Source organism: Antechinus flavipes, chromosome 4 (assembly GCF_016432865.1).
Source record: "Antechinus flavipes isolate AdamAnt ecotype Samford, QLD, Australia chromosome 4, AdamAnt_v2, whole genome shotgun sequence".
Classification (NCBI taxonomy): Eukaryota; Metazoa; Chordata; class Mammalia; order Dasyuromorphia; family Dasyuridae; genus Antechinus; species Antechinus flavipes.
Window position 1 is genome coordinate 106,126,960 of NC_067401.1, and position 116,203 is coordinate 106,243,162.

Below are 116,203 nucleotides of genomic sequence, written 5' to 3' on the forward strand. Positions count from 1 at the left end.
ACACACACACACACACATACACGCTGAATCTGGGGGACTTGAGCTCACATCCTGGATCTGCTACTTGCTGCCTGTGTGACTAACCCTGGAAAGAGCAATACTCTGGGTCTCAGTTTCCTTCTCTAGAAAATAATCTCTCAGTAATTTGGAACTATTTTCAAAATCACACTGTGCATACCCTTTGACCCAGCAGTGTTTCTACTGGGCTTATATCCCAAAGAGACCTTAAAGGAAGGAAAGGGACGCACATGTGCAAAAATGTTTCTGGCAGCCCTTCTGGTAGTGGCAAGAAACTGGAAACCGAGTGGTTGCCTATCAGTTGGAGAATGGCTGAATAATTTGTGGGATATGAACTTTAGGGAATATTATTGTTGTGAACCAAGCGACCAGCAGGATGATTCCAGAGAGGCCTGGAGAGATTTACATGAACTGATGTTAAGTGAAATGAGCAGGATCAGAGATTATTATACACAATAATGGCAATATTATATGATGATCAATTCTGATGGTTGTGACTGTTTCCAACAATGAGATGATTGAGGCCAATTCCAATGACCTTGTGATGAAGACAGCCATCTACATCCAGAGAGAGGACTATGAAGACTAAGTGTGGATCACAATATAGCATTTTCACTCTTTCTGTTGTTGTTTGCATTTTGTTTTTTCTCTCATTGTTTTTCCTTTTTGATCTGATTTTTCTTGTGCAGCATGATAATTGTATAGATATGAATACATATATTGGATTTAACATGTATTTAATCATGTTTAGCATATATTATATTAATTACCCTATAGGGAAGGGCATGGGAGGAAGGAAGGGAAAATTTGGAACAGAAGTTTTTGCAAGGGTCAGTGTTGAAAAGTTATCCCTGCATATGTTTTGAAAATAAAAAGCTTTAATAAAAAAAGGAAAGAATCTCTTGATGGTCTTCCTGACTATAAACTCTATGATCTACAATCATAAATCAGCCTTCTGATTTCATAAGAATCTTCTCAAAATTTAGTTAGTATTGAATCAGTTCCTGGGAACCTAACTGCCCCTGAATGAACTAACAAAATTAAGTAATTACAGTGGAAAGAGCACTACATTCGTTATCAAAGGGTGAGGGTGTGAATCCTGGCTCTAGAATTTACTGTTTGCTACCTATATGGCTTTGTTAGCTAAATCTCCAGATACCAGATTCCATATCTATAAATTAAAAGATTAGATCATATGATTTCTGAATTTTCAACTCTTAATATGCCATTCTATCAACTGAGACAAGCCCAGCAAAGTAGCTTCAACCATAGAAGTCCCAGGAATGGACTATCAGCAGGCATTGTCCCTCTTCACCAACTATTAATTAAATACTTATGGTGTTCAGAGTTTTGTGCTGGCACAAATTAAGATATCTTAAATGCCCTTGGGGCATTTGCAGTGGCTTTCCTCCCTCCCCAGTCAAACTGCCTCAAAAAATATATATATGGCTTTACACAGTGCAAGTTCAAACTTTCAGGTTCAACTCCAAAAGGAGTCTTTCTTTGCCTTATGATCTCATCTCTAGCAAAATAAACTTATAATATAATTTATGCCTCTGTTTCCCCAAGTATAGGTAATAAAGTCCAAATGTCCATAAAGACTCATTGCAACTCATTAATCTATTCAGACATACATAAAGAACACTAATAGTCCATTGAAATCATCCCCTAAAAGACAAAACCAACTTTAGGAACTGATGAACAAGAATTTCCATTCATAGCAGACCTGAGTTGCCCAAAATTTGGGCAATAACAGGAAGAGTTGGTAGACCTTCTGAATTACTTACACAATGCAGTGCTCATCTTCCAATATGCTTCCTTCTCCAAGAAAGACACCATTAAGAAAACCTTTTCTCTAAAGGAAGCTGTTGACCAAGTTCTAGAACCTAGGAATTCTCAAATGTTCTGTTGCCTACAAACCAAACCTAAAGGCTGAGTTATCCATTCTTAGGTTTTCTCTTTTCACACTTTATGTTAGAAAGTGTCTACTTTTCTCTTCCTCAGGAATTCTAATAACACTGCCATATCTTGGTCAGGAAAAGTCCACTCTCAAGAATTAACATGTTCTTAGTAAATGAAACAGAAAGACATATGGTAGCTAATGATGTCAAGTCCAGGAACTCCCTTATCACTCTACCTAGGCAAATACCTGCTGATTCCATGTGTTCCTTTTTTTAAAAAATTAGCAAAAATCTAATTTCTTTCTCTGCTTCTTCTCTCTGCTTTTTAATTAAAAAAAGAAAAATATCAATATAAATACATAATCAAACAAAATAATCTTGTATTGCTTGTGTCCAAAAATATGTCTCTTTTTGCATCTCAAAAACATCACCTTCTGTTAGAAGTAGGCAAATTTGTGGTTAGTCACTGAATTGATGAGATTATTTGAGTCTTTCAAAATTATTTGTCTTTATAATATTTTTATATCATATTGATTATGGTTATGCTCATTTTACTCTGCATTAGTTCAAGGAAATCTTCCTAGGTTTCCATGAATTGCTCCTTTTTGTCATTTTAAAAACATGTTGGTATTCCATTACATTCATATGCCATACTTTATATTCAGCTATTTCCAAATTGATGAGAATCCTCTTTGCTTCTAGGTTCGTATAACTACAAAAAGAGCTGCTATAAGTATTTTTTGGTACAAATATGTTTTTTTTCTTTTTCTTTTATCTCTTTGGAGAATAGATTCAATAGTTGTATTTTCATGTACTTTTCCTAAAAGCTGTCAATAACAATTTATGAATGTTCAAGGATAAATCTTTCATCTTCCTTTTGCTGCTGACTGAAAAAAAGGAAGTTTTGAAAAGAAATTGTCCTCAAGCTGGTCTCACAGTCTACTTTATATGGACATTGAAGAGAAAGATTTCTTCATCTTGACTATCAGCTAACAATAATTATCTTGAAGTTAGCCCCCAGTAAGAAAAATCAGAGAAGTCCTCTATCTTCCCAGCAATACATCAGCATGCATGCCTCTTCTCCTTTTGGAAGTTGCTCTTCAGAGTTCATATTTTAGTCCTTCCAAATTAAAGTCTTACCCTGCAATCAACTCAAATTGATTGGGATCATAGACTCAAAAATTTCAAGCTGGAGGAGATTTTAAAGGTCATTGAATCCAATCCCCTTAATTTACAAATTAAAAGACAAAAACTCAGAGAAGTGACTTGCATGAGATCACACAACCAGAAATTATCTGTGGCAAGATTTCAGTCCAGATCTTCTTAACTCCAAGTCTGCTCTACTCAGAACATTATGCCTCATATCAACACTCTCCTCTTCTATTCCTTTGATCAAATCTACCAAGAATAGTAAAATAGCTGAACCAGAGGAAGACAAAAGTGTGCCATCAACAACTCTGTCAGGAATCAACAGCTCCTCATAGAACACTTCAAAACAACTGTTTGGTTACATAGACCAAATTGACTTCCTAAGGAAACTCTTGGTTAGTTAATTTGTTCATTTGGAAGGAAAGAAGTAAACAGGACACTAATCACTTTCCAAAGTTAATGTGGCAAATACTATGTTAATTTTCCATTAACATTAGAGGAAATGGAGAGTCAGTGGTTCTCTCTTGAATTTGGATTATAGCAACACTTCCTTGGTCTCATTCAGCCTTCTTTTCACTGATTCAAACTTGCTTCCATTCCCTGATTGTGCTCTCTCTCTCTCTCTCTCTCTCTCTCTCTCTCTCTCTCTCTCTCTCCTCCCCAACACATTACTTTTCATCTTTTTTATAGGAGCTAATTTTCCTTTCCTTTAAATCATTGTTAACTTTTCCTGAGACTCCCATAAACTTCCTCACATTGCTTTTAAGATACAGAGAGTAGAATGAATTTCTCCTAAATTCAAATAAAAGTCATCAGGTCAGCCTTTCACATTGTCAGAATATCCTATGTATTTGAGGAATGCAGGAAATGCAATCAAACCAGTCTCATTCATTTATTTATCTTACACATACTTTTTAAGTGTCCACTTACTATGTTGAGCTCTGGGAGAGATAGGTTCATGGTTTGAATAAAGCAAAGTTATGGGCCACACAAAACTTAGAGACTTCTGGAAGATAAGGCAATGTAATATAAGTTCTATGAGAAATTTATCAAAAAGTCTTGAAGTATTTTGGGGGAAAGGAGGATAGGAGGGAGAACATTTGATTTTTGATTATTTGAAAAAAATAAAAAAATTAAATTTGAAAACATTTCAGAACAAAACATAAGGAAAAACATTATGTGATGACTACATTAGAGAAGAACATAGCTTAGTCCCAGAAAAAGTCCTAGAGTTATATAGTAATTTCTGGAGGAGGAAGCATTTGAGTAAAATTTTAAAGAATTTATTAAGTTGGAAAAGGAGGCACTTTTTGCCAAAATAAGATTCCTTGAGGATAAATTATTTGGAGAAGGGAAAAAGATTCAGAGTAAGAGGTATTACAGTAAGGCAATCCCAGGAGAAATATAAGAGCACTGGAATATCAGATACCGAACACAAGTTGTTCCCACTTTCCAATAGTGATGAAGGTTGGACTTTCCTTGAGCCCTCTCCTTTACCCTCTTTACCTTACTTTTCTGTTTTTAAAAAGTCTACCCAGGAAGAATCCAGGGGAGGAAAGCCTACATGATAGAGTTATAGCCAAACCTAATCATGTTTTCTAGTTTTGAATAGCCCCTGTAAGGCAGAGAGGATTTCAAGGGCGAAGTTCTTAAACTGTACAGTAGATATGGTTATGAGATATGGAGAAATTAGTGGAAGCTGCTGTCCAATAACCCCTGTCATACTTAATTCTGGAAAATGTCTTTGTTTCATGCATAATACAAATTTGTGCACTAATGGCCCAATTCCTAGAATTTTCTTGACCCTACAAAAAGCACCCAACAATGCGGCTTCTTACCTTACACATATCAAGTTTTCCACTCCATTATGGTTGTATTGGGCACCATTTAAAATATTTTCCCTATTGAGCAAAAGAGAGAAAAGGAAAAGTCTTGGAACTTGTCTGAATTCACCTAATCTAAAAAACAGAGCAGGAATACCAATGTGTCTCTCTTTGCCCTTTGGGGAGTTATAGGTTATATCCTTAATTAGATAAAATTGTTTTAAAATATCCTTTGATATAAATGTCAGATGTTTTCATTACCTGACTACCCAGAGGTTAGGAAAGTTACCAGTCACCACCATACTTGGGATGTAAACGGCACTTTAGGATCAAATATAAAGTCCTTTGTTTGGCATTTAGTGCTCTTTTCAACCTGTCTCCTTACTACCTTTCCATTCCCCTTCTCAAACGCTACAATACAGACATACAGGCCAGTTTACTGTCCTTCATGCACAATACTTCATTTTCCAACTCCACACCTTCGCTTTGGCTGTACCCAATGTCTGGAACACTCTTTCCTCATTTCCACCTTTTACAATCCTTGGTTACTTCAATAAACAACTCAAATGCTACTATCTGAAGGAAGTTATTCTCAGTCGCCTAGTTGTTGTTTTCTCTTCTTGCTGTTCAGATGTTCTTTTCCTTGACAAAGATACTGCAATGGTCTTCCATTTCCTTTTCCATCTCATTTTATAGGCAAAGAAACTGAGGCAAATAAGGTTAAAAGTGACTTACTCATAATTACACAGCTAGCAAGTTCTGAGACTAGATTTGAATTCATGACCATGACTTTTTGATTCCAAACCCATTGTTCTATCCACTGTAACACCTAATTGCACTTAATATCAACTCTGTATTGTATGTAACATTTACATGTAGCCTTCCCCATTCACATGTAAATTTCTTGAGAGCAGAGACTATTTTCACCTTTCCTTATATCTGCAGGGCTTAGTCCAATGACTGAACTAATAAATGCTAGTTAATTAATTGATTCTTTCATCCCTCTTTGCTCTCATCCAGGTATATCTTGACACTGCAAATTTGACTTATCTGGGAGTCTTGTAGAAGACCTTATTCATCTAGATACTGTAGTAATTGTGATCCAATATGGGGTGGTAAGAGGCTGGAGCCAGGTCACTTTATTTTTTCCCTTGATGCTTGTTTTATTTACCTCTAATTTTATCTTTCTTGCTAATCCTTGAAATGAAGGCCTAAAATGTCCTATTATGTTATTATAGAGTAGAAAGCGATCTTGGAGATAATTTAGTCCAACCCCTTGATTTTGGGAACTAAGTCATGAATAGATAAAAGGGCTTGTCCAAGATTACTTAAGCCATGGCTTTGGATCCAGGTCATTTGGTTCCAAATCTATCATTTATGGAAAACACACTAGATTTGGGTTCATGATCAACCACACTATCAATCCCAGATCCTCAGAAACTTCATGAAAGAAAATGACATACTTGAGACAGGGCATTCCTTTCTTAGAGAGAAGAGTATCTACTCTTGTTCTAAAAAAAATAAAGTCTAAGGTTCCTAAATAAGACTAAGGGAAAGGAGACAGTTATTCCATAAGGTTAACTGCTGAGATATGTTTTTCTTAGGAAAGTCTTTTGCTGATCTCTACTTGGGATAGCTGCTTTATCAAAAGAATTTTTGGAGCTTGGGATTTTTTTAAAACTCTGGTTTAAGATTAAGGAAGCATGGACAAAAACTATTCTTATGAGGGAGAGAAAAGCACTATAGTCAAGTTCATCAGGAGAATCTAGCAGTTACAGTTACAGAGAAACTCTACCACCATGTGCTCAGTGGGGCTATGCCTGTCAGTGGATGCTATGTATCCAGAAGAGTAGCAATTGATATGGCAGCATTCAACAGAGACTACACCTTCAATAGAGCAGATTGCAGCTGGGATGTACCCTGTCAACTTTGTGGGAGTAGCAAGATACAGAATTGATGGAAACATTACAATCACATCTCTAGAAGACTTCAGTAGCCCTGCAACATTAAAGGCATGTTTCTCTGTTCATATGCATACCCTCATCACATATGTTCCCTAAATCCATACTTCTCCATGAATGAACATTAATCACATATATTCTTACATGTTTGCTTCTCCACTCACAATTATCTCTCCTTTCCCCCTTTCCATCCTCACTAGTGGCTTCTAACCTCCACCTCCCTCAATCTGTCCTCCCTTTCTTCAGCTCTCCCTCTTACCCTTTTCCCCTTCTGCTTCTGCTCTCATTTTTATTAGCATCCTCCTTTCTTTTCTCCTTTCCTCTCCTACCCTATGGGATGAGACAAATTTCTATATCAAACTAAGTATGTATGTTATTCCCTCTGTGAGTCAAATCAAATGAGATTAAGGTTCAAACAATGCTCATCCCTCTCCCTTCTTTCCCTCAGCTCTAATAGGTCTTTTGTGCCTCTTTATGTGACATAATGTACTTCCATTTTACTTCCTTTTTCCTCTTTCCCCAATATAATCCCTTTCCCATCCCTAATTTTTTGTATATCATCACATTAGTCAATACTACTTGACATCCTTACGTCCTCTAAGAATTTCCCTAACAAAGATACAGTTCTCAAGAATTACATATGTCATCTTTGCATGTAGGGATGTAAACATTTTAACCTTCAAGAAATATAGGTTTTTTCCTTCCCTGTTTACTTTTTTATGCTTCTCTTGAGTCCCGTATTTGAAGATGTCTGCACACATTTCTTAAGTTTAACCTGCTTTCCCATTGATGAAAGATATACAGACAGACAGATAGATAGATAGATAGATAGATGGATGGATGGATAATAGATAAGAGTAGGTCCAATACTTTTAAGAAGAATTTTTAATTATTTTTATTGTAATACTATCATTTCATCAAATGCCTTTTCTTTTAGTTAATTATGTTCTCTGGCTAACTATTCAAGGTAAACACTTTTGGCAGACTTTTAAATGCAGACCTTCAAATATCTTTTCTGCCCTGCCCTGCATATTGGGGGAAGGAGTCACCCTCTACTTCCACAGATAAGTGTACACTAAATTAGAACATGATCAATGCATATGAGAAATATAAACACAAAGTTATGAGATCATCTTCTTTTGTCCATTGCAGTCAGGAAAGGACTACATCTGATGCTTTCCCAGATATGAAAGGAGGTGGGAGGGAGGAAGCCAAAAATCCTTAAGTAGGCTTCTGTATTCAAGCAGAAGAGACACAGACATGCACACAGCAAATTAGGAACAGACGGCTCAGATCAGCTGAGCGACCAGCCAGAGATGTGATCGATGATTCAGCGCCAACCAAAGAGACCTGTGAAGAGGGGTCCCTCCCCCCTCAGGGATCATGATATGTCATACTATCCTCTGTGACCCAACTGAAAGACTCAAAAAGGTGTCCATTAACTTTGAAGAGGACACACAGTCCAACAAGGGGGTTGGAATACAACAGAATACAACAGAGAATAAGGACGCAAAATGACATTGACAAATTAAACAAAAATGGTTCTTTCAAAGCATCTCCAGGGTCAAAGTATAGTCAAAGAGATGAAAGTAGTTGTGTACCCTAGGGGTACCACATTGTAATGAATGTCAAGTGAAATCACATAAAGTAGCATAGAAATATTATTATTATAGTAAGTGTATTTAAAAGCCAAAAGGGTACCTAGCATAGTCCTAGGCTTATGGAAAACACTAAATGGGGCCCTCAGAGAGTTTACAAGAAGCTTAGGCAGGTCCCATATGGGAACATTTCTCTATTCCCATCAATTCATATCTCTCACTTCTTGGAATTCCAGACTGAGGCAAGTGTTTTTAGTTAAAAAGTGATGGGTGACCTCCAGTAAAAGCAAAGGATCTCATAGTCTGAGTAAAAAAAAAAATTTTTTTCTCTCAAAAGACAGAGGAAGCTACAAGGGGTGAACTATCCTCTGGAATGAATTCTGCTAAAGTTCCTGTAAGTTCTCTGAAGGTTTCTTGTTCTTTGCTGGATCTCATGTGTCTAAGATATTTGGAGGCTCCTTATGGGATTAAAAACAGACTTAAAAGCTTACATTAATATAGCAATGAGAAGAAAGTGTTTGGGAATTGAAAATGAACTACAATTTATAATAGAACAAGAAATGAATTATATCCTGATGTGGCCTCTTAGACTTTGAATAACAAATCTCAAGATGTTAAACATCAGCTTACTTTGTGGAAAAGCACCTCTTCTCTCTCCCTCCCCCACCGCCCTTCAATCTTACCCACTATTTAAGGAGCTAAGAGGTGCAATAGATACAATTCTGGACCTGGAATCAAGAAGATCTAAAGTCAAAGCTAACTTCAGACATTACTAATTGTTTGACTCTGAAAAAGCCACTTACCTTATATTTGCATAAGTTTCCTTAATTGTAAAAATCAATGTAATAATACTTTGTAGGTCATTATGAGGATCAAATGAAGTAATATTTGCAAAATTCCTAGACTACATAGAAAGTGCTTAATAAATGCTTCTTCTCTTTCCTGTTTGAAGCTCACTTTTAAAGCCACCTCATCTAAGAAACCTTGTCTGATTCCTTCTCCCTTCCTCACAAACCCTGATGAAGAGGATCCTTCTCTTTGGATGTCATGTAGCCTTTTGTTATGTAATTCTTCACAGTCCTATAGAAAATAAGCAGGAGGACAGTGATAGTTTCACTTTTGCCCCTCTATGGCTAGCCCAGCACAGCCTGGCATAGAGTAGGTAATGAACAAAATGTTGATTGATTGCAGCTCTCTAAACCATTTATGGAAAATTTCCTATTTTCTCTACTAATGTTTTATTTCCTCTATAAGTTCCATGATAGGACAAACGATGTCTTCTCTATATTTTGTATGACCCATGGGGCCTAAACTGTGCTTTGCACATAGTAGGAATTCACTTAACTTTTGTCAAATGAATGAGAATATTTTTTTAAAATTTACTTTATTTCCTGTTTGGCACAAACATCTAGAACAAACAGCACCAATTGCACAAAAGAAAGAAGAACCAAGCAACCTTCATTTAAATTGATGTATTCCAGTCAACTCTCTTACTTTTAAAAGCAATATTGGGAAAGATGTTAGAAGTCAATCAATTGTTGTAGGGGAGGGAATCAACTTTTATACATTGTTTACTATGTAACAATAACTGTGCTACACACTTTACAAAATATTTCTTTTGATCCTCACAACAACCTGCAAAATAGGTGCTGTTTTTATTTTCATTTTCCAGTTGAGGATACTGAGACGGGAAAGTTGAGTGGCTTTCCTGGTGTCAGACAATAACTAAATGTTTGAAGCTGTATTTGGTCAGAATTTCTTGATTCCAGGTCCAGTATCCTATCCATTGTGCCACCTAGTTGCCATTTATTAAACCTCAGGAGGAATCTGCAATGACAAAAAGTATGGGAAAATTAATTCTTTAAAGAAAGTTAAAAAGGAGTGGGTAGTGGGAGGGTGAGAAAGGCAAGTTAAGCTCTGGAAAGTTTCCTCAATCTCTTGATAATGTTAATGCTTCCTCTCTATTGATTATCTCCAATTGACCCCGTGTGTAGGTATCTCTAGAGTACAGAGCTCCTCTAGAGTACAGAATAATTTTTGCCTTTCTTTGTAATTCCAGTGCTTAGGCACATAGTAGGCACTTTAAAAATGATGCTTGACTGATGCAGAGAAAAGAAGGCTGAGGCAAGAGACTGGGTGAGCTCATTGACAGACTGCCTGCCTAACCCAGACTTGCACAACAAACATCAGGTTTCTATTTCTCCCGATGCCATGGGGGCAACCTTGACATTGTGTTCCCACATGAAACATCAAAAGTGAGTAGCTTCCTCCCAACTTCCTGCAAAAGGAGCCATTTCCTTAACAAATCAACAGAAGCTGTAACCAAGCAGCAGGATTGAAGTATTCTAAGTGTGGATAAGGGCCGGGAGAGCATGATGCTTCTTGAGACTTATTGGACCCTTGGTGATATTCATGCTGTTTTCCTCTCCCTCCTCTTTTTCAGTGAGTCTCCTCTGTCTCTTTAACTTCTCTCCATCTTCCCAAAACCACCTAACACAAACCATACTCACTGGAAATTCTATAGTGTCAGGGCTCAGTGGGTGGGTGAGAAGGAAGTAAGAAGAGGAAAATCAAACCATGACAACCCCAAAGGCTGCAATAATCACATTTTAGCTTGAAAATTGCCTAGGAACAAACCGTATGTCAGTGTAGGCCTATGCAAATGATATGCAAATAAAATGCAAATGTGAATGGCCCTTCTAACTATTTTCTACATCTGGTCCTGGCCCTTGGAGAAGCCTCAGGAAGAGTCTGCTTTAAGTTGATGGATTGAGTTTCATACTTTGTTCCCTCTGACATCCCCTTCCCCTGCTCTGTTCTTTCCTTAATGTACGGATTAATGGAGGGAGAGGAGGTAGGAGAAAAGGGTGAGATACCTAGCACTGTGCTTTGTGTGAAGAAACAGTCTAATAAACATGTTTTTTATTTGTGTTGAGATAGAAAAGATAATAACACTAGTGAGTTACTGAATCTTCCCAGGTGAGTCCTCTGAAGGAGCAAGATGATTCATGGACGTCTTGCTTCAATTCACTGTTAAACAGAAGTTTCACAAAACCATGGTATTGCTGTATAGCAAGTTTTTATTTTCTCCATGAGCGCTGGAGTTCCATCCACATCTGTCTTGTTTTATCCATCAGGTCCTGGTCTCACCTTGTCCTGATTTGCTACCTCAGCTCACCCATACCTTTGCTTTGAAGTGCTCCTCTTGTCCCACATCATCCTTTGACCTCAGTTGATCTTTTGGCACCTTTATTGACTTCTCCCTTGGTGTGGTATTCCTCCAGTATCCTATTGTGACTACACCTCAGTTCCCAGTGCCCGAGTTCCCTGCTCCTGTCTTTGGATTAGCTGAAAATTGATAATGCACATTAAAAAGCTTTGTCTTGTTCCAAGGGATCAGCCACTAAGGTGGTCCTCACCTTCCACTGTCTATTGGCATGATGTGATTTCTAGAATTTTTTCTTTCCTATTTATTTTCTTTTCTTCCCTTACCATCCTGGCCACATACTCTGGATAGAATAATAATGTAACAAAAATAATATAGAGATTTTTTGGAAACAGCTATACTGAATTACCATCAGTAAAGTACAAACAGTTTTGCTAGGAAATAAGAGAATTTTTCCTAACCTACAACTCTTCCTTAATTCTGTAATAATTAGGGAAATACATGTGAGACCAGGGCTGATCCAAGCAAAACTGTGATAAGATAAAAGTAAAGACACAATTTTGGGGTCATAGACTCATGTCTTTTAGCAATGAAAGGAACCTCAATTAGTTCAGCTAATAGAACAGATGAGGAAACTGAGGCCTGTGATTGAGAGATAATTTATTCAAGGAATACAGTGACTGGAATTAGAGACAAGATATATTTATTAAAGTACTATACCATATCATTTTATTTTTCCTCTTTGTGTCCTCTCAGTGATTCTCTACTACATTCCTCACATGACTCCATCTTTCTCTTAGTCCTCCTGTTATGAAAAATCATGTAATGAATTATATCATGTTAATATATATGGAATTCACTTAGCTTCTCTCAGCCTCAATTTCTCTGTCTATAAAATGGCCCTACTAATATTATTTGTCTCCTCTACTTTGTAAGCCTTAACATGCTAAAAAAAAATGCATGGTATTTTTATTACCCATAACTGAAAATGTTACCTCTCCAAGGAAGAATTTTTTTAAGATTGCAAGGAAAGAAAATGCTTAACCCACAATTCTGGTACAATTCTGAGAAATAGTGTACCCCAAATAAGCGATTATAATAGATATATTTTTGAGTAGGAGGATCAGCCTTCCCTTATCCTTTGGAATCACATCATTTAGATGATTTTCCAATCTACCAGCCCAATCCTGTTTGTGAGACAGATGGCCTGGGGTTAGGAGTTCAGTCTGTGGTCACAAAATAGTACAAAGCTCTACCCCCCCTCACCCTCCCTCACAGGACTTGAGCCCCAGTGACCTTGGAGTTATTAACAGCATCAAGACTAGAGATCAGGACGCTGAATGGTATCTGTCCTGCTCCCCTAAGGGAATCCAGGACAACAGTCCTCACCCTTCCCCCACCTCCATAGAAAGCTTACTCTTTCTCCTTCCCTTTTCTTCCCTCTCTGCCTTCTATCTTCCTTCTCCTATCTCATTGGCAGTCTCCCACAGTCTGTCTTCTTTACAGGTAAGATCCTTCACCCCAGGAAGCAGCAGCTTCTTTCAGCTCCTGTTGGCTGCATCATCCAGTCAGCACAGGGGGTGGAGGGGGGAAGGAGGAGATGCTGCTATCTTCTCTTGCTCTCGATTCCTCAGTTCTATATTTCTTGTGACTACGGATGAGCTAGCGAGCTCTGCATTGAGGAAATCTAAGAGAAAAATGAATAGTGCTCACGATAGTCTCCCCTCATTTTTCCCAAAAAGACAGGGAAAAGTTATTTCATGAAAACTGATCCCCACTGCTTTCAGTGGTATACAGACCATAAAATGACTTAAGGGAATCTGACACAGGGAAAGCCAACAGAAGGAAAGTCAGAACACCCAGGATCAAGTACTAGCTCTATCACTAACTAGCCCCAGGACATTGGATGAGTTATTTATCTTCTCAGAACCTCAGTTACTTCCTCTAAAAATGTGAAATTTAGATGAACTGATCCTTAAAGTCTCTACAATCTACAAAATTAGACAGTATACTCAGAAGCTCTGTCCTTTTATAGCAATGCAGTATAATGAAAAGATAGATTAATCAGAAATTACAGTGATTACAGACAATTCCTAAAACTCTCTGGTCCTCAATTTCCTCATCTATAAGATAGAGACAACAATTCTTGCATGGATGACCTCATGGGGTTGTTGTGAGAAAGCTGCTTTATAAACATTAGGGCCCTAATGTTTTATTTATCAATCTATGGTTTTAAAACTCTGAGATTCCCAAATATATACTGGGCCAGGGAACCTGGCAGGGTCAGAGGAGTTGAAAGAGGTCCAGAAACACAATTCTGCTATGAATATTGTCAGGAATTCAAGAAGCATCAGCTTTGAGGGCTATCTGCAAATGACTAAGGCTCTTGGAAATGTCTCCTCTCAAGGGATCAGAGAATGGGAGTGGGTGGGAAGTTGCTGTAATACCAAGTCTCCCAGCACCTTGTTTGGCTATTTTCTGAGAGGCTGTCATTTGCATCCTCACACAGAGTCTGAGTAGCATCTCCCTGAGCTGAACCTCACAGCCTAGCTCCTTCCGTTGCCTTGGTAATAATTCAAGTCTGGCATCATTGGTGCCTAGTGGACTTCAGGCAAATCTGAACTTTTGGTTCTTTTCCAAAGAATAACAAAAAACCGAGTCTTTGGAATCTTTGGATAATTAGGCAGTGTACTGTAGCAAGAAGAACACTGGACTTGGAAGCCAAAGTTCTAAGTTCAAGTTGATGCTTTACCATTTAATTGATTTGTACAAATCATTAAGAAACTAAACCTCCATTTTCTCATATGTAAAATGGAAAAGAGAATCCACAATCCACCTCATAGGGTTGTTCCTAGAGTTAAGTGAGATAATAGATATATATCTGATGCTTTGACACCTGCAATAGTATTATGCAAAGGTGAATAACAGTAGGGGTGTAGCTCAGTGAAAAAGTGAATTTTGCAAACTGTATGATCTTGGGCAAGTCTTTTAACTACATTGAGTTTCCATTTCTTTATCTATAAAATGAGACTGTTGGAGGACCTCTGAGATTCATCCCAACTTTAAGTGTATGGTCCTGGTTATCTATAACCTGAGAGCATGGGTATCTCTAATTCTAGGAAATAGAATACCTTGTATACCCTAATTGGAGTGGGTAGGTGCAGTAGGCAGAATCTTCCTAAGTTAAATCCAGTCTCAGATATTTGTATGATCCTGGCCAAGTCACTTAGTCCTCTTTGCCCCGGTTCTCTCATTTATGAAATGAGCTGGAGAAGGAAATGGCAAACCATTCCAGTATCTTTTTCAAGAAAACCCTAAATGGCATCTTGAAGAGTTAGACTGAGCAACAATTCTAATCACCCAAGTCATTCACATGGGAAAAGAAAGTTGGATAATATAGGTGGTCCTTGATTCTTGCCTTCTCTCCTAAGGATTTCTGTTTATTTTGGTTTTAGATCACTGCTACTGGGTCTCCCTACTCCATGCTCTTTTTCATTTTTTCTAGATTTCATTGAGCTACTGATTAGCTCTTTGACCCTAGCTAAATCGCCCTGACCCTCCTGGACCTCATCTTCCCCATCTGTCAAAGGAGGAAATAAGATTGGACATCCTTCAAATTTCTTACCACCTCTGACATTCCAAAAGGTTCCCTCTCTATTAAAGATCCGGAGCCATCTGTGTGACTCCCTTTCCAGCTCTAAAATTCTATGATTTCAGGAAGTAGACTGGATTCATTTTCACAAGGTTTTCTTCTTCCCTCCTGTGTGGTTCCTTATGTCCCTTAAAAAATTCTCTTCTGGGAGGAAAGGCTACAGTGACATACTCTAACCACCAGAGGGACCCCAGGTTTCAGCTATGACTTAAGTCATGGTACGGGGTTGTTTAAGCAGTCCAGAGGGTCCCAGGCTTAGTCTAGAGTCTGTGAGGAACTATAAACTGGTCACTAAGGATTCATAAGAATATCAGTTCAAGGCCCCTAGTTATGTCTACTTGTCTTAACTGAGAACTTAGTTTTGGATTTAGGCATCTGTTATAGAAACTTAAATTATAGAAAATTATAGAAACTTAAAAGGACATTTGCTCAAATATTCCACTAAATTCATGGGTCCCTTCTTCAGTTTCTGTTACAAGTTAGTAGCCATGGAGCATTTTTAATGGCTGAAATCACACTCTTCCATAAGGAGGCCAGTCTATTATTAGTCATATTTCATTCTTCCCAGCACATCGCAGAATGCCAGACATAGGTGCTAATAAGTGTTTGTTAAAATGGAATGAAATTGAATTTTTTTTAAATTTTTCTTTATATTGAACTAAAATCTGCCTCTCTGTAATTTTTACTTGTTTTCCCTTGATCCCGCTATCCCATTCTGAAGAGAACTCAGCAGGGTAGCAGAGCACTGGACTTGGAACTGAGGTGTGAACTGACATCTTTCTTTAGTTATTAGCTGTGTGACCCTTTGTAACATCTTCTCTTAGCCTCAGTTTGCTCGTTTTAAAAATAAGGATAATAATAATACCTGCTTCACAGGGTTGTTATGAGGATAAAAGGAAATGGCATGAAAAGGATTTTGTAAACCTTCCAGTGCTATATAAATGTTACTATCATTTGTCATTTGTTGAGTTTCTACTAAGCACACAGTAATATAGAATAACTTTACTCCCTGTAAAATGAGAGCTCTTTCTGGCAGCTGCCTTGTTTCCTCTGAGACATCTCTTCTCTAGTACCCCAAATGTTTGAAAGAGATGTCTCCAGCTCCTGGCACAGCTTTTAATTTGTTCAGACTTTGGGTAAAGTATTACCTCTCTCGGGTCTTAAGTCCCCTTATACATAAACTGAGAGGATTGACTTCTATTTTTCTATTTAGATACAGCAATTTGTGTACAGGAGAGCAGTTCATTTCTCAGGTCCCTCCTAGCTCTAATTATGAAGCCATTTCTTATATAACACAGATTCTAGGACTTTTGCCATCTTAGCCATTTTCTTCTGGATGTTTTCTCCATTACCAAAGCCCTCCTTGGTGCAACATCAGGAATTAAATTCTATATTCCAGAAGTGTATATAGGATGGTAACTTCCTATGGCTTGGATAATATACTTCTATTAATGCAATATGTTATCACATTATCTTTTTTATAACAACCCTATAACACTAATACCTAGAACACTACCAAAAACATTAGCTCTTTAAATATATGTGTATATATATTATTAATAATCTATTTTTAAAGAATTAAATTTAAGACTTTACCTAGAGCACTGAAATGTTAGAAATGCTTTCCCAGTCTCACAAAGAGATTATGTAGCAAATTCCAGGAAAGACTCTAATGCAGATCTTCCTGGCTTCGACACCAGCTCTCATTTCATTTCACCATGTTAATTTTGAATTTTCAGAATATCTCACTCTCTTCTCTTTTCACTTTTAACTCCCCCTCTTCCTTACTCTTTCTGGAACTCAGCTGGTCAATCATGAAGAACAACTAGTTTTGTCTGAGGCACAAAGATCTCTGAATTTTAAATGAAAAAAGAGACAAGGTTCCTTGTGTTAACTACCAATGGTAGGCCAGAATACCCACTTTTACTGCCTCAAGACACTCTGCCCAGACTAGATCATGGAAGCAGATTTGGAACTGGAAAGGTTATCCAGCTCAACCATTCCATTTTTTTAATTGCTAAGGAGATTAAGGCACAAGGAAGTTGTCACTTGGATGATTTTTAAACAAGGTAGTAAATGGCAATGGTAGAATTTGAGTTTCATACCCCTAACTCATTATTCTTTCTACTATACCATTTGAAATGAAACTTCTTGGCAAGGTCACTGACCTCTCCAGCTGGACAAACTAACTTCCTATCTCCTGTTTTGAGGGGTGAGAAGAGGAAGGAAAAAGAACTGACTTCCAGGGCTCCTCCTCACCTAGTTTTTTTATTTGTTCCATATGTGCCTACCAAAGGTATCAGGGCCTTCCTGGCCATAGAGATAAATGTAGGTATTTTATAAAGGCAGAATAGTCTTGAGGAAAGAGGTCTGATCTGGGAGATAGGTCTACTGACTTGCTGGGTGGCTGTGAACTAGTCCATGGATATTGATACATCTTATTCTCCCCATCTTGTATATTAAGGATGATTACTCCATTACTATTTGCCTCCTATGGGAAAACATGAGATGATGACTGTACATTGAAAAGAAAGAACATAACTTGCATATGGGAGATTATAACACTTCGTTGAGTGTTATCCTCCCATAAAAGTCCATGAGCTGGGTCAGTAGAGAGAGGCCTCCCTCTCCTTCCTTGACAGAAAGTCAGTTTTCAATATTCATTCCACTGTTCCAACCTAAAGACATTTGTAGGAGTCTTCCAGAATTAAGTTGTCAACTATGTGTAAATACTGGGTTCCTCAGTATCTTCACTTGACGATGGGAACAGAAGATCATGCCCCAGAAAGAGGAAAGGTTCCTAGGATGCCAGAATCTCCAAGTAGGAAGGGATCAGTGGTCCCATAAGTCCAAAGCATTCCTGAAAACAAATCGAATTCCCTCAACAGTATACCTGAAATATGGTCATCTAACCTTTGCTTGAAGACCTCTAAAGCTGTTCCCCCATGAAACAGTCTATTCTGCTTTTAGATTGTTTTCTTTGTTGAAAGGATTTCCTAAAATTAAGTCTAAATGTACTTCTTTGTAACTCCTATCTGGCCCTTCTAACCCTGTCCTTTGGGTCAAACAAAACAAGCACAATTCCCTTTCCCATGTTACAGTTCTTTAAACACTTGGAGATAGTTATTATTTCCTCTTTGAATTTTCTTTTTCCCTAGTTCCTGCAACTGATCATCATACAGCTGAATACCATTCATACTTTGGGTTGTTCTTCTCCAGATACAGTCCAGTTTATCTGTGTCCTTTCTCAAATGTACCTCATAGTATTCATGGTATCTAAGCCAAGTAAAGCACAGTAGAACTATTACCTTCTTATACCTGGAAGCTATACTGTATTCTTCTAGGTCCAGAAAATTCTTCATTAGCTCTGGAACTCCTACCACAGAAGTATCTTCTGCCCCTGAAACCCTCTGATTAGAGGCTGATGGATTCCTCTCAGAACTTTCCATTAAGGATAGCATCCAAACTAGCCTTCTCTTTATTTTCCATTGTGTCACTACATGCTGGGTATCTTCCTCTTCTGCCTTTTATGTATTGTTCTTTATGTATTCCCCATTAAAATGTAAGGTCCTTAAAGGCAAAGGCTTTTGGCTTATAGTTGTATTCCTAGCCCTTGGCAACTAGTAAGCACTTGCTGTTGATCCTACATTCTCAAAAAGAACCAATGACATTTGTAAGGTGATGTCTAGATTTGTGAGTGAATTAGATTTAACTAAGGCAGAGCCGTGTGAAGCCATTAGTCTCACTCTCTCCTAAAACGCTTGTTGACTATCTGACTGATGCATTGCAAGATCACATTATTTTTCCTGTTGTAATCATAATTGACATTTATATAAAGCATTTCACAATTAATAAAGTTATGTCATTAGGTATATCATCTCATTAGATACAATTTTTTTAATATCCCCATTTTACTGATGAAAAGGTAAGTCTCAGGGAAGTAACCTGCCTATGATCACAAAGCTAGTATGTGAGGCAAGATGAGAACTTCATGATTCTAAGTCCACCATATCACATTTAATCTCATAGTGTGTGGAATATCATACTGTTCTTGGCTATCATGTTCCATACTTAAGATGTATGGGTCTGTCAGTCCCCAGGTCTTGCTAAGTAAATTGCTCTCTAGCTATGGTAGTTATTGCTCAGTCATTTTCACTCATATCTGACTCTTTTTGATCCCTTTTGTGATTTTCTTGGCAAAAACTAGAGTTGTTTGCCTTTTCATTTTACAGATGAGGAAACTGAGGCAAATAGGGTTAAGTAACTTGCTACAAGGTCTCTAGGGATAGTTTTGAACTTAAGAAGATGAATCTTCATGAATCCAGGCTCAGCCCCCTTCCACTGTACCACTTACCTGCCCTGTTGTCTAGCTATCTCTCTTTCCATATTTTGTAGTTGGAAAATTAATTTTTGAACCCACTTGCAAGATATAACATTCATCCTTATTAAATTTCATCTTATTTAATCTGATACATCTAGAATGGCTAGATTAGCTTCTTTTAAGATTTTTTTTTAAATTCTGAATCTGTCATCTAATATGTCTCTTAGGCCCCTGGAAAGAAAGGAGAAGATTATGAAGAATGAGTTAACCCATTATTGGTCCAAGGGAATGGTTGAGGACTGAATATCACAGGGATTGATGCTTGAACTCCTAAGTTCTTATGTGAACATTTTCCTTCTGGCTTATGTTCCTTAAAAAACTGGGTGTCTACCTGGCCTTGTATATGCAGGGTATTCAAACACCCTGTAAACATGAGAGGAATGGAGGTGACAAGCCCTGATGAAAAAAGATAAAAGGTACTTAAGGGCCAAGCAAAGATGAAGACAAGCACTTTTCAGGGGTCTGAATCCATGAATCTGTTCAGGGAATTGAGTTGCCACAAGGCAGTGACAGAGGTCTGAACAGGATTGAATAGGGAAATAGAAAATAGGGGTGCATTAAAAGAAAAAAAATAGGTGTTCTCATTTTGCTTGACATGGAGGATTTTCTGTTATTTTTGTTAAGTAGATGAAGGGCAGATAAAAAAGTAGCTTAGCAGTGGACCTGAAAGCCAGATTGTTGCAGAAAATTATGATATGATCAGGAAAGAGAACAAGCATTTATTAAGTGTCCACTATATGTTAGATATTGTGTAAAACACTTAATAAACTCTTATCTTATTTGATTCTCCCAATATCCTGGGGGATAGGTGCTACTATTATCTCCATTTTATATTTGAGGAAACTGAGGCAAGCACAATTAAGTGATTTGCCCAGAGTCCCATAGCTAGTAAGTGTCTTAAGGCTAGTAAGAGTATATTTCTGATTCTGGGTCCAGTGGTTTACACAAAGTACATAGGTTTTATATGTGAGTCTAATCAGAGAAGATAATCTTTGTTATTAATGGAGTAGTCTGAATTTAAGACTGTCCTCTTGAGAACATAGATGTGTAGTTTGCATAAATGTTAGTACCTCTAACTGGGTTCTGAGTCTATAGAGTCCTTTCTCCATTCCTGAAATCTTAATGGAATTCCTTATGATTATTTCACCTTTAGGCTTTGAAAATAATCTAACTTAACCTTTCCCTAGGCAATCTAAGACCCAGGAAACTATATTGGGAGAAGAAATTGGATCTTCTCAAAATGATGCTTGTAGAACACATTAAAACTTACCCCAATTTCAGCCATTGTAACACAGACCAGAAGATTTAGAAAACAGTTAAATTCCTCATTTTACAAATCAAAAAATGGAGATTATGAAGTTAAATAGATACTTTGTCATAATCTCCCCAATATCTCCTGCTTCAAATCAACTAAATTAAGGGATACAGGGTCAAAGACTCTGTTTTTATATAAACCTAAGCTCAGAGAGACACCCAGAGGCAATATCCCTTGCTGCCAGCCTTCGTGTTTTACCCTTTCAGTTGCTGCCTCCCTTAAATATCCCTTCATATAGTTTTAATATGCTCCTCTTTTCTTGTCAGTATATCTGTAGAATATCTAGGTTCCCTTTTTTTTCCTACACAGAGATCTTTCAGAGACTTAAGAGTTATGACCCAAGGATATACTCTCCACAACCCAATCTTTTCTCTAGATTCATTTGGCTCCTTCTTTTCACATTTTCCTTTTGGCCCTGTTTACCAATATTTAATATTTCAGGTTGTCTTTGATTTCTTATAATACCTTTTGGTTTTGGTTTTCAGGGGTCTGTGAGATTAAGAGCACACCTCAGAACTCTATAATACCGCATTTTTCAAACTAGGATGGACTACCAGGGACTACCATCACTTAGTCAATGCATCCTCCCCATCTCCTGAAATACTCTAAGAATTCAGAAGAGTGTCTTTTGACTCCTGGAAGATGTTTAAAGAAGGTATAGTCCCTGCCCTTGAGGATTTATTGCTCTGATAGGAAAGCCAAAACCTAGATGCCCAAATACATGGAAACTTCCTATACAAACACAAGACTGCCAGTATTACTTAATAAAAGGAGAAGGTGGAGTTAGTCCAGGAAAGCTTCCTGAAAGAGGCTTTGAGGAGTTTCAAAAATGGCTAAATGAAGGAAGAGGTGAAAGTGAGAGAGAGTGGCAGGAACTCTTAGGGGCAGCTTGAATTGTAACAATCTGAAGGTCAGGAGTAGAGTAGAATTGATTTGTTTCCTACTTCCTCTCTTTTTAATACAATTTAGTTTAAAAACAGATCCTATATTTCCATCCTGGACATAAAGACGCCAGATATGAACAACTCTGGATAACAGCTCAAGAAGCTCTGCTAATCAAATTTCTCCAGGCTCTTTACTCCCTGACTTTCTCCCCACCAGCTTGCCAAGTATTTATATAAAAAAAAGGGGGAAAAAAAAGATGAAGAACACCAAAGAGCATTTTCAATGAGCTGATGTCTTTCCCCCACCCACCCTTCAAATCACCTGGACTTCGACTAGAGATGGTTTGAAGGGACCCGGACTTGTTAATTAACCTAAGCAGTCACATTCCTCATTTGCAAGGTGCATTATTGTTAATTAAAACCCCGATTCTCTCGTTGTTGTGCCCAGACATCGAGCTGGCTGTTGTCAGAATAATTAGATAGCGTGTGATGGTTTTAATGCAAATCCCTGGCAATTAGAGTTGGCAGTAGATTGGAATTGAAATCCCAGCAAAGTTCTCAATCAGAAGGATGCAGACAGTGGTGGTGGAGGAGGGGGATTATATGGAAAGGAGGGCTTAGACTAGGGATGGGTAATGAAAAGGGAGAGTTCAATCACTCATTTCCCAAAACCTTGCTGACAATCCAAGCCCCATTTAAACATGCATTGGGGGTACAGAGTGGGGTTTGAAATGAGAAGGAATAAACTTTGGCCTAATGTTCAAAGTTGATCATCATCATTACTTGCATAGATACTGTGTTATATTTATTTGTTAATATATGTAAAACAGAAGCTAGCTGCAGTGAATTGAGCACAGGCTCTGGAGTCAGAAGGACCAGAGTTCAAATTCAGCCTCGGATCCTTACCAATGGTGTAATTCTATGCAAAAAATTTAATTTTTCTTGCCTCATTTTCTCATCTGTAAAATGAGTTGGAGAAGGAAATAGTAACCCAATCCAATATCTTTGCCAAAAACATTCCAAATGAGGTCACAAAGAATCAGACATGACTCGACAATAAATGTCAAACATATTTTACCCTCAAATATATATTTAAATAGCTATGATAGAATCTCAAAGGATTCATTTCAGGTGATGGCCCACCCAGAAGACTCCTTTCTCTCAAGTCTTGGACAGTTCTTTTTCTTTTTATATTTTTCTGAGAAAAATTTCTCTTTAATCAAAAATATTGATGACATGACACTGATGACAGTGATCACCTAAAGTCCCTTCAAACTTTAAGAAATTAACCTTTGCAATAGTGATAGTTCATATGTATGCAAGAACTTTAAATGCATTGTTACCTTATCTAATCCTGGGAGGTAGGTGTTATTATCGATCTTATCTTATTATTGAGAAAACTGGGATTCAGAGGGGCTAAATGAGTTGTGCAGTATATGCAGTTAGTGAGTATTTAAAGTGTGTTTTTGAGCCAGGTCTTCCCAACTGCAAGCCCAATGGCTTATATAACATCTGTCTATTTAGGTGAAATTCAGAAAAGTTCCAAGGCAACACCAGAGCTCAGAATTAAGTTTTAGCATTTGTTGGTGCACTGTGGGCTGTATCAATAAATAATACTATGGTATTCTAGGGAAAACCCCAAGGAAATCATGGAGAATGACAGCAGGAACAGTGGAGGCTGGACAATAGGACTACCTAAACACAAGACTAATTAATGACAGGAAAATGCAATCCCATAAGTCATGTATTTCACCAACACTACCTCTAGTTTAACTAGGTCGGGCTTTGAATCTGACAGATTGCATTCTAAAATAGGGGTCTACTAAAGAGAGAGGGGCAGGGGCTGAGAAGATGCTGGAGGGAAATGGAAGGGGTTGGGTGAATGCAGGACAAACTACAAAGGGATCAAAGAGAGGAGGTAGGAACAATAGGATACAGATCCAGGGAAGGTTTGGGACCTCTTCACAACTGGAACCCCACCAGTCTCTTCTTTTTTTTTTTTTTTTTTGAGACATCTTCCCCACCTTTCTTGACGTCCAGAATGTCTTCCTTATTTCCCGTGGCCATTTAGTCCCTCCCTTCAATTTATTAACAACCGATCAGAGAGTAGTCAAGTTGCTGTTAAGCAGCAGAAGTTGGGGAAGAGGAGGATTTGGAAATTACATCCCTTCTTCAAACTCTCTGAACCTGGCATTTTTCAGTCCACCTCTGTCCCTACTCCAGCTTTGAGAGAAATGGCGCTTTTGAGTAAAATCAGGTATAGCATATTTAAGGAGTGCATTTGGATCCAGCCAGCTCTAGCTTAGAGAATGTCCTGTGCTCACAGTTTTTATTCTTGTTAGAATTCAGTAGAGGAACACCTTGACTTTCTTGCAGAGTGTTTGTTGGTTGGGAGGGCAAAATGAGGAGAAGTTTATTTGGTTTACTAGCTCTGGGTTCCACGGTGCTCCCTCTGTAGGGAAGGGAATTTGGATTTGAAAATTTCTTGTTCTGGGTGTGTGTTCAGATAAGAGCAAGAGGCTAGTGGGCCAAGAGTAAGTAAGAAAAAAGCTTTAAGATGTGGGAGATTGAAGGAAAAAACAACCACCAAAGAGACTAATCTGTGAAGAGTTGGCCCCAGAACTTGGATCTGGGGAAGGAAATTTAGACAATTTCCAGTTAAAGGGTGGATCATAAACTAGCTTCTTACTAGGTCATATACCTTGGAATCCTTCCAGCTTTCCTTCCCTTTCCTCTCCTCCCCTTCCCTGTATCCACTTTCCAGAGAGGGCAGATTGAGGAAATCAGAAGGGGAGAAGTGAAAGGAGATAAAGCATGAGTCATAACCATGTCCCTACCTCCTAAGAACAGAAAAGAGAATAAGAATTAGGGAAAGAAAGAAGAGAGAATCTGGGTTGAGGGGACCAAAATAAAAAAAAATTTAAATGGACACACAAAAACATCATTTAGCATATGTGTACACACACACACACACACACACACACACACACACACATGCTTTTAGGATTATTTCAACAAGAAAACAGGTATAATGGTCACCTCTAATGTGGTTTTCAGCTTAAAAATTGCTTCCTAGGAAGGGTCTTTTATCTGGCAGCTCAGGGGGGCTGAGAACTTAACTCGGGAGATCTGTAACCAAATCAGGGACTTTTAGGGTGGAATCAAAGCAAAGAATATGTGGTGGTAGCCTAATAAGGAAGAACTCTTACAGAGTCCCTAATATGCCTTTCTTGATTCTGGGCAGAAAAAAAATGGGAAAGAAAGAAGAGGTAACGAAAGGAGCAAAAGGAATATGAGAGCTTATTCAAAGAAGAATAAGTGAAGTTCAGAGGTTCGTTCCCACCATTCCTCCTCATTATGGCTTCCCCTCTCAATTTCTATTCCCTTGGGGTTCCCTAGACATCTAAACCCTTCCTATTTCACCTACTGAACTGGTTCCCTTAGGAAATGTGCCCCTAGTTCCTCTGTTTTAAATATTAAGACATTGATCCCAGAACTCAGGAGAATCTTTAGGTCTATCTGTCCTAATTCTGTGCTAGTCTCTATCCTGGAAGCTCATGTATGTGATGATTTCTCTTCCCCATCCCTCCAGGCAAACCTGATTGGTACAGGTTTTGGTAAGAGTGTTTAAGGTAGAATTGGGCCCACTATTGTGGCCAAATAAGAAACCATCAGCTTCATAGCAACATAAACTTTAATGTCAATTGGCAGCAGGGAGAACTGAAGCTTGCCTCCCAGGATGCCCAGATGCCAGAATAAGCCTGGGAGAGGTGAGAGGTCGGGGAAAGGAAGGTCTAGAGTGGGTTGACTGTGGGGGGCCAGGTGACATAGTGACAAAACAGTGCCAGCAGCAGTGGAGTGACTAGGCAGTGCAATATCCCCAAGATCTTTGCAGAATCTAACAAGAAATCTAGCGTCTGCTGGACAAAGCACGTTTTTATCACTAAGGCGTCTGACCTTACCAGGATATCGGACCCCATCACCACTGCATGAAGCCACCAGAACAGGAACCAGACCCACAGGACTTTAGCCCATAGCCCTGACCTTCCACCTCGTATCCTCTGTACTACCGATGCCCCGACCAGGCTCAGGGGAAGAATGAAGAAAATAGCAGTGCAGACCACAATATGGATCACACACCAAACCCACACATCTGGGCCGAAGGACAGGGTGCAGACTCCAGTGGTAACATCACTGGCCAGGGCAACAGGCAAGGCCATCAGCAGAGCAACACCCCACAGAGTCAGTGAGAGCTTGGAGAGCCATCTTTGGTGCAGTTTGGGACCCAGACAGATGTGCACACACAGCAGCAGAGCCTGGGCAAAAACGGAGGCATACCAGAGTCCATGCCCCACGCTACAGAGGATGATGTCTGGGGTGGGATTCAACCCTGGGGCCAAGATGGGCAAAACAATACTGAAGAGGGTACTGCCCCCGGCCACCTGGGCCAGGATGGCCCGGTCTGGGCTTAAGTGCTGGCAGAGAAGGGGTTTGAGGAGGATAAAGAGCAAAACCCCACCACCTAGGATGCCTAAGGCACTAGTAAGGGCAAAAAAGGGCAGCGAGGAGCTGTCTAACAGGGGACAAGAACGACAAGGAGCAGCCAAGTCCAGGTCAGCGTCAGTATAGTTGTAAGTGTCATTCCATAGATCCCACTCTTCTTCCAAACCACTGATGGTCAAGTTTTCGGAGATCTGAAGCTTGGATCCTGCCTGGGAAACATAGCACAAGTGGCCACTCAGAGAACCTTTTCATTCCTTCTTCCCACCTATAGTATGTAGAATGAGGAGGTGTGCAGGGAAAAGGAAGGAATAAGGCTGGGGGTGGAGAGGGCTGGGATTAGGAGAGTGATGGAGGTGGGTTAAGTGAGCAATCAGGGGGAAGATGGCAAGAAAATAAGGCAGAGGAGGGAGGATCAGTAAGAAATCATAATAGAATTAGGAGAGGAACATAAGTTCCAAGGGACTGGGGTCTGACAAAGAGGGCATAGAATTACGAGGATGTTCCAGTTCAAAGTCTAGATAAAGAATGAGATATTAATAGGGTATCCAAGGCTTTGAGTCTGTGAAGAAGAAAAGGAATAAAGGGAAGAGAGTGATGAGAAGGAAAATGTGTGAAGAGTGTGGAGTGACTGGGATGAGGGCAAAGATGAGAATGAGTATTTAAGAAAGGAAAGGTGAGAACAAAAGGACTGAGGACAGCAGAAAGTGAGGGATAAGATGGAAAGGTTCGAGAGGAGAAGAGAGTGAGGAATAAGTGACTGAGGAGGGAATGATTAAAAAGGATGAAAAGAGAAGGAGGTGAAGGTTGTGAAGAAGTAAAAACTAAAAAGGGAAAAGTAAGCAGTTAGGAAGAAAGGGCTGATGAAGGAAGAATGAGAAATAAGGTTTAGGAGGGCTGGGCAGGTAAAGAAGCAAAGAATGAGCATGGAAAGGATGAGCCAAAATAAGGAAAGGAAAGGAGCGAGAAGAGATGGGAATGGGTTAAATTGAAGTGAGAGAAAGAATGGAATGAGTCTTTGAGTCTTGGCCCACACACTCACCCGATGCAGACAGTTCCCCATGATTCTGGACCGAGCTCTGAGCAGACAGGGTGGGCCAGGAACAGAGCTGACAGTGTTGGTGCCTGAACCTCCGAGATAAGAGCTAAGAACTAACAAGAAACTTCATGGCCCTAGGGTAGGACTATAGGGTGGAGTCAGGATGGGGTGGGAGCAAGTGGCAGCATCTTCAGGAAGTCTAGTCCTATACCTAGAGCTTCCTGCTTGGGCCAATATTGAGCTGGGATCTGCAATTAAGTCAGGAAAAGGATGGGGACTGGAAAATAGTAATTCTCCTGAAGGGAGGTGTCGGGGAAAAGAATTTGGGACTTTCCTCCCAGAGAAGAGGGTTTGGACAAGGAAAATACAAAGGCATACTAAAGACTCAGGGAAATAGAAGGGAAAGAATGCCCAGTGATGTCCTCTGTCACTTCAACACTTTCAGGCTTCTTCTAGGGGAAAACTCCCCCAAAACAACCAAATAAACAACAACAACAAAAAAAAACAAGGAGCACTAAGTTCCTTTCAAACAAGAGAGATTGCTAGTGGCTGCCTGTGATTAGATGCATGTGATTATATCACCAGGAATGGATATGTGGATTGTGTCGGTTTTCTAGGTACCCTTCTGGATATATAGCACTGTGCCCGGAGGCAGCTGGGCATGAGGGTGCTTATGTGTGGGTGTGTCCCTGTGTATCAGTGTGAGTGGTATGTGTCACAGAGATGGGTGTCTGAGTGTTTCTTTCTGTCTGTTCAATGTGTGAGTGGGAAGGGATTAGGGGGATGACAGGCCAGAAGGAGGCTATTCTCAGAGGCAATTTTCCATTTTCCTGGGAGTTCATTGGGTTACTTACCCTGGGATGTCTAGCTGGAGGATTTAAGAATTTAAATTTAAATTTTAAATTTAAGGATTAAGGCGGAGATGAGAGAGAAACTTTTCCTGTTCGCCTGGCATCCTGGGGTTATGCAGTCTACTATGTAGTGATACAAATTCTAATAAGTAGGCAAATGAGTGAGCACGAGAAGATGCTATTCTTTCCCTGTAGATCCATCACTTCCCAATAAATGTCTTTTGTTTTTGGTGAACCTGTTCAATCCCACATCTTCCTATGGCCTCAGTTTCCTCCATTGTGATTATTGGACCAATTCTTGCAACCCTAAATACCTTTGGTCTCATGATTGGAGGGGTCTGGGATGTGAACGGTTGGACTCAGTGGTTATAGAAAGAGTAATAGTTTAAAGATGTTCAGGGAGTGTCCTGGGGTTTTGGCAGGACTCAGTTAAGGTTGCTTAGGTCCTACTCTGAGGTAGGGATGCCCATCTAAGATAGAAAATAGTGACAGTGGGGTGACAAGGTGAATTATGGGAAGGCTATCTTATACTAAAGTAGAGTTAGTGGTGTTGGGGAAAGTTTTTTTTTTTTTTTAATGCAGTCTTTCCACCCAGGTGTTCTACAAATCACAAAATTATAAAAGTCAGCCTAGGGAATCCTAGCTCATACTAGGTCATCTAGAGGCTAGAGTACTAGACTTGGAGTCGGAAGATCTGATTTTAAATTCAGCCTCATATACTTTAGTTGCTGTGTGACTGGTCAAATCACTTAACCCCAGTTTTCTCCTCAGAAAAACAGGGGTAATGATAATTCCTACCTCAGAAAGTTGTTGTAGGGATCAAAGGAGAAAGTGTGTGTAAAATTCTTTGTAAACCTTGAAGTCCTATATAAATATTACTTACTATTATGAAATGTTAGCTATGCCATTGCTCCCTTTCAAAAGCTCCCCCAGGACTCCCAAACTTGGGGATGGGAAGTTGCGAAGAAGCCACAATCCCTGTTTCTGCTCTGGAGCAGAAGGGACTCAGCAGACATGAGAGAAGACAAGCAGCATAGACCCTTTCTTCTGAAAGTTATTCTATTGCTTTGGGGGTTATTGTCCTGAGTTCCATCCTCCCTTCTCCTCCCCCCAACCATCTGGGCAGTATGAGCAAAACATGAAACATCCCAGTGACACGTATAATCCAGATATATTGAGGGGTGGCCCCTCTGAGATTAGCACAGGAGAATTAGAAAGGTTATAAAGATACACGATCCCCTCCCATCCCGTCCCTTCCCCTCCCACCTCCCTGGACAGACACACACAGCACGACAGGCCCCCCCTCCCCCGCCCCCCCGTACAAATATGGCTTCTGTGTATATGGACAGAGTGGTTCAGCTCGAAAGAGTTAGAGTTGTTTGTCCTGAAAGGGGATGCCAGGGATGGAGAGCCCAGCAGGGCTGGGGTCCCAGGATCCCTTTCTGTTGGAGGGGGATTGGGCCCCTGGTCTGGGTGTGGGGCTGCCTGCTGTGCCCAGCATTGGGAAGATTCAGAAGGGCATTTACCTGAACTGAAGGGAGTACACTTTGGCAGGGAGGGAGAGAGGTGAGTTTCCTTGCCAGGTTGCAAATGCCCCTCCTCCCCACCATTCTTATTGGGGCAGCTGGCACAGGCTGGGAGAAGAATGAGGGGAGTGCCAAAAGGAGTCCCGGGCCTGAGTTGGGGACAGGCCAGGAGCCCTAAAGCAGTGGGACTGAGCAGGGTGGGATGGGGGGGGGAGGGATGAGCAGACCTTGTCTCCATGGCAACCAGCTCAGGGCCAAGGAGGCAAGATGGATGATGAGAAGAAAGGGCGGGGATGCAAGGACAGGAGACCTCATCCCCAACACTTCTGGCCCATCAACCCACTGAGCAGACTGGGGGGGGGCAAGCGAGTGGGTAGTGAGGGTGTTAGAAGGTAGGTATCCAGGAGAAGCCTGGGGTGTGCATAGCAAGGACTGTGGCACAGACTTAGTGTCAGGAGAGGGGTGGGAAAAGGGATGTGTGTGTGTGTGTCCTTTGAGGGGGTGTATGGAAAGGGGGAAGGTGCTGAACAGGGACCCACCCTGAGATTCCTCTGTTTGAGGCAGATGGGCACTGGGAGGGTGACATGGTTAAGACTAGGATGGGGTATAATCCCAGGGTGAGGTATGTACCCAAACCTCCGAAAGCCCTTTTGTATGCCTTCCCACACTCATCATTTACCCCTGGGCCTCCCAAACTCTCTTTGTCTTGGGATCTTGGGCAGGGAACAACTCCATGCAGTTTAAGATCTTTCTAGTTTTTTTTTGTTTGCAAATGCGGTTGTTATATCTGTCTTTCTGCTGGGGGTAAGGGGCTTTGGCATGGGATGGCATAGGAGGGGAGGGCTGGTTGCTTTATAATGCCTTGGAGGGGGGTTGCCATGCAACAGTTCTGTGCCTTGGAGAGGAGTTTGGGGCCCTTTTATAGGGGAAAACAGGCTAAGTTTGTCCCCCAAGGCAATTCTTCTTCCACAGCTGACATAAAAGGAAGGAGACTGTATTTGTCCTGCCTTCCTTTCCTGGTTCGCCTTATTTCTTTCTCCCAGCCGTGCCCTGATCCCCTGGCTGTGCTGACTCTGAAGAAGGGGGAAAGGGGGGGAGGAGAAAGGGATGCCATATTATATAAATCTCGGGAGTTGGGGGGGAGGGTGTGGCAAGTCAACCTCAGCTGCTCTTTCACTACAGACTTCTTCCTTTCTTCAGGTCTTAGCTTCCACCTCTGAAGCTTCACTGACTGGACCGTTTTTCTAGTAACTGTTCCAAATTCCCAGCCCCTTTTCTTCGCTTTCAGGAGTGGGGTGGGGGTGAAGGGATTGGTCCAAGATAAAGTGGAAAGGCTGGCTTCTCCAGTACCATGATGGCAATGCCCCTGAGAACTCGAAGTTCCCAGAGCCTTCTGCTTCTCATACCTGGCCAGCTGGTTCCGAGCTATCTCAGGGGAAAAGCACCCTTACCTGGAGCCCAAGGTAGCATGCCCCGCCTCATTTCTGGAGCTGGCGCTCCTGTCACATTAGATTGGAAAAATTGCTCTTCTCTAGGGGATGGACAGTCCTGCAGAGTGGGCCCACCCTAATCTCTCCTTTCTTCAGACCCCTCAATTCTTTGCTCCTTTTCTTTTCCTCTCTTGATCCTTCAGTTTCTGCTCTCCCCTACCCAAGGGGCCCCTGCCCCCTCCAGCCTGGACACGGATTTGATTCTGGGATTGTTAAAAATAAAAAATAAACCCAAACGCAGAGAAGCCACAGAAAGGGCCGAGGGCAACCCTCTCTTCCCCTCCCGCCCCACCCCTCCCCATTTCAAACCGAGTACAAAACCTCGCCCAAAGCAGACATTCTGTACAGGGGGGCGGGCTGGGCTGGGGAGCAAGCGGGAGGGGGCGGCCCTGGGGTCGCTCTGTACAAGTCCGGGTTGGTGCCTTGGCCCCGGCAGGCCCTGGGCTGGGCCCCCCCGAGGGGGGGGGCGTGATGGACGGGCAGACACCCCTAGATGAAGTACTCCTTCTTGTCATCCCCGCCTGACTGCCCGCCCTCTGCATTGATGATGGCCGTGTCCGCGTCTGGTGCGTCATCTGAGCCTTTGGCCTCATGTGTCAGATACGTCCCTGGATGGAGACAAGGGCTTTTTCTCAGAAGCAGTCCCTGGCTTCCAGCACTCACTCTTGCCAGACTCCCCCTTCCCTGTCCTCCAGTCCTCCACCACAGATTGTGCACTTTCTCTCTCACCCTCCCCAACCTCCCCTATTTTCCCTGCCCAGACTTTCCTATCTAAGATTCTGTTTGGGTCTCTTACCTTCAGGACCCCCAATGCTATGGATATTTGTGGACTTAAGAATTTCTTTGGGAGTAAGATGGGTTCAATGTGCTCAAGGGTCCAGTTAAATGCCCACAGGCACTAGGACTGCCACTGATCTGCCTCTACAATCAAGCTACTGGTTACAGGTAACATTTGGGGAAGATGAAATTAAAGGGAAAATTGAGGGAAAAAATGAAAAGCAAGCAAAGGATACAGAGGCAGGGAGAAAAGAGAAATAGATACGGCTGCAAGATGAGAGAGGATGAAAAGGAAAAAAAGGGTTAGAGAGAAAGGGAAGAGAGTGCTCGTCATGGAGATATATGAAGGGAATTGGGAGGGGGGGATAAAAAATAGGAAGCTTGTGGCTGATTCTGCACAGTAGAACCCTAAAAGTAAGAAAAGCATGGGAACAGCAGCTGGCTGAGTGGGCAGGTTTTGTTTTATTTGGATGATCATCACCAAATTATCAGACGCTATTCTAGGGTTGGCAGGGACAGTGTTGGCAGTGAACAGCTCTTCCCTTTCTCCAAGTCATGGAGGTTCAGTAGCCTCGGGTGGTCTTTCCTCTAGCCCTACTCCCCTAACCTGGCTTAACCTTCCTCCCTTTGGCTCCCTTGGGTCTGTTCTGCCCCCTAACCTTTGTGCCGGATCAGGTAGTGGCCCAGGATGATGAGCAGGATGAGCAGCAGGAAGACGATGAAGGCCACGATTCCCCCAATGACAGCATGGTAAGTGCTAGAAGTTGAGATCACTGGGCTGTGGTCTAAGGGTGGGAGATAACAACATGGTAAGATCTCATCAAAGCTCCCCCTGTTCCCTATGAAACCCCTGGGTTGGGTATGATGAGTCCCAGGCAAAAGGCCTGGGTCAAGATTTATGTCAGGAGATTAGGGATTATGTCCTTGCTGTCTGTTTTAGGGCAATGTGCCTTGTGTTAGAGGACTGACTTTAATTAAGGGTCCTGGCTTTAACCATCAAATTCTATTTTTTCTTTTCCTACTGTGTTTCCATTGTTTTTCCATCTTCTCTGACTCTTGCTACCCTTGAAATCTGAAATTTAGGCCTGATTCCTCTAGATGACTTATCCTAACCTAATGACCTATAATTCTAAACTTGACAGGTAAGAAAAAGAGAGAAAACTGTTGTGAAATGGAAAAAAGACCCATAGAGGGAATAAAGAGGGAAAAGGGAGAAAGTATGGGGACCTCTATAGGAAGGCTGCTGTTACTTTATGAGGAGACAAACTTAGTCTTGCTCCAGTATAACTGAAATTGAAGGCTCAAGACTCCACACATACCCCTAGATGAGCCAAAGAACTTTTTGGTTGGAACAGTTTTCTCTCTGAAGATCTGGATCTGTCCTGAAAAGGGGAAACATCTCTTGGGAAGAGATGGCACTATCCTTTCACAGTTGCAGATAAAGTACTCAGGCCCAGGACCTAAAGGGGTCTGATATTTCCCCAGATTGAATGTAATCAATAGTAGATTTAGTTTCACCTCAGATCTAACTGGGACAGGATTTTTATTTTTCTGCCTATCAGGGCATTCTGGGAAGATAATATGTCTGCCTTCTGACTCTGATTTGAATGTTCCTCATATTCTTACAGAGCTAGTGAAGGTAGCAATTGTATTTGAGAATCATAAATTTCTTTGACTGGAAAGGGTCTCAGAGGTCATCTTGTTCATTCTCCTATTTCTGGGCAAGACTCAGACTAATTCAATTCCATAGATAAAGTAGTTTCTACCATTAATGATATTCCAAGAAGGGAAGTGAGATATTCCATTCTACCAGCAGGTTTCATTGTAGCTGATGAGACAGATTAAATCAAACAAGATTCATGCTGGCCCTATGGCAGTTTGTGGGAACTTAGGTTAGATGGGGGGAAGTTATCTTCATGGACCTAGTCACTTCGGGGAGAAAACTTTTAAAGTCCAAGCACTGTCAGAGTTGGATTAAGAAGCTTTGTGGGAAAAGAACTCTTTGGATCTCAGTGTATTTTACTGGTTCTTGGGATTATGTAGTAATCTTATCAATAATTGTCTTGAAATTGAGCTGGCCCTATGGGAGTGGAAATCTTGAGACTTTATGAGGAGACAAAACCTCTAGAATTCAAAGTTCTCCAAGGTAGTGAACATTTCCCAACTCCTCTTACAAATAGTTCCAATGAGGTTTCCTCTAATATCTTGAAAGTACCCTAGATCCTAACACCCCTATCTCTATTCTCATTATCTTTGGGACTTTATTGTTGAAGATGGCTGAGTCTGGCTCCTTGGCAGGACTCCATTGCCATTTAGACCTTTCAGAGAAGGGAAAGTTGCACAGATCTGGCAACTCTCCCACGCAGAGACACTCTCTTGGCCTGTTATGCTCCCTGAGACCTGACCTGAGTCATGAGTCATAGCTTTAAGTCAGAAACGCTAAGAAAAAGGCAGCTATAATCCTATAGAGATATAATTTTTCAGAAGTAACTTTGACTGTGCTTTAAATTATCATTTATCTCCCATCTCTTTCGGGGACTCAGTTTGTTTAAGTTTACAGGAAAGGGAAAAGTCCATAACATGTACTCCTAGTCTTGTAACATGACTGGTCTGAGTAAATAGCCTTCTGGTATGAGAAGAACTAGAGGCAGTCAAGAAAGCTTCATCCATGGATTATTGTCCTTCTTGCCAAGGGCGAGGATTGCAGTGAGAATGGTTCCACTTGAACCAATACTGTTGGGGACAATAGCCACCATTCATTCCAACAGGCAGATGGGAGGGAGACATTCCTAGCCCCTCCACTCCTCCTTATTATTCCTTACTCTTGAGCTTACCTCCTCAGCACTGACAGCCAACCCAAACTCCTTCCTGTATTCTATTCTCAGACTTATTATTGGAATGGCTGAGAGGAGCTAAAGGGGTGAGCAGTTAGGGTAGAAGAAGGCTGGAGATAACGTAAGCCAGTTAAGGAGGGGGTTGGAGGGTTTGGAATAAGGAGGGCTCACCGCTGACGTCAAGAGTGTAGTAAGCTATGTGGCTGCCCATGTTGTTTGAGGCTGTACATCGGTAGATGCCGCTGTCACTCTTGTTGAGAAATGGAAAGATGAGGGCACTCTCATGGGTCATCAGCAGTGGTGGCTCCATGCCCGTCTTCACCCACTCGTACTGCTGGGGGCTGTGGAGGCAGAGAGATCAGAGGGCTGCAGGGAAGAGGAGGTTTGAGGAGCTGTAGGAATAAAAGCCTGGGAGCAGGGGGAAGTCAACTTGTTATAGAGAAGGGGTTCAAAATGCTTGGGGGAGATTGGTAACATGGTGAGGGATTGGCACCTAGTAAGTGCTTGCTCTGTGCCAGGAACTAAGTGCTTTACAAATATTTTCTCATTGATCATAACAACCCAAGGAAGGAAATGGGCTTGGCAGCTTTCAGAGTCTGTGGCAGCTGACAGGGCTCCGAAAGCTACCTAGGGACAGGGAAGCAGTCTCTATGTGAGGAGAGGTCCATTCCTTCTGAAAGAAGGAGGAGGTCTCCTGCACACACTCCTGGGTTAGGGTGAGCAGGTGAGATGGGCACTTTCACCACCTACCTCATAGGTAGGTTTGTGAGCAAAGAGTTTCCTCGTTTCAAAGCATTTTTACATATATGCTTGTGCATTATTGTTAGCTTGTATAGTAGTATAGTACTATAATGGATATAAATGCCATCTAGAAGCATCAGAAACAAAACCAAAATTGTAGCTTTTGCTCTGCTGTTCTCTCCCTTGTAGGCAAAACATGCAGGATGAAGGGACTCATCAAACAAATTGGTGGACTTTAGGGAGCATTGATGATGCGACCTGTATGTAAATTTGGGGAATAAAGTGGGGACTAAGGTACCAGTTTCTGTTTTTCCTTACACGGGATTGCCATGACCTTCACACTGTAGCATCAATTTCTCGCCTTCTCGGGGATGTTGGGGATATGGCTTAATCATTGCTGTTGGTGTGTCTGTAGAAACACAACATAGGTCAGTCCAAAATTTCACACATCCTCTCTGAGACTCCCTCCCAACCCTTGCCCCAGTTTCCTTTGACATCTTGGTATCTCTCAAAATTTTGACTCCAAAATGCCTCATGTGCCTAATTGAGTCCCTCCCTTCTATATCACATTTTCTATTATTTCTAATTATTCTGTACTGTTCTCCATTTCTCCACTGGTCCTGTCCCACCATTTCGATTCTTTTCCTTGCTGCCCTGCCCTCTCCCCAGCTCCACTCTTGTCTATGTCTGGATCTCAAATGTGATCCCTGCTCCATCTCCCCAAATCCAGGACGTACAGAGGACTTCGATCCTCTGAGAGGTGGATCTGTCCATGTCTTGCAGAGACTTATGCTTTACAGAGCATGTGACATCAACTCCATCATCTTCCCGGGAAACCTGGAATTCCACGGAACTGCTCACTGTGAATGTTTTATTGTCATCCTCCTGAACCATGTTTGGTTTCCCTATAGTACAGAAAATGCACATAAACACACATGTGGAGAAAATAGAGTGAGTAGGAACATACACACAAACACAAATTATATGGGTACCATCATAATTGTGAGCCCTAACCACACAGAAAAATCCGAATAGAGACATATTTAGATGTAGAATACAAACATATATGATTATACACATTTGTGCATAAGCATACAAAACATCTGTTACTGTCCCTTCTTGCTACTTATATAAGGCTATCGCTCACCTGCACTTATACATACACACCCTGATGTGCACCCCCACAAACATAATATCGTAGAAGGAGTACTCACCCTTGAGCTCCTGATCACCCTTCCTCCAGCTGATCTCTGCAGCAGGCTTGCTCCCTTTCGACAGACAGGTAAGGCGGGCTTTCCCCATCTCCGGGATTGCAGACACATAGCCAGTGATTTGGGGCTTCTGTGGGATTCCTGCCATAGATTGGTGGGGGTATGGCCAGGATAGGAAGGAGAGGCACTATGAGTCTAGTTCTAGCCCTGTCACTCCCTGTCCTTGGGGATCTTACTACTGAAAGGTAATGTGATGTAATGGAAAGATCAATGAATTAGGAGTCACAAGACCCAGTTCTGCCATTAATTGTGTGTGACTCTAAGCAAAGTCATTTCACTTTATACTTTCTAATAACTTACTACTTCTTGATTTCTGTGATTCCAAGATAGTCTTGGATAAGTTATGTCACACACATGGGCCCACAGAGTCCTCCTTTGAACCCCAGATTATAAATACCAATCTGGGAGTAATGCCATCCATCTAAAGAGTAAGCTATCTATATAGCCTAGTTATCCAATAAGGGAAAGCCAGAGGTTGAAGGACTAAGGAAGTTTGGGAGCCTGCCAGTCTGGCTCAGATAGAGGCATGATTTCACAGAATTATTCTCTTTGAAAGATCCAAATTCTTTCTCCCAAAACATTAACATGAATCTCTTACTAGAAAGAACATCTCTGAGCTGAAACCTAAAGAAATGACCTCTAACAGAATAACTCCTAAAAGATGAGAAATCTGTTTTTTGGGGTTTTTGTTTTTCCTAGCTCCAGTTCTGTTATTGACTATTTGTATGTTATGGAGAAAGTAAATGATTTCTCTATGCCCAATTTCCTCATTTATAAAAGGAAAAGCTTGCACTAAAAGATTTCTAAATTCTCTTATTCCTAAAAAATAATGTCACTCAAAATTTTTGACTCCCAAATAAAGGTTGAATCTCCATCTTCCCCTGTTTCCCAAATTGGGGAGCACAAAGTAGAGCAGAGCCAAGGGAATGTTGGGAAGTATTTTTGCACTGGCAAGTGGGAATGGGTATTATATAGATAGAACTATAACTAGGAACTCACATGCCCTGGGCAAGTTCAATTACTGTGGAATGATGGAAAGTATAGTCAGCATAGGAGAATACTTGGAAATGGAGAAAATGGTGCTAAGACATGGGGAGAGTCATAAGGGATCAAAGTCACCTTGATCTCAATTGTCTGCAAGAAGACCTGGAAATTCCTTTGATGACTTTAGATCCCAGATGGTCTACTCCAGGTTATATAATGCCAAAAAAACAAGCAGTCTATTCCTCACAGAATTCAGCCCAGGTCCTTGCAATATAACCAACAGTCTCCAATCCATTCAACATAATTATTCATATATTATCTTTCTTCTTTAGCATATGAGTTCCTTCAGAGAAGGAGGCATATTTTTGCCTTTCTTTATATCCTTTGGGCTTGCCACAGTATCTGAAATGTAGTAACCCCTTAATAAATACTTGTTGACTGATTAACTAGGAAGGAGATGAGGGATGAGAGATGGAAAATAGAGAGAAGTAGTCTTTGGGAGAGAGGTGCTACAATATTACCATCTTAGTGAGTGCCAAGATTAAATAGGGGCAATCATTCCACACAACACAGACTACTGAAGGACCATGAGATAGCCAGTCAGTTAAAAAGCATGTAAATACTTGTTGCCCAATAGACACAAGCATATTAGAATGGAGGACTGCTGGAAGTGATAGGACAGACTGTGTTTCTTGGATGTCAGCGCCCTGAGACAAAATCTTGGTTATCTTCCCCTGGTTAAATATATATCAGAATTTTTCATTACCTAAATGGATAGAAAAGTTTTTGAACCACTGGTCTTGTAATATGAACACTAGGATGGCAATGAAAACACCTAAATTTTAGTTCCTGTTCCACTATTAAACATCTACATGACTTTGAGTGATTCCTTTAATTGCTGTGCCTTAGTGTTCCGGTGTCAAATGGGAATTAATAGAATTTGCCTTACCTATTCCAGAGGGTTGTTGTAAGGATCTAGTGATATAATGTATATGAAAGTGCTAAACAAGTACACGACAGAGAGGGAAAGAGGGTGAGGGAAGTGCTTGATGGGGCTAAGGAATTGAAGGGGAGAGCCTAAAATCTAGAGGGAATATACACTGGGAAGACTGGGATTTGGGCTCCTCACCAAGCACAGTGACGAGAGACTTGGCAGTGCGCACGGGCATGGTGAAGATGGAGCAGGTATACTCGCCCTCATCTGCCAGGGCCACCTTGCTGATACTGATGGTCAATTCGTTGGGGGTGGAGCGCACCAACTGGATCCTATTGTCTCGAAGTGCTGGGGAAAAACAGGACAGTTGGAAATCATATCCTCCACCCATTCCCCATCTCAAATTGTACCCTTAGCACTTTTCATGTCTATTTTCCTTTCCTAGTCCTACTTTCTTATCATTGGCAGAAAGGTGAGGATGGGGAAGGGAAGGTGTTGCCTTTGAACTAATTTTTTTTGAGGAGTCTTCAATTTCCTTTCTAGGATATCAAGAGATATATGATGAATTGAAAATTATCCAAGCAAAGATTGAAATTAAAATCAGGTGAATTGGGTGGGATCTTGTTCAATTCTGGATTTGTGAGCAGATCTTAGAAAACCAACCTAATCCTTTCCAGAGTCTTATAGAGGGAGGTCATTAGAATCATAATAGACCATGCATATTGGTTATTTCAGGTCAGACTTGCAATCCTAAAGTTTCTCCAAAATGAGAATAGGTATTCTTAAAAAAAAAAAAAAAAAAAAAAGTATTGAATCACTTTTGTTTCAGTCACCGAAAATAGTTTACTCCATTTCTCTTCCCCTCTGACCTCTAAAAATCATGTTCCAACCCGACCTTACTGAAAAGCATGATGATCTAGAAGATAGTACCTCGCTTCTCCCCAAAGTAGAGAGTCTGCTGAGCAGGGTTTGACCACTGTAGGGATGAGGAATCAGGGTCTTTTACTTGGCACTTGAGTTGCACGGTATCACCAGCCACTACTGTCATATCATATGTCCAGGGCTGACTTTCTGTAGGAACAAAGTAGAATCAGTTTCCTGTACATAACCACTGATCCTCAACTTTTGGGCTAATGCCCAATCCTCTTTCTTCTTTCCTCTCCCTCCAATAGACATCTGCATGGTGTATTTCTTGCCTTCTCTAGAACAATCAATGCTAGAAATTTAAGAGTATGGGATAGAAAGACATTTTTCTTGTTGAATTTCTCTGTACGGCAGATATTGAGGAGAAAATGCACCCTGAAAAGATACATTTGTTGAATGTCTGCTGAAAACCTAAATAGAATACAAAAACAAATTTCTATTTACAAGTCTGGGCACAACTTATATGTTATAGTACATTGCTGGACTACCTAACCTGAAAAATACATATCTATCTTATCTATGTCCCCTTCTTTTTCTACTCATATAACCTAGGTAAGTGCAGGGACCAAAGGATCTGGGTGGCTTCCATGACTCCAAAAGCCAAAATAAGCAAAGCTAGTCATCAAGTAGCCTAGCTCAGGTACACATACACAAAATATTTTAGTTAGCAGATTTGTTAAAACTGTATAACAAAAGGGCAAATCAGAAAAAAAGTGTTAGTGCATATGCATCTATTTCCCTAACAATGATCATTACTCCTAATTGTCTCCTAACACCAGTCTCTAAAAACGAAAATCCTCTTCCTCAATTCCACTCCGTATCTTTCTCTCCCAATCTAGCATCCTTAGGAAAGTACTTTTAAAAGTCATAGAAAAGGGTTTCCTCCTACTACAGCAGCAGAATGCATTTCTCATTACTACATTAAAAGAAAGGATGGGTGGAACAGAGACTAGAATTTAGACCTTCCAATTGCCACATTAAAAGAAAGGGTGCTTAAAGTATCCTTAAATCTTAATAGCACTGATTTATCCCCAGTATGATCCCCAATCTTCTAAGCACTAACTTCTTCAAACTGCTGGTTTGGACTTGACTTCCTCTGACTTCCAGGAACTCAAGGACTTTTTTGACTTTTCCTTCTCCACTCTCTTTATCTAGGAATCCTTGACCTCCTATTACCATAATGACTTTTTTCCACTCCAAACCCCAAAGCACCAACCCTCTCCATTATCTGCTGAACTGGTCTCATCTTGATCCAGAACAAAGGGGAAGAGAAAAGAGAATAAGCATTTATATAGTGCCTATTATATGCTAGATACAGTACTACTATCTCATTTGATTTTCACAGCAATATAGATAAGTTATTATCCCCAGATGAAAAAATTGAGGCAAACAGTGTAAGTAATTTACCTAGAGTCACACAGCTAATCTGAGACCAATTTGAATTCTTCTTCATTCCAGGCTCAGGCCTTTTGTTACCTTGCTGCTTTAAGACAATGAATTAGTTTAACCCAACATTGCTGTACCCTAAACCCCTTAAGGATTTCTCTTCCCCTTTTTTACATTAATAGTGACCATTTCAGAAATGAGCCTGGCTCTATAGATTTAACCTCTCACTGATATTACTTCCCTGCTATCTTAGTCATACCAATTATTTTTCCTTCAACCTACACTTGCATTGGATCCAAGCTCTTCCTGATAGAGAGGAAGGTACTCAGATATAAGGACTAAGTACACTCTTTTTATCTCTCATCCTGTCCAATAACTCATAATTCCAGGCCAAGTTTCTGTCTAGCTCCTTATGACTTTTATCTTGGACTGCTCTTTATTAGGAATCAAAGAATTTCAGTTAGAAGGGAAGTAATTTAGTCCAACATTCTTATTTGACAGATTGTGTAACCAAGTCTCAGAGAGGATGAGATTTCTTTAGCATCTCTCAGGAAGTTAATGGAAGGCCCTAACTAGAATCCAGATCATTTGACCCTGAATTCAAGGTTCTTCCATTAGAACATTATCACACACACACACACACACACACACACACACACAAATACACACACACACACACAGCAACATTGGAACCCCAAGATTTAGATTGTCACATTTTATTGAATGAACTGATTAGGAAGTAATTATAAGCCTCAAATGCCCCAAATTTATCATTTCCAAATTATAAGTGCTATTTCCTAGTAATAATGTCCCAATTTTTGAATAATAATTCTTTGATTCTTAGTTTCTTTGGAAGATATTTCCCTGGATTGTAGCTTTGTGAAATTCAAAACATCCTCAACATATCCTCCCTTGGAATTCTTTGCATTATAGCAGAGGTGTCAAACATACAGACAGCAGGCGGCCAGCAACACTCTAGAGAGCTTGCTGAACTAGATTAAAATGTAATTGGGAAATATTTAACAAAATAAATAAAAATACAATAAAGCATAGAAAATATATTTTGAAACAATCAATATGAAGCCTGCAGAGATCCTTATGTATGGATTTGTGGCTCCCATTTCTACTTGACTTTGATACCTCTGCTTTAACAGGGTGAAAAGCTGGGGATATAGAAATCTTTTCTATTGGAGCAAGGGGAAGAGAGAGAAAAAGTGGAATAGGACAGTAGCATAAATTGGTACTTAGGATGTTCAATATCAGGAAATCGGAGTCCTGGAAAAGGGAAAAAAGTGAAAGAATGACTTAGAGGGTTGGGACAAAGAGAGTGAAAAGGAAAGGAACAGGAAGGATATCGAGAAAGATTCGAACAAGGTAACCTTGGGCAGGATCTGAATATAATTTTACTGATCATGTTGCAGGGTCAGTCCAGACTTTAGAGCTAAGAAACTTGGGTGATGGGGCCAGGAGTTTCTAGTGCTTAAATCTTCTTGTCATTGAAGGAAAAGGAGAAGAAAATCTTTGCTAGAAATGACTCCTAGACACACTCTGTGTGTGTGTGAGAAGGAAATCTTTCTATGTGAGAAAGAAAAGGCACTTGAATAATAATGGAGAAAATTTTGTAAGATACAAATGAGAGAATCCTTCATGGAATTTTGGAAAGACAAGTAGAGTCCCCCTACAAGATGGTAAGGTGGTACATTACAAAAGAAGGTTAATTTTTATCATAGACACTTAGATTATAAGAGTTTGAAGGGACCTCAGAAATCACCTAATTCAAAATGAGGCCTTGAATAACTTGCCCAAGGGCATAAAGCTAGTTAGTTGTATAATGGAAACTAGAAACTAATTTTCTTGATTCCAAAGTCAAATCTTCCACTTTTATTCATCACTTAAAATAGCAAATCATAGATTCTGGGTTCTAAGGGACCTTGGAAGTCATCTAGATGAGTATTTCTTAAACTTTTTCCACTTGTGATTTCTTTTTGCTATAGAAATTTTTACATGATCTGAGTATATAAGTATATAAAATAGGTCTACAAATCAAACATTATTGATAATAAATTATAATTTTGCAATCTCCATGTTCAATTATGAGACTCCATAAGAGGTATTGAACCACAGTTTAAGAAGCTGGGATTTAGACCAAACTCTAGTGAAATAAGAATTCTTGATAGCATTCCTGAAAAAGTTATCCAGACTTTGCTAGAAGACTTTCAGTGATGGGTAACTTTTTAACTTTCCATGCAGTTACATTTTTGCGTATTTCTCATTTTTAGAAAGTTTTATTTATGTCCATCTTAAAATGCAGTATCCAGAAGTGGACACGGTATTCAAGATATGCTCTGATTAGACTCATTGCAGGTACAGTCTTATTATGGCATTTATCATTCCGGACATTAATTCAGACTAAGAGCTTTTTATTTACACCATTGACTTATAGTGATTTTGAGTTTTGTTAAATCCCCCACCTCCTAACTTGAAACTGTAATATATCTTCATCTCCCTTATCTTGTACTTCTGCAACTGATTTTTTAAACCCAGGTATGACTTTATATTTACTTGTGCTACATTTTATTTGTCACAGGCAAGATGTGAACCCAGTTCTTTCAGAATCCAATAATAAAATCTCTATTTGGTATGCTCTGATATCTAATTACCTCTCCCCTTACCTTAAATTCTTTCTCCCAAACCTGTATTTAAATTTCCAGTGCCCCAAGCAATTTTCTAATATTAACAATTCTAGTAGTTATTTAGATATAGATCTTTGTTTGGGGAGAGTTTTCTTATCGGTGATATCCTATACACGAGAATTACAAGTCAGGTCATACATAACATAAATGTGTGTGTGTGTGTGTGTGTGTGTGTGTGTGTGATTCTGCCAGTTTTCATTTATTTTTTCTTGGTTTTGTTTGGACCAGACCTGAGATTCATAAAGAATTGCCTCAGCTACTGAGAAGTTGATTCGCTTTGGTTAGTCCACAGTCAAGTACCAGTCAGGGACTAGAATGGAGCTTTTTGGATTCTTTGTGCTCCAACCTATTAGCTGTCCCTCCCAGCTTCCTATCATCTGCACACCTGGCAAGCATGTCATCTCTATACCTTCATCTGACTCACTGCTGGGGGGGAAAAAAGAAGATGAACAATAATGGGTCAACTATACAGATCTTTGAGGTACTCCAATAGAGACACTTCTCTCCAAATTGAAGGCGATCTTAGATTATCCTTTTAGTAATCCGATAATCTTAGATTATTATTCTTTTAAGTAATCTGATAATCTTATGCCCACTGAGCAGCTAGCTGGTTATTGTAGGTGATTTTTTTTCTCCTGAAATCTAGTCTTCAAATAGACTCAGGGCGAGGAGGTGAGGATGGGGAGAGTAAGAAAGAAAGAACCTTTATTTCAGATTCTCGGGCCCTTCAGCCGCTGGAAGCAGCCAATCATATGCAAGGCTTTTGGTGAGATCACCAGTTGCTAGGCAGATTCTAGTAGTCCTGCCTCCTTGAAATCTGCAGTAATGAAACCAATTGGCATTTCCCGCCAAATTCGGCTGCTTGGGTTTAGGGAGGAAGGGTTGAGATGGGTGGGAAAAGGAGCAAGAAGAGAAAAAGTAGAAAGATAGAAGAGGGAGGGAGGAAGAGTGGGGGGTGTGAGGGGAGGGGAAGATTGTGTGGGAAGAAAGGAGAGCAAGGGACATGATGAGGCAGGAGGAGGAGGGAAGAAGGGAGATACCTGGGGGAGATGCAGAAGGGAGTTAAAAGAGAATGGGAGGGAAGAAAAGAAAGTGTGGAGTGAGAGAAAAAAGGAGAAAGGGGAAGGAAAATGGGGGACATGGAGCTGAAGAGAAAGAAGGGAGGAAATAAAAGAGAAGCAGAAACAATAAGAAATGAGAGAAGAGAAAAGGAGATGGCTGAAGAAGAGTAACAGGAGCAAGGAAAGAAAAAGAAGATGGGCCAGAAAGGGAAGGAATGGAAAAAAAAGAAAAGAAAAAGAAGAGAGGGTGAAATATAAAGAGAGGGGGAGAAATGGGAAGAGAGAGCGAGGTAGGAGAAAGAGAGTCCGACAGGCAGGCAGAGAGACAGAAACAGAAAGACATGCAGAGAAATACTCAGTGAGAGAGAGACAGAGATACACAGAGACAGAGAGACAGAAAGAGAGACAAGACAGAGACAAAGAGAGGGGGAGGGCAGGAGGAAAAGAGAAAAAGGGAAGGGGAGAGAGCAAGAGAGAAGATCTGAGGATCTTGGTTTTAGGAAAGAGCCTGAGTGATCACTCCCTAAAAAGAATTTTTGTCCTAAATTATCCTAGGGTTGATCATTTGCCCTATCCTTACAGCCACCAAGGAAAGTACCATATAGAAAAAGGGAACAAAGAATAAATAGGAGAGAACATATCATGGGAGTAGTGCAGGATAGAGTAAAAAGGATTCTAGGAGTTAAACAGGGTAATCACAGAAGGAAAATAAGACAGGAGAGTCAAGGTTAAGGGGACAGGTGAAGAGCAAGAAAGAGGGGGAAAAAAAGGAATTGATAGGTGAAACCTGAAGCCCTGACTCTTTTCTTGGAACGGAGGAATAAAGGAAGCATCTAGGTTTGAAATATTTTCCCAATTTTGTGTCTTTTAAAGACATAGTACTGGGACCAACTGAGGTCTGTCCTAAGGATCAAGACAATATAAGAGAAATATACAGTCATCTTAGCATCTGTTTCATACCTTCTAAAGCATGGAAGGTAAAAGCAATAGATTATCCACTTACACAGGCACAGTCTGGAAATGATGCCCTAAGGGTTATTTAGGGGCAATATAAATGTGTTGATGAATATGAGAAAGGGAACTGCTTTAAAGGACTTGCTTAGTTTGGGAAATTCTTGATCCCTAGCTCCTTGTTTTGAAGTCTTAGGAAACACAGGCTGCATCCAAGACCAACTATATAAAGATATGGATAGTTGTAATCTTTCAGATAAAGTCCAGATTTCTTAGCTTGACATTGAGGACTCTACAATCTATTGTTAGCCTGCCTTTTTGGCTTTAATCCAGTACCCTTCCCAGCTACCCTTTCCCACCAATACTGTATGTTCTAGCCAAGATAAACTGCTTGGTATCCTCTATTCACAGCCCTTGTTTTCCCATCTCTATTTGATTGGAATGACTCTCCCTTCACACCCTGACTCTATCCCCACCCTCAACCCCCAGCTCTTCCTGTTGAAATTTTACGGCTCAGAGCAAATGCTCTCTTCCAGGAAGCTTCCTCTAATCTGACAACCCTCTCCACTTCCAAATGCTTTGACTGGCATATAAAAAATGCTGGCTGAATTGAATTGTCAGGTTTTCATTTTTAAATAAGCTTATAGAATCATTATATAAAGCAGCTAGGTGATTCACTAGTGCTTGACCTGGAGTAAGGAAGACCTGAGTTCAAATATGGTCTCAGACAATAATTAACTGTGTGACCCCTGGCAAGTCACTTAACTCTGGGCTGCATTATCCTCATCTGTAAAATGAGCTATAGAAAGAAATGGCAAACATTCCAGTCTCTTTTCCAAGAATGCCCCCAAATAAAGGCACAGAATAAGATACAACTGAAATGACTGAAGAGCAACAGAATTTTTCTCCTCAGTAATCTGACCCTTTGGTTTTACAGATGAGGATAATACTGCCCAGAGAATTTAAGTGACTTTCCTATAATCTTATAGGTAAACAGCAAATTGGGATTTGAATTAGTGCTTTTTCTACCATACCAGAAAACTGATCCTGCTTCTCACCCTTTTTCTATAATGAAATTATTTGTGTGTTGCTTTCCTTATGTTGTGAACTCAAGTAGGGAATGATCTGTGTCTTATAATAAAAATTAACTCACAATTATATATGATAAGGACTATGAAGCACTATCTATACAACAACCCTATGGGATAGGTAGTAGAGTGTTACTGGTACTATTTAACAAACAAGAGAACGGATCTTCAGATGTGAACTGATTAGCTTCTGTACATGAACAAGTTGTGTAACTAGAAGCAAGTTAGTCTACTAAGCATTTATTAAACTCCAAGTGTATTTCAGTCACAACCAGAACTTGAACCCAAGTCTCCAAACATTAAGTTCAGTACTTTTCCCACTACACCATCCTACCTTTTTGTACTTTGCTGAATGTTTGATAAATAGTAGGTACTTCATTAAAATTTGCTGAATTAAAGTCAATAAACAGCAGGGTTTTGTGACTAATTACTAGAGTGTACTCTTGGTTTTATGAAATATACACTCTTGATCACCATTTTTGTGTGGTTTGGTTATTAAAAGAGAATATTTATAAAACTCTTAGCATAGGGCTTGGCATATAGAAGGTACTATATAAATGCACTTAGTTATTGTTGTTGTTATTACTTCATCAAAGTATGAGATTCTCCATTTAAAAGCTCCCTAGAGGGAGCTACTGCTATAAATTTGCAGTCTTTGAAAGTTGCTTTGGAAACTAAAGGGTTAAATGGCTTAGCCACACTGCAAATATATATTAAAAGAAGCACTTGGATATATGTTTTCTAGACTCCAAGGTCAGCTTTTTATTCATTTAGCCACACTGTCCTTTATAGAAAATGTTTAATTCCAGACTTGTTTCCTTCAGCATATTTTCCCCCTCCCCCGCTTTAGTATTCAAGAAATGGAAATTCATTTTAATATTAATTTAAGCAAGGCATAATTAGAAAGGTGAATCTTCATTAAAACAAAAACAAAGCAAATAGTGCTTTCTAGAGTCAAGTATAAATTAACTTTTGAACTTTATGTAGAATATAGATGGATATCAATGATATCATAATCACCCACAAACATTTATTAAGACATCAACAATAGATTTGGATTTGTGCTAGGATACAGAGTGGACTATTCCTCTTTAATAATCTGGATTTATTCTCTTCTCACTTCCTTTTTTCATCTCACATCATGTTTCCCTTTACCTGTTTCTCTCCTTTATCTCTCTTTTTTTCCCTGCTCATCTGATCTGCCCTCCCTCCCCTCCTCTATGTCTTAACTACTGACTGTCTCCTCCAAATGCCAAGTGAGTAAATAGTGTGGTGATGTGCAGATTCTTAGAAAAACAAACAAAAAAAAAGCATTGACAGTTGTGATGTTTATTGGCTCAGGAGGGGACAGTCTGCTATTAATGTATATTCAGTATTGTAAGTAATCATGAGATTTGTATTAAGGCAGAATGTTGTTTATCCTTCATTTTTGAAGAGGGCCAGTGATAACATGGATAAGGTCTTGACTCATAGGTGAATTTGATTTAAGTGAAGCAGAATTGCACAAAGTGGTCAGCCTCACTCTCTCTTCCAAAGTCACCAAAGAATAGTTAATGACAAGACAAAAACTGGCATTACCAGTCATGCAATGGAGAATATGGGGCAGGCAATAGCACAGTTTGCCTCCTATACCTGCAAAATATCTCTTGCTTTTCTTTTCCTAGAAACCATGTTTTGTCCCTTTAGATGAACACACAGACACACACACTCAAACTCACACAAATTCACCTGACCCTGACCCAGCTCTTTTCCTCCCAGGTTTGTGCCAGTTATTCTGAGTTTTATTCTGAATTAAGAGCATCTCGTCTCCTGCTACTTGTACTGCCCTCTTCTGGTAGGGGATGGTATGAACTCTTTATCCCACTATTTGAATCAGATTGTTCAGAATCACAGCATCATTAAGAATTGGAAAGGACCACAAGGAATCCTCCTCTAAAATCTATCCGACAAAGTGGTCATCCAACCTTTCTTTCCTTTTCCCCTCTGAAAATCTCTAGTGAATAGGAACTTACTGTCTTTTTAGGTTGTAAATCTGCCTCTGTAAGTTCCACTCATCGCTCCTAATTCAGCCCTCCGCAGTCAAGCAGAACAAGCTAATCCCTTTTCACTATCATAGCCCTTCCAATACGTGAAGACAGTTATCATGTCCCTACATCTTCTCTTCTTCTGGCTAAACATACTTTTAACTAGTTCTCTTATGACATGAACTTGAGGACTTTCACTATTCTAGTCATCTTTCTTGAGATACTCTCCAGATAATCAATGTCCTTTCTAAACGGTGTTCAGAATAATGATCACAATAATACTATTCTTTGCAGCTTAAACATAAGGCAGTTCAGTGACACAATGCTTAGGATGCCAGGCCTGGAGTTAGGAAGCCTTAAAGGCAAATCTGTCCTCAGATACAAGCTGTGTGATCCCGAGCAGGTCACTTAATCCTGTTTGCTTCAGTTCCCTCATATGGAAAATGAGCTGGGGAAAGGATGGATAAACTATTACAGTATCTTTGTCAAGAAAACCCCAAATAAAATCATTTAGAGTTATACTGAACAATGGTAATCCCTTAAACCTTAAAACTAACATTTTCAGAGCACTTTGTCAATATTTCATTTAACTTTCACAACAGTCCTGGAAGATAGGTGCTATTAGTATCCCCATTTTACGGGTGAGAAAACTGAGGTAGACAAAAATGAATTGAGTGTCTGGAGCAGGATTGGAATGCAGAGCTTCCTTACTCTCAGGTCCACCTGGATCACCTGGCTACCTAATATAATATTATTGTTCTTCTTCCAGTCTTGTCTGACTCTTATTTGGGGTTTTCTTGCAAAGATAATGGAATTTGCCATATAAGGAAACTGAGGCAGTGTTAAGTGACTTGCCCAGAATCACACAGCGAGTAAGTATGGGAGGCCAGATGTCTTGAAACCCATCACTCTTTGCACTACGGCATCACCTAGTGTCCAGTGCCACCTAGCTGTCATTTGACTAAGGCTGAGTAAAGTGAGGTTATTACCTTCCTAATCCTGAGTACTAATCTTAACTTGGTCTATCAGTGCTTTAGCTTTTGTGCCTACCATATCCCGGATGATTCATATTCAATTTGTAGTTCACTCAGATTCCCAAATCATATCTAGGCAATATGAATATTTAGATGAGCCTCTCTCATCTTATATTTGTGAAAGGGATTTCTAGAACCTAAGCATAATAATTCACACTTTTCTTATTACATTTTATTTTCTCAGATTGAACTCAATACTTTAGCCTGGAGTGGTGGGTAAAGGGGTTCGTACTCATTTAGCTACACTTTTCTGTGCACCATTTCCAGGAATCAGGAACAGATCTTGAGCATTAGACTAATTGGAACACATCCCACTTGTAAATGTCCCTTGAACTAGTAAGGTCCTATCCTCATACGTGCTTGCTGAGATCTAGCCATTCTTAAAAACCCAGCTGAATTATTACCTCCTTGAGAAAGCTATCTCTGATTTTTGAATAGAAATAATCTTTACCTCATATTTTCTGATAGCATGTTATACTGTCCTATACCTTTTATTATAGTTTAATTTGCATCATATTTATCTTTGTATGCTTATTCACTTGTAAACTCTTTCAAGGTAAGGACTGTTTTTTGTGTTCAAATTTCTTCTTTTCTTATCCTAGTTCAACACAATGCAAAGCAAAGAAGAGTTAATAAATGTGTGCTGAATAAATAAATACTTCACACGCCCTGAAGAACCCTAGAAAGGTAAGGATCCTTAATTAAAGAAGGAACAAAACTCCCAATTTTAAAAATCATCATATTACAGCTAAAACTAAAAAGGTTTAATGCTATCTTGTGGTTAGTCTTTTGTTCCCTAGGGGGGCCTCTTAATTACTGGTTTATTTCATTAGGGGTTCTTGCCTTTTTAGGGTTCTTTTAAAGGGCACAGCAGTTCTTATAGTAGCTCCACTGATTTCTTCCTGACTGATTGTTCAGATTAAAGGGTCACAAGGTGGTTGCCAGAGGTGCTAACTAGCATTATGGTCTCTTGAAAATTTGCTGACATGCTCCTTTAAACCATATAGAAGCACCATCAGGTTTTCATTTAAAGGTAGAGCTAATTGTTTTAGATTTGTTTTAAATATATTTCACCATTTCTGTCCATCTCTTTCTCTTCCCCCCCTCCCCGCCATAATTTGCCTCTCTATTTCTCCCCAGCTGGAATTGCAGCAGTCACTCAAGGACTTAATCTCACTGCTGATCATCATAGAAGCTTTAACCCATTCTATTTCATACCTAGACTTGGTTTGCTTGACGCCTTCCTCCCCATTCCTGAGGGCTCAGCACTTTGTTGTTAGACAACTAGATTGGCTTTAACTCTATTTAAGTTCATAGTCCCAAGGTCAAAGGATCCACCAGTCTCAGCTTTTGCCAGTAGCAGGGGGTCACAATCATGTACTATGTAGTATTGCAATGTGGAAAACTGGGGCCATACTGAAGGACATTGTACCACCATGTGGTAATAGGATCATAAATCTAAGGCCCTCAGAAGCTTTTTGGTCTACTTATCCCCATTTTGTAAATGAAGAAACTGAGGTCCAGGAAGATTTAAATGATTCATTCATGATCACATGTGAGCTTCAGAGATAGGACTGAGCTAAGAACATTTAACTTCAAAGCCAGAACTCACCATTACACCATTTAGAAAGGAACTTTCTCTGTCTCCCTCACATTCCCTCTGTCTTCTTTTCTTCTCCCACTCTCTTCCTCCCATTTTCTTCTCTATCTCTTTCCTTCCCTTTCTATCCTGACTTTGTTTCTCTGTGTGTGTCTCTTTCCCTCTTTCTCTGTCTCTCTTTTCTCCTGTCTCTATCTCTATCTGTATGTTTGTCTCTCTCTTCATAATCACAGGCTTGCCATGGTAGTGCTTGATTAAATAGACCCACTTCTACTATTTACTGGAGAGAATCATCTTTACTGAGTAATATTTGATGCTGCTGATGTCAATGATGATGATGATGATGTTGATGGTGATGATGATTCAACATTTCTCAACACCCTATTAACAAAATCTTCTACCTACTTATTATTCCTCACGACTATTCTGACAGGTGGGTGAGCAGTATTATCTTCAAGGAAGAAAGGCGATGGGGGCTGAGACTGAGAATAGAGAAGAGGCCTTTCTTTTAGATCTGACTCCCCCACTGTGACTTATAGATGTTCTCATTCTCTTTTCTGACCTCAACTTCTTAAGATACTTCTAGATCTCAGGAGGTGAGAAAAAAAATAACATGACAAAATTAGGATTAAGACTGAACCTCAGCTCTTTTAGTCTTTTGCTTATTACCTTAATCAAGCTTCTCTTTGCCTTCTGCTGTTCTCCTTGTAAATCTCCAATCTATTCACTGCCTTATTCTCCAAGCACTGATTGAGGAGATTTTTTTGTAGATTGATAAGGATGAGATAATCCTTAGCAGGCATGGTGACCTGAGCTAACTTTAAGGATGGCAGGTTGGTGAAATGGAAAAGGCATGAGATTAGCAATCAATCAACTTCAAATTCTGGCTAGATTATATACATCTATCTATCCATCTATCTTTCTAAAATACCTTGAGAAAAATAATTTTATCACTCTAGACTTCCATTTCTTCCTTTGTAAAATAAGGAGACTAAACTGGATGATCTCTAACATCCTTATCAACTTTGAATCTATGAGCCTATGAACTGTCTGGGCCAGCAGCTTTCCCTGTAGACTAAATGATCTACAGCTACAACATGGTCAACTATAGGTGTTATCATCATTTATTCTTTCATAAATCTTTCCTAGTCGGGCTTCCCTGCCACTCTGATTTGCTAATTTCTTTCCTCCATTTTCAGGTATCTGAGACATTTAGCTCCCCAAATGAAAAGCCAGGTCTATATGAAGAGAGAGCCATTTTGCCATCTGGGATATTCTGTCTTTCTACTTGCATTTCCTTCCATTCATGTTTTCTCTTGGGGATATGCTTCTCTTCCCTTATAGGCAGCAGGATCTCCTAAAGGATCTCCTTATTTCAGCTCAGATGCACTTCATCTCACACACACTTCAACATATTCATGCTTCAGTTGTCAGCCTCCCTGACCTAGGGTCCTTTCTTTCTGCTCTCTTTTCTAACTGGGATACTAAGGTCTTCCTTGTTCTTGTTTCCTCCGCCTTCTTTACACTCTTAAGATGCTCCTTGGTTCACTTTCCCCAAGCTTTGTTTATCATTTTCTCTCTGTTAGGACTCCCTGGGGCCTCCCTCCTCCCTGCTTCTGGGAGTACAGAGGGTATCTATAAAAGTTGGCAAGAAGAGGTAAGTGCTTTTCAGTACCTCACAGTCAAAATCTGGGTGTGCTGCTTGCCCTGAACCTGATGTACCACAGAGTCCCATAAGCTTCTAGGTTTTTTCAAGCCTTCCTGTACTGGGCTTTTAACAACTTAGTAAAAACAGACTAGCTAAATGATGCCCACCCTCCTCATTCCAGAAACCAGAATTAATTTTAACTGTAAGAGTACAGAACTTTAATTCTTAATTTGAACCTGGAACTCTTCCAGCTTCTCAGAAAGAGGTCCTTCTAACTATTATAAATATGAATCAGGAAAGGCTTTCTGGGATCCCTCTAGAATTGACTATTCTATACTGGGCCACATCAGATTCCCAGGTTGTCCTAGAATCAGGGCAAGTGAATAGGGAAGGGGAAGGAAATAAGCATTTGTATAGCACCTACTATGTGCCAGGCACCATACTAAGTGATTTTTAAAAATATTATTTCAATTGATCTTCACGATAGCTCTGTAAGGTAGATATTTCATTATCTATATTTTACATGGGAAGAAACTGAGGGAAACAGGTAAGTGACTTGCCCAAAGTCACACAGGTATTAAGTGTTTGAGACCAAATTTGAACTTAAATCTTCCAGATTTTAAGCTAAACACTCTATTCATTGTGCTACCAGGTACCACTATTGTTCATCTAATACTTTAATACTCTTGCATCATCTCTCCAGGTAGTTACTAGTACACCAAAGACAGAATATTAGAATCTCAGCCTTGTAAGGGGACCTCATAAGCTGGCTGGTCCAATCCCTATCTGATCAGAATCCTTTCTACCACATACCTGATAAGTGATCTTCTAGCTTGTGCTTGGAGCCCCACAGTGAAGAAAGAATTGCTACCTCCTGAAGCAATTCATTCTACTTTTGAATAGATCTAATGGTTAGGATTTTTTTTCAAGTTTCAAATCAAAATCTGCCATGACGCAACTTCTTCCTATTGCTTCTAGTTTTGTCCTTTGGAATATCATCTATATTTCAACCCTACAAATCATCATTTCCCTCTGACTCTTAGTCTTACTCACCTCTAGCAGGTCTTTGAAAATAAACCTTTTTGTTCCTCTATTGATGAGGTTTCAGAGCTCCCTTCTAAACTCAATTTACTCCCCTCTCCTTTTCTGACCCCTGCCCTCCTGCATTCTCTGTAATCATTCTTTAATTCAATTCAATTCAACAAATGTTTATAAATTCTCAATCTAAATTAGGAGGAGGGGGTTGTAATGGAGTTTTCTCACTGAGTATTACCTTTGCCAATGAAATCACAGGTTTATTTCTTCCCCTCCCCTCTTGTCCTCCAAAAGATTAGCATATTTTTGTTACCTTAGATAAGTTTTGGACTGTTGTTTGTTGAGTGATTTTCAATCATGTTCAACTCTTTGTAACCTCATTTAGGGTTTTCTTGGCAAAGATACTGGAGTAGTTTGCCATTTCCTTCTCCAGCTCATTTTACAGATGAAGAAACTGAGATAAATAGGATTAAGTGACTTACTCAGGATCATACAAATAATTGCCTGAGGACAGATTTGAACTCATAAATATGACTTTTCCTGACATGAAGCCCAGCACACTCCCTATCCACTGTCTCAAAATTTTGGATTATAAATATAAAATCAGATAGTGGCTGTCCATTCTAAAACTTTACAATTTAGAGTAAGAGATATGACCTGCACACAACTTTAATACATATTAGATAATACATGCAAAGGAAAGGTCTATATATGTTTTAGGGGAAATTTGAGGAGAGAAAGATCACTTCTACCTGGGGGATAGAATAAGGGCTTCATGGAGGAAGTAGAAGTTGAGTAGAGGCTTGAAAGAAAGGAAGGACTTCAATAGGTAGAATGGCAGGTGGAATTTATTTCAGGCATCTGAGGACAACATAAACAAAGGCACAGAATGGAGAAGGCAAAATAAGAATGGGGAGAATGAAATAGTTCAGTTTGATGTGAGCATAGAGTATGTAGAGAGGAGTATCCTGAAATAATGTTAGAGTGAGTTGGATCCAGATAATGGAGGGCTTATGAGTTTATACTTTTTTCCATAGGCAAATGGAGAATGATTACTTAGGCTGTGGTGTGAAAGATGGATCATGGTGGGAAAAACTGGAGGCAGGAAGATAAGAAACCTATTTACAGTAGGCCAAAATGAGAGGTAATCAGAGCCTGGACTGGGTGGGAGTCAGTGGGAGTAAAAAAAGAGGGAGAATCTTCCAGATATTTGAGGGGGTGGATTTAGCAGGACTGGGCAACTCATTGAGTGTGGGCAGCAAAGTCAAGGTAAGAGTCAAAGATGACTCAGGTTTCAAGCTTGGGAGAATGGTAGAATGAGACAATCATAGACTTAGAGATGAAAGGCATTTTAGAGACCATTCAGTACAAAAACGTACTTACAGATGAGGCTAAAGCTAATCAGGTGAATGGAAACAGAATTTGAACCCAAATCCTTTCGTTCTAAGGCCATTGTGCTTTTCCATCAGTTCCCACCCATATACAACATAACTGTTCAGGAGAAATAGAGAGGTTAGGGAAAAGATCAGGTTTGCAGGGGAAGATAAGTTCTGTTGTGTACCTTTTGCTTTGGACCTTTTAGATTTCTAAGTTCATGAAGGGAGTACTTAGTGTGATTCCATCCCAGATATTCCAACACTACCGTTTTCTTTGGTAGGCTATGACAAAGTGTTATATGGCACTGAAGATCTTTGGTAACTTTGGGAGTTTTCTTCTGAAGATCTCAGCTCCTGCAGAGGAAGAGGCCAGAGAACAAAGATGTCCCTAGTATCCTTAGCAACTAGGTTGAGTGAGGAAGAAAGAATTTGTATTAGGAGAAGGAAAGACAGACAGACAGAGAGAGGAAGAGATGGAGACAGAGTCACAAAGAAGGTCAGAGAGAGAGGGACCAGAAAAAGAGAGTTATTGAGAGAGAGAGAGAGAGAGAGAGAGAGAGAGAGAGAGAGAGACAAAGGGATAGAGTAGCAAACAGACAAAAAGACAAAAATACAGAGTCAGGGATAGAGAGAGTCAGAAAGAGAGAAAGACAAAGACAGAGAGACACAGAGAAACAGGCACTCTTTCTAGTTCCTCTTTCTCTCTATCTTTGTCTGTTTGTCAGAAAGAGAAAGGGAGAGAGAAAGAGACAGAGAGACAAACACAGAGAGAGAGACACACAGACAGGGAGAGAGACAGAGAGAGAGAATGGGGGGGCAAAGACAGAGATAGAGGGATAGAGAGGCCAACCAACAGAAGGACAGGCAGGCAGTGATAGAGACAAAGACAGACAGAAATAGAGATAAAGGAACAGATAGGAAAAGAAACACACACACACACAGAACGATAGAGACAGAGAAGCAAACAAATAGAGAGAGAGTTACACAGAAACAGGGACTGAAAGAGAAACAGAAAGAGTCAAAGATACAGAGACAGAGCAAGAGAGCAAACAGAGAAAGGGAGAAAGAGAAAAAGGGAACAATTTAGAGAGACTGGGGCAAAAACAGAGAGGCAAACATAGAAAGAAAGCAACTGAGAGACAGAGATGGGGATAGAGAGAGATGGACAGACAGGGAGATAAAAAGGCAGACTGAAAAAGAGAAGGAAGGGAGGGAAGGAGAGAGGAGGAGACAGAGAGAGAGCAAAAGAGAATGAGAAGGATAGAGACAGAGTCAGAGACGAAACACAGAGAAAGGATGGGGAGATAGATACTGGACAGATTGTGAAGTGGGAGCTGGATTGGAGCAGAAGGGGTAAAAAGAAGCAGAGAAGAATGTCCTATTCTTGAGAAAGAGAGCGACACAGAGGCAGGAGTGGGTTTGTAGTAGGCTGACAGAGGGGCCTTCTCAGAGCTTGCCTAAGACACAGGGAAGCAGAGACAGGGAAGTGGGTGGCAGGGAAGGAGGTGGGGACAGCTGTTACTTTGATTTTCCATTTAATTAGTGTTCTCAGGGGACTGGATCGGGGAGAGTGTCCTGGACCAGTTCCTTTGAGGGCAGCCACTTCCTAGCTAGGCCAGAGCTGGGTGAGGATTTTGCATACTGGACTCAGAGAGATAGGTATATTTACAAGTTCTTCCACAGAGTGACTCACTTGCCTTAGTTACTTTCTTACAGGCCAGAGCTTTATCACTTCAGCATCCCAAGCTACTGTTTTACCTTTTGAGGTTAAGTTATGGAAGATAATAAATGACAATGAGAAGAATTGAGCAAGTAAGGGAGTGGAAAGTGCCTCTCTCCTTCTACTTACCTAACCAATGTGCATTTCTAAATCTAGGGTCCAATCAGAAGTAGAGCTCATTTCAGACCAGCAACTTAATTCCAGTTTAAGATAAAGCACATGTATTTAGATAAGAATGAATCTAAGTTCCAGACTGGCACCAAAACTAACCCAATGTTTGAGGTATCCTGTAATCATCCTTTCCTTCTGGTTTTGTTTAACTATTTATAGTTAATCATTGTGAGGGCTTGGTTAGATGTTACCACCCTCAGATGGGGAATGACATGCAACAGAGTTCATTGTGGAAGAAGCTTAGATTAGAGTACAAATCACTAACTACTTGTGAAGCACCATTATGCAAAATCCTCAGAACTGCCACCTTTTGGATCCTTTCTGATCTCCATGAATGTTTACTGGCATCTTGATACGTAGAGGAGAAAGAGAAGGGGAAAATATGGAATGAAAAAAGGATCGGAAAACTTTGAAAAATCAAAGGAATTATACAAGAACAGTTTGTCTTTAAGAATGAAAACACAGACAACAGCAGTTCCACATCAGTTTTCTTCCTTATCTGTGCATATGCAATTGAGGTTTGCAATGAAGAAATAACCATCTTTGCTACTTCTGATATAAGAACTGTTTTTTTCCTTTCTTCCTTTCCTAAATGATAATTAAATTTTGCAAAAAGGTTTTGCATGAGATGCCCCTTAGCATGTATCATGGCTATTCTTATTTGTCTTATCTCCCATTAGACTATAAGCTCCATGAGGGCAAGGTCTATATTCTGTTTAGACTTTATGTATCATCTATCATATTAGTGTGTATTTTTACAAATGTATGTTTAATTGAATTGTATATAGTTTTCTCTTTTCCCATGTCACTTAAATACTCTGTCCCAGGAATCCCACTTTCCTTCCAGGCAAACATCTTTTCTTTCTTACATAGTTTAAAAAGTTTAAAAAGACCAAGGTCTCCTATTACATCTGGGGCCATCTCCAGTTGTCCTATTCTATATCTTGCCATTGGACTCAGATGGCTCTGGAGGAGAAAGTGAGGCTGGTGACTTTGCACAACTCTCCTTCACTTAAATCCAATTAATTTGCAAGTCATGGCATCACCTCCTTGATGGCATGATCATCTTTGAGAATGAAGGACAAATAACAACAACAACCTTTTTACTAAGTATCCAGATGTTTTCTTATCTAGTCATGTGTTTTGACCTAGATAGAGCCCTCTGCATCCTTACTAAAAAACAAAACAAAACAAACAAACAAACAAAAAACCCTTTTATCTTAAGAAATTCAATGCATCAAGCATTTATTAAGTGCTTACTATGTGCCCCTTCCAGCATTAGGCACTGGAAATTCTGTGGCTCTCACTACAAGTTTCTTCTCCTCAATTTATCAGGATTCACAATATATTCCTCTAAGCCACCAATGTAGGGATTCTTAAAGCTTTTGTGTCATGGACCCTTTTGGCAGTTTGTTTATTTCAGGTTCCTCATCTGTAAAATGAGCTGGAAAAAGAAATGGTAAACCACTTCAGCATCTTTGTCAAGAAAATTCCATCTGGGGTCAAAAAGAGTTAGACATAACTGAAAACAACTGAACAACAAAAATGGATCTTTACCAAGAATAATGCTTTTGAATGCATAAAATAAAGTACCTAAGATTACAAAGAAAACCAATGGTACTGATATGCGGTTACTAAAATATTTTAACATGAAGCAAAACAAAACAATTATCCTCCCTTCCCCTAAAGAAGTTTATAAATTCCAGGTTAAGAATCCTAAATATAGAGGATTATCTCTTCTGACAATGATCCATTCTATTTGTTTCAGAAAGTAGCCCCTACTTTATCTATGAAAATTGGGATAAAGTTGCTTTTAAGCAGCTATACTGAGTAAATAATGAAAATTTGAGAGGCCCTTACTAATGCTTACATTTTGTGGGATTATGGAACAAAGGAGGGATATAGTAAATTGTAGGATCTTTTGATTCTATGCAGTACATGCTAGTATCTGTTTCTGTTCATATGTAACATTGGTCCCTCACCTAAATACAATGTAGTAAGAAAGATATGCTCTAAATCTCCTCAAAAAGTTGAGTATAGTTCTTTGACTGGAGTCTTTGCCTTTGAAGTTCAGAGTTGGTTCAGTCAGAGATTCTCTCATGCTCACTTATGTACTGTTTTCCTCATCTTATAAGTTCCCCCTGTTATGATATGATATGATAGGATATCCCGTTAGCATATAAAGGCTCTGAGATCCTAAAGAAAGTAAAAGGGGAAGAATAAAGAATGGTTTTCTTTTGGATGTTGGCACTGAGGACTCTCACTAATGTCCTTATCATTATCTCCAATCATACTCTCCCCCCCCAAAAAAAAATGAATGGAGGTTGAGAAAAACAAAGAACTGATTGGCTCTTCAAGTGAATGGTTAAGGCACTGGCTTCCTTTTCTTCCTTCCCTAGGGCAAGGTGATGTTCCCAACCTTTCTGACCCTGAACTGAAGGTAAATGAGCTAAAGTTAGGGTAATTAGCAATCAATAGACAATTAGTAGGAGCTGACTGAGGGAGAAAGACATAAGTCCTCAAAAGACAGAACATTCTGCCCATTCTCCACTAATTTCCCTTCTCCCCTAAACCTCTAGGTAAAGGCAGCAGGTGGATCACAAGAACAGTAAAGAACCCCAAAGAGAAGAAACTACAGATTCAGGGCTAAAAGAATAGATTATAAAATGGAACAATTCAAACAGAGACAAGAATTCCAACCCTGTCTAAAAAAATCTAATGCCCTTGAAGGTGTTAGGAAATTTGGGAGATGAGTGTAAGGAAGATATCTTTAGCTTTTGCTATAACCTTGAACCTGTGGATCCTGCTTTTGAATACCCAGATCTGTCCCTGCATGAGGGACAGGAATTTTTCCTACTTAAATGAGGAAACTGAAGCTAGACCCCAATTATTGGCATGAGGAAGGAAAGGAAAAGGTGAAGATTTGGCTGTATGGTTCTGATTAGGTGTGAAGGATCCAGTCAGGAGGCAGAGATCCAAATCCATCTGGCAGTGGTAGAAACTCCAGCTTCCTGACATATTCAGAGTCATTACATAATCAACCTCCACAAAGTCTTTTGCATTGGTCCACTTCCCTCTATTCACATGGGATACCCATGTACTTCAGATACTCATCACTTCTCTTGTGAATATCTGTAATAGTCTCCTAATTGGTCTCTTAGTCCCAACTCTTTCTGTTCTCCATTCAGCTTCCAAAGTGCTATTCATTAAAACACATCCCTGACAATTGTTTTGCTCAATAATCCTAGTGGCTCCCTATTACTTTTAGAAGCAAATACAATCATTTAAAATATCCCATAACCTGGCTCTGATCTATTTTTCTAGATTTATTACACATCTCTTCCTTTTATGCTGTTCCTCATGCACCAAATTCCACCTTTTGTTCTTTGGCCAGATGTTCCCTATGCCTAGAATTTCCTTCCTCCTTACCTCTACTTCTCTCTTAAATCCATAACTTTTTTCAAAAACTCACATTCAAATGTCATCTCCTGAGGATTTTCCTGACCTTGCTAGTTGCTAGTGTCTTGCCTTTAAATTATATTGCATTGATTGTGTATGTATTATATATAGAATGTGAGATTCATGAGGGCAGGGTTCATTTTGGGGGTCTTTGGATCCCCAGAGATGTGCTTAGTAAATTCTTGTTGATTGATGGATACACAGATTGAATGATAAAACGTGGATATGGATTAAGGAAATAACAATTAAGTTTTATTCAAGAAGCTGGCATTTGGGGTCATGGAGGTTTTACATTCTAAACTATTATTTCTGTCCAAGGTGGTTATGAGGGGGAGACCATGAGTCAGGATACTGATACTTTTCTACCAGGCCTCTAACATATTTCGGTCTTTTACAATGCACTCTGATAATTCTTTACATGTATCCTTTGGTTTCCTATAAGTTGCATAGAAATATGACAGCAAAGGATGATAGATATTTGACCAGTCTAACAGGACAGTTGAGAGAACCTCACTGTGATGCCTCAGGTAAGGTTGCATATTGAAGTATGAGAAACTCTCCATTTGGATCTGCATTTGTATATTAGTAGTTACTGCATGCATATGCATGGTGCCATCTGTCTGCTACCCACAGCCCCTGGGCCACATTCATGCTGTCTTGCTTTTAATCCATCTGTGAAGGAACATGAGTAAAAGGTTCTAAGGCTGAAGATGGCATGTGTGACAATGGCAGGGATAATGTGATACAATGGAGTCAGAGGACCTGGGTTCGAATCCTGCTTATGTTACTTATTATCTATGAGATATTGGGCAAGTCCTTGTGCCTCACAGAGTCCCAGTTTTTTCATTTCTAAAATAAAGGAATGGAACCAGATGGCATTTAGGATGTCTTTCATTCTAAATCTGTGATCCCATGATTATGAAGTAGCTAAGTGAAACAGTGGATAGAATATTGGGCTTGAGTTCAAACCTTGCTTCAGATACTAACTAGGGGCAAGTTAGTTAACTTTGTTTTCACTTCAATTTCCTCAACTGTAAAATAGGAATAAAAATAGCACCTATCTCCCACACTTGTTGTGAGGATCAAGTGAAGCAATTATCATAATTATTGGAATATTGTAAATACTTAATAAATACTTGTTTTCCCCCTCCCTCCTCTGCCTTCTTACTATGAATCTATGGCCTCTTAAGACTTGGGAACTTCCTGCCTTGTTATTTCGTTATTCAGTTTTGTACTCCTTGGAGAAGATTTTTTTTTAGCTGCCATGAGACTAGATAGATCTGTGTGCCGGGGTTTTTTTTTTTTTTTTTTTTTTTTTTTTTTTCATCTCAAGAGATTCTATTCTAGCTTTGGGAAGCACTAGGTATAGTGAAATAACCGCATTAGGAGAATGGGCAGAACCATGGAGAGCAATAGGGAGAGAATTCCACAAAGGTAGAGGCAGTACCATGGAGAGCTCAGAGCACCACTAGTCTGGGAGCTTAGCTAAGTGGAAAACTTGCTGAGAAGGGCAGCCAGCTGTGCCAGACTGTTAATACTGAGACAACTGACAGCAGGGGCTGTCTCCAGGCTCTACACAACACCTATCATTTGATTCAAATCTCCTGAAGTTTCTTGTTTGATCCTATCAAATGCACTCCTGAGATAGTTATATACCCAGATGTGAAGAACCCACCAATAGGTTAATTTAGTTTAAGAGTAGTTCAATCAGTCAGTCAGTCAGTCAATCAACTAGCATTTCTGAAGCACTATGTGTGAGACATGATGCTAAGCACTGGAGATACAAAGAAAGGCAAAAAACAATTAGTTCCTCTTCTCAAGAAGCTCACAATCTAATGAGAGGAAACACACAGTTTTGTACAAATAAGATTCTTAGGGGTCGTCAAAGAGAGTGGACACTGAGATCTTTAGGGAAATGGAAAAGGCTCCCTGTAAAAGATAGGATCTTAGATGGGAGGCACAGATGAAGAGAGAAGGGAGTTCCAGGCATGAGGAATAGTCAATGAAAGTGCAGAAAATCAGGAAATGGATTATCTTGTGTGACAGACGTCAGGGAGGTCTGTCTGAGCCACTGTATCAAAATTTACTTAGAGGATGGGAAGCCTGAAAAAGTGAGAGAGGACCGACCAGATTATGAAGGGCTTTAAAGTTCAAACAGAAAAAATTATATTTTTTTCCAAGAGTTTACAGAAAAACACTGGGTTTCACTTAATATGGGAATGATATGGTCATTTCTACATTTTAGAAAGATCTTTTTGACATCTGAGTGGAGGATGGATTGGAGATAGGGAGAGATGTGGGGCAGCAGGGTACTGTAACAATCTAGGTATGAGTTGATGAAAGCCTATACAAGAGTGGCAGTAGTGTGAGAGGAGAGAAGAATATATATGAAATGTTAAAGAAGTGACTGGATTTGACAACCAATTATATATGGAGAGGAGGTGAGAGAAAGAAATTGAAGGCACCTAGATTGTGAGACAGAGAGCCTAGGAAGATGATGGCACTGTAGGCAATAATAAGGAAGTTAAGAAAAATGAGAGTTTAGGTAGAAACTCATTCCAAAAGATATGTAGTACTGGAATAATATTCCTTTTTGAGGAGTAAGTTCAAAGACAACCTCTTAGTGACAACACAGAAACATCAGGGTACTTTAGAGTCCTACATTGTGAATCACCATCATAAATATCTCTCAGTATGGGGCCACCATGATGTACTCTGGTAACATACTCAGCATTGCGGTGGATGATCCAGACTGAGGAACTGTAAAATTCATTCAGAGAATAGAGGAAATGATTGTCTCTCTTTAAGAGGGAACATTGGCCATAGTTGGTGAAAAGCATCATGCCACATGTATATCAATCAGTTGGAGGAAATGGGGAATTTTGCAATGACATGGGATATTTATCATTATTTTACTGATTCTTTTTGGCATACTCTCATCTTCTTGACTCTTTATTGACTGTTATATTTATCTATAGTTATAAAAATTTCCATAAATCAATATACCATTCTAGAAATTAGTAAAAAAAAAACATTTTAGAAAGAAATTGGGGGTTTAGGCAAAGAAAGGCCTAAAATAATCATATCCTTTGCCTAAGAAATTCAATCACAAAGTCATTAGAAAAAAGGCTCCATAAATACCAAAATATTTATAGCAATACTTTTAGTGGTAGCAAAAAAATGGAAACAAAATAGATACCCAGTGATTGAAGAATAGATAAACAAATCATGATACATGAATGTAATGGAATATTACTATGCTGTAAGAAACAATGAACATGATGAATATGGAGAAGGATGGACAAACTTACATAAACTAATGAAAAATGAAATAGAGCTAGGGAAACAACATATACATTGAATTTATTAATGTAAATGGAAAGGACATTAATCACAAAACAAGTGGAGATGAATGTTGAAAAATTACAAACAATATAGTTAATTCTTGAGAACATCTATTTAAAAAAATACTTCTCTTCTGTCTCTCTCCAGAGGTGGTGAGTCAACAATGTTGGAACATTGTAGGTAATGTCAATTTTTTTTCTAATATATTGATTGGTTTTGCTATTTCTTTTGAAACCTTCTTTCTTTCTTTCTTTTTTTCTTTAAGGCTTTTGTCATAAGGGATGGCTCTCTGGCAAGTGGAAGGGAAAGAATATGTAAGAATATAGGTGATATAAAAACAAGGATATTAATAAAAGCCTATTTTAAAGACTATAAAAGCAGATGATTTCCCTAAAACTAGTGTGACACCAATGCTGACATTAAAATCAGTTGTGCTTATTATTTACTAGAAGTATTATGAAGAGAAGGCCTGTAGCCAAGAGTTAAACAGGAAGTGACAAATATCAAGAAGATATGAATGGAAAGCATTTTCCAAGCTCTGAGTGTGCCCTTAAGGTTATTAGCAATCAGCATGGACCTGACCCAGCCCAGGGCCTGCATTCAGGGAGTGAAGAAAGATTTGCAACTGGATTATCATCCTCAGCAGAAATTTTTATCATGGATAAGGTGACAGAGGAGGAAGAGTTGAACTGAATTGGAAAATAGTGAAAAAAACACGCTACAAGCATAACTCCAAGTATTTAAATCCTCTTGGCAGGATTATAAAGATTCTCCCCAGAGTATGGGCAATGGAGGAGGTGACTCCAAGTTTGGCTTCACATTTTCTTCTGGATGTTCTACTCAGAAGAAGACTAATACCTCATATAGAAACCTGTAGAGCAATAGGCCTAAGAAGCAAGTGGAAATGCACTTCCCTAGTCTGCTGTCTATCGATGACCAATGCACAAAGAAAGGACTTATCTGTAGTCAAAGATTATATGGGAATTGATCTAGTTATATGAGGGTCTTTAAAGAGTTAGCCTTGGTTTTAAGCTTAGAATTAATTTGCTAGAAGGATTAGGGAGAAAGTCTGAAAGGAGTAACATGCAAAGCACATACATAATTCTTTATCTATTTCCTCTGACCATCAGTCTTGAGGAAATCATGAACGTCAACAATCCTGCCTGTCTTCAAGAAGAAATTACATTAGAATTTGCATCACAACTTTTGGCAATATATCTGGCATTGCACAACATGTATCCCCAATCCCTTATGGGGCAGTCTTTACCAGGAAGGCTGGTTCTACTGAGACAAACTAGACCCCCTGATATAAAGAATATTCTTGTTCCATTCTCATCTTTCCTATGATAAGTAATACTTCTCCTGCATCCAATGAGTAGGCAGATCATCCTTCAGGGGCTGTGTCTATGACAAGAGACAGAAACAGGGTGGTGAAGTACTGCCAAACTGCTCTGTGGGCAGGGCTGGCTGGGTCCACCCTTGCGCACTGGGCATGTTCTCCACACTGGGAACCTGGCCAAAGGGCTGCAGAATGGACAGCAATGGACAGAAGGTCAGCAAGCTGGGAGAAAGGTGGTGCAAGGAGCAGTGCAGCATAAGGCAGAGTTGTTTTTTTTTTTGAACCCTGAACCAAGTTAACATGAGGCTCTCCATTCTATTCATTTTCCCCAGATCAGCTCACAGCTTATTAGAGACATCCTAGAGAGAAAGAACTCAGATACAGTGTTGAGCCTGGAGGGCAGCTCCAGAGAAGTGAAGGTAACTTCAGGGGACTGGCAGTGCCAATCCTGCAGTTTTGCGATGGAGGGGAGGAGACAGGTGAAAATCTGAATACCCTAGAAATCCTGTAACATTTACACTTAATACCATGGTAAGTTTCAGAAATGTCTTGTCATTGCCAATCCCTGCTCAGACTTTCAATCTTTAAAACTACACTCCTGGGGAGCAGTCAAGGCCAAAGAAGCATCAATCCTTGCATTTAGGTTTCTATGGGGAACACACCTCTTCTATCCCAATCCATGTGAGGCAGCATCCCACTTGCCCCTCTTCTGCTATTTATCAACAATATTGGTTCCATAATAATTGGTTCCACAAAATTGGTTATGGAAGTTTACGCAGTTATTGTCAGTGTTGTTGTATGATGCTCATGACATGTAGTGGTGGTAGAGGTGGGCTGAACTTAAAGAAGTTAAAGGACGGGAAAATTGGGAGGGGGAATAATAGAAATAATAACAAGTAAGAGCTGGAAGAACTTAGAGGTTATGTTGTCCAATCTCATTTTATATGAGGAAATTAAGGCCCAGATAGGTTAAAGAAGAATTAAATTATTTAATACAACATTATGGCTGTTTCTAACTATTTTTGAGACTGGGGTCATGGCTGTTTTCCTTAACTCCTCTTCTTCCTCTTCTTCATCCTTCTCTTCCTCCTCCTCCCCATCCTCTTCTTTCTCTTCCTCCTCTTATACCACACACACACACACACACACACACACACACACACACACACACACATTTTATCCATAAAGTAGACATTTAAATTCATGACTTTTTCCTCCAAGCACAGTTTTGTCCCACCTCCCTCAAAGTCTCTAGGGAAAAAGTGCCAAGTCTCAAAGCATTAACCTGCTATCTCCTTGGGACTGTTGGCTTGTTCTGCTTTACACCAGTTGTTATCCTGGACTTAGCCAGTGTTAGATATTTTATTGTCCTATAGCATTGTATGAAAGGAAGGCATATTTATAATGAAAAGTGCTTCTTTTTTGAGTTCTGTTCCTAAAACAAAACAAAATAAATAAACAAAAACCATCTTGGAGAGTGTCCAGGTATCAAACAGCACATAAAGCTAATTTAGGTGATGACATTATTCTCCCTGTTCATTATAAAGGTTGAGCAGGTACTGAACTCACTGACAGCAGGAGCAAGGAAGTGTGATAACAATGTAATAACAATTATAATAAATAGATAGTATTTATATAGTGCTTTAAATATTTGCAAAGTGCTTTACAAATTTTATCTCATTTCATTTTCACAACAACCCTACTAGGTTGGTGCTGTTACTTTCCCCTTTTTACTGATGAGAAAACTAAGGTTCAAAGTGGTTAAATAATTTGTCCAAGGTTACACCTCTAGTAGGTATCAGAGACAGAATGTTTGAACATAGATGTTTCTAACTCAAAATCCACCTCTATATACTGCTCTAGCAAAAGTGGCTTCCCTCAATACAAAATAATAGAAAAATGATGATTTAGAGTCCCATTTACCTCTAGATTTAATTGTAGAACATTTCATACCTTCTGTCTTTCCATTTGCCCTCCCCTTTCTGATTCCTCAAATACCCCTGTATTAGATGATCCCATACTTAGTCATACCTGGTTGTCTGCCCATACCAGGCCCTTAATAGTAGAATAGGCTAAATAGATGGTGAGCTTAAGTGCTGTTGTTGGTTGACAATTAGAGCTCAGCAAGTAAGAAAGTCCTAGACGGCACTTCTAGACGTGGGTTCTCTTGACTGCCCTTTTTTCCTTTCCAAGTTAGATGGAGGGTTGCTAGTGTAGCTTCCCAGAGGAAGGGAAAGAACTGGGAGGGGGTTGTCCCCTTATGGGAGGAGGAACTGTTGTCTCCCTGGTAACTGGGGCTAGAGCTGTCTTTGGGGAGGGTTGAGGATAAGAGGGGAGGAACAAGACAACCAGTCAGGCTGGCAGCGGCTGGGAGGGGATTCCCCGGGGTCCCCGGACAGGGGGAAGCTCCTTCATCAAGATGAAGGCGGGGTTGGAGGAGGGTATAGGGAGAGGCGGGACTAGAAACAGACCGATCCTCAGTTCTTACATGTTCCCCTGGGCTGTTTTATTTCTTTCTCTTCTTCTATCCCCAACTCCCCCTCTCACTCACCACCTCACTGCCCCGCCCTGTGCCCAGCCCCACCGGCCATCCGGAGTCCAGGAGTTGCTTGGACTGTCTCCTCCCCTGCGGTTCCCTTTGCTCTCCGCTGGCATCTGGCCTGGCACAGCGGTACACCCCCCATCCCTGGGCTCCGCTGCGGTCCAATTCCCCTCCCTTCTTCACAATCCTCTCCCCTTCTCCATCCCCATCCCCTCCCGCCATGATAGGGATGGAGGGGAAAGAACGATGCATTCCTTTACTACCTTCTTAGGCCAGCTTCCTTTCAGGGACCCTATACCCCTCAATGCCTCCCTCCTCCATTGGCATCCTTGCGCAATTAGTCCCATCTCCTTATTAACCGTGGCTTTCAGATCGCCTAGCGGTCCTCGCCAAGTTGACCTACATAGCCCTGCCCAGAGCGGGAGGGGCCTTTCCCCACGTATCTTCACCCCTGGATAGCCTCTCCTTTTTCCTCCTCCTCCCCACGGATCCCCTTCCCACTACCTCAGATTCATCTCCCTTCTTATCCTTCCCTCCATCACCCGAAAGAGATCTGGATCACCAGACTAACAAGACTCCTTAAGTTCGGTGGAAAGGAAGGAATCAATGCCATCTCTAACCCAGCGGAGCCCTGGGCTTTTCAGCCATCCCGAGGCTCTCAGATCTTTTACAACCCCTTTTATCTGCGATCCTTTCCTTATTATGAGTAAGATCTGACCTCTTGTTTGGATTTCCTATAATAGCCTTTGCCTCGTCCAGGTGATGTTTCAATCCTGGGTCCCAAGAGTCACCCCCCCCCCCATCCTTAGCCCCCGTGTTGTTGTTTTGCTTCGTGAAGAAGCTCCCCCTCCTTCCCCCACGCCCCCCTCTACAGCCTCGCCCTGTCCCCCTCCCTTGCCCGCCCGGCAGCGGGGCTGGAGGGGGTGGTGGTAAGAGGCGGTGGTGGTGGTGGTGATGTTTGCATACAGCAGTCCGGGGAATCTTACTGGCCGCTCAGCCCCTACAGATACACATACAGACACACAGACACAACACCCCGACACACGACACACACCCTGAGAGAAAACACTCAGACGGAAATTCACCCCGCCCCCAACACACCCCGACACAGACATACACACAGACACTGACACAGAGACGCAGAACCAGACACCAACACAGACACATACACACACGCACACACATATAGACACACAGATACACAAACGAACACCAACACACGTACACAGCAATAGAAGAAACCCAGAAATAGAAACATTGGGCTCTACAGGCAGACATAGATCTTGAAATTACGGGCACTGGGGATGCACACACCGTTACGCCCCGGGATGCACACACCCAGAGATGCACAGACAGAGATGGCCAAAGAGACAAGACAAACACAAGGATAACAGCATCAGCTGGCTACTTATAACCCTGGGTACCTAACAAAGCCAACAGGCTCTCCACCCCCTCCCTGGGTGCCTCCCCGCCCCTTCCTCCCCCCCCCCACCCCCTGCCGCCCCCTCCCTCACTCACCGTCCTGGGAGAGGTTGGCCCCGCCGGGCGCACAGCAGCAGGCGAGCAGCAGTAGCAGGGGCAGGGCGGTGGGTGCCCCCATCGCGCTTCCCGGCCGGCTCCCTGGCTGGGCGCTGGCGAGCCTGGGTCCCCCGAGGCAGGGGGGAGGGGCGGAGAAAGGAGGGGGGGGGGGTCCGATGACGGTCTTGGCTGAAAGAGCGTCCCCGAGCCGCAACGGAGCCCGGGGCCGAGGCGGGGACGGGGAGGGAGCCGGCGCTGCTGCAGTCGCGGGGATTAAATAGGGCGCTCGGAGCAGACCATTCGGCTGGTAGCGGAGGGGGGGGGGGTGACGGGGGGCTGGGCCAGGAGGAAGGGGGGGAGCAGGCTGCCGCATTCCTCTCTCCCCCCCGCCTCCTATCTCCCCCCACCCCTCCTGTTACCGTGGTGCGTTCCGCCTGCTCCCTCGGGAGCGCAGCCGGCCAGGCTCGGGTGTGGAGCTGAGGGAGGCAGCTGGCTCAGCAGTGGGGTTTGGGGCGCACCCCACGTCGGCCCGAAGCGGCGGGAGGGGATCGGGTGGGGCCCGGGGCCAGCTGGCTAGACCGTGCACTGCAGCCTTGGGCAGGGCGTGCCCAGTGGCCCAGGCTAAGCCAGTTCCAACGTCCTACTCTCTTGTCCAGGTTCTGGAACTGGTGTCTGCAGCTTTCGGGGCCCTTTCTAAGAGCAATCAGCGTCCTCAGCCTTTTCCCAAAAAGAGTAACTAGTTACCATACTCCCCTTTCTAACGATAAACAAGTCTCCCTAGATCCTTCCTTTCCAATAGTAAGTGCCCTTAGTAGTCACCAGCCCAGCAACAGTTTACTACCCTTGACAGCCTGCCCAGCAAGCCCCCAAACAATGTTGCCTTATGACAGAAATTACCAACCCTCCCAGAGCAGCTGTACCCTCAACACATCTCTATCCAAGTGTCTTCCCAAATCGTTCTCACTACAGGGGCCCAAGTTCCTCTTAAATCCAATTCCTTCTTCCAATTTCTCCTGTTATAATCTCTTTAGGAAGCCTGTGTCCTTGTATTTTTCTGGTCTATCTTTGAAGAGATTGTCCATCTTATCCTGATAGGAACCTTTTTATGACACTGGGTGAATTCTCTGAAGTTACTAGGAAGGGCTTTCAGAAATCTCCAGTCTCCAGATGGACTTAAAAACTAAAACAGACCTTGGAAAAGGTAAAAGGGATAGGCAGAAAGAATCTATATACTCATTGCCCAACAGTCTTAAGTCTCTTAGAGAAGAATGAATCTCAAGGGAAGGTTTATAGATTCTTATGATCAAATATCTTAAGGAAAAGTCTTCAAACAATTTTGAAAAGGCTGCGTTTAGTTCTCTCTGACTATTTAATCTCCAAAGATGAGGAAAAATCTCTAAGTTTTAGAGTTAACCAATGTAGATATCAATCTTTGTAGATATCAATCAGCTGGCCCTATCCCCTTACCCTTCAGGTAAATACTCTGAAAACCGGGAAGATCATGATTTGCTAAAGATCACACAACTAGTTAGGTGATGAAACAATGTTCTTTCCCTTATAGTAAAGAATGTGATGTCTCTCTATGACAGTGACAACATTCATAGCTTGTGAAGATGTGTTAATATCTCAGTAATCTTCTAGTATCTCTGGCAGATTTTCTTTGTGTCTCTAATTAAGTGCTTTTGGCTCTTATTATCCGTTTACTCTGACTATCTGGTCCTTCACTGTCTCTGTGATGTTTATTCTTAAAGCACTGAAAGATATTAGATATTGAGAGGTACTTCCATTGTGTTTCTCTAACTTTGGCATAGTTGTTTAATTTCTTATTATTCTTTGTATCTCTGTTCAATCTGTTCAAACTTGAAAGTCCCTTAAAAACCACCTTTGGGTGGTTTGGCAGAACTTCCTCCATGGAATTTCTGAGCCACTGATCAGTCTCTAGGTTGATGAGGGTGGTAAGATACCTGAATATGTATATATACTTACATTCCATTGATATGGAAGTTCTTGGTGCTTAAAATCCACCTCCCCCCATTTCTGCCTCTTTTTTACGGGGATTCTTTGATGGTCAGACATTTCTAAAATTTCTGATATTTGGATGGGTGAAACGACTCAGCTAAATGAAGGGGCGGGGCTTGTGAGATCAGGTGGGAGGGGCCAGGCTATGTGGCAGAGGAGGGGTTGGACTGCAGTGGATACGGAGAAGAGAAAAGCCGACCTATGTGAAGAAGAATGGGCCAGGCTGGGGTGGAATCAGCTATAAATTTAGAAGAAGAGTATAAGGGAAAGGGGGCTGTTCTTTCAGGGGGAAGGGATAGAGTTTCATGTGTGGTAGGGACATAACTGCCAAAAGGGGAGGGCCTACCTGGATGAGGAGATCTAATTTTTGATCTGGCAAAGTACTTGGGCACCATCTTTTCTAAACTATGTAAAGGAAAAAGAAGACCAGTCTGTATAAGGGAGGATGTGTAGAAACTGGGTTTGGGGGGGTGAGGGGTAGGGTAGGGGATGTATGTGTAGGGAAAGCCTGTAACAACCATTTCCCAGGCTCTTCTAGTACTAATTAGTTCTTCCATTCGCTGTACCACCCTTATCTCTGTCTGTCTATTCCTGTATAGATTGTGCTGGGTCTGCCCTTTTCCAAATCTCTTCCTCCCCCATAATATTAACTGCATAAGAGATTAAGACTATAGGATTTAGAGCTGGAATGGACACTTGAGATCTCCTTTCTTCCAATTTTAAAGGTCAGAGATCTGGGAATTTTGGAGGATCAATAACTTGTAATGATATAGCTAGTGGAAATGCTGAGTTTTGAATTCAGGACTTTGGACTCAGGACTTTCTTTCCAAATCCCCATGTTGCCTTGAGGGGTTGAGAGAATGAAATTCTGAAAAAGCATCACCTTATTTCTTGCCCTATTTTCTCTATGTCTTTTCCATACATACTCTACAGAAAGATAGATTCATTTAAAGAGCCAATAGAAATTTCTCATGGCACTGCTTATCCTTGGAGCTGAGGGGTAAGCGATAGATATTTTTGATAGTTATCTTTCCTTTGCCTATATTATAACCAATAGGGAGTATTTCCTATCTGAAGAGGGCTTGTTTCCCATACTCTATTTGTTTATCTTTTTGTTCTCTAAGTTCTGAGATCATTAGATCTAAAAGCTAGAAGTTTTCTTCCTCATTTCCTTCAAGATTCTATCTATACTCTATCACCTTTGATTAGATATTTATGGATTGACCTAGACAAAAAAAGCCAGATTTTTTTACTCTGCCCATAAAGGTGGCATCCATTTATGGATCTAGTGGATCTATAAGATCTAGTGGAAAGAATACTGAACTCGGAATCAGAAGTCCTGGGTGAGATACTAGTGAATGGATCTTGGGTAAGTCTTTTATTTTCCTGAAGCTTCAGTTTTTTTCATCTGTGAACTGGGGGAAAATAACATTTGTCCTCATCCCACAAGATTTTTGTGAAGAGAGCCTTCTGTTAACTGAAGTGCTATGTTTGATTATTGAATTATTATTCATGCTGAGTCAAATAATCTCTAAAGGCCTTTCCTAGTTCAAACAAACAAACAAACAAACAAACAAACCCTATAATCTGCATACTTTCCAGAGTGGAAATCTAGGGAAATCTAGATCAGGCTGTCCTGTGAGACTGCAATACATAGGATGTTACAGTAGGAGAAAGGAAAAGGCAGGCTTTGGCTTTTTGATCCCCCTAATCCACTGGGCACCAGCCAGGATAGCTGGGGGTGTGGAATGTGGTATTGGTGCTGGTTCAATGCCAGTCACTGCTGTGTAGGCGCTGGGCATTCCTTCCCCACGCTGCCCAGCAGGGAGAGGGAGAGATCTTAGGTGGAGTGGGAAGGAATAATAATAATAGCTTTCATTTTTATAACATTTTATAGTTACCAAGTATTACATAAATGATCTCATTTGATATACACAACAGTTTTATGAGGCAGGTAACATCAGTATTGCCACATTCATCTTAAAAATTGGGAAACGAAGTTCAGAGAGAATGAAATGACTTGCCAGAAGTCATACATCCAGAATGGGGCAGAAATAGAATTTGAATCCAGGCCTTCTGACTTTGAGCTGGCATTCATTGGATAATGCCATATTAGGGATAGTTGATACTTATATTTTGTTTACTTGACAGGGTTGTTGTAATGAAAGTGCTCTGCAAACTTTAAAGCATCATCTGACCATAAACTATTGTTATTATTAAACCTTTATGGTTAGGATCACTCCAATGACCTTTGTTAACTGACTCCCTCAAAGGATAGACATGGGCAGCTGTTCACACACAAAGGGCTTCTTTTGGACATCAAATTCAACTTGCATACTTTATAAGGGCAGAGAGCAAATAAATGTTCTCTTCCCTCACCATAGCCTAAAATGTTAGACAGGCCCCAGCTTAGTTCCAGGGGTGTAAGACTACTCTAAGAGAACCTCAGAAGTTCAGTCCCCTTGAGTGTTTATTTACTTATCCATTTGTTTGTTTGTCAATTCATTTCTTCATTTGTTCATTCATTTATTTACTTATTTATTCACCTACTTGTTTATTTATTTGTTTAGCTATCGATTGATTGATTTATTCATTGATTTATTTTTACAGGGGAAGACCCTGAGATCTAAAGTGTTGAAGTGTCCTGCTTCGGATCACATGGCTAATAATACTATGGATGGGATTTGATTCCATATTTTCTGAAGTACAAATCTACATAGCTTTTACCTAGGATTTTATGTCCACCTTTTTGCCTCTAAAAGTCCTAAAATGAAGCAGAACTGAGGTGGTAATGTAAGGACTTTAAGACAAAAGATTAATCCATATGGGACAGTTAGGTGGTACAGTGGATAGAATGCCAGACCTGAAATCAGGAAGACTTACCTTCCAGAGTTCAAATCTGACCTCAGACATTAACTCTGTGATCCTGGAAAATACTGTTTGCCCCAGTTTTCTCATGTGTAAAATGAACTAGAGAAGTAAAGGACAAACTATTCTACCATCTTTGTCAAGAAAACCCCAAAATTTCCAACAATGGAAACAATAATATACAAAGTATAACATTTAGATCTGGGAAGGGACTCTAAGAATCCAGCTCCTTAATTTTACAAATAAGACTTACAAATGTGGTAGTTTATACAAGATAATTTTCATTCAGAATCATAAGACAAATCTTATGATTAAAATCATTGGGGGTGGGGAGGGGGAGGGAGCTGGGCAGCTATTTGCTGCAGTGAATAGAGAATCAGCCCTGAAGTCAGGAGAACCTGAGTTCAAATTTGACCTCAGATACTTAATACTTCCTAGCTGTGTGACCCTAGGCAAGTCATTTAACCCCAATTGCCTCAGCAAAAAAATAAAAACAAGCAAGCAAACAAAATCACTGGGGAGGGGGAATTAGCCATAATAGCCTAGCTGCTTCTCATAGAACAGATATATTCAGATTGATAGTCTGGGATATGATAATGCACAAACATACATATAAATATACATTCTTATCTGGCTAGAAAACCTACAGACTTATTTCCATGCAGTTATAGAAATTGACAGTTACTTAATATACCCAGATATGCATGTACACATATATATGCGTATGCATTTAAATACATAGGCAAATTTATAAACACAAAACCCATGAAGATTTATACACAGATGTATATTTTGTTATATGTTTGTGCATATACATGTATATACATACCTCACATATCAACATAGGACACTTCCTACCCCCAAGATATACACATCTTGCATAGATATGATTAGAAAAATAGGGTGACTGATTTTTAAAAGGAATGTGATTAAAAAAAAATGCCTGAATTAACGTATCTCCCTGGGGGAAAGGAGTGTTGTCCTTTTCACAGTCATCATCTTGAAAAACTATATTCTTATTTCAAACATTTCTATTTCTCAGGGAGCATTTAGGAAACTGTTCTAAGAATTGACATTAAAATTTCCATACACTCCTTTGAAATACCCTCCCTGCAAGCAAATCTTCAGTCCCTGAAAGTGAATTTCATTTTTTTGGAAACAGCCAAAAGAGCCAAAAGACATGCCCCAGGGCATTTGATCTTAGATGTTAAAGGGTGAAAAATACCTAAGGCTTGGCATCAGGATACCTATACTTGAATGCCTGATCTTTCATTTAGTATCTCTGAAAAGTCACACCAACCTAACAGAGCTTCTGTTTCCCTTGGGCAAACCACAACAGGCCTCAGTTTCTGCATTTATAAAATCAGGATATTTGATTAGATAATCCATCCAGCTTTACATTCTGATTTTAAGTGCTAGTCCATTTTGTTAGGGCAACTAGGTGGCTCAGAGAACAGAGTGTTGGATCTGGCATCAGAAAGACTTCAAATCTGGTTTCAGATTCTTTCTACCTGTATGACCATAGGCAAACCACTTAACACAGTTTTCCTCAATTTTCCCATCTGTAAAATAAGTTGGAAGAAGAAATGAAAACCACTCCAGTATTTTTGCCAAGAAAACCCCAAATGGAGTCATGGAAAATTGGACGCACCTGAGCAGCAACATCATTTTGTGGAAAAGCACAAACACACTCCTGGCCTCACCTTGTGCACCCCAGCACACATATTTGTGAGATTGGATATGGACACATGCATACACATGACTGATACATACAGGCAAAAACTCATCCTTATGTTATCTGCACATACAGACCACAATACTGAATGAGGGCCCAGAGAGTGCGTGTATTGTCTTGGATCCTATGGGGAATATAGAGATAACATTCAAAGCATAGTTATAGAGCCCGGCTTACGATACCAAACCCCACAGCAGAGATGCCAGAACACAATGCAGATGTTGCTATGGGATTCAGAAAGACTCAAACCACATTTCTTGCTTATATCCCCAGCTGGGAATCACATACCTTCTTTTTAGGAGATAAGCCTGACCTTCTGAGAAAGGATCCTTCCCTACAGAGAAGCTGTAGGCCCAAGAGTCAAGGTCCTTAATTTCCCACAAGTATCCCCTTTCAAGGGGTTCGTAAAGGGCAAGGCTGTTTCTTGTTAGAGCATCCTCCTGTCAGTGGCACCTGTTACCCGGCATATCTCTATGGCAACTGGCAGGGGGTCAACTCCAGGGCAGGCAGAAGGGGGAAAGGATGTAAGTGAGCATATTTGGTGGGGGACAGACAGATTGAGGCTTTGGAGGAGAGGGATGAGAAAAGAAAGAGTAGCAGAGTTCAGAGCCTTGTTTTGGCTTGGGTCTATAGGTTTTGGGTGCTCTCTGCTGGTGCTAGGGATTATTGCAGGCACAGACCCTGGAGTATCTCACAGTATCAGTGGTTCTCAAAACCAAGACATCTGGACAAATAGTTCACCTTGCCATTTCTTCTGTCCCTAGCTAGACCATATGTCATGAAACTCAGAGAAACGTGTTCATGAATGAAGCTGTGGTAGAGTGTAAGGAATACTGTCATCAAAAGATCTGGATTAGAGTTCCTACTTTGACACTTTAAATTCCAAAGAATATTGAATATTAAGTCAGCAACATGAAATAAACTATGTTGGATAATGAGAGTACAAAAATGAAAATGAAACAGTTCTTTGTATGAAACAGTTTACATTCTAGAGGACATGAAGAGTGTGGTGGAAAGGAAGGTATCTGGTACATATGTATAGAGATATAAATTTAAGATAATTTGAGGTAGATATCAAGAGGAAGAGAATAAAAATATTTCATGGAAGTTGGGACATCTGAGTTTAGCTTTTAAAAAAGATAAGAATTTTGAAGGGGCAGTGATGTATAGGGAGTTGATTTGGGGGACAGCTTGGACAAATGTCTAAGAAGTGGAATGTTGAGGTTTTTTGGATACTATTTTTGGATAGTATAATTTGTTAGAAAGGTTTTAACCAAAAAGCCTAAATTTGCCTTTCTGTAACTTTTCTCTGGAGCCAAGAAGAACAAGTTCCATTTCTCTTTTTAATGACAAACCCTTTTGATTCAAGATGGTTTTCCTACTGTCACTCTCGAGGCCAAAGCTTCTCTTCTTCAGATTAAATTTACTCAGTTCCTTCACATAATCCTTATATGGCATGCATAACTATATTGCTCCCTCCACTTTGGGGACAGGCTGAAACCAGCTTGTGAGAGAAGGTAATGGAGAGAAGCTTATTGTTAAAATTTCGGTGTGAGCATATTATATATAAATATATATTAGAAATTGGCAAAGGCTATTAAAGGTGGCTTGGCTTATCATTTAGTTGATTATTTAGATTTAATAAAGTGATGGAGAAAATGTCAATAATGCAGATTAAATTTAAACTTTTTTTTTGGAGTTCATATTGTTATACCTTTATCAGCATACTCCTGTTCCAATTTCTCTCCTCGCAGTCACTTCTCAATTCTTTGCCATCTGTGCTTCTGACCTCATATTAAGGCTGCTAGATGGCACAGTGGATACAGTGCCAGGCCTGCAGTCAGGATGACTCATCTTCTGGAGTTCAGATCTGACCTCAGACACTTACTACTTATGTGATCCTAGACACTGAACTTTGTTTTCCTCAGTTTCCTCATCTATAAAACGGGCTGGAGAAGGAAATGACAAACTTTTCCAGTATCTTTGCCAAAACTCAAATGGGATCATAAAGAATCAGATTGAAGAATGATTGAACAGCAATGTCAAGTCTGACCTCATTTTTTTAAACTGAAAGTACTCCTTCCTGAGTTATCATTTAACTAATTTGATGGCCCTTCTCTCTTCTTTTTGTTTCCTTCTCTCCTCATACTTTATTACCACTCCAATTTAATATGGTTGGTCCTTTCCTCCTAAATACTCTTTTTCTTTGTGTTTTTATTACACTGATCTCTATTATCATAAATTTCACCCTCCTTCCCCAACTGCAGATATTTCCAAGACTCTGTCCTGGGTTCTCTTTTCATTTCTTTTAAAAATCTATTTTTGGTCATTTCATGTTCTTCTGTAACTCAGAGATTTATATATCATTCTATGGGTTCTCTCTTGAACTTCTATCCTACAATATCCACTACCTATTGGAATTGCAAACTAAATGTCTTAGAGACATCTTAAACTTGACCTGTCAAAAACAGAATTCATTGTGTCTATCCTCAAATCCAATCCTCCACCAGATTTCCCTATTTCTATTGCAGGCAGTATCATTCTTCCAATCTCCAAAGCTTATAAACCCAGAATTATCTTCACTCCTTCCTTCTACTTATCCAATTGGTTTTCAAATCTTAATGTTTCTGTTGCCACAATATCTCTCTACTTGCAAAGCCACCACCTTGGTTCAAGCTTATAGCACTTCTCATCTAGACTATTCCAATGGCCTTCCAATTAGGTTCCCTGACCCAAGGCTTTCCATATATAGCTTCTCATAACACCCCCACTCCTCAATAAATGCCTATAGTTCTCTATCACCTCTTAAGTAAAATATAAACTCCTTTAGTTGCATAGCCTGGCCCCAACCTTTTTTTCCCCTCTCATTATGCATTATTCAGCTTCCTGTACTCTATAGATCATTTAAATAGATCTTCCCTCTATTCCCTAACATACAAAACCCCATCTCTTATCCCCATGTTGCTGGCTGACTCCTATGCCTGGAATGCAGGCTACCACCCATGAAAACAGGAAATAGTTTTAGCAAGCCCATTTAATAAATTATACAGCTTCCACAGAAGGACAACTAAAAATGATGAAGGCTCTCAAGATTATCAATTAACCAATCAATCAACAAGAATTTTTTAAGCCTCTGCTATATGCCAAGTACTGTGCTGGGCTCCAAGGATAGAAAAAACAGAAAAAGAAACAATTACTCCTTTCATGCAGCTTATATTCTATTGGGGTGGGGGGACATGATAAACAAATATCAGTGTGTACAGAATGAACATAAACAAAATAAAAATAAGATGGTTACTCTGAGGTAGTTATAGTGAGGACACTAGCAGTTGGTGGAAATCAGGAAAGGTTTTGTTTAGTAGATGGTGCTTTAATTGTGTCTTAAGGAAATGAAGGATTCTATAAGATGGGATTTTAGATGTAAGAAAAATATATAAGCCTTGACTAGGCTATATTCTGTTTTGGGTGTGTAGAATCTGAAATGCCTATGGAAAACATAGTTGGAAATGTTATTGTTGTGCTCAAGAGTGAAAATGGAATAGAATCTGAAGTTCTGTGAATCTCTATTATGCACTGAGATGATAAAAGCACAGAAACTGATGAGTTCACCAAGAGAGTATATAGAAAAGGGAGGGAAGAGAACCCAGAACAGGGACTTGGGGTATACCCATAGTTAGGGGAACAGTATATAGGAGTATAGAAGAGTCAGCATAACTTATATAAAGAGCACTTAGTTTGGATATAGGAAGACCATTTCAGACAGTTACTATCTAACCCTCTCCTCTGTAAGTTACTTTGAATCTTTGTGGCTTAATATCATTTATAAAATTGGAAGGAGGTGGGGCTCAATGGTTTCTAAGGTCCTTACCAACTCTAAAGCTTTGATCCCATGATCCTATGAGGCTAAAAAGAACCAGTGAGACAGGAGAGAAAAGAATTAAGAGAAAGTAGTTTCATGAAATTCAGAGAATATGTAGGGCATTTAAGGAGAAAGGATGGTCAGTATAGTCAAAAGCTTTGGAGAAATCAAGAAGGATGGGGACTGAAAAAAGGCCATAAAATTTGGCAGAGATCATTTCCATCTTTGAGAATGGAAGTTTTATTTGAAAAATGAAATTGAAATCCAGAATGAGAGGAGTTGAAAAAGGAAAAGAAAGGAATTGGAAGCAATTCTACTTTTTGTAGAAGTTTTGCTTTGAGAGGTAGGAATGATATAAAAGGTAGCTTGAGGATATGAGGGTAAAAACAAAGTTTATTTTAAGGATATGTGAGACTTGGAAATGTTTGCCAGCAATAGGGAAAGAACCAGTATATGAGATAGATTATAGATTCCAAACATGGGAGATGATTGCAGGTAGTAGTGATCATTCAAAAGAGACTGGGAATGAGATTGAAGGAACAAGTAGAAATGTTGACTAGAGAGGAGAAGAATCATTTCTTCATCAAAGTCTGGAGTAAAGGAGAAAAAAAATAGAGGATGACATCACAAGTTTTTAAGATGTATAGTAAAGTGAAGGGGGAGCTTATGGAAAATTGCCTCTATTTTTTCAGTAAAGTATAAGCTGATTTATTTTGCTGAGAAGGAGGGAAGTGGGGTTGGCTTGGGAAGTTTGAGAGAAGAGGTTTGGATTAGTTGATTGGGGAATATGATAGTGAGTCAATAATGATTATAAAGTACTTCATAAACTTTAAAGTACTGCATAAATGTCATCTATTATTATTACCATTATAAATAGTAAATGTTTCAATATTTCAATACTTCAGAGATTAGTAATCTTATTGATGTGGATATTTTCTTTAGTAATATAGTTGGAAACTCCGCCCCCCCACACACTTGAGCAGATCTTAATATTTTTGTGGATGGTTTTTGAGAGTTGCTGGACCCAAAATATCCATTGCCCTTTGGCCAATCTGATGATGAGCCACTCTTAATTTAGCCAAGCAGGCTTTTGGACAATAAATACCATTTATTATCATCTAGTCTATCAGTTTCATCATTGGAAAATTCTTCCTTAAATCTCAACAAAGCCACTTGATGCAGTTTAATGTTGTTTCCTCTTGTGCAGCCCTCAGTTGTAATAGAGGACAGCTATTTATCAGCCTCTGTGTAATAATCCTCTAGAGACTTGAAGACTGTCATTAAGTTGCCCCTCAATCTTCTGTTGTTCAGGCAAAACAATTGCAGTTCCTTAACCTTCCTCCAACCTTTTTACCATTTCTGTGGCTCTTCTCTGAACCTTTTCTCTTAGGTGGCTGAGCCCAGAATAGCTCACATTTTTGTAGTCATTTACAGTCTATAGAGTACTACACTCACAACAACACTGAGAAATAGTTAACAGAGGTGTTGTTATTTATGTTTACAAATGAGGAAGCCAAGTCTCAGAGAAGTTATGTAGCTTACCAAAGTTTACTAGTGGATGGTATTAGAATTCAAAACCAGATCTATTAACTTTGGAGCTTTTTCAACCATGCTACTTTGACCCCAGGAACTAGACATACCAGGGCTCAAACCTGAAGACTATATGCCCAATAGGAAGCGAGGTAGCAGACTGAATGGAGTATTGGACTTGGAGTCAAGTGAGCCTTAGTTGAAACCAAACTTCATACACTTAGTAGCTGTGTGACTCTGAGCGGGTCATTTAATTTCAGTCTGCCTCACTTTCCTTGTGGATAATATAGAGATAATAAAAGATTTACTTTCCAAAGTTATGCCGTGAAGATGAAATGAGATAATATTTGTAAAGTGCTTTGCAAATCTTAAAACAGACTATAAAAATGAGCTACTATTATTGCTATTGCATCTTCATATCATTACGCCATTATGCCCCATATATAATTTGCTTGTGACTGCTATGATCCTCAAATCCCACCCCCCTCCCCACCTTCCAGGTTTGTCATATCACAGCTTAATGTCTTTTTAGAACTTTCTTCTTCTGAGAGTACCACCTGATGCTTGTCCCAAAAGAGCACAATAATTTTATCAGACATTAAGCCAAAGCTGTGTCTAGAAGAGTTTATGGCCCTCCCCTTCCCCTACTGATGTTTGCTGTTGCCTTCCCCACGGTCAAGTTAAAGATAAGTTTTTAGGGCTTTTGATGATCCTTTTCTAAAGACCTGTATCTAGCTTCAGTGCCTGACAATGAAGGTTTATTGATTATGTACCGTGTCCTGAAGTGCACTTCTTGTGTCTATTTACAGCTTAAAAACAGCCATGGCCAGTTCTGTACCTACATAAGGATTCTATCCCTGCTAATCTTCTGGATGGCTTGTGGAGCCTAGCTCTGTGTCCATTTATAAGATGTCAGGCTATCTCTACAGACCGAGATTTTCTGTCCCATTGTTCCTTTTTGTCACTATCTACCACACTTTATACCTTCTCAGTTCTTTACTACCTGTGCCACCAGTAGGGGCAGAAACTGTTCTCTGCTGCCCCCATGTGGTCACTCTCACCCCATCCTCACTCCTGATACTCTGCTCCCCCAAAGTGGCCACTAGATCGTAATGCAATCTATTTCCAGAGTAGGTTGGTGGCAGTCCCTCCCACCCCACAATCCCTCACCTTCCCACCCCACCCCCAGCTTCTTCATTCTTGAATTTTGTATATTCACAATAGATAAAGTCTGTGAGAAATCAGTAGTCCATCTCTTACCTTAGCCCAAGCCTGATGATAGAAAAAACTATCCTTTTCTTAAGTTGCATTTTTCTCTGAAGGAGGACCAGATATTTAGAGCTAGAAGAGAGACCTTAGAGGTCATATAGCTCAAACCCTTCACTTTACAGATGAGGAAACTGAGGCTCTGCAAGTTAAGAAACCAACCTGACTAGCATCATCCAGGTAGGAAGTAGCACAGTTGGAATTTAAACCTAGTATCCTCTAACTCCAAATTCAGCACTCTTTCCTATGTACCACTCAGTCTTTTTTCCTCGAGATTAAATAATTCCAATATCTCTAACCTTTCTTCAAAGGTCTTATTTTCTTACATTCATCATCATCTGCCAGACTTGTTATTGAAGTGATTTCTCACTGAGTGGAAAGTTGTATTATCTAGATGACCTCTAAATTCCCATCTGACTTTAAATTCTATGCTTTCTGGGTCTTTTCCCAAATTCTTCCTCCCTCACTGAGGTAGGAAGGCCTAGCACTAGGTCCTCCCCCTCTTTTACCTTGACAAAGACAGACCTCCTCCTGTAATAGGAACCAGATCTTCATCAGTTTATAGGGCATGATTCTACATTGTGTCTTTAAATAATTCTTCCTCCTCCAATGGATACTTGGCCTTGTGCCCAAGATATAATCACAGAACCATAGACTCTTAGCGTTGGAAGGGGCAAACTAGTCAGAAGAAGTCATCTAGTTCAACACATCTCTGAATGAGAAATCCCTTTGTCAGAGCTCCAAAAAATGATCATTTATCTACCTTTTGCCTAAAGACCCCCTAGAAAAGACAGAAACCACTGCTTTTAGTGACATTCTTTTCCACTTTTGGATAGCCCCCAAAGGAAGATTGTGTGGCTTCTGCTCATGGACAAGGAATATTTTTTTCTTCCCTACTCAAAATCTGGCAGAAGAGGGAAAACTGTCATGAACTACAGTAGGAAAAAGTAAAATTTATTTGTGGGTTATTTTGACTTCCTATCTGATGACAAAGACATAAAGAAAACAGATATTCAAAGAAGAAGATAGATGAAGGCAGAATTAACTATCTATACTTTATAGTCATAAAGGCAATGATATTGTCATCATCATCATCATCATCATCATCATTATCATTATCATCATCAACAGCAGCAGCAGCAGCAGCAGCAATAGCAATAGCAATACTATTTGAGAACTCACTGCAGTGAGTTCTAGTTTTATAGTGAATACTAGGCACTGTTCAAAGCTCCAAAGATACAAAGATATGCAAGACATGATCTCTTCTATAAGGACCTCATATTCTACTGGGGAAAACAATGTGCAAATAATCTTATATACAAGATGTATTTTAGAATATAAATAGGAACTAATATCAGAGTGAAGTCTTTTTTAAATTTCTTTTTTTCCTTGTCAAATAATTAGAGTTAACTGACTTGCCCACAATCACACAAACTGGGGTGGATTAAGTTCCTGGGATAGGATTTGAGTTCAGGTCCTCCTGACTCCAAGGCATGAACTTTATCCAAAGTGCCATTTAGCTGCCCCTGTGAAGTTGTTAGGAGTGGGAGGAAGCAAAGGAGAGATAGAAAGTTATCTTGTAGAATGGAAGATTTAGACTGATTCTTGAAGGAGGCTAAGGAAACCAGGAATCAGAAGTGAAGAGGGGAAAAATTCAAAGAATGGATGACAATCATTTAAAAGTCAGGAGATGGAATGTCATGTGCAGGAAACAGTCCCTGGATCATAAGCTATGTGGAGATGAGTGAAATAAAAACAAAACTGGAAATCTGGAAATTTTTTATATCTGGCAAGGTTGGAAGGGTTCAGGCTGTGAAGGGATTTTATATTTGATAGTGGACATAATAGAGAGTCATTGAAGTTGAATGAGTAAGGGTAGGAAGATCACTTTGGTACTTGAGGGGAGATTGGACAGAGAAATGACTTAAGGTAAAAGACCAACTAGCAGGATATTGTAAGAGACTACTTGTGAGGTGAAGAAGGCCTCCACCAATGATGGCTGTGCATGTAAAGCGAAGTGGACGTAAGTAATGTTGTAAAGGTAGAAACAGTAAGGCATGGAAACAGATTGGCTGTCTGGTGAATATGAATGAAAAGTTAAGAATGACACTGATGATGCAAACCTGGGTGAAGGGAAGGATGGTAGTGTTGGGTGATAAAAAAGATGGAAAGTGGGGAAAGTTTGGGAGGAAGGAAAATTATTTCTATTTTATTCATGTTGAGTTTGAGATACATATGGGACATCCTGTTTGTGATATCCAATAGGCAATTGGTGATAAGATAGTGGAAGTCAAAACAGAGTGCAGGATAGGTAGGAGTACATGGGACAGTGGGATTTAAGAAATGACAGTCAATGAAGGTTTTGGCAAAAAGGAGGGGCAAGAAATATGCCATTTCTGGTGATGACTGGGGAATGCTTTATACAAGGTTTGGAGGCAAGAATGAGAAGGGTAGGCAACACAATAGGGTTCTGAGTATGGGGAAAAATATCAATAAAAGAATAAGTCACTGAAGGTTAGACTTTAAGAAAGCTCATCTCTAATACTACAACTGCTGTTTTTAAAGAACTTATCCTTCTTTTGTCCTTTTGATAGACACAATGTCTCACTGGTCATGCTACTGCACACTGGCTCTCCAGCTTGTGTCTCTTCACCTGACTCTCAGCTTTAGCTGCTTCCTCTAGAAGTGTGCCATCTTTAGGTCACTGCACTTCTGCTTTTTATGCCTTTCTATTCTTCTATTCTGGCCCCTCTTCAGGTTCTGATTATATCCTTTAAGATAGATAGACTTTTGGGCAGTTGGACTAAACTTGTATATGGACAAGTTAAAGCAATAATAATAGCAATGTATATTTTTATAAGGGTTTTGTTTTTATTCTATTCATTGGGCCAGTAAGGGAGAGAAGAAAGTGCTTGTTAAATAGAAATAAGTAATAAAAATAAGAGCTAGCACTTATATGGTTCTTTAAAATTTACAAAATATTTTTTAAAAAAATATTTTATTTTAAATTTATGGAGTAAAACAAACATTTACATAAAACAATACAATAAGAAAGATGATGGCACATGAAACTTCAAATCTGCTATGTACAAGTTGATATTCTTTTCAAACATATAACAAAATTAATCATGTAATTCCCTCTCCCTTTTTTTCTTCCCTATTCTTCCCCCCACCCCATGGCCACCATTAGTTGCAAATAGGTACACATGTACACCCAAATACACATATGTATATGTGTATATATTTATATCTGTATACATCTTTATATGTAAAATTATTTTATATATCTATTCATCAGTTTTTTTCTGAATGCAAATAACATCTTTCTTCATAATGTCTTTTATATTTAATTTGGATACATTTAATAATCAAAATAACTTATTTGCTCAGTCATTTTTAAAACAACATTGCTGTTACTGTATACAATGTTCTCTTGGTTCTGCTCATTTTGTAGTAAGATCAGATATGAAACAAGGGTACCTACTGTTACCAATATAATTCAACATTGTTTTGGAAATCCTAGCAATAGTAAGAAGAAAATAGAAATAGAAGGAATCAGAATATGGATTAAGGTAACAAAACATTCTCTCTGTCTCTTTCTCTCTTGTCTTTATGTGTGTGTGCCTCCCTATTTCTGTCTCTCTCTCTCTTCTTAACAAAGTACTTTAAGTAGGTTATTTTTTTGTCCTCACAAGAGCCTTCTGAGGGTGCTATTATTATCCCTACTTTACAGATGGTAAGACTGAGTTAATTGACTTGCCCTTAAACACACAGTTAGTGTTTGGAATAGGATTTGAAGTCCGAGTTTCCTAACTCAGAGCCTAGCCCACTGTACCACCAAACTGCTTCTTCCCTTTCTAAAAGATTGACCCTTCCTTGTCTACAGATAGACTGTTCATCTCTAGGATTTATAGACTAATTCTGTATAAAGACAGATTGACTCTGTTTAAAAACAAAGTGACGCTGGGTAGGGAAAACACAGCCTTTTGTTTGGAGTGACTGACGCTTGTGTAAGGGCAGATTGACTTTGCATAAAGACAGACTGATCCCTTTCCCTGAGTGCCTCCTATAATGCCTGCTTTATTTACTCTTTTCAACCATCTCAGGACATCAGATAAAATAGAAACTTGGCTTAAGGTGATAAAGATGGTAAAGAAAGTCACATTTGCAGAATTATCCACTTTAAGTAAGTTCCTAACTTTCCAAATCCATGGTTTCTGGCCCTTTAAGGCCTGGAGGTGGGGGTGAGGTGGGGGGAACCCACTGTGGATCAGTGAAGATTAAAGAGCCAGGCTACCAGCCTGTCCCCATGGTAACTTGATGCCATGGGGACTGTTTGGGCCCCATGTGGGGCCTCTTGTTCCTGCAGCCAGGGGAGTACAAAGTCCCAGTTGAAGAAAAATACAAGGAAGTGAAGTGAGGAGTAAAGTTAGAAAAAAGTATAGGCTGCCCAGTAGATGAGCTGAGGGAAGGACTAGGCCAGAATCATGGAACAAAATGAAGCAAGGGGAAGAAGATTCTAGATGGCAAGTGTTACAGGAACAGGGAATAAAGGGAGGTTCAGAGCACGAGGGAAAATGGTAAGTGAAATATACAAGGAGATGCTCTTAAAGCTTTTTTTTTTCCTTTTTAGGTGGAGGCAAAAGGAAATCAAGTGCCCTAAGGAATTGGAAATTAATGAGAAACTATATGAAGGATTGAAGGGGCCTAAGGGAGGAGGGGACTTTTAGGGTCTAGATTGCTTAGATATCCAAGGGGGTGATGATTGAAGGGACAAGGACAGAAAAATTAGTATGGGTTGGTAGTCTGTGGATGTTGGGAACCAAGAACGAAAATTGGATAGATTCCAATTTCCAAGAAATTGGGAATAGATAGGAAAAGGGTCTAAGATGGTTGTAGATCAAGAAGGGCAGAAAGTGGATGGGGAATTCGGGCTAAATAGGCTCCAGAATAGTTTGAAGAATATAAAGGAGAGAAAAAATGAAAGAAGATAGGAGCAGAAGAGAAAAGGACTTTGGGGGTATAACTATACTGATCAAAGGAGATGGAAATTTAGGAGGAAGCAAAGAAATAAAGAGACAGGTGGAGGGAGAAAAAGTAACAAGATAGGATTGAAGATCTATAAATGAATGCATCAAAAATAATGTGTATTATATTTAGGAGCTGTAGTTTAGAGGGGCCCAGATCTCCGATGACAGAAAGAGAGGGACTGAGAGAAACAGGTATGAATTAGGAGATTGAAGATAGAATGTGATTTTGCTGTTTGTGGACCTGATGATACTGGGAGATAGTTTTCTTCCAGATTACTTCATAGAACTGTGGGAATTGACAGTGAACCTCGCCTTCCTTCTGGAGCCATTTTTAATTTTAGAAGGTCAGGCTCTCATTCTACAATTGAAGTTAATCCAGCCTACTCCTTAAGGAAATTCTCAGAGGACTGAGGTGAGAGCTGTTAGCAATCCACTGTGGGAAACTATGGGTAGCTTTTACAAGGAGAGAAATGATTTGTGTTGGAGATTGCATCCTTTCTTCTTCTTTCAAAGCTGGAGGGGTTTTACTAAACTACCCCAAGGAGAACAGGCATTCTGGGCTCCATTGGGTTTATACTGGTCCCAGGAGGTTCAGTTCTTCAGCCCATGGCTGATGGATCTGGGTGTGCTTGCAGGGAAGTTTGGGGAAAGCTAGAAAGAATCAAGTAGGACTGAAATAAATCTAAAGTGACTTCTAGAGGAGAGGGAAGGTCAAGGTACCATTAACTATATATCAATTGAAGGATAAAGTATATTCAGTTGATTTATCCTTTCCCATCCTGTCAGGTTCTTCTCAGCTCCTGCTCATTAATAAACCAATATATCCTGGTGGAGCATGTCCTGAACATCGATAGGACTCATAGTCATGGTGTTCATTGAATAGTCAAATGAAGGCATTGTTTTGTTTTCTGTTTGCCTACAAAAAAACTTATTGGGAATTAGGTTATCTATCTAGGTCTTTAAATATTTGAAGCATTATTTTATGGAAGATCAATTAGTCATACCATGGTTGATACCAGAGAGCAGATGTAAGCCCAGTGCATAGGAGTGTGCCTCAGAAGAGTTTCATACTTTGGGTAGGCTTTGGTCTAGACAACATTTAATGTCCCTTCAAATCTAGAATTATATCATTATATCTTTATAGAGAAAATTGAGGTGTGTGAAATAGATAGTATGTCAATGAATTTGGAATTGAGCATGTAACTAAACTTACATAGATTGTTGTTAACCTGGAGTGGCTTGGTAATATTCTTGGTAATATACTATATAACATTTCACTCAAAAAGTTGAATGAAGGCAATGACATGATAATTAGTAAACCAACAAACAGTTATTAAGCTCTTTCTATATATTGGACTCTATGTTAAATGCCAGAAATGCAAGCAAAGGTAAAAACATTGGCCCTGTCCTGAAGAAACTCACATTCTAATCAAATTTGCAGGTGATGCACAACTAGAGAGATCATTACTATTATGAATATTGTGAGGTTCAAATAAAATAATAGATGAAACTCATTTTGTAAACCTTAAAATACAATGTAAATGGCAGCTGCTATTATTATTATTATTATCTTATAGTGATGACTTCATTCCCTGAATTTTCTATGACCCTCATGTTCAAGCAACATTAATAGAGTAATAGAGGAGTATCCTGGTTAATTATGAACAGTCAGTCTTGGAGAAATAATGTAGACAAACATACTTTTAAATTTAGCCTGTTTGATTAATATCTCTTAAGTCTATACAAAAAAAAAAATAAGTCAAGCACTGATTTATAGCAGCTACTAATTTTGATGGTATAAGTGCTTATATTCAGTATTTAACAACTGGCTTTTGCAAACTGATTATAGCTGACTCTAGCATACCCCTTGTTAACATGTTGTATGACACTGAAAAAGACTTTGAGAAGTTAGAATTTTGGGCCATATCTACTGTAATAAGATGAAATTTAAAAGAATAAATAAAGTTATAGCTGGATTCAGGAAAAAAAATAAAGAAATAACTTCATAAGTATAGGATGAGAGCATGCCCAGCTATGTATATAGTTAAGGTAAAAAATGATATGGGAATTTCAGTGGACTACTGGCCCAATTTGAGCAGTATGACAACCAAAACAACAAAATTGACAGGAGTGTCCGAAATGAAAGAGGTGATAATTCTGCCAAAACACTTTCTTGACCAGACCCCTTCTTGGGTATTATATCTATTTTGGATGCCACACTTTAGGAGATATATTTACAGACTGGGACAAATCCAGTGGACAGAGAACAGAATGTTAAGAAGATTGAAGACCATTTGATGTGGAGGTCATAGGAACCAAGGAAGGTAAGCCAGAAGAAGTATTGGTTGGAGAGGACTGGGAGTGTGAGAATTTTCTTTATGTATTTGAAGAACTGTCAGATTTATTTGTTGTGTCCCTAAAAAACAAAACCCAATCCTTTCTTCTGGCTACGTTTTATGACCAAGGGTTTCACAGGAGCTTTATACTCAACTATAGCCCTGGGATGAGAAAACTGGACATCATTTGGGAAGAGTAAACCATGGGACACTCCAGCTACTGGGATTGATTATTGACATCCCTGAGATGTTGGGGTGGGGTGGGGTTTATCTATCAGAACATGATTCCTTTCTCAAGGCAACAACAAGGCAAAAATCAGCAAACAGAAGCTACAGAGAAGTCATTTTGTATATGACATGTAAAATTTTTCTAACAAATATGGCACTCTCAAAGTAAGAATGGAATGCCTCAGAATATTGTGATTTACCCTTTGCTGGACATCTTCCAATGGAAGCTGGATAACAACTTGTCAGAAATATACAGAATGTTTCTTTTTAGCATAGGCTGGATTAGATGACCCCAGAGTGGCAAGTTATTATATTGTCTCAGATATATGAAAGCTAGATGGTATAATGGGAAAGGCACTGGATTGGTTGTCAATGGACCTGAATCCACATCCTGTCTTTGATACTCACACTACTTTTCTGACATTTGGAAGAAGAAGAAAAAAGCAGAGTTTATTAGGTACCTATTATGTGTCAGATCCCTTGTTAAGCAATTTACAAATATCTTATTTAATCTTGGAAGTAAGGTGTTATTACTTCCACTTTAGAGTTTAGGAAATTGAAGCAAACAAAGATTGTGACTTGTTCCAGTAACATAGCAGTAAGCATCTAAAGCTGTATTTGAACTCAGGTCTTCCAGATCCAAGACTCAGTTTTCTAACTATTGCATCATCTAGTTGCATTGAGTAAGTCATTTCACTTTTATGTTCATAATTTTTTAATTGAAGGTTTTTATTTTTAAAACATATGCAAGAATAATTTTTTGATACTGACCCTTGAAAAACCTTGTATTCCAATTTTCCTCCCCTTCCCTCCACCCCCTGCCCTAGATGGCAAGTAAAACAATATATATTAAACATGGTAAAATATATGTTAAATCCAGTATAAGCACACATATTTATACAATTATTTTGTTGCACAAGAAAAATCAAATCAAAAAGGAAAAAAAATGAGAAAGGAAAAAATGAAGAAATGAGAAAGAAAATAAAATTCAAGCAAACCACAAGTGAAAATAATATGTTGTGATCCACCCTCAGTTCCCACAGTTTTCTCTTTGGGTGTAGATGACTCTCATCATTACAAGATCTTTGGAACTGGCCTGAATCATTTCATTGTTGATAAGAGCCACATCCATCAGAATTGATTATCACATAATCTTGTTGTTGCCATATACAATGATGTCCTGATTCTGCTCATTTCACTTAGCATCAGTTCATGTAAGTTTCCCTAGGCCTCTCTGAAATCATTGTGCTGATCATTTCTTATAGAACAACAATATTCCATAACATTCATATACTATAACTTATTTAGCCATTCTCCACCTGATGGGCATCTACTCAGTTTCCAGTTTCTTGCTACTATTCAAAGGATGGTCATAAACATTTTTGCACATGTGGGAACCTTTCCCTCCTTTAAGGTCTCTTTGGGATATAAGCCAGTAGAAACACTGGATCAAAGGGTATGTACAGTTTGATAATCCTTTGGGCATAGTTCCAAATTGCTTTCCAGAATGGTTGGATCCGTTCACAATTCCACCAACAATTTATTAGTGTCCTAGTTTTCCCATATTCCCTCCAACATTCATCATTATCTTTTCCTGTCATTTTAGCCAATCTGAGTTGTTCTAATTTGCATTTCTCTGATTAATAATGATTTGGAGCACCTTTTCATATGACTACAAATAGTTTCCATTTCTTCATCTGAAAATTGTCTTCATAAGTTTTGAATTGGAGAATGGCTTGAATTCTTATAAATTTGAGTCAATTATATATTTCAGAAATGAGGCCTTTATTAAAATGTTTCCCAATTTATTGCTTTCATTCTAGACTTGTCTGCATTAGTTTTGTTTGTACAAAAACTTTTAAATTTAATATGATCAGAATTATCTTTTTTTGTGTTCAATAATGAATTCTAGTTCTTCTTTGGTCACAAATTCCTTCCTTTTCCACATATCTGAAAGGTAAAATATCTTATGTTCTTCTGATTTGCTTATAATATCACTCTTTATGTCTAAATCACGAAATTGTTTTGACTTCTTGATTTACAGTGTTAGGTGAGGGTCAATGCCTAGTTTCTGCCTTACTAGTTTCCAATTTTCCCACAGATTTTGTCAAATAGTGAGTTCTTGTTCCAAAAGCTGAATTTGTCAAATTCTAGATTGCTATAGTCATTGATTATTTTGTCCTGTGAACCTAACCTGTTCCAATGATTGACTACTCTATTTCTTACCCAGTACCAAATAATTTTAATGACTGCTGTTTTATAATATAGTTTTAGATCTGGTACAGTTAGGGCACCTTCATTTGCATTTCATTAATCCCCTTGAAATTCTTGACCTTTTATTCTGCCAGATGAACTTTGTTATTATTTTTTTCCTACATCTGTAAAATAACTTCTTAGGAATTTGATTGGTATGGCACTAAATAAGTAGATTAATTTTGATAATATTGTCATTTTTATGACATTTGCTCAGCCTACCCATGAGCACTTGATATTTTTCCAACTGATTAGCTCTATTTGTGTGGAAAGTGTTTTGTAGTTGTGTTCATATAATTCCTTACTTTGCCTTAGCAGCAATTATTTTAAATGGAATTTCTCTTTGTATCTTTTGCTGCTGGACTTTGTTGGTAATATATAAAAATGCTGATGATTTTTGTGGATTTCTTTTGTATCCTGCAACTTTGCTAAAGTTGTGAATTGTTTCTAGTAAAATTTTTAGTTGATTCTCTAGGGTTCTCTAAGTATGTCATCATATTACCTTCGAAGAGTGATAATTTGGTTTCCTCATTACCTAGTCTAATTTCTTTACTCTCCTTTTCTTCTCTTATTGTCAAAGCTAACATTTCCAATACAATATTGAATAGTAATGGTGATAGTGGGCAACCTTGTATCATCCTTGATCTTATTGGGAATAGTTTTAGTTTGTCCCCATCACATATGATGCTTGCTGAAGGTTTTAAATAGATGCTACTGATCATTTTAAGGAAAATTACATTGTTATACTCGTTAGTGTTTTTTTTTAATAGGAATGGGTGTTGGATTTTGTCAAATCCTTTTTCTGCATCTATTGAGATAATCATATGATTTTTGTTAGTTTGTTATTGACATTGTCAATTGTTCTAACAGTTTTCCTAATATTGAACCAGCCCTAAATTCCTGATATAAATACTATTTGGTCATGATATACCTAATTTTCTTTAAGTATAAAGTGAGAGGGTTGTATAAGATTATCAGAGATACTTCCTAGCTCTGAATCTTTGATCCTATAATTTGGAGTGATCCAAAAATATGCAGCTATCACTTTTCTTTGTTTTTAAGGGACAGGAAAGGGAAGGAGATAGGCAACCCTATCCCCTGTTATGTAAAGGACCTTAGACAGAAGGAAAAAGAGAATTGAATAAGTTCTTGTTCAGGTCTGAAGTAAAGGAAGAGATCAATGAATTGAACAAGAAGAATTTATTAAATGCCAATTATGTACCAGGTACTAGGTTAGGTATTGGGGATATAAAAACAAAGAATCAACTATTTTCATTACCTTACATTCTAATGAGAGATGGTTAGAAAAAGGAATATAGATACATATTTCTATATATACACATATATGTAGTCGTTACTTTTTTTTGCCATTACGCTGGCATATAGTTGCAGTGACTTAAGCAGCTAAAAATTATACTTAGTGTCCTGTCACCTTGGGGTTGGCACATTAGATACACAGTCCAATTAAAGGGCAGTAAGGTGGCACAGTGGATGCACTGATGGGCTTGGAGTCAAGAAGACCAGAGTCCAAATCTTGTCTGAGACAATTACTAAGTTTATGATCCTGGGCCAGTCACTTAATCGCTGCTTGTCTCAACTGTAAAATGGAGAAAGTAATAGCAACCACCTCATAGGATTGTTGTAAGGATCAAATGAGATATATGTGTAAAGTCTTTATCACAGTGCTTGATACATAGTAAGTGCTTTGTATATAGCATTTATACGCACATATTTTTACATATGTGTATGTAGATATATATGTATATATATATAAAACATATAATATACTCACACATATATACATACATACATATACATAGCATATACTTATTCCTTCTTCTACTGTACATAAGAGGAGAAACTGATGGAAAGGTCTCAGATGGAATGTTGAGTGGAACAGATTATAGCAGAAAGGGACTTTTATGTGTTAAAGAAAGGAACTGGGGAAGAAAATGGGTCATGCTATGAGGGGATGGGTAGCAGAATTCCATGCCAGGTGACACAGTTACACCCAAGAGAATAGGGAAGGTATTGTCAAGTTCAGTTATTGCTAACCTTGTCACACATAGTTGTCATTGCCCCAGTCCTTTGGTGTTCACTGTACCCAAGACCTCAGGGAGCTTATAGCATGGAAGAGCCCTCTAGGGATATGTGGAACAACTTCATGCTACACAATCCCTCAGTTGCATTGCTTTGCTACAAAGCAATCTTACCTGAGTTATTACATTCCTCTTTCCAAAACACATGCAGATCTACTACTGCAGCATGATAAACTGTCCTAAAAACAAACAAAAACAAACCTTAGGTTTTCTTTGCTTTTATATATTGATTAAAGATAACCTTGGAGTAGAGAGAAGATCTATGCCTTCTTGATTTAACAGATAAATTGTCCAGTCTCCTTTATTGTATTAACTGTGGGATATGAAGAGGTAGGGTCTAAGAGCTAATAGGATAGAATTTTCTCATTTAGAGGTACTATATTAGGTGCTGGGATTTTGGTTTCCTTATGATGCCAATAGGTTTTGTGAAGTTGTGGGACCTGGAAGTTACTGAGTATGGAAGGAAAGAGATGGGAGATGAGGGCTTGTTCCTTCCTTCTAGCTTACTGATATGAGTCATGGGATAAATAAGATTCCTGAGAGTCAAGAGATGGGTTCTAATCTTGGCTGTGCCACCAATAATGTATGTGGCTTTGGGCAAACCACTACCTTTTTTAGCCTCAATTCCCTTATATGTAAGATGAGAAAGGTAGACTAGATAATCTTAAATGTCTCTTCTATTTCTGTGATTCTATTTTTTTTTCAATAGAAAAACACATCCTACTTTCTGTAAACAATCCTTGCCTCAGATACTGGGATTTTAAAAATTAATATGAAGAGTTAGACCATATGGACTTTGGATTTTGAATGAAATTAGAAATAAATATGGATTCTAATTGTTTTTGTCTCTGTGACCAAAGGCAGGTTTTGTTTTCACTTCTAAGATGTGGCCAGATGCACACCAAATTAAAGAATGAATGTCTCCCATCAGTTTGCTTATGAGTGAAATATACATATTATATTATGTCATGTTATAGTATATCACATTTACATCAGATCACATCATTTTTATATTATTTCACATTTCTATCTGGGATAATGATTGTTCAGAGGAGTATCTATTTAATTTGCTTAGTTCCTCAAACATCATAATGCTATTATAGGGAGAGAGATTTTTTGCATAGAGACATCAGAAAGGCACCTCCTCGCGGAATATGGACATGTCTACTGGTGTTTTACTAAACATAGGAAACTCAAGATGACTGATTGCCTGGACTTAGAGGTGTTGACTTTCACTGAAGGATCCTCCCCTTCCCTGTGGTATATAAATGAGCTCTGAGATCAAATTCTCTGTCTCACTATCTGTGTATCTGTATTTCTTTCTTTCTCTCTGTCTATATGTCTATTCCTATCAGATGCAGCATAGTACCTGTATATTATTATTGAAAAATAATCTAGGTACCATGACTTGTATAAGAAGCTTTTATAATTTTTACATGAGCATTTTATTTTATATAGGAGCAAATTGAAGTAAAGAGAAGTTAAGTAATTTGCTAGGATCTGATTCTATATAAACATGTAGTAGACCTGCATTTGCACATAACTTGAAAAATAGTTCATGGGCAGTGTTTGTGAATCTCAACTCCTTTGTGGAGGAGAGGAGATTTTTTAATTCCCTACATGTTATGATTCCAGAATTTTGCCTTTTTTTTTAGCAAGAGAAAGACTTGCCTGAAAGTACCAATTTTAAGAGCTATTTTATGTATAACCCCAAGTTTAAGAGTTTCCAAATTTAAGAATTTGGGAATCAGACCTTTGAGAATGAAAAGGGATTTTTTGATTCTACTTGGCTTTTGGAAGAGGTAATTTCTGCTCAGTAGTCTATTTGACAAGTGTAGTTAGTGAGTTACATGGACAGGTGATAAATGTGATGGGAAAGGAAATAGTTGTTCTTCCAAATATATTTACTTTCTAGATATAATGTAAATTAAAGGTGTGAAACATGACACCCCCAGAGGCTACTGGAGAGAATTTAAAATGTAGTTGGGAAATATTTAACAAACTAATAAAAATGCAATAAAATATAGATGACATTACATTTTAAAACTAAGTCAACATGCAGCCATAAGGATACTTATGTATGAATTAGTGACCTCTATTTCTATCTGAGTTGGAAGCCACTGATCTAAACCATAAAATGGTACTAGAAACCTTGAGAGATCTGGTAGGCTTTGGCCATGCTCTGTTTTAACCCCCAATAAGTCCTCACTGTACAATTAGATCTAGGACAAGCTACAATTTCTTTCCAGGGGCTTGATGATCTTTAAGGTCCCTTCCAAATTTAAATCTCTGCTCCCATGAAAACACCATTTTGGGGCATGTTAGTTTTGGGCAACTATATCTCAAGTTTATTGAAATATATCAACCTTGCTGATTAGCTAATGTGATTAATGACTCTTATTGGATTTTTTCCCTCAGAAGTCAAAATGAGAAACATTAAAAGAGGGTTAACCCAATTTGGATTTTTTAAGACAGTAAGGGGAAGGTATAATTAATTTGCCAAAGATGACTTTTAGTTAACAGAAGCAATATTATTTTAGTAATATTAGTTATTTGTCAGTGGCATTTGTAAGACACTTAAAAGGGAAAACATTCCTGAAACTATGACTCTAGAAAGAATTGAGTTTGAATCTGGTCTATTCTGTTTCATAGCTCTGTGACTCTAGACAAGTCATTTAATTTTTCTGATGTGTTTTTCTCATATAGAAATAGAGATAAAATATAACATCACTTACCTATTCTTACAAAGAAAGTATATCACATCTAAATGTAAATATGCCACAAGGTATGCTGTCCTCATCTAAGACTCTGGCTTCACATGGAACAGGTACAATTCTCAGGTCTAATTCTGACAGAGTAATTTTTTTTCCTTTTCCTCTGCTTTTTGTCTCTACTCCAAAAATATGTTTTGTGACATTCATATAACTCACATTTATGTTACCTTAAATGTGGGTAAAAAGGAATCCCCATAATCTACATAAGAACGCAAGATACTAAATGTATATCAGGTATAGGAAAACTTTTATTTTACTACACAAAAATATGTAGAAAACAAAAAGAACAGGCCCCATAAAAATAAAACATTCAGAAACACTATCAACTTCTCCTACAAGGCAATTGATTTGAAGATTGTCATCATAGACACCTAGTGATTCCTTCCCCTCCACCAAAGAATCTTACATAGTCTTTCTGAATTAAGCCTGAGAAGAGATTTGTGTCAGTCTTTCTGATTCCAGCTCTAGCAGCTAATTCACTAAACCAGGCTGCCTCTCTAATGTTATTCTAATATAGAATACCACTAGCCTGAAAGAGGCTCTCAGATTACGAGTCACAAAGGACATAGGTCAGTATATAGGGAATCAGTATATATTAATGTTCAGTTGTTTTGCTCAAGTCTGACTCTTTGTGGCCTCTTTTAGTGTTTACTTGACAAAGATACTGGATTGGTTTGCCATTTCCTTCTGTAGATCATTTGACATATAAGGACATTGAGGCAAACAGGTCTTATTGACTAGACCAAGGTCTTACAGCTAGTATTAATATCTGAGGCCAGATTTGAAATCAGAAAGAGAGTCTTCCTGCCTCAGGCTTATCTCTCTATCTAGTATACCACCTATATGTAGGCATATATTAAAAACAGAAAAAACAATTAGGATGTTACCATTGTAGTCTTGGTGAGAAGAAATGAGCTGTCCAAGAGGAGCTGCAGAACATGGTGGAACATACAAAAATGTGATATTTAAAGGCATGAGTTTTAATTTAATTTATATTTATTATTACCTATATGATGCTGGGAACCGGAGCAAAAGCATTTTTATAACAACTGCCCTGTGCCAGGCTAAGGCAGCTAGATGATACAGGAAATAGAATGGGGAGCCTGGAGTCAGGAAGAAGAATCTTCCTCAGTTCAAATCTGACTTCAGACATTTACTAGCTATGTGACTCTGGGCAAATGATTTAACCCTATTTGCCTCAATTTCCTTATATGTAAAATAAGCCGGAGAAGGAAATGGCATACCACTTCAGTATCTTTGCCAAGAAAACTCTCCAAAAGGGGATCAGGAAGAGTCAAACATAACTGAAAAACTAAAGAATAAACAACAACATTGTGCCATCACTATGCTAAGTATTTATTTTTATTTAAATAAAAAAATTATCTAAATACTTTATAAATATCTCATTTGATCCTTACAAGTCTTCAAGTTAGGTGCTATCATTGCTCCCATTTTAAGTGATTTGCTCAGCAACATATAGGGAGTAAATATCTCAGGCCAAATTCAAACTATTGTATTCCTGATTCCAGACCCAACACTCTATCTATTTTACTCCATTGGATAAATTACTTCATTCCTTTAGGTCTTAGTTTTTTTCAACTAAAAAAAAAAAGATTAGATAGATGATCAATAGGGAAATTTTTAGATTGACATTTATGATCTTATCACCACTCTTCACCCTGATTTTCTCATCTTTAAAGTTGTAATACTCATATTCCTAATAATCAATATGAAGCTGTCATGAGGATCAAAGGAGATAACATACATAAAATGTTTTGTGAATGTTAAGTGCTATGTAAATGTGTTCTCTTATTATTATCTCTATTGTAATAATCAACTACTTCAATGAATTAAGGAATGTTATTCAGGAATGCCCAATTCTTCAGGACCCTATTGGGGATTTCCTGTGCAAAGATATGAGATTAGTTTACCATTTCCCTGTCTTGCTCTTTTTACATAGGAGGAAATAGGTTTAAAAGAATCACCATAATCTTGCAGCCACTAAATATTTGAGTCTGGATTTGAACTAAGGAAGAACAGTTTTTCTGATTTTGAGTCAGGTACTCTATCCACTGAGTCACCTATCTGATCTAGTTATTTTGTGTCAGATATTATACTAAGCCCTAGGCATGCTAATCTAAAAGAAGAGATATGTCTTGCTCTTTAAAGAACTTCTGCTTTGATAGAAGAACAACACATAAAAGCAATGAGCAGTGAATAGAGATTCTTATAACTAGAGATAGAAGGATATGGGTTGCATGTGAGTGGTGGTAAGGAGATGGCAAGGTAGGTGAATGGAACACTGAATAGGACATGAAGGTAAGGTCTGGGACTATCTACTAGATATATAGTAGGCTAAGTACAAAGTATTTTACAATTAAAATAGGTGAGCCCTAGAACAGAAATCTCAAAGGTCGTTGGATTAACATTCCCAGGGACTGGGGAACATGCATTGTACCTGTGTCCAAGATGAAGATGTCTAAGTCTGGGGTGGGAATGGAGAAAGGCAGAAAGATATATTTTATCAGTATCTCATCTCTGGTAGCTTGATTTTTTTTTTCTGAGGCAATTGGGATTTTTTTTTAATTTTTATTTAATAATTACTTTATATTGACACTCGTTTCTGTTCCAATTTTTTTCCCTCCCTCCCTCCACCCCCTCCCCTAGATGGCAAGCAGTCCTTTATATGTTGGATATGTTGCAATATATCCTAGATACAATATATGTTTGCAGAACCAAACAGTTCTCTTGTTGCATAGGGAGAATTGGATTCAGAAGGTATAAATAACCCGGGAAGAAAAACAAAAATGCAGATAGTTCACATTCGTTTCCCAGTGTTCTTTCTTTGGGTGTAGCTGCTTTTGTCTGTCATTTCTCAATTGAAACTCAGGTCTCTTTGTCAAAGAAATCCACTTCCATCAAAATATGTCCTCATACAATATCGTTGTCGAAGTGTATAATGATCTCCTGGTTCTGCTCATTTCACTTAGCATCAGTTCATGGGCAATTGGGATTAAGTGACTTGCCCAGGATCACACAGCTAGAGAGTGTTAAGTGTCTGAGGTCAGATTTGAACTCAAGTCCTCCTGACTTCAGGACTGGTGTTCTATTGACACTTTGAGCAAGGCTTACATCTATAGCTAAGACTTGAAGGCCCCTAGCTTAGGGTGGTCTAAGCCCCATTGAAGTACAAGGGCATGAAGAAACTTCAGAAAACAGAAAATAGCCTCAATATAGTCTCTGTCCTTTTATTTCATCTAATTTGTGTGTAGTGGGTAGCTTAAAAGCCTTTGAGTCAAATGCATCATTTTGGCAATTGGGTTTTTTCTGATCAAGAGGAGATTGCCTGGCATAGTGAGAAGAACATTATATTTGGCAATCAGGAGGTCAGGATTAAAGTTTTGGCTTTGCAGCTAAGTTAGGAAAGTGATTTCATCTCCCTATGCCTCAGTTTTGTTATCTATAGAGTGAGAAGGTAACTTATCTCCAAAGATTTTTTCTGGCACACTCCCATTCCATAATTTTGAAATTCTGTGAAATCAGCTTAAAGTGAAGCAGTAGTGAATTAAATTTCATATAAGGAGGAACTTACCGAACAGGAGGGTAACAGTATTGGAAATAATAACCAAGAAAAATTGTAAAATAATATTTCTCGTGGAAACTTGAAATTTTAGTAGACTCTGTCTGATTGGATAAGGGAAGATTTCACCAAGAATTAAAAGATAATTCAAGATGATCTTTCAGCAATCCTAGCCCTGGAAGTTTTCCTCAAGAATAGGTAATATCCTATTCCCTGGATGTTGCTGTAATTTTTCCCTCTATTAGAAGGGAGCATGGTGCAAACCATGAGAGAATTTGTGGAAGATAAGGTAGGTACGGTTTAGGTTATGGCTGCCTTGGGGAGATAGGGGAAAATTGGCACAAATGTCGGAAATTTCCTACTCTCATCCCTAGCTGTGTCCCTAAGTGAAGGGTCTGATTATCTTGTCCTCTCAGATCTTTTCCCTTCCTAGATTCTGAGAGGTCTGTCTAGCACCTCCCATCTGCATTTCATTAATCTGGCCCCCGCCTTTTCCGCTCCCACTGCTTAGCAAAAGGGGTGACTCGTTTCCCTGCTGGATAAATACAGGGTTTGAGATCAACTCTGGACCAGTGACCTCTCTGTTGCTCAGAATACAGCTTTCTCTGCTGATTTTTGCTGTCCCTCACTCAGCATCTGTACTGAGGCAGCCCCTTTGTCTCTGGGATCAGTTCTTCCAAGCTCCCAAGCTTTGCTCAGCCTTTCTCTGAACAGAGCAAGACTGGGTTAAAGCGATACAGAGTGAGGATGGAGATAGACATGGCTTCTGTTTTCCCGCTTTCACTGTTGGGGTTGGAGTTATAATACTTAATTTGCATGAGAATAGAGAGACTCTTTCTGTAGCCGCCTTGGGCACGGAGAGGAAAAGAGAGACTCTAGTTCTTTCTCCATTAGGGGTGCTGGGTCAAAGGAAAAAAGATCACTCTCAGATCCTTTCCATCTCCTACAGACCCAGGGACCTGCTGTGTTGAGAGAGGCTTTGATGGAGCCGGCTTGTGGATCCCTGCTCCGGATTTTCCAGCTGTCCCTGTCCCTTGCTCAGAGCGCAGGATGCTGAGATGGCTCGGTGATGCAGAAGGTATGTGCTTTTTCAGTTCTGGTGCTGATGCTGTATGTGTGGTGAGGTCTCTGTGGCGCAATGGACGAGCGCGCTGGACTTCTAATCCAGAGGTTCCGGGTTCGAGTCCCGGCAGAGATGGTCGCCCTACTGGTATTTCTTTTATTTTATGTGCTGTCACGCCAGAATGATAATTATATTTATCACTCCCTGGAGGGTTTGGGAAGAGAGAAAAAGCCCCCTTCCCCCTTTGTTCTCCCCTCCATCTCCATCCTTCCTCTGCTCTCCAGCCTTCCCTCCTCCCCACTACCATGCATTGTTTGGGGGCTCATTTATAGGCTGCTTGGTCTGCTTGGCACTGCCTTTGAATCCTTTGTCTCAGGGTTGATTTCCAGCTGGGACGATCTCTACAAAGTGAGCTTTACAAATCCCCATGATACCAGACCACCAAGCAGTTTCTAGAGACTCTGGAGCCATTGCTGCTCCTCCTCCTACCTTTGAAAGTGCAAAAGGGGGAAAAATGCAGATTGAGAGGCCACTGGAAAAATGTTCAATGGTCTCAGTCTCGCTTTTTTGTCCAATTTCAGTGGATTCAAGATGGGGAGAGGGCAGTTTAGAAGATTATTTTCTCACTCCTTTTGTTAAGATATTCTTTTCTGATCTTTGGGGTTCATAACATTCTGCCAAAATTCCACTTCCTTGAAAGAACAAGATGAATAGGAATCACAGCTTTTGTATTAGTAGAATAAACCAGAGCAAAATAGTTCATCACTGACTGCAAATTAGGTGAGTGGATTAGCTGAGCTTGCCTCTCAGTAACTACAGGTCTTGGACCAATGCTTATGTATCTTTCCTCAAGAATAAATTATGATCCTCCTTATTTATAATATAGGTCACAAGGAGCTAATCTTACATAAGGTTTACTGGGATTTCCCATTTTTTAAAAAGACTCTTGTTTTCACCAATTCACCCATCTTACATTTTATTCTTCCCTTTTTCTTTTGCTTTCTTCTTCACCTTTCTCAGTGAGTGAGCTGCACTCAGGCATGTTGGGAGTGTGGTCAGATCAGGATATTTCTTGGGTTTCTATTTTGGGATGATTTGGCCCTCTCTCTGCCGCACTGCCTTGCATATAGCCACTTCCGACCAATTAGGTTGTAAAAGAGTCGATTCCACCAGGAACTGACCTCCACCTTGGTTGAACCCAGGTAATATGAGAAAACACAAGTTCTCCTTCGGCAGCTTGGGGAAAGTCAGCATCGCTCCCACGGAGAGCTCTGCATAGAGTGGATGGTGTCAAACAAAGTGTTCATATTGGTGCCATGGACTTGTCTCCGTGAAAACCTTGGGGGGTTTCTTTGTGTGTGTGGATAAGAACTAAAAATCATGGCATGGAGTCTGAACCCAGAGGCTGGGAGATCCCTGAAAGTGTATTGTGGGATCCTTATCTTCAGGGGATTCCCAGTAACTCTAGAAATCAAAACTGAAATGGGATTCTTGAGTCTTTTTGGAATAACAGGAGTCTTAGAGCTGTTCCAGAGTGACTTAGAACTCCCTGTGGGAACTTGATCATGTTCTCTTGAAGTTTTTCTGTGATTTTTCTTTCTTTCTTGGAGTTTTAAAAATGTTAACCATTTTCTTTCAGTCCAATTCCACTGCATATAAGACTTTTGAGATTCCTTGATTTGTACCAGAAGCATTCTTGGAGCCTGACAAGTCTGTCATATCGTTGATTCAGCTCTTCCTTAAGGACACTGCTTCATGATCTAAAATGATCTGGGTGTTTTTTTTTTTTGGGGGGGAGGGGGAAAGAAGAGGTGAAAAGGGGAAGAGACATGGAGAAATTCTATTCGTCAATCAAGTCTGAATTTTCTCCTTCTCCATGTAGCTAAGAATCATGTTCTGTTCCAGCTCTCTCATGAAAATAACTGAATGAAAATGAGAAGACTGTTCCGGATCTTCCCACTCCATATTGCTGAAGGTTAGAAAGATGTTATCTTCTAATCAGATCCTGGGTAAGCTTCCACCTGCTCAAGTACTGAACCAGCCTCTTAGTTCTGAGAAATGGATAGGGGCAAAATTTGTGCAGGAATTTGCTCAGCTGTTGCATCTGATTAATGTATCAGATCCTACAGATCCCAAGCCAACCAGGGTTTAAATCCACAGATAATTCTCAAGCCTTATTTTATCCAATCATTTTCACCATTTTCTCAGCTTACTTTCTCCTCAGAATTTCAAAATGACTAATTTAATCTCTCCTAGTTTCCTGTGGCAGTATATGTGGACTAGGTGCTAAAGAGTAATAGAATCATCAAAATGTGGGAGGAAGAAGAGAGAACCTGGATAATTGGTTTTCAGATCCCTGAGAATTGTTCCTGATTAATTTTATATTGACTTGTTCTGCCTAATAAAAACAATAATGACACATTTATTTACCTATTGCCTTAAGGTTTACCAAAAGCTTACTCTTCTAGATGTTAGCTATTTCTTCTCTAGAAGTATGCTTAGATGTCACCTACTCAAGGATGGTAGAGATTTTTTGTGAGCTTTGCAAAAACAAAACAAAACAAAAAAACCAAATCTTCTAAACAAATGTTATCTTACTCTGGAATTTTCATAGGGGATTGAGAGAGGATGTATCAAGAGTGTAAAGCAAGGCTATGAGACATATTTTCCATTTTGATTAAAATTCTTCATGATCTACAGTTAGGTTTCTTTTATGTTCTGGATATAGGTAGGAAGAAGGGCAGGGGGAATGGGGAGATAGATTTTTTTGGAATACGTGAAACAGGGGATACTTTGCCTCAATTGCTACCTAGTCAATTACTGAATGGGTCCCGCTTCAGTCAAACTGAGACCTATTGAAAAGCTTAGCCTAAAAAGGAAGTATCCCACTTCACCCAGGATCATTTCTAGTCATCCTGATCTATATCTGGCCATAGGATCCAGATGTTTCTGGAGGGAAAAGTGAGGCAGGTAACCTTGCACAGTCCTCTATCACTTAAATCCAATTGATTTGCATGTGATGTCATGACATGCAGAGATGCATGACCTCTCTGATGTCATGGTTTTCTTCAAAAACAAAGGGCAAAAGTAAACAATAAAACATGTTTACTGGCATGGCTGGTTTACTTTCCTTGGGAAAAAAGTCTTCAGAAACTGAGATGCTCTATCAGCCTTCCATACCAATCACTGATTCTGGCATAATCCAATATAGTTAGGAATTTTTTAAAAATTTTGTTATAGCTTTTTATTTACAAGTTATATGCATGGGTAATTTTACAGCACTGACAATTGCCAAACTTTTCATTCCAATTTTTCCCCTCCTTCCCCCCATCCCCTCCCCCAGATGGCAGATTGACCAATACATGTTAAATATGTTAAAGCATAAATTAAATAAGTATGCATGTGAAAACAGTTATTTGCTGTACAAAAAGAATTGGACTTTGAAATAGTGTACTATTAGCCTGTGAAGGAAATCAAAAATACAGGTGGACAAAAATAGAGGGATTGGGAATTCTATGTAATGGTTCATAGTCATCTCCCAGAGCTCTTTCGCTAGGTGTAGCTGGTTCAATTCATTACTGCTCTATTGGAACTGATTTGGTTTATCTCATTGCTGGAGATGGCCACATCCATCAGAACTGATTATCATATAGTATTGATATTGAAGTATATAATGATCTCCTGGTCCTGCTCATTTCATTCAGCAGCAGTTCATGTAAGTCTCTCCAGACCGTTCTGAAATCATCCTGCTGGTCATTTCTTACTGAACAGTAATATTCCATAATATTCATATACCACAATTTATTCAGGCAGTCTCCAATTGATGGGCATCCACTAAGTTTCCAGTTTCTGGCTACTATAAAGAGACCTCCCACAAACATTCTTGCACATACAAGTCCCTTTCCCTTCTTTAAGATCTCTTTGAGATATAAGCCCAATAGAAACACTGCTGGATCAAAGAGTATGCACAGTTTGATAACTTTTTGAGCATAGTTCCAAATTGCTCTCCAGAAGGGCTGGATGTATTTACAATTCCACCAACAATGTATTAGTGTCCCTGTTTTCCCACATCCCCTCCAACATTCTGCATTATCTTCCCCTGTCATTCTAGCCAATCTGACAGGTGTGTAGTGGTATCTCAGAGTTGTCTTAATTTGCATTTCTCTGATTAATAATGACTTGGAGCATCTTTTCATGTGGTTAGAAATAGTTTCAATTTCTTCATCTGAGAATTGTCTGTTCATATCCTTTGACCATTTATCAATTGGAGAATGGCTTGATTTCTTATAAATCAGTCAATTCTCTATATATTTTAGAAATGAGGCCTTTATCAGAACCTTTGACTGTAAAAATATTTTCCCAGTTTGTTGCTTTCCTTCTAATCTTGTCTGCATTAGTTTTATTTGTACAAAAACTTTTCAGTTTGATATAATCAAATTTTTCTATTTTGTGATCAATAATGATCTCTAGGTCTTCTTTGGTCATAAATTCCTTCCTCTTCCACAGGTCTGAGAGGTAAATTATCCTATACTCTTCCAATTTAGTGTTTTGTAGTTTTGCTCATAAATTTTCTGATTTTCCCTTGGCAGATCGATTCCTAAATATTTTACAGTATCAGTAGTTACTTTAAATTGAATTTCTCTTTGTAACTTTGTTGGATTTTGTTAGTGATGTATAAGAATGCTGATGACTTATGTGGGTTTATTTTGTATCCTGCTAGTTCAGAAATTTTTAAAAACTATTCTACCTCCCACTTCATTTTATTTTTTGGACTCAGTTGAATTCCTCCCCTTTTTTATGGAAGGAAAAATGTCTTGATGTCCTTTAAAAATACCTATGATGTACCTCATTGGTTACTGGGAACACATTGGATGGCAGGCAAGTTTGTCCTGTGCATTACTATCCGCTGGAGGCTGTATATTCTCACTAAAACACATAGAACTCAAAACTTGACAAGATCTTAGAGAACACCTAACCTTCTCCTTTTATTTGAAAGAAGATAATATTTATAAAATGCACAGAGTTGGGCACATAGTAGGTAGTTAAATATTGAGTCCTTTTTCCTTCCTCCCTTTCTCCCTTCCTTAATTTCTTCCCATTCTCCCAATCTCCCTTTCGTTTTTCCTTGAATAGGAAGACAAAGACTCTGATTTGACCAATCAATATTGACTACAAAATAAATTCTTATGGGCCATCAAGAGTGAAATTTTCCGGCTTAAAAATAGCACCTCATTTTCTTTCCTAAACTTCCCTGAACCCCTCTCTCCACATTCATACAATGTTGTATTTAAGCCTTTGCATTATTGGTAGCATTAGAATCGACTATATAATATGGGAGACACTGGCACAGGACTGCCCAATGAGGTGTGCCCTCATCAGAGAAGGTTCTGTGCTTTATGAACAAAATGGAATTGAATTAGCCCAAAGCAAACACAAAATAAGAAAAAAATTAGAGAAGCTACCCGAAATGTGCATATAGACTAATTGTGTGTCCAACCTGTGGCAGAACATTCTGAGCTCATATTGGTCTGAACAACCACAGTTGGATACACTGTAACTAGATTCTAACACAATGATGTCATTTTGGTCCTCTTTGAAAACTAAGAACACTTGTTTTTATCTTTGGAATTCTTAGTTTCTTTCAAAACAACTTAGGTGCATGAGACTTTGATGATCACCTAAGTTCCTAATGCTCTCTGCCTCTTGAGATTACTTTGTATTGCCCTGTATATACTTTGTACTTAGATGTGTCCATGTTGTATTCTATTCTCCCCACCTCAGTATCCTTAAAGGCAAGCATTGCCTCATTTTGACTTTTGTACTCCTAACCTTTAGCACTATGCTTTATGAATTGTAGGTCCTTAAAAATGATTATCAAATGAAATTAAGCACCTTTAAAAAATATTATTTAAGAGGGCCCTTTAGGCTCTGGCAGCTGCTTATCTTAATTCTCTCTAGTTTCATGTCTGCTATAGATTCATAGAGGATGGAATTAAGGAAGGAACTACGTAGATGCCTAAATTTCTTCCCTTCCAACTCCAAATTTCCAAGTCTTATATACTTAAATCTTAACTTTGGAAACATTCAAGAAGTGACAGAGGCAACATGCCATTTATGATTTGCACTCTCATACCACAGGAGGCTCACTAGGACTCCTAACAACAATGGAGATACACATTATTTACTTTCTCCCTTAGAGTCATCAATAGTAGTAGAGAGTAGGGAGTCCATTTGTCCTACCATAATTTGATGTAGATGTCATATAATTATTTTTTTTTCTACTTAAGGTTTGGATAACTTCTTTGGGACTTATTTGGAAGCTAAGATGCAATAATCTGGGGACATTACCATGGTGGTCACATATCCTTGGGAAAGTGCCTAAAGGGTAGTGGACTTCTGGGAGAGAAGTCAAATGTCTAAGACAGCTCACAAAGTGGTAATGACCAAGTGTTCTTACTTACTATGCTTGTGATCTTGAGAACCATGAATAGCAAATGAAGAATGAGGACAGATGGCTACTCTGCTGTTCCCTTTGGCTCAGAGCTGTGAACAAGGTTGTTTTCTCAGGCTTTGAGGCAAGGATCACTGAGCAGCCACTTCTCAACAAAGAAAGAGATGCAGGCTTCTTAGACAAGGAGACATTCTGGTTTAGGAAAGGAAGAGAGGAATCCTGGGAGGATTGAATTAGACAAAAGACCAAAGCCTTTGGAAGTGAGTGGAGGCAGGAGGCCAAGACTAGGTTGCTGGGACTTTCTTGGCCAGGATTCTTCTAGAAGTACATCAGCTATGGCCCTAGCTCAGCCCCAAGCCCAACGTAGGCACTCCATGGGAAATCCACTAAATTAATTAATTCACACAAGCATGCATACATAACACAAATTAAATATCTACAGTGTTCAGAGCACTGTGTTAAGTGATGAGAGAGATGCAAAGTTTAGTTAAGACAGGCCAGGTGATTTTTTTTTTTTGGAAAGGAACAGTATCAGGAATAAGATAAATAGCAGATAATCCCAAATCAGTTTTATTTGTTTTGAGAATGTGTTGTATGATTTCTTCCCCTCCCTCAGAGATTTCTCTCTCTAATTATGTTTTGCTTAGGCTAATATTGAAATGAGTTTGCATTCCCTGAGTACACACACCCACGGATGGTGCAGAGAGGTGGCCTAGATACATACTTGGCAGCTGAGGGGGTAAATCAACCTGGGATCATACATTTGCTATGGATAATCCAAATGGACTAGTGAGACTCATTGCAGAAAAGATAATAGTTTCCATTGTATTGACTACAGTATATGGAGTTCCCAAGAATGACAGTGGGTGTGCTCTCATCCTCCATAGCTTAAAGTTTACTTCATTTCCTATGACACATTCATATATAAACAATTCCCTTCTTAGCCTGCCTTCATCTTACCTCTTAATAGTCTCTACCTCCTTATTATTCCTTATCTTAGCAACTCACTGCCAGTTTTTTTAGCTCTTTATTTCTGAGGACTCATCCTCTCTTCATAATCCAGTTCAGGGGTTTCTTACCTGGGATTGGATGAACTTGATTTAAAAAAAAGATACCTTGATAACCATATTTTAATATATTTCAATAATTATATTTCATTAGGTTTCCTTTATAATCCTTGATCTTTATTTTGTGCTTTTAAAAACACTATTCTGAGAAGGGATTAATTTACCAGACAGCCAAAGAGGTAGATAATTCAGAATCTAGATCATGATGTAGCTCCTATCCAAGCCTACATCTGCCACTATTTCTTAGTCTTCTCTTAATCTCAGATCTGTCCTTACCATGGCCTGGCCATAATTGTCCCTAACAGTTAAGTCCTATAACATGCAGCCAGCCATTGAGCAATATCTTCCTCCATTCCTGAAAATACTTTCTGCTTAGTCTCATCTTGGACTTTTAGAATGTCACAATCAAAAGTGAGTTTATCATCTAGATCCTGGCTTCTTAAATTTGTGGCTCTCAACCCTATATGGGATCACATAATTGAATGTGGAGGTCATGAAATTATGATTTATTATCAGTAAATCTTTGTATACCTATTTTATATACTTATATGCCTGGAGTCACCTAAAAATTCCTCAGATGAAAAGAGGTCATGAGTAGAAAAGTATAAGAAGTCCTGATCTAGATCATCAACAATCCAATATCTTCCTTTTTAGAGATGACTACACTGAGGTACATTGAATAGAAGTGATTCGCCCAAAGTAAAAGTTATACTGTTCTCACTTTAGTCTAGGAATTCTTGAGAGAGAGAGAGAGAGAGAGAGAGAGAGAGAGAGAGAGAGAGAGAGAGAGAGTGTGTGTGTGTGTGTGTGTGTGTGTGTGTGTGTGTTGATTTCTGGCATTCAAGTGAAATTTGTGGACTTCTCAGAATAATGAAATAAAATGCAAAATATTATTGTTTGAATTGTTGTAAAAAATATGAATTAAAAAAACCACAAGCTCATGGTCCCCAAATGAAGAACCCTGCTTTTGCCCATTTCATGCCAAGATGAATTATCTTTTGGCTTATGTTTTCTTCCTTCCCTTACTTGTAATTTCCATTTTGTCATACTCATATTCTACCTCCTCTTTTTAGTCTAACATAGACCATCTCCCAACTCAAGGAGCATATCTCTACATCCCTTTTTGGGCAGCTAGGTGCACCAGGGCATAAAGAACCAGGCTTAGAATCAGGAAGACTCACTTATTTTCCTGAGTTCAAATATGACTTCAAACACTTAATAGCATGTGGTGCTGAACAAGTCACTTAACTCTGTTTGCTTCAGTTTTCTCATCTTTAAAATGGACAGGAGAAGGAAATGACAAACCATCCCAGGATTTTCTACAAGAAAACTTTCAAATGGCATCATGAAGAGTTGGAAATGATTGCAACAACTGAGCAACAAAGCAAGATCCCTTTTCATTGTCAGTCTTGGGAACTCTATGCCACCCCTCTAAGATCCAACACTGCACTGATAATAAGATCTTAATTCCTTGGGGCAACTAGGTGGTGCAGTGATAGAGCACCAACTCTGAAGTCAGGAGGGCCTGAGTTCAGATGTGGCTCTCAGACACTTAACACTTCCTAGCTATGTGACCCTGGGCAAGTCACTTAATCCCAATTGCCTCCGGGGGTAAAAAAGATCTTAATTCTTTTTTGCATGTTCTATTCCATGAAAACATTTATCACAGTGTGATATAATGAAAAAGAATTTTGAATTTGGAGCCAGGAAGCTTGGGTTCGAATTCTGACTTTGATACCTACTGCTTGCTATGTGATTATGGGGACAAGACATTTAGGCTCTCTGAGCCTCAATTTCCTTATTTATAAATAGAAATAATTATACTTGTATTACATACATCATAGGATTGATATGAAGAAAGTGTTTTGTAAACCTAAGAGCGTTATATAAATGAGTTATTTTCTTTAGGGACATGGTAAGCTGAAACAAAAAGAAAGACAAAAAACTAAAAGGATACATTTTAATCTTGACACTTTATGCTCATGGAAAACCATAACTCTATGTCTAGGACCCTTTGAATATCTTAATCTGCTGTTTCCACATCTGACTAAATTTCAGTGAGAAATTCTTATCAAGCCATTTTCCAATTGATAAATGGTCAAAGGATATGAGCCGACAACTCTCAGACGAAGAAATTAAAACTATTTTTAGCCATATGAAAATCTGCTCCAAATTATTATTAATCAGAGAAATGCAAATTAAGACAACTCTGAGATACCACTACACACCTGCCAGATTGGCTAGAATGACAGGGAACAATAATGCGGAATGTTGGAGGGGATGTGGGAAAACAGGGACACTGATACATTGTTGTTGGAATTGTGAACACATCCAGCCATTCTGGAGAGCAATTTGGAACTATGCTCAAAAAGTTATCAAACTGTGCATACCCTTTGATCCAGCAGTGTTTCTATTGGGCTTATATCCCAAAGAGATACGAAAGAAGGGAAAGGTACCTGTATGTGCCAAAATGTTTGTGGAAGCCCTGTTTGTAGTGGCTAGAAACTGGAAAATGAATGGATGCCCATCAACTGGAGAATGGTTGAGTAAATTGTGGTATATGAATGTTATGGAATATTATTGTTCTGTAAGAAATGACCAGCAGGATGAATACAGAGAGGACCGGCGAGACTTACATGAACTGATGCTAAATGAAATGAGCAGAAGCAGGAGATCATTATATACCTCAACAACGATACTGTATGAGGATGTATTTTGATGGAAGTGGATCTCTTCGACAAAGAGATCTAACTCAGTTTCAATTGATCAAAGATGGACAGAAGCAGCTACACCCAAAGAAAGAACACTAGGAAATGAATGTAAACTGCTTGCATTTTTGTTTTTCTTCCTGGGTTATTTATACCTTCTGAATCTAATTCTCCCTGTGCAACAAGAGAACTGTTCAATTCTGCACACGTATATTGTATCTAGGTTATACTGTAACCTATTTAACATGTATAGGACTGCTTGCCATCTGGGGGAGAGGGTGGATGGAGGGAGGGGAAAAATCAGAACAGAAGTGAGTGCAAGGAATAATTTTGTAAAAAATTACCCTGGCATGGGTTCTGTCAATAAAAAGTTATTTTTAAAAAAGAGAGAGAAATTCTTTACTTTAATATTTGTTAATGACAATTAGCAAATTTTTCTAGTAATAATGAATAAAGAGATATATACAGGGGAGGCTCTGTTCTGATTTAGCTGACATGATAAACTAATATAGTCCATAGATTGTCACATGTAAATATCCATACAGACTCATACATTTCATGCTTTATTTCTATTTCTTGTTTTTCTGATCTTATTTTTCCATTCTCCCATGTCATAGAATGGTATGGCATGGAATGGCAAAAAGTGTTTTAGAAAATAGAGAGTAGAATTCAGATCTTGACTCAGACATGTACTAGTATTATCTGAATCTAGGGGAAGGGGATGAAGGAAATTCACATTTACATAGTGCCTACTCTGTGCCAGACACTGTGCTAAATCTTTTACAAATATTTCATTTGAACCAAATACATATCTGATATATTTGTCAGGTAACATTGTGTATTATGGCTAAGTCATTTAAATTCTCAAGCCCTTGATTTCTTTATGTATAAAATGAGAATAACATCTGCATTTTTTGACTCTATGGGTTGTGGGGAAAGCACTTTGCAAATATTAAAGCACTATTTATCTATTTATGTTTTAGGGAAAAGTAATAGCCCAAGAGTGATTTGTGAGAAGTAAGAGGTTATATTCCACCCTTTTCCTAATCCCCTGTAGAGGTTTGGCAGGCTTTCTGAATGAGGAATATGGAAGGAAGGTCTTGGCAGAATAGACAAAGAAATCTGGGGAGAGGTAGATTTCTTAACCATCCATTTCCCAAATAAAATCACATTCAATTACCACTGCCTTTATCTCCCTGGACAGTAATGGTCTCCATACCCCCCATCCAACCCACCCCCACTTCACCTTGGACCTTGTGCAGTTCTTTATTTTGTACTCCTCTAAAGCATTTCTCATGCAGTGGTGTTTATGCTTATTTATATAGATATTGTACTTATGGTAGGCAGGACAGATGGGAAGAGGCCTTGGAACTCAGAGCATAGAGGATGGTAGCCAAAAATCAAATGTGCTTTTAAGCTGCATTAAAAGAGGCATGGTGCCCAGAACAAGGAAGGTGGTAGTCCTGTCATACTTTGTCCTCATCTGACCAAACATTTTATCTTGTGTTCAATTCTGGGCAGCACAGTTTCAGGATATTGATAAACTAGAGAATTTAAAGATGAGGGTGATTAGGTTAGTGAGGGGATTGGAGATTGTGCAATATAAAGGCTGGTTTATAAAACTGCATATGGATAAGACTTAAAGAGGTCACGATAGCTGTCTTCAAGAATTTGAAGGGATACACTGGGACAGAGGAATCAGACTTATTCTTGACCCCAGATGAAGTAGGATTGATGGGTGGAAGCTGCACAAAGGTAAATTTCAGTTTGACATAACAGTGTAAAATCTTTCCTCAAATTGTTATCAATAAAAACTCTTCCCTTGAAGTTTTTAAGTGGAAAGTGGTGAATTACTTGTATGGGATGTAGCAGAGGAGATTTTCATTTAAATACAGATCAGATATCTTTGTTTCCTACAGTTGATATTTTGCTTCCTTCTTACTCTGAGTATCTGTGAACTCATGAATTTGGTATGATGGAAGTCCTAGGAGTCTAAGTTAGGAAAGACAAAGATGAAAGAAATTTAATAAAGGCCAAGCATTTTGGAGTAGTGGTCCAAAGGGACAACCCTCTCCTGGAATTTAAAGAAATCAGTGATTTTAAAAATGAGGTCTAAACACCTCTACCGAGTATCCCCAATTTAATCTATAACATAGTGTCAATGTTTGTAGTTCTGCTTTTGTTGCTATTATTAATTTCTTTGTAAAAGTTGATAAAACTCAGATGTCACTTTCTTATGTTCTGCCAAAAACAGTACAAATCTTCCCATTACAATGGAGGTTTGCTTTTACTTTTTAAAACAGTGTAGCTGAGAGGAGTTGGGAGTATTTCAAGGGGGAGAAGCAATTGGCTTAGAATCAGTCATTTAATTCACAGGTTGTTGCTGTGTGTCCTTCGTTCTTGAAGATGAAATGATTCCAGAGTCATTTGCTTCCAGTTGTCAGAGATCAGGACAACTGGAGATGGTCCAGGATGCAGTGGGAAACTTTGGCTTTTTTAAGCTAAGGTCTTCAATAGGTCTCAATTTGACTGAGGCAACACCCATCCAATGACTAAGTTAAGAATTGAAGTAGAGAATGGCTTCTTTTATCTAGTAAAAAAAAAAAAAAATCCAGTCTAGAAACACTCAAGGATTTCTGATTAAACAGAAACATTTTCTATGTAAATTCATTCTGAGTTCACCAGGGTATAAATAATAAAATTGTCACAAGGAAGGCACCCTATAAAACTTAAAATACTATGTAAATAGAAATTATGATTTTAGGTTGTCCACTAACTCAAACTGTTTTAGTATGTTCTCTCTTCAAGTGAGAATCCCTATTTTATCTGAAAGCTTGCCTTCAATTCCCAAGTCTCTCTTGTATTCATTTTCAAATCCCGTCTATCAAGGTTTAAGACATTAATTGATACATTACCAACAGGAACTGGGAAGCAAAACAGATACTAGAGTTTGGAGCAAGGCTCCAGGAATCTGAATCTTCCAGAAGGAGGTCATTATAGAAAGCCTGATCCCCCTCTTGTCATGTCCAAGCCTGAAATGCCAGGTTTGCTACTCTATGACTTTGGACAGATCCTTATCTGTAAAGTGATCTGGCTTCTGAGTTCTTTTTTAGTGTTAAAAATGCCATTCTAAGTTTTTTGTTTGGTGCATGTTTCTCAAATGGATTGCTGCTCTTCTTGTGCCATCTAGTAAGTGGGACTGCCTAAGGGCATTCTCTTGGACTTCTGTACAGAACCTGAAACATGAAAACTGAAGGATTACTGTAGAGGATGAGTAACTCTTGGGACCAGGATGAAAGTTTCTATAGGTAACGTATCCCTTTGGCATTACTTATAAAATGGTTCCCTCACAACAATTTAGTGATATGTGTCTGTTTCCTCATCTATAAAATGTGATCTGTAACAGTACCTTCCTCACTGGGTGATTGTGTGGCTCAAATGAGATAATGTCTGTAAAGTGTTTTGCAAACCTCAAAGCACTATATAAACATCAATTGTTATTGTTATAAACTTAAATAAAAGGTGACTAGTTTGATGAGAGGACTGGACACCATATAGTGTGAGGATGTGTTAACAAAACTACAGGTCTTTAGCTTGCAGAAGACTTTTTCTTCTCCCATTTCAGAAA

General features: G+C 39.3%; 2 protein-coding genes, 1 long non-coding RNA gene and 1 other non-coding gene across 4 annotated transcripts; 2 read left to right on the forward strand and 2 right to left on the reverse strand.

The window, feature by feature from the left end:
- Window positions 1-25,524: 25,524 nt before the first annotated feature.
- ACKR1 (atypical chemokine receptor 1 (Duffy blood group)) lies at window positions 25,525-29,304 on the reverse strand. Its single transcript, XM_051993705.1, has 2 exons — window positions 27,391-29,304; window positions 25,525-26,560 (listed from the first exon to the last, which is right to left on the reverse strand). Exons 1-2 carry the CDS (start codon window positions 27,409-27,411, stop codon window positions 25,643-25,645), a joined length of 939 nt encoding a protein of 312 aa, XP_051849665.1. The 5' UTR covers window positions 27,412-29,304; the 3' UTR covers window positions 25,525-25,642.
- An 86-nt stretch (window positions 29,305-29,390) lies between these two features.
- CADM3 (cell adhesion molecule 3) lies at window positions 29,391-69,995 on the reverse strand. Its single transcript, XM_051993704.1, has 9 exons — window positions 69,710-69,995; window positions 39,726-39,866; window positions 38,991-39,143; window positions 36,821-36,958; window positions 36,344-36,511; window positions 35,925-36,015; window positions 35,037-35,206; window positions 32,691-32,816; window positions 29,391-31,862 (listed from the first exon to the last, which is right to left on the reverse strand). Exons 1-9 carry the CDS (start codon window positions 69,789-69,791, stop codon window positions 31,744-31,746), a joined length of 1,188 nt encoding a protein of 395 aa, XP_051849664.1. The 5' UTR covers window positions 69,792-69,995; the 3' UTR covers window positions 29,391-31,743.
- A 17,337-nt stretch (window positions 69,996-87,332) lies between these two features.
- LOC127558676 (uncharacterized) lies at window positions 87,333-104,373 on the forward strand. Its single transcript, XR_007952960.1, has 4 exons — window positions 87,333-88,428; window positions 90,242-90,340; window positions 102,236-102,364; window positions 104,255-104,373. It is a non-coding gene; the product is annotated as an uncharacterized LOC127558676 (long non-coding RNA).
- On the forward strand, window positions 102,411-102,484 carry TRNAR-UCU (transfer RNA arginine (anticodon UCU)). Its single transcript has one exon. It is a non-coding gene; the product is annotated as a tRNA-Arg (tRNA).
- Window positions 104,374-116,203: the final 11,830 nt, after the last annotated feature.

What these genes read in the sequence shown, in the direction of transcription:
- CADM3 (XM_051993704.1), bottom strand. Translation starts at nt 69,791, where the DNA reads ATGGGGGCACCCACCGCCCTGCCCCTGCTACTGCTGCTCGCCTGCTGC. An exon ending in GAAGGTCATGGCAATCCCGT is followed by an intron (nt 35,207 to 35,924) that starts GTAAGGAAAAAC and finishes CTGCCTCCACAG; the next exon opens with CCCCCAGCAGTACGAGTGGG. An exon ending in CTACCTGATCCGGCACAAAG is followed by an intron (nt 31,863 to 32,690) that starts GTTAGGGGGCAG and finishes GTCTCCATCCAG; the next exon opens with GGACGTATCTGACACATGAG.
- ACKR1 (XM_051993705.1), bottom strand. Translation starts at nt 27,411, where the DNA reads ATGGGGAACTGTCTGCATCGG. An exon ending in TGGGGAACTGTCTGCATCGG is followed by an intron (nt 26,561 to 27,390) that starts GTGAGTGTGTGG and finishes TATGTTTCCCAG; the next exon opens with GCAGGATCCAAGCTTCAGAT.